We start from the raw sequence: 143,028 nt of genomic DNA on the forward strand, positions 1-143,028 counted from the left end.
ACATTTGGACAGCAAAGATGCAGACATCAGGATGCTCCATATCGATTACAGCTCAGCATTTATTACCATCATCCCCTCAAAACTAATCAGTAAACTCCAAGACCTGGACCTCAATACCACCTTGTGCAGGTGGATCCTGGGTTTCCTCACTTGCAGACCCCAGTCAGTTCAGATTGACAGAAATAACTCCTCCTCAATCTCCATCAGCACCGGTGCACTGCAGGGATGTGTGCTTAGCCGCCCTGCTCTACTCCCTTTACACCTGTGACTGTGTGGCTAAGTACAGCTCCAACACTATATACAAATTTGCTGATGATACCACTACTGTGGGCCGTATCAAAGGTGGTGATGAATCAGCATACAGAAGGGAGGTTGAAAATTTGGCTGAGCAGCCAGTACAATCTGCCTGTCATCGATCACCGCTCCTTAGTCCACTAATCACTTTTAGCCCTTCTCTCAGGGACCCCTTTCTTTATATTGGCTTTCTGCACTCTCCACTCATAGTCCCAAGTGCAGGATTGCCACCTGAAGAGTCATCAAATCCTTTTCCCCGCATAGATACTGCTCGAGTTGAGGATCAACTAATGGTTGAAGAAAAACTGGAAATATAGCAAAACACATGAATGAAGAATATGAAAAGCAGAATTAAATAGATTATTTATTGGAATAGATATTCTGCTATTGGTCAGGGTACGACCAGGTTGGATGAGGAAAGACATCAATTATTGAAAGTGTATCACCCCAGGGAGCCACATGAGTGTCAATGGTGCTATTAGTTTTAAATTAAGTAATGTAATACTAAGTGTATTGTATACAAATGTAAGAATGAAAAGCCGTTGTAGTTTATTTTTGTAAATACCTTTTTGTGTTATGAATGAAGTTTATTTTGGTTAATTTAAAATAACCAAACTCCAGTCTATCACACTTGAGAGTTTAGTAAACACAAATGATTCTGCTGATGCTGGAAATCTTGAGCAACACACACTCACACACACAATGCTGGAGGAACTCAGCAAGTCAGGCAGCATCTATGGAGAGGAATGTTTAAAAGTTGGCTCGGCCCGAAATGTTGACTGTTTACCCCCACTCCACAGACGCTCCCTAACTTGCTGAGTTTCTCCAGTATTTTGTGCGCGTTGCTGTGTAAAAGAGACTTGGAAGTAGTTAAGTCCTCCGCGTTAGGTGGCGATAAGGAAGAGCTGATCCCACTTGGACCTGGTGTACTCTTGTTCGCTGGCGGCTTGTTGATCTACCGAATTGGAAATAAACACTACTGCCAACGAGCTGATCTCAGTGTGAGTGGGAGGTGTGACAGCAGATAGTTGAAGAGCGGTGGTAGACAGTCAACGATCCGATCAGACATGGGACCAGTTCTGGACCTGCCACAGTGCAGATCCTTCGCCCCCGGGGGCTCAGGCTGAGCACAGAGGATGCGTTTACGCGGTTCGGCAAACAGTAAACTCTGTTTCCTGCTCTGCTTGACTCTTTGCACTTCACTTCTACTTCTGGTGGGGCTCCAGCAGTGGGGACGCCAGGATTTGCAGGTCTCCAACTTCGGACAGTCCGCTGAAAGGTTTGGCAATGCAAGCCAGGATAGAAGCATCTTCCAGGAGGAGAAGCGAGCTAGAGCCTTACCTGGGGGGTTCAGGAGTCACTCTAACACTGCAGCGGAGAGGGGACCCAGCTGGCACCGATATGCAAAAGCGGGCAGATCTCATCGGACTCACGTTAAAGAGAAAGGGCCCGTGAAGAGACCACCTCAGAGAGATCAGGCTGGTCCTACGTCGGAGGAGGAAGGTGCAGTGTTGTGGGATGCCCCCTGGCACAGTATTTACACGGGGCTCGGCAAGCATAAAATGCAACTCAGTGACATTTTTATTGCGGTGAAAACCACCAGGAAGTATCACAAAGCCAGACTGGATCTGCTCTTTCAGACGTGGATATCATTGGTCCAAAACCAGGTGAGGACTTGGCAAGGCGTTCAGATCGGTTTTGCCACTTCAGATTGTTTTCATTACTATTGGATCTATGCACTTGAAGTGTTCTCTCTGACCGACAACACTCACCAGGGCCTTGTTATTTACTGTATATGTGCTGCCTTGGTTTGACTTCCCAAAATGCTTCACTTCGCCCTTCTCCAGTTAAATTCCATCTGTCATTCCTTCATCCAGTACCCCAGTTGATCAAAATGCTGTCGTAAGCTTAGACAATCTACTTCATTGTTCACTCCACCACCAATTTTGGCGCCGCCTGCAATCATACCTTCTACATTCTCATCCAAATCTGACAAATAATGGGGACCCACAACAAATCCTGGTAGCATATCACAGGCTTCCAGTTTGATTAAACAACCCTTCACTAATAGCCATGACTCCTTCCACCAGGTGAATTTTGTATCCAAATTGGCTAGTGCACCTTGGCCTTGACCCAATGCCCTTGAATGGAAAATCCTACCATAAGGTTGTATAAGTATGTACTTTGATAATAAATTTTCTTTGAACTTTGATCTCATGTGACCTAAGAACCCCAGACCAGACTAACAGCCTTGTGAAAAGCCTTTCAAAAATTCATTAAGGTATTATTATCTACGTGTATTTTCAAAAGATCTTTCACAAAGTTTGAGCTCTGCCTTCATCAATCCTCATGGTTACCTTTTCAAAAAATTTGAGTTTCAATTTCCCACACGTAAAGCAATGCTGGTTATCTTTAATCAGTCCTTGAATTTCAAAATATAGAAATTCTGGCAAAACCTTCTCCAGTAACTTACTCATCAGTGATGTTAGTTTCTCAAACTTGAAGTCCCCCCCCCCGCTTTTGGCTTTGCATCCCTTCTTAGTGAAAGATCCAATATCAGCCTCTTTCTATCTGTACCTCACCCATGGCTAAGGAGAGTACAAAAATCTCTGTCAGGGCCTGGCAATTACTTCCTTTCTTACCCTTGATGTCCTGGGACACGCTTGGTCAGGGCCTAGGGATATATTCACTTTTATCTGCCTCAGTACTGCAAACATCTCACTTGTAACATTAATATATTTCAGGACATCACTATTCTCTTTCCTGAATTCCCTAGCTTTGTGACCTTCTCCATAGTAAGTACAGATAAGATGTACTAGTTTAATACCATGACCATTTGCCTCGGCTCTCCACGTAGATGACCACACTGTTCCCTAAGGGGAACCTGTTCTCCCTCGAATTACATTTTTTTCTTTTCATATATTTGTTAAATCTTTTAGGATTCTTCTTTACCTTAGTAGATAAGGATATCTCACACCCCCTTTTTGCCCTCCTGATTTCCTTCTTAAGTGTAGTTCTACATCCTTTGTACTCCCCAAAGGCTATGCTTGATCCCAGCAGCATATACCTGACATATGCCTCCCCTTTTCCTAAACTGAGCCTTGATATCCCTTGTCGGCTGCAGTTCACTAATCCCTACAGCTGGGAGAAAATTGTCAAAAGACATGATATAGAAACATAGAAAACTTACAGCACAATACAGACTCTTCGGCCCACAATGCTTTGCTGAACAGGTACTTACTTTAGAAATTACCTCGGGTTACCCACAGTTCTCTATTTTCCTACGCTCCATGTACTTATCCAGGAGCCCCTTAAAAGACCCTATCGTATCTGCCTCCACCACCGTCACCGGCAACACATTCCTCACATTCATCATTCTCTGCGTAAAAAAAAACTTACCCCTGACATCTCCTTTGTACCTACTTCCAAGCACCATAAAACTGTGTCCCCTCGTGTTAGCCATTTCAGCCCTGGGAAAAAGCCTCTGACTATCCACATGGTAAATCCTCACATCGTGCAATGCAGATGCATATGTAAAACTTCTGATTTGGCCCTGTCCAAATCTTTTTTCTCTCTCTTTTATGAAATATTGTAGTTATTCTCAGTTAGCATTCCTACCAAAACCAGAACAAATGTTCCAAATTTTACAAAATGCTTACAGTGAGTAGGAAGGTGCTTGTATCCATAAAGTCCCAAACCTGGACTCTGAAATGAAAGCAACATCAACGTGTTATTTATTATGCATCCTCTAAGGTATGATAGATAGATAGATAGATAGGTAGATACTTTATTCATCCCCATGGGGAAATTCAACTTTTTTCCAATGTCCCATACACTTGTTGTAGCAAAACTAATAACATACAATACTTAACTCAGTAAAAAATATGATACGCATCTAAATCACTATCTCAAAAAGCATTAATAATAGCTTTTAAAAAGTTCTTAAGTCCTGGCGGTTGAATTGTAAAGCCTAATGGCATTGGGGAGTATTGACCTCTTCATCCTGTCTGAGGAGCATTGCATCGATAGTAACCTGTCGCTGAAACTGCTTCTCTGTCTCTGGATGGTGCTATGTAGAGGATCTTCAGAGTTTTCCATAATTGACTGTAGCCTACTCAGCGCCCTTCGCTCAGCTACCGATGTTAAACTCTCCAGTACTTTGCCCACGACAGAGCCCGCCTTCCTTACCAGCTTATTAAGACGTGAGGCGTCCCTCTTCTTAATGCTTCCTCCCCAACACGCCACCACAAAGAAGAGGGCGCTCTCCACAACTGACCTATAGAACATCTTCAGTGATTATAGAATCACTTACCCAATTCCTTGCAGTTCTGAAGCTTGGGGTCAGATCTCCGGAACCTCGGAGATACAAAGGTCTGCGGGAAAATGAAGTAGCAAACAATCTGCTGGAGGAAGGCAGCATCCGTGAGAGAAAAGGAATTGTCAACATTTTGGGTCAACATCATGCATCAAGACTAGTGTAGAAGATACAAAATTGTACCCACTTTTGTATTCATCAGTGCAAAAGATTTATCTGATAATAAATTCTAGGTGTGAACCTAATCTTAAATAGAATTCTGTCATGGAAACGTGGATAAATCCACTGTAATTTAGTCCAGATATATTGAACATTTATGATTGTGAAAAAACAATAATAAATTAGCTGAAAAATGAATAAACAGAAGAGCACCACTGAGGGAATTTCTGTTTGGCTGATGCAGCAGACAGTTTGGGGACCACTTTTTTTCACGCTATATGTCAATGATTTGAATGATGGAATTGATGACAAGTTTGAGGATAATACAAAGATAGGTGGAGGTGCAGGTAGTGTTGAGGAAGAAGGGAGTCTTCAGAAGGACTTGGATAGATTAAGAGAGTGGACAATGAACTGGCAGATGGAATACAGTGTAGGGAAGTGTATGGTCATGCACTTTGGTAGAAGGTAAACAGGGAGAAAATTCAGAAATCAAAGGGTCTTGGGAGTCCTTGGGCAGGATTCCCTAAAGATTAACTGGTAGCTTGAGTTGGTAGTAAGGAAGGCAAATGCACTTAGTATTCATTTCAAGATGACTTGGATATAAAAGCAAGGATGTAATGTTGAGCCTTTATAGGGCATTGGCCACACTGCACTCGGAGTATTGTGAGCAGTTTTGGACCCTGCATTCTACTTTAAGAAAGGAGGTGCTGGCATTGGAGAGGGTCCGGAGAAAGTTCATGAAATGATTCTGGGAATGAAAGGGATAATGCATGAGGAACATTTGATGGCTCTGGACCTGTGCTTGCTGATGTTTAGAAGAATGAGGGTGGGACTTCATTGAAACCAATCCAAGATTGAAGGGCCTAGATAGATTGGATGTGGAGAGTCTAGGACCAGAGGGGACAGCCTCTGAATAAATTGGGGCTGAGAGGGAAAATGGATCAGCCATGATGAAATGGCGGAACAGATTCGATGGGCCAATTGGCCTAATTCTGCTCCTATATCTTATGATCTTATAAGAATGTTCCTTTTAGAACATTGATGATGAGGAATTTGTTTAGCCAGAGGGTGGTGAATCAGATGGCTGTGGAGGCCAAGTCCATAAGAGACCGTAAGACAAAGGAGCAGAAATTGGCCATTCGGCCCATCAAGTCTGTTCTGCCATTTCATCATGAACTGGTCCAATCTCCCCTTTCGTCCCATTCTCCCGCCTTCTCACCATAACCTTTGATGCCCTGACTACTCAGATACCTATCAATCTCTGTCTTAAATACACCCAATGACCCGGCCTCCACTGCCGCCCGTGGCAACAAATTCCACAGATTCACCACCCTCTGGCTAAAATTTTTTTTTCGCATCTCTGTTCTGAATGGGCGCCTTGCAATCTTCAAGTCACGTCCTCTCATACTAGGCTCCCCCACCATGGGAAACAACTTTGCCACATCCACTCTGTCCATGCCTTTCAACATTCGAAATGTTTCTATGAGGTCCCCCTCATTCTTCTAAACTCCAAGGAGTACAGTCCAAGAGTGGTCAAACATATGTTAACCTTCTCATTCCTGGAATCATTCTAGTGAATCTTCTCTGAACCCTCTCCAACGTCAGCACATCCTTTCTTAAATAAGGAGCCCAAAACTGCACACAGTATTCCAAGTGAGGTCTTACCAGTGCCTTATAGAGCCTCAACATCATGTCCCTGCTCCTATACTCTATTCCTCTAGAAATGAATGCCAATGTTGCATTTGCCTTCTTCACCACCAACTCAACCTGGAAGTTAACCTTAAGGGTATCCTGCACGAGAACTCCCAAGTCCCATGTCATTGGGTATACCTAAGACAAAGATTGATAAGCTCCTAATTATTTATTTTATTTTTATTTAGAGATACGGTGCAAAATAGGCCTTTCCATCCCTTCAAGCCATGTTGCCAGCAACTGATTTAACCCTATCCTAATCATGAGACAATATACAATGACCAATTAACCTCTTAATAGATATGTCTTTGGGGTATGGGAGGAAGCCCATGCATTCTACAGGGAGGACATACAAACTCCTTACAAAGGATGCTAGGATTGAACTCTGAACTCTGATGTCTTCAGCTGTAATAGCATTGTGTCTTCAGCTGTAATAGCATTGTGCTAACTGCTGTGCTACATAATTCACCAGCACTTTGCCCAGTTAGCTCACCCTGGTAACCAACACACTTACAACCAGTTTACCATGTTGAGTAATGAATTATCAATGCCAACTGTACAAAAACAAGGGTATCTCAGGTGACAACTATCACTGTAATTTAGCCTACTCTGGCAAACTCATCCCTCACAGTCACTCGGTCACATTGAACAGACCCCTTTTCTCAGTCCTAGACACCCCATTGCTTACATAAGACCCCACAGAGCGGGATACCTTCTCCCAAGCTAACCTTTTTTCCAAGGTAAAATCCCCCAAACAATTGCCTCCTCCCAAATGCCATGGCATGCTAACTAGTATGTTCATAAAACCAACTGCGTAATTCTGTGGGTCAAACCCTCCTTCCATTCCAACCCATGCACTACCCCAACCCAAAAATTTAAACATAGGAGTGGAAGGTGATCCTGCGCCACACACCCTCAGTTTATCAGTAATGGGACCGCCGCCCTGATAATGGAGAGTTTGCTGGGAAGTCCGAACAGTCTAAAAATTAGAAATCTCACACATTAATCAGAAGATGTTAGCTGATCAGCTAATTCTTTTATTCATTTGTGGGGATCTGCGGATACGGTCATGGCTGGCACTTACTGCCAAGTCCCTGAGTTCCCTTCAGGGTGTCAGTGGCCAGTCCACCTCTCCGAACCACTGCAGACCACATCACGTGATACATCGTGAATTTTGCTAACAAGACCCAGTAAATGTGAAGGAGCGGTGAGTTATTTCCAAGTTAGGATGGCGTGCAAATTGGAGAGGACTTGCAGGTCGCGTGCCTACTGTTTTGTTAGCACTTAGTTAATGAACTTTGTGGCCTTCGTTAGAGTTGTGGAAGCTTGGGCAAATCATCCTGTAGATGCAAGCATTGGTGTTAATGTTAAGGATTAGTAAGCGTGTCAAAAGTTATGGGGAGAAGGCAGGAGAATGGGGTTGAGAAGGTTAGTAGGAAGGGCAGAATAGCTTCAATGGGTCAAATGGTCTAATTCTGCTTCTGTGTCTTATGGAATTCTCTACTGAAACAAAGCTGATCAGACAAAAACTAGGTCTACCTTACTTTGAGTAAGGGTAAACTAAACATTTAATAAGAACTGCAGAATGAATTTGGCAATTGATATCAAATGTTGATTTCGGCTCTGGATTTAAGGTTGACCATATGCAACATTTTTGTGGTGTGAAAATATTGAACATGTTACTCCTGGCAGCTCTTCTTTCCTATAAGTTGTCAACCCTCAAAGTTGTACTTCGTTTGCTTTCTCTAAAGGAGCCATTCTTAGCAACCAAATTAACGTTTTAAGTCTTGAGCGGTGTAAGGTTTTGCAGTCCGTTCAAGCACTGGTATGAAAAATCAGATACCTGTTCTCAAGTGGGAAACATCAATGCAAACTTTGTGAGTTTATTAGATTGTGTAAAATAAACACTCCATGTATTAAGGTCATTAGGCAAACTTTAGGTTGGCAGAAGCTTCATATGGAATGGATTAACTTAAAGGATGTCCTTGAATAGGAGTAAAATAGAATAAAGTGAAAGTACTGAGGTAGCAAATCTCAGACTGTATGATGGTGGAGTTAAGAGTTAAGTCCAGTGCTGGTGAAAGTTATTAGGTTACATAGCTTTTCTTTCACCACTGTGGTGTATCTCCCCAATACAGTGCTGAAACCACTTTCTTGTAATGCACTGGGATAAAATGGAAGTGTTTTTAGAAAGGCGTTATCATAACCTGTTAGAATTGATAATGAAAAAAAAGTTCAAATAAGTAAGTGCAAGTTGAAGACTTCCAAAATCAAAACTATGATTTTAATAATGGAGCCTTCAAAGCCCCATTTCAGTTTTATCAAACACTCACTATTGTTAAAATGAATCCAAGATGTGGATATAAAGTAGTCTCTGTAAGCGGGGATTTTTCTGTTTACTCAGTTTTATGCTTTCCTCTTTCTTCCCTTCAACCACCATGTTACCCCCTCTGGTTCCTTTTTTAAATGAATGCCAGATGTTAGTGTGCTGAAGATTGCCAGATCACTGAAAGGTATTGTGAACTGATCTCACTCCAGCACCAGTCAAGCAGCCACATGAATACAAACTGTGCCTTTATCCTTGAAAGAAGGTAAACTCGTTCCAGATTTAATCAGATACTTTTAAATCATTCAAAAGGACAGATAGGTTTGTGATATGGTGTGATGTTTAAATATTGTTTTAATCATTGAGAAAATAGTTGTGGCTTGTTAATCCAAAAAGTTAACATGCCTAAGGTGAAGAATAATATATTTGGATTTTGCAGATTGGCATAGAAAGAAGTTTATTTCTGTTATGTTTTGTATCTGCAGTTTCCAGTATCGGAAGCAATGGAAAATTGAAACCGGTTGATGAATAGCCATTAGTTTGTGACTGTGTGTGTGTGTGCTTTGATTGCGTGCACAGAAAATTCCAAATTTTTTAAAGCAGAACTAAAGAATGAGTGGCTAGAACTCGTAAAACATAAAGAGATCAAAAACCTAACAAGCGCTTCACTCCAAATAAGCCTCAGGATGATTTATTACCCAAAAGTGCTGCGCCTGTGAGTGAAAGGCATGCTGGAACAGTTGGAGTGAATTAATCAATGTGAAATTTAAAGAAAAACTGTGAAGGTCAGCAGTCTGAAGGGGAACTACTGGTAATGAATAGCAGATGAATCAGTGATTAATTATTTTGAGCCATCTCTTCATCTGAGACCAGTAATTTATGTGTCTGTATTCCAATCTGCTCTTCATTTTCAGTTGGAAGCCATCTAAATTTTACCATTAATTTAAGTGAAAAGTTTTCAATTCATTTTTGGTTCAATTTTATTTACCTGTTATTATTAATCTTAGTTTCATTTTACGACATTTCAATGGAATGAAATTGCATGCAAAGTGACACGAAAATAGAATCTACAGTTGACAGGGATGATGTGATGGGAGTCAAAAGTCCCCCAGAGACAGAGGATTTCTCAGCAACATTGACTAGTCTTATTGAATAGTTTTTTTTAAATCCGAAGCTCTGGGATAAATGACACCATGGAATAGATGGAAAGCAACCTTCAAAGGGAGGCTGAGCAAATGAAGTAATTTTTCAAAGTAATACACACAGAATGCTGGAGGAGCTGAAATACCTCGAAAGTAATTTTTCATTTGGGTAACAAATAAGGGGAAACACCAGATTTAGATTTTGCAAAGGGAGTTTGAGCTGAGCATTAGTTCTTTAAAAAAAGATTGTCATTATATTGCATTCTATTAGTGACAAGCAAATTATAGTCAATACAACACATTTGGATTGTGTAAAATAAGCACCCCATATATTAAGGTCATCAGACAAACTTTAGGATTTTAGAAGCTTCAAAAATGGAATGAATTTAACCTAAAGGAAGTCTTTGAAGAGGAGTAAAATAGAATAAAGTGAAAGAACGAAGATGTCAAATCTCAGGCTGTATGAAGGTGGAGAGAAGCAGAAGTTCAGTTCTCAAGAAACTGGACTCTAGAAAAGGAATGTAGCATTAATCTTAAATGCCAAGCATGGGAGGTAGGCCAGACATGCTGCAGTTTGGTGCATAGGCTAAATGGTCTCCATATGTGCAGTGCATTCATATATACTGTTTTTCCTTTTTTGACACAGATTTTGCCTTAGATATAGTACGGCAGAGAGATGTTCCTGAGAGTAGTAAACCGCTTTTTAATTTTTTTCCATGTATTCCTTTTGCAGGATATTGACATCTGTATGGCCAGCATTTATTGCCCAACTGAAATTATCCTTGGGAAAGTGGGTGGTAAAATAATCTGTTTGAACTGCAGACTTTGTGGTGAAGACCCAGTGATGTTGAATGAACTGTGATATATTTCCACATCAGAATGGTGTGTGACTTAGAGGGAATCGTGCAGGTAGAGGTGTTCCCATGTGCCATCTGTTCATCTCCTTGGTGATGGAGGTTGTGGGTTTGGGTGATGCTGTTTGAATCAATGTCACCTGTGGCTGCTGTAGATTAATTTATGTCACCTACAGATTATCCTATCAAAGGATTCATCCTCTCCATATCAACCCAGTCAAGACCTTGACACCTTGCATACTTAAATCGTCCTCCTTCACTCTTCTGAATTCCAGCAGATATGAAGCATTTCCAACCTTATAAGGCATCCTACCCATTCTAAGTGTCAGCCAAATCCCACCCCACTCAGACTTGCTTTAAAGAGGTGCTAGATTGTATTCTAACACAAATTAAAGAAGCCAAGAAGATAAAGTCAAGATAAAGTTAAACTGTTATGGAAATTTGCAAATTCAAGAGCATCAGATGGAGCCACAGTCGCTTTATCAATGTCAAATTCATAGCTGTAATATCCCACATCGCTGGGGTACTTACCCACTCTAGTACCTCAGCTGTTTGAGTGGCAAATATCCATGACCTATTTCTGGGTTATCATGGTTAAATTCATGGAATTGAGGAACACCCCACCCCCCATTTCACGAGAATATCACCACTGTCCCCAAGCAGAGTCTTTTTGTTGTGTAAATAATTTTATTTTGGTTGTGATCTATGAATGAATGAATGAAATTTTTATTTCGATCAGTACAAACATAACAAAAAGCATAATTTTCAAGAATGATTTCATAAGACAAAATTACAACAAAAAAACATAGATATTCTTTAAAACAGACCGAAAGGGTGTAGGCTGAAGCTACAGCTTATTATGCCTACCCCTCTTACTTATACAACAACATATTTGGCATCAATCATCACATCAAAACAAAAAAAATTCATAATCTTTTAACACAAAATCCAATTACAAGTATCATTTGTTTACATTACTCCCATTCATTTTAAATCATGAATTTTATATTTGTTCATTAAATTATTTTTAAATAATTTTTTAAACTTGTTAAGTGTGGTGCATGTTTTTAAATTCTCACTACAACTGTTCCATAGATTCACCCCTCTGACTGAAATACAATGATTTTTTTTCCCATAAAATGAAGGAGACGTCTCTGCGATATTCTTAGCCATCCCAGTGACAGCAGCTCTAGCCCTGGTCTTTGACATGTAATGTTGATTCAGAATCAGGGTTTGATATCACTTGCATATGCTCCTGCATCACTGAGTGTGTGCCTTCAGAATCCTGTACCACGTCCCTGATGGTAACGATGAGGAGGGCATGTCCTGGGTGATGAGGGCCCTTAATGATGAATGCCGCCTTCTTGAGGCATTGCTCCTTGAAGATATTCTGGATATTACAGAGGCTGGTGCCGATGGGGGACTGACAGAGTTCACAACTTCCCGCAGCTCTTCTTTTGATCCTGTGCCGCAGCACCCCACCCCCATACCAGATGGTGATGCAGCCAGTTAGAATGCTCTCCATGGAGCATCTGCAGAAATTTGCGAGTGTCTTTGTTGACATACAAATCTCCTCAAACTCCTAATAAAATATAGCTGCTGCTGTGCCTTCTTTGTAACTGTATTGATATATTGGGCCTAGGATAGATCCTCAGTGATGTTGACAATCAGGAAATTGCTCACTCCTTCTGCTTCTGCTCCCTCTGAGGACTGGTGTGTGTTCCCTCGTCTTACCCTTTCTGAAGTCCAAAAACACTTCTTTGGTCTTACTGGCGTTGAGTGCAAGATTGTTGCTGCGACACCACTCAACTAGCTGATAAATCTCACTCCTGTACAGCTTCTCGTTACCATCTGAAATTTTGCCAGCAATAGTTATGTCATCAGTAAATCTGTAGATGGCATTTGAGGTGTGCCTAGCCACACAGTCATGGGAGTAGAGCAATGGGCTAAACACACACGCGTAAGTTCCACCAATGTTGATTGTCAGCGAAGTGGAGATGTTATTTGCGATCCACATAGATTGTGGTCTTCTGGTTCGGAAGTAGAGGTTCCAGTTCCAGAGGGAGATACAAAGGCCTAGGTTTTGGAGCTTTTTGATCAGAACTGTAGAAATAATTGTATTAAACACTGAGCTGTAGTCAATAAACAGCCCTGACGTAAGTATTAGTGTTGGCCAGGTGATCCAAGGCTGTGTGACGAGATCACATCTTCTGTAGTCCTATTGAGGTGATAGGCAAGTTGCAGTGGATCCAGGTCCTTGCTGATTCTAGCCATAACCAACCTCCCAAAGCACTTCAGCACTGTCGATGTGAGTGCTACTGGAAGACCTCATTCCACAGATGCTGCCTGCTCTGGGTATTTCCAGAATTTTCCACTTTTATTTTTGGTTTTTCGTATTTACAATTTTACTTTGCTATCCATAAAGTTTTATCTGTTGCATATAGCCAAATGAGAGAGAGTGAGAGACTACTCATTTCAATTCATTGAGCTTTTTAAGACATTAACGATGTACAGTGGTGCTAGAAAACTTGTGAACTTTGTATAATTTTCTCTATTTCTGCATAAATATAACCTAAAATGTGATTAGATCTTCATGTAAATCCTAAAACTAGAGAAAGAGAACCCAATTAATAAATAACACAAAAACATTATACTTGTTCATTTATTTATTGGGAAAAATGATCCAATATTGTATGTATTTGATGGAAAAAGTATGTGAACCTCTGGGGTAATGCCTTCTGCAGAAGATTTTTGGAATCAGATGCTCCAATCAATGACATGAGATTGGAAGTGTGGGTTGTAGAGGGGTCATGCCCTATTAAAAGACACACAAAGTCAGGTTAGAGCCTGCTCTTCTCAAGAAAGATCTGTTTATGTGCACTATGCCTTAATCAAAACAACTGTCGGAGGACCTTAGAAGAAGAATTGTAGAGATGCAGGAAGCTGGAAAAGACTACAAAAGCATTTCTGAAGACCTTAGTATTCATCAGTCCACAGTAAGAGAAGTTGACTACAAATGGAGGAAACTCAGTACTGTTGCTACTCTCCCTAGTAGTGGGCATCCTGCAAAGATCACACCAAGAGCACAATGCGCTATGCTGAAAGAGGTGAAGAAGAACCCAAGGGTAACAGCAAAAGACCTGCAGAAATCTCTAGAACTTGCTAAAGTCTCTGTTCATGTGTCCACTATAAGAAAAACACTGAACAAGAATGGTGTTCATTTCCACAGAGGAAACCACTGCTCTTCCAAAAAAAACCATTGCTGCACGTCTGGAGTTTGCAAAAGGCCACCTGGTCTTTTGAAAACTTGAGACGTGCAACGATGTCCTACAATGTTTCTGAGACAATATTCAATGCACAGGTGAGACAAAGTTTAACTTTTTGGCAGAAATGCATGTTGCTGTGTTTGGAAGGAAAAGGACACTGCATATCAACACCAAAACCTCATCCAACTGTGAAGCATGGTTTGGGGCTGCTTTGCTGCCTCTGGGCCTGGACAGCTTGCAATCGTTGAGGGAACAAGGAATTCAAAACTGTATCTAGATATTTTACAGGAGAATGTCAGGGTAGCAGTCCGTCACCTGAAGCTTAATAACAGTTGGATAATGCAACAAGTCAATGATCCAAAATGCAAGAGTAAATCAACAACTTGAATGCTTTAAAAAGAAGAAAATTCATGTTTTGGAATGGCCAAGTCAAAGTCCTGACTTTAATCCGATAGAAATGTTGTGGAAGGACCTGAAGCTAGCAGTTCGTGCAAGGAATTGAATTGACTTTATTTCTTGCATCCTTCACATGCATGAGGAGTAAAAATCTTTATGTTACGTCTCCATCTGAATGTGCGATGTGCAATTTATAGTAACTTGTAATAAATAGTATGTACAACAGGACTGTCAGTATAGCGTAGAAATACAATTGGATCAGCGTGAATTAATCAGTCTGATGGCCTGGTGGAAGAAGCTGTCCTGGAGCCTGTTGGTCCTGGCTTTTATGCTGCAGTACCATTTCCCAGATGGTAGCAGCTAGAACAGTTTGTGGCTGTGGTGACTCAGTTCCCCAATGATCCTTTGGGCCCTTTTTACGCACTTGTCTCTGTAAATGTCCTGAATAGTGGGAAGTCAGCATCTGCAGATGCACTGGGCTGTCTGCACCACTCTCTGCAGAGTCCTGTGATTGAGAGGAGTACAGTTCTCATACCAGGCAGTGATGCAGCAAGTCAGGATGCTCTCAATTGTGCCCCTGTAGAAAGTCGTTAGGATTTGGGGATGTACCAAACTTCTTCAACCGTCTGAGGTGAAAGAGGCGCTGTTGTGCTTTTTTCACCACAGAGCCGGTATGTACAGAACACGTGAGATCCTCGGTGATGTGTATGCCGAGGAACTTAAAGCAGTTCACCCTCTCAACCCCAGATCCAGTGATGTCAATAAGGGTTAGCCTGTCTCCATTCCTCCTGTAGTCCACAACCAGCTCCTTTGTTTTGGCGACATTGAGGGGAAGATTGTTCTCTTCACACCACTGTGTCAGGGTGATGACTTCTTCTTTGTAGGCTGCCTTGTTATTATTTGAGATAAGGCCAATTAATGTAGGATCATCTGCAGTCATGGATATACAGGGACTAATGGAGGGGGCTTGGGACATGGCCCTGAGGGTCTCCTGTGTTGAGGGTCAGAGGGGCAGAGGTGAGGGAGCCCATTCTTACCACCTGCTGGCGATCTGACAGGATCCAGCTGCACAAGGCAGGGTGAAGGCCGAGGTCTCTGAGCTTCTTGTCGAGCCTGGATGGAACTATGATGTTGAATGCTGAACTGTAGTCCAAGAACAGCATTCACACATAAACACCCTTCTCCAAATGTGTAAGGACGGTGTATAGAGCTGTGGCTATTGCATCATATGTCAATCAGTTTTGTCGGTAAGCAAATTGTAGGGGTCCAGTTTGGGTGGTAGCAAGCTGCAGATGTAGCCCTTGACCAGCCTCTCAAAGTATTTGCTTATTATTGAGGTGAGTGCGACAGGACACCAGTCATTCAGACATTTTACCTTGGACTTTTTAGGTACAGGAACAATGGTGGATGTTTTGAAGCGGGAGAGTACTCTACACTGGGAGAAGGAGAGATTCAAAATGTCTGTAAACACACCTGCCAGATGTGCTGCGCACATCCTGAGTACCCGCCCTGGGATGCTGCTCGGTCCCACAGCCTTGCGACTGCCCACTCATTGGAAATACCTGCGTACTTCAGCCTCAGAGATGGCCAAGGTGCAGGTTGCATCGGCGGCTCTCCTCGGGGGCTCAGTGTTGGTGATATCGAAGCCCACCAACACGCCAGAGTTCAAGCAGTTTTGTAAGGAGGAATGGCCTAAAATTCCTCCAAGCTGATGTGCAGGACTGATCAACAGTTACTGGAAACGTTTGGTTGAAATTACTGCTATACTAGGGGGTCACACCAGTTACTGAAAGCAAAGGTTCATACTGTATACTTTTTCCAGAAAATACACATAATATTGGATCATTGTTCTCAATAAATAAATGAACAAGTAGAATGTTTTTGTGTTATTTAATCGGGTTCTCCTTTAGAATTTGTGTGAAGATCTGATCACTTTTTAGGTCATATTTATGCAGAAATAGGGAAAATTCTACAGGCTTCACAAACTTTCTAGCATCACGGAATATCCTAAAATACAAATATAGCTAGCAAGAGAAAATCAGCAGATGCTGAAAATCCAAGCAACAACCAGAAAATGCTGGAAGAATTCAGGAGGCCAGACAGCATCAATGAAAAAAGCACAGTCGATGAAACATCTACTACAAATGTAGTAAGCTTTGGCTAAAAGGCAATAAGTAAACTAAATTACTCTAAACTGTGTAAAGAATCAGAAAGGGATAAACTATACATTTGCAGAGTTGGAGAAACTTCTTTTTGACTTGGAGAATAACTTTGGAATAGCCAATCTAGCCAGAATCCTGGGTGTACATCAGACTATTATAAACAGCTCCAGGGAGTAGTTTATGTTTGTTGCCAGCTTTTTCCAGCCTTCAGGGCAAGTAGTTCTTGCTGCAGTTTAGACCTTTCAGGAATTACACTCCTCTGGAGTACCTCAGCATCAGAAATTATTAATGAGGATAAAAGTCATATCGAAGCAATGTAAGGTCATGTGCCCGTTTCTGGGAAAAGGAATACGTCTGTGCAAATTAACCTGAAGTTTTATTTTTACCCAAATAGTAGCAGTACTGTAAAGTCAATTATTAAATTGTAATGCATCTATTATAGAATTGGATAGATTGCACCTTAATTGTATTTTACTGATATTGATATCTTAGTTTGATATTACTGCTGATTAATTATTCATTTACTGCATTACTTGGGTGTAAAAAGGTTGTAAAGACTCTGATAAATATTGTCTTTGTGCTTCGGCTTATAAAATAATCAGTAGGACAAATTACATATTTTACTAAGTTTCATATTTAATATGTAGACCTATCCACATTATCAAACAGCAGAATTTAGGAATACAGACTCATTTAACAAGGATGTATTAAATATGCCAGACCATCCCTGAATACCCTTCTTTCTTTCTACCAGACATTTATCTTCACAGATGGCGAAGACAAAGAGTTGCGGGAAAAGGCTGGTAAGTACGGAAGTGAGAACTTTGTCTGGACCTTTAAGTGCTGAAAGAGACTGATATCCCTACACCACTTGGATGGAGATTGGTCGCAGTTCAGCCTTGTGCCTAGTTGCTCTGAGCATTTCAATAGGCCTATTCACTGAATTTATTAACAGATTAGTCGGATTTCTCCAGAAACTCTCAGTGCAACACTTACAGTGTCTATTCAATGACTGCCACTGAAAGAATAAGAAATGATAAATATTCTGTGTTGCATTTGATTTAAGTGCATTTAATTTACGTAATGCTTTGCAACATGAACACGTAATAATGGTGCAATAAAAATAATAAATGTAGCTGCTCAGATTTTCACATATGTATGTGAATGTACAATTGGTTGCATGTTTTGCAGGCCTCAAAATATATTGAAATAATTTTAATAACATTCTATATCTTCCCTACAATAGAACCTTCAATACTTGCCTCTTTTAAACTAATTGTGGGTGCTATTTTGAAGATTTTTTAAAACTGACCTTGTACCAGAAAATTGACTTATATTTATGTAATTAGTGCAAATAGTGAACAAAAAAAAAAGAAAAAATAGCAAGGTAGTGTTCATGGGTTTATTTTCCATTCAGAAATCTGATGGTGGAGGTGAAGAAGCTGTTCCTAAAACATTGAGTGTGTGTCTACAGATTCCTGCACCACCTCCTTTACGGTAGCAATGAGAAACGGACATGTCCTGGGTGATGGGGGTCCTTAATGATGGATGCCTCCTTTTTGAGGCTTCGCTTTTTGAAGGTATCCTCAATGTCCATGATGGATCTGGATGAGTTTACAACTTTCTGCAGTTATTTCTGATCCTGTGCAGTGGCCCCTCCATACCAGATGATGATGCAACCAGTTAGAATGCTCTCCACAGTACCTCTGTAGAAATTGGCAGGGATCCTTGGTGACATACCAAGTCTGCTCCAACTCCTAATGAAATATAGCCCCTCTCATGCCTTCTTTGTAATTGCATCAGTATGATGGGCGCAGTATAGATCTTCAGAGATGTTGACATCCAGGAACTTAAATCTGCTCACTCATTCCACTGCTGATTCCTCGATGATGACTGTTATTCTCTTTGAATTAGTATGACTTAATCCTGTTATAGAGCTGGTACCAGAAAACCTGTGTTAGACTTTAGGTTAGACATCTCTTAATGAGCACAACAGAATAGTCTGATAATTGTTCATTACTCATTAGTCTAAGAAAGGGTTTCTAAGGATTCAAGATGCTCACTAACATGTATATATTTGGCAATGTCTTGCATATTAGAGATTCAAATTTTTAATGTGATGATCAATTTTCTTCAAATTTTGAAGGGATAATTAAACTTTACCAACTTAGCCACTGATTGACAACCAAGTTTCTTATAGTGTTTCTACGTTACAGCTGATAAGGAATGATTTCCTCTCTTTAAGTGCTGACTGCCCCTTGTATCTCGGGTGCTAAGGTGTGTTAGAAAGGCCTATATTGGGCAGTATTTGGGCAGTGTTGCAAATGAAGAAATGGTCTTTGATTTTTCAGATTTTAGAATCAAAACTATTTTTCAAAAATGGATATACATTTCTTTCAAAAGAAACATTTTTTGTGATATCATAAATATTACATAGGTATTATAGGGGAAATAATTTTAATCAAAATATTAAAATTAAAAATATATTTAGCCAGATGGGAAGAATTAAATGGTTTGTTTGTTTTTCAAACGATCAGCTAAGTTGGACTTCCTGCTTTTTCTTTGTTTAGGAGGCAACATGATTAATACAAATTGCTCTTCTGCACACACACGCCAAGCACTTTGCTGTAAGATGTCCGTGGAGTATGACAAGTTCATTGAATCTAAAAAAAAGTAAGCATGCTGGGAAAGTCATCAGCATATGTTTGTATATATAATGGGCCATTCGCTGGTTTTGAGCCTGAGGTCCCAGATTCCGTAAGTTTCTGATGTCATCTATATTTGAATTTATTTTGTAAATTTTGACTTCTTTCGTGATTGTTGTAAGAAGTTTTTTTAAATCCCTGCAACATTTTGGGTCGCAATGTTTAGACAAAATGAAACACTTAATGTCGTTCTTCGAAGGGTGTTACCAACATGACAGATTGCATTATTGCACTCTATTCCTTGGATTAAGATAATACTTTCACAACAGATACTAATGAAAAATAATACTGTCAACATTAAATTAAAAGAGTTTCATATAATACAAGACCCTTTTGTGGAAAGTTTAGCTGAAGAAACTCCGCCAGTGTGAATATGCATTCTGAAAATTTTAGGAACATAATGAACCCTTTTTCAGACAGTCTACTTTAAATTAAATATTAATGATTGTTAATATACTTTTGTGATTGCAGCTATTTAGCAGATAAAAGTTATTTAATTTTTTTAAAAAGTCCCTGTAGTCAGCGGAACTTCATCTGAATAGATTTACAATTGTGTTTAAAAAAACTCATAAATATAACTAAAACACATTTCAAATGTGACAAGTATTTTCTAACATTAAATAATAAAATATAAAAATCAATTTTTTACATTTACCCTTTTTCATCGGGTCATTTACTCCATTCAGATGAATGTGTTCATCCTTCATATGATATTCCTCCCTAGTGGAAAGATCAGAAATGGATGCAAAATATAGCTGGAGCCTCTTTCCAGCATGTTATTGTTTCACTGTTACCCTCAATAGTAATTTTTCCTTCCCCCTCCCCTCTTCTATTCCCCATTCTGGTCTCTTAACACTTCTGCTCCCCTGCCTATCACCTCTCCTTGGTGCCCCTCCTGCTTCCTTTTCTGCCATGGTCCACTCTCCTCTCCTATCGGATTCCTTCCCCAGCCCTTTACTTTCCCACCCAACTGGTTTCACCTATCACCTTTGTCGTATATACCGTCCAACGAAACAAACTACAACAAATTCAGAGCGGATCACATAATTAATGCATTTATTATTTTACTTGCAAGGGAGATGTACTTCCAGCCAAGTTTCATCTGGAAATACAGCTCTGATCTTCTGTTTCAACCAAAGTATTTTTATTCCTTTTGTTTTCACAAAGAACACTGATTAGGTTGCTCCATTCCATATCATTACATTCCTCTGTTATCTTCATCCTTATCTCATTCTCATATGTGATTTTTAGAAGTTCCATCCTGTTACCCCATTATCAAACATCCCTTCTGACCATAAAACAAATTGCCTGTCAGCAAAGAAAATAGTTTGTTCCCATATAACACAAACACACTTGTAAGTTTTCTCATCCAAACCAGCAAAGCTCTTTAGATTTCATAGACCCCATTTCGTTACATTACATTTTACAAAAGTTACAAATTCATAGTCTTCAGGGTTACAGATATATTTCCACACCTTCTAGCTAGTCCTCCTTTCCCTACCCCACCTTTTTATTCTGCTGTCTTCCCCCGTCCTTTCCAGTCCTGCCAAAAGGTCTTGGCCCGAAATGTCAACTGTACTCTTTTCCATATTCGCTGCCTGGACTGCTGAGTTCCTCCAGCATTTTGTGTGTATTACTTTGTGCTGTTGAGCCTGCCACCTTGCCTCCGCTTGCCTTGGTTCTGCCACATTGAATCACCACCCAGTGTGCTCCAGAAATGGCCAAGCTCTTGGGACTGGGCCCTGCTGCCTCCATTCAGCCCATATGCACCATGTGCAACCGTTTTACACCTTTGAGACTTCAATTCACATCTCAGAAATGTCAGCTTGTATAGAGGGTTCAAAAGCTCATCTCCGAAAGGGAAGTCTCAGGCTATTAATTGCAGTGATTGTTTGCCAGAAAGATTGTAATTAATAAAGTATCCAGTAGCTTTCTTTGTCTGCTGCAGGAAAATAGTCACTTTTTTTAATTAAACAAAATATACTTTAATCAAAAATAAATTATATACAATAAACCATTCAATGACTTTCAAACCTTTACAACTGTTTCCATTGCTGTCTTTACATTTTCACACTTTTCGCCACCCACGTGGCTCTCTGTTATTCCATATTTACATACACTTGTTTAGGGGTATACACTCCGCCCCCCCCCCCCCACCCCTCAACTCCCGCGGGAGAAGAACCCTAGACTGTGGTCCTTCCCCACCGGGCCCTTGCGGTGACTGCACCAAGTTTGAATGCGTCCCTCAGCACGTACTCCTGTGCCATTCGGCAGCATTCTCCTACAGACATCTCCGTGTGCTGGTAGACCATCAAGTTTCGGGCCGACCAAAGAGCGTCTTTCACCGAGTTGATGATCTGCCAGCAGCACCGGATGTTGGTCTCCGTGTGCGTCCCCGGGAACAGCCCGTAGATCAGACAGTCCTCTGTTACGCAGCTGCTGGGGATGAACCTCGACACTGCCCCTTCCAACCTCCTCCACACCTTCACCGCAACCCACAGCGTGCAAAGAGGTGGGTCACCAACTCCTCCTCACTGCAGTCCTCCCATGGGCAGAGGGGTGTGAAGACGACGTTCCGGGCGTACAGGAGGGATCGGACTGGGAGGGCCCCTCTCACCGCCAGCCAGACGAGGTAGTCACTATATTCACCAGGGTCATCTTAAATCGATATACCATGACAGTGGCATGGTCAGAGTTTGCCAAGGAATGCCCCTTTACTGTTGGTATAGAAGTGGTCCAAAGTTCTGTCTTCGTGCATGGAACATTTAATTATCTGGTGATTATGTTTCGTGTTAGATTGGTTAAAATCCCCCCCCCCCCAATGAAAATGACAGAGTTGGGAAATTTATTTTCCAAATTATAAATGTCATCTGCCAACAGCTGTTGTGCAGATTGAACATTTGCCTGAGGGGGAATGTAAATACTGGCCAGGATAATAGTGAAATTCCCTGAGTAGGCAGAATGGTTTACAATGAATAAAAAAAGCTTCTGAGTCAGCAGAGGAAAAAGAAAGAATGACAGACACGTCCCTGCTCCATCTGTTATTTATAAAAGCTTATAACCCCCATTTATTTTCCTGTGGCCTATCCCCCACCCCTCACATGCCCAACTGCCCAATTACACCAGTGGGTAACTTATAGGGGCCAAATAGCCTAATAACCAGTACAAACTGGTATACACAAGTGAAACCTCTGAAATCACAGGCAGAACATACAAACTCCATACAGACAGCACCAGGGGTCGGGATGGAACCTGGTTACTGGAGCTCTGGGCAGAAACACTATCTGCTGTGCCACAATGCCACCATTCTAGTTGTGTGAATTTTCCATTTACCTCTGCAATGACTAAAATATTAATTTGTTTCTAATTTATTGCTTGCTTTTTAGATGGTTTTGCCATGTTGACGACGACAATTATGTAAACATTCGCAGTCTGGTCTACCTGTTGTCTGCATACTCGCACACCCAAGATGTTTATATTGGCAGACCAAGTCTTGATCATCCTGTCGAAGCTGTAGAGAGGATAAAGCGTGGTGGGTCGGTATGTGCTATAGATGTGTACCAGTATAAGGAACTAACAAAACACAACAATGTAAAAATTGTGAAACTTGAATCACCTTTGTCATTAATTGAGGGCATGGCTGAGCTTCCATCAGTTTCCTTGCAATATCCCTATATCTCTGGATTCCCTTAATATCTGAAATTCTATCCATCTCTGTTTTGAATGATCTAATGAATGAATCTTCACAGCCACGGGGATAGAGAATTCCAAAGATTCACTACCGTGTAAGTAAATAAATTTCTCCTCCACTCAGTCTGAAACAAACTGGCCTTTATTCTACGATGCCTGGTCCGACATTTCTCAGTTAGGGAAAACATTCAGTCCTTCAAACCCTGTAAGAAATGAGATCTCCTCCATCACTAGAGAATACATTCCTCGCCAACTCAATCTCTCCTTCTGTGCAAGCCCACTATCCCTGGCACTAGAATAATGAAACTCTGCTGCACACACTTTTACAGTCAAAACTATATACACTATTCAAGGTGATGTTTCTCTGCTCTGTTAAGTACATCCTCAGAGCCTTTATAGACTGGGCAAACCTAATCTTTCTAACAAATCCATGCAACGCTGCACAATCATATTTGTTTTTCAAGAACGGGACATTCACTAATGATTTGTGCAAAGTTCATTTCTTGTTACAACTCTTCAATGAATGTAACATACCTGCATAATATCCATGCCTGGGTTAGTAAATGCTGGAGCCATACAAATGGCTGGCAAAGATCTCACACAACACAAGGAGTATAACAACTTCTAAATGATAATATTCTTGACCATCAAGATCTGGGGTTTTACATTTATCCTGAATTTCAAGTGGACCAATCACTTAAATATAGTGCTATTAAGTCTGAGAAGCTGAATGATCTCAATCCAAGGGAAAGATGATGATGGCAGTGCTTATGGAAGGCAGTTTTAGCATAGAAAAGCATGTGGATTTGGGATCAAGTGGAGTTAAAATCTTAGTAACTGGTAAACTGGATCCAACATGTCAAGTTTAGTATTTCACTCCATGCTTTTGGGTTTCATGCGTGCATGCAAGCCCCTTTGGGAAAGCCAAGTTGTTTATTGAATACAGTGCCTGTAAAAAAGTATTCACTCCCACCCCCCCAGAAGTTTTCATGTTTTATTGTTGTACAACATTGATTCACAGTGGATTTAATTTGGGTTTTTTTTAAACTGATCAAACTCAGACTCTTTCATGTCAAAGTGAAAACAGATCTCTACAAAGTGATCTAAATTAATTACAAATATAAAAAAAAACACAAAATAATTGATTGCAGAAGTATTCACCTTCTTTAATATGACACACTGGAGCAGCCAATTGGCTTTAGAAGTTGCATAATTAGTTAATGGAGACCTGTGTTAGTCAAGGTGTTACAAATGATTATAGCAAAACTACACCTGTATCTGAAAGGTCAACTGCTGGTTAGTCAGTGTCCTAGCAAAGAAGACATGAAGAAGACAAAAGAACTCTCCAAGCAACTCCGTGCAAAGTCTATTGAAAAGCAAGAGTCAGGAGATAGATACAAGAAAATTTCCAAGTCAGTTGATATCCCTTGGAGTACAGTTAAGTGAATCAAGAAATGGAAAGAATATGGCACAGCTGTAAATATGCCTAGAGGAAGTCGTCCTCAAAAACTGAGTGACCATGAAAGAAGGGACTAGTGAGGGAGGCCACCAAGAGACCTATGACAACTCTGGAGGAGTTACAAGCTTCAGTGGCTGAGATGGGAGAGACTGCACATACAACAACTTTTCTGGGTGCTTCACCACTCACGACTTTATGGAAGAGTGGCAAAGAGAAAACCACTGCTGGAAAAAAAACTCAATGAAAACTCAGCTAGCGTTTGCCAGTATGCATGTGGGAGACTCTGAAGTCAGCTGCAAGGAGGTTCTCTGGTCTGATGAAACCAAACTGGAACTTTTTGACCATAAGCCGAACACTGCACATCATCAAAAACACAGCATCATTACCTTCAAGCGTGGTGGTGGCTGCATCATGCTATGGGGATGCTTCAGGCCCTGGAAGGCGTGTGAAGATGTAGGGTTAAAATGAATGCAGCAAAGTACAGGGAAATCCTGGAGGAAAACCTGATGCAGACTGCAAGAGAACTCCAACTTGGGGGAAGATTTATTTTCCAGTGTTAACAAATGTGGAGCAACTCTGAGGGGCCGAAGGGTGCAAAGTCGCCCCCCTCTTTTTTGAGAATCGCAAGATCACTAGTATTTTGGGTATGAGACCCAGGAGATGAGAGAGATACACAGCGTGTCAGGAAATGAGAGAGAGAGACGCAGAATACACAACCAGGTGGAATGTCTCCTGACATAAGCGGAACGGAACAACTGATTACTGCTATTGTCTCTTGGAGAAGGAATTGTGTATTGAGTACTGTACTATTCATTGAAACCCCTCAGGGGACAACCAGAGTGGTCTGGTTGAGGGATTGCATCATCCCAACCTGATTGACATCTGAGACCCCGTGAGTGAGGATAAAAGAGGGGTCTGGGGAACACCCCTTAGACACACCAGGTGAAACACTAGAAATCCAGTGACACCGTTTTATAGCGAAGCCAGTGAGAGCTCGTGTGTGTCCTCCCTTGCCTGGGTGGTGGGCTCATCACGGAAGAACGGTTTAATTAAAGGAGAGGTCACACTTGAACGGCCACAACAACGAGACACCGACCGATCAAAATCATAAAGGAAGGTTGGCAAAACCCTTAGCGGTAACTGTTCCCGTTCTTCTATCTCTTCTCTCTTTCCAACAATTGCAACACAGCGACAAACAAACGACGGCAGCCTGTATGAACTGAAATGAACTTTAGATTTCCATCGGACAATTCATTATCCCCTAGACAACGATAGAGCTTATTTCTTATTGATTATTATTATACCCGCACTTTTAGGTTTAGTATTGACGACGTATATTATCTGTATATTTGCATTGATATTATTTTTGTGTATTTTTGCTAATAAATACTGTTAAAAATAGTATCACCAGACTCCAACGGACGCCTCTATCTTTGCTGGTAAGTAACCCAGTTACGGGGTTCATAACACCAGCAAGACAATGGCCCCAGGTATAAAACCAAAGCTACACAGGATTGGGTTAAAAATAACAAACACTATAACCAGACCTCTATCCATCTGAGAATTTGTGGCTGGACTTAAAAAGGGTTGTTCACTCACAATCTCCATGCAATCTGATAGAGCTTGAGCAGTTTTGTCAAGAAGAATGGGGAAAATTGCTGTGTCCAGATGTGCAAAGCTGATAGAGACCTATCCAGACTCAAGGATGTAATTGCTGCCAAAGGTGCATCTACTAAATACTGACTTCAAAGGGGTGAGTAATTATGCAGTCAATTATTCTGTGTTTAATAATTATAATGAATTTAGACCAATTTGTAGAAATTTATTTTCACTTTGACAGGAAAGAGTATTTTCTGTTAATCAGTATCAAAAGAGCCAAATTAAATCCACTGTGATTCAATGTTGTAAAACAATAAAGCATGAAAACTTCTGGGGGGGGGGTGAATACCTTTTATAGGCACTGTATCTTGATTATTTAGTTATGCAGCTAGAGATATCACGGATTTCTGTCAGAAGAGGTGATGGAATCAGATACAATCACAACAGTTTAAGAGGCAAGCTGATGTAGGCAAAGTAAAGAAGGATATGGCCGTAATGTAGGGAAATGGGATTAGCGTAAACGGGCAAAAAGGTCAGCATGGATGTTGTGGGCTAAATGGCGCATTTCTGTGTGCGTAACTATAATATCATTTTCTTGTTGTTAGAACCTTCGTTGTAGATTCCAACATTTCTCTGCTACTGGGGATAAGTTAGTGGTTCGGAAGTTCCTGGTTTTCTCTCACTCTCATGTCTTAGATTGTGCAGTCACATTAGCTGCCTTCAAATCCACAGAAACATTACAGAATCCGTAGAATTTTGGAAGATAATAAAGCCAGTTCCTTCAGAACTGTGGGATGTCATTAGGTCTTTGGGATTTATCAGCTTTTAAGCTCATGATTTTCTCTGGTTTTTTTTAAACTAGTGCTTATTTCTTTCTGAATCTATTTACTACCAGCAGGCATACTTGCAAACTCAAGCCGTTTCCTTAGTGACGGGGAAGAGACCCAGATACCAGTCCATCTAAGTAGCACTGTTTATTCTCTCACTTTGCCTCCACAAGTTTTGTAAAATCAAGTTCTGGGATCTGTACAGAATTGTATTTAGAATTCAAGCTCTGGGGAGAGACAAATTTATCATTGTACTAATTTCTTTGGTGATTTTTATGAACGACATGGACTATACATGGTCTTTTTTGTGCCTTTTAGACCTCTGTGAAGTTTTGGTTTGCTACAGGAGGAGCTGGATTCTGCATAAGCCGGGGGCTGGCATTAAAAATGAGTCCCTGGGCCAGGTACTGCTTTGAGCTATTTATCCATTGACTATTTTCTTAGCCGCATGCATCAGGTTTCTACTTTTTCTGCCAAGCTTTCCCTCAATTCCCAGCAGTCATTTATTTCACTTACGTTTGAAAATCATCACCATTGAGCCAGTACCTATTTGACTTCAAAAGTATTTTTATGTCGGCAAAGCAGCTTGGATTAATCTCAGGTATCAGAAGCATAATATTAAACATGTCTTTCTTCTTGTATTTAATGGAGCCCATTTGATTACACCTTGGGAAACACTCTATTGTACCAGTGCCAGAAAAACCGGTAACAGTCCTGTCACAGATTCCTGTGCAGAACTGAAAAACTGCTGTTGTTTATTATCCCAGGCTTTGGAATTCATGTTAAATCAAGACCCTACTTGTTTCAGTTCTTTAAAATAGAACAAGCTTTGAAGGCTGAAAGGCTATCTCAAACTGCATTTTCTTATGTTCTGTACTCAGTATGTTTAGTTTTCATCTTAGATGTTAATTCCTCTTGTTAATGAGCTTTTTGCAAAAGTTGCCAGAAAGAGAAATTCACTGATATCAATGCTTGGTATAAGTTAAATTCTTCAGTGCTTACCCACTGAACTAATTTTACTACAGTATTTATATGTTCTGTACAGTTGGACAAGCTAGGCCTATCTTCTCTCGAGCAGCGGAGGTTGAGAGGAGGTTTGACAGAAATTAACAAAAGTATGCAATGGATAGCGTGCACAGCAACAATCTTCTTTCCCCAGACTGAAATATCTGGTCATAGAGGGCATGTATTTAAGGATTTTTAATCTTCTTCCTGACTACCTAAACTCACATTGCGGGCACATGGATGAAAGACAAATGGAGGTCTATGTGGGAGAGAAATGTTAGAATGGCCTTGAAAGGTCAGCCTAATGTTGTAAGCTGAATGGCCTGTTCTGTGTTCCAAATGTTTCAGATGTAGATTTTCTCAGAACTAAACTTAAAAATGAACAAAATAACCACTTGGAACACATCAAGAATATGTCATTTACGAAAATGATGTGCTACATTAATGAATTTTATTATAGCAAGTGATTTCTATAAACACCCCATGTTGATGATTATTTATACATTTTACACCTGATTGACATGAAATAAAATTTCACATGGATTACTTTCTCTTAGCAATCAGTCAGATTTAAAGCTATGATCGCTAATAATCATTTGGTCTCCACCTGCATTGTTTGATTATATAAAAACTAGGCTTCTGTCATTCCACTGAGTGGTAAAGCAAGCAGGTATTAGTTGGTTAGAGTGCTATTTCACCTGCAGCTTTAAATTTCTGGGTGTAAGCATATTGGATGACCTGTCCTGAGCCCAGTATATGGATGCAATCATAAAGAAATCGTGCTGGTGTCCTTACTTTCTTAGGATGTTAAGGAATTTCGACTTGCCATCTGACACTCCAACAAACTTCAGCAGATGTACTGTTGAACGTATCCTCACTGGTTGCATCATGGTCCTGTACAGCAATTTCAATTCTCAGGAATGTAAGAAGTTTCAGAGAATAATAGACTCTACCCAATGCATCACAGGCTCATCCCTTCCCACCATTAGTGATATCTACAGGAGGCACTGCCTCAAGAAGACAACACTTATCATTAAAGCTCCCCACCATCTGGGCCATGCCATCTTTTCACAGCTACCATCGGGTACAAGGTACAGAACTCTGAAGTTCCACACCACCGTGGCCAAGACAGCTACTTTCCTTCAGCCATTTCGTTCTTGAACCAAAAGACAAAACCCTGATTATTACTGTTTAGCAACACTGAGCACTTGGACCACTTTGCACTCAAATGAATTTTTCATCTTCCTTTGTTCTAATTAGGCTTTTCTTCTAAAGATTGTGTATAACTTATGTTTAATTATTTATTGTGAATGCTGCTTATATGATGCTACATGCCTATGATACAGATGCATACAAGTTTTTCATTTCACCTCTGTAGACGTGAGGTGCATACGACATAAAATCGTCTTTGTCAAGTCAAGTCACTTTTATTGTCATTTCGACCATAACTGCTATGTACAGTACACAGTAAAAATGAGACAACGTTTTTCAGGACCGTGGTGTTACATGACACAGTACAAAAACTAGACTGAAATATGTTAAAAAAAAGCAACTGCACTCGACTACAGACCTACCCAGGACTGCATGAAGTGCACAAAACAGTGCAGGCAATACAGTAAATAATAAACAGGACAATAGACTTTGAACTTGTTTCATGTATACACATGCACAGGGCTGGCTTTCAGTTCTCAGCTGTATTCAATTGGCCTTTAGACTGTATGTACTCTAAAAACAATCACTGACTTTTTATTCTGCTAACTGCAGCTATTCCCTTCCAGGTTGTTTGCTATCCGGTTAATCAAGGCTAAGCCTCCGATGAATTTTGCTTTTCCACTCCACTTCTACACTTTTGCAGCTGATGATTTGCATCTCCTTTAAGGAGGTCAATCAGTGTTGCTCTTTCCCATCCAAAGCCTCGTTATGTTCAAGACTTGATTATTACATTTCATGACTTGCAAACCAAACTTTACAGTTGTTATGTGCATAATTTACAACAGCCTTCAAACCAAAGAAGTTAAATGCTGGGGAATAGGTGCAAAGTAAAGGCCTTTGGATCTAATGTATTCAGAGATGAAATTGATGCACTGATTTATAGATGCTTAAAGGGCTTTAAAGTAAGAAGCAAATTATTTATTTAATAAATTCAGTTTTCAAATACATCTAACAGGTAAAATATGTCAGACAGAGCAGTGATGGTTTCTTCTCCAAACTGCTTATCATTAAGAAATGCTATAATACTATCAAGAAAAGTGAATTGAGCTTCCTTTCAAAATACGATAAGTATCAGGGATTTAATGGAAGTTGTAGTGGTAGATAGTAATACAGTGGTAGACTTCACACATTTACACCTCTCTGCAATTTAGTTGTTTCTGGCAGATGACCCAACTGTAGCCTTCATGTCACATTTCATAAATAGATCACGCGTGGGTCAGTGGAAGGCATACAGAACCCAGCCTCCTACAGCATACTTGCTGATTAGCCAGTCAGCAGTTTGTGTTTTGGGGGTATGGATGTGGAGTGTGGCCCAGCAAGCAGCCCTGCAGGATGTGAATAGTGATCTGTGCATGGTCAAGCAGAATAAGAGATAACAATTGACATTCTGTGTGTGAACAAGAGACATACACACGCCTGTGCTATGCTGTTTTGCTGCCTCTTTGCATCATCTAGCATATTTTCCCATTTATTTCATTCAAGATTTGAATTAAATAACATATTTATTTCATCATTATTTGTATATTAATATTTCATTAAAACAGTATACTTATCATGACCCATTCAGAAACTCCTGTGGCCCCCAGTTTCTTGGTTTTTTTTAAACTTGTGGCCCCTATGGCCCCCGGGAAGCCATGCAGCCCATGTTTAAAACCATTGCTCTAAATGTCTGCAGTTTATTTAACTTCTGAATCAAGTTACCGTCAAGTTTTCTCCAGACAAGCATTTACATTTTAATGATAGAAAAGAAACAACTATAAGGAATATAAGCATAATAATGGAAGCCATAAGTGCAAAACAATAAGGAACAGAAATGTGTGGGTCTTCAGGATAAGTACTTACCATGGCATTTCCTGTTAAACATTCAATGTAGTCAGTGTTACTTGATAAATTTGCATCCATAAACCATCATTAAAAGAGTCTAGTGCATTTAAACTATGAAAAATACATGATTTAATTGCTATCACATAGATCAGAGGTTAACCTTAGAGGAGCTGGTTACAAGAATATTCAGTGTTGAACAGAGTTACTGAGGGTCTCCCACACTCCCCCTCATCATATTGTTAGTCTTTCCTTTCTTCCTCATCTGTTCTTACATTGGTACTTTCTGCTCAGGTTGTTTCAAAGGTTGTTGATCTTGATTTTAAATTTTATACTGAAGCACAGAAAAAAGATATCCTTCAGAATCTCTTGACATTTTTGGTAAGATACACCTTATCTTACCACAAATTGCATTTGAGGAAAGTTCAGTTCTGTGTAAGAATAATGAAAACCAGGGGGCATCACGTGATGACGTAGGATCGAGACATTGGGAATCCAGCTCCCTCGTAAAAAGTAATGAAATAGGGTTTAAATGAAGAAGAGTTAACAGATATCTACTAGAAACTATTTATAAGTAACTCAGGATTATCTTTTGATATGGCTCCTAAACTGAAACAGAAGAAAGCTACTACTTCGAAGACTGCGCAAATCAGCGGGGAAAAAGGCCTAACCGTATCGGCGAAGCCTCGGACTCAAGTTGGATCTCCTCCCGGCGAAGTGCATGGCACTTCTGATGATGGGGACAGGAAGTTGCAGCAATGTCGGCGGTCTCTAAGAAGAAACGGCAAGAACAACGCATGCACGAAGAAACAAGTGTGCATGAACAGATATTAACAAAACTACAAATCCCAACTACGGCTGGAAGTGAATCGGAAGTGGAATCAGACTCTTTGGGAAATTCAGAGGAAGAAGAAGAGGAAAAGAAGGAGGAGATTAAAGGAGACATAAAAGATATCCTGATATATATTATGAATTAATTAAAAGCTATAAGAAGGATGCAGAATACACTCGATAATGTGGTGGAAAAACAAAAGAAGGTGGATAATAAAGTTAAAGAGATGGAAGTAAAAGTGGAAGAAAACACTGAAAGAATAGATAAAATAGAAGACAATAATCTTGTTTGGACAATAGAAAGAAAATGGATGTTGGAAAAAATAGATGCGCTTGAAAACTCTAGTAGACGAAATAATATCAAAATTGTTGGTCTTATGGAAGGTACAGAGGGAGAAAATCCAATAAAATTCTTTCAAGAATGGATTCCGAAAATTTTGGAAATGAAAGAAGGAAGCCAAGTAATTGAAATTGAAAGAGCACACAGAGCTTTAAGACCAAGACCTCAACAAGATCAAAATCCAAGATCAATTTTGATAAAATGCTTAAGGTACCAAGATAAAGAAATGATCTTGAAGGCAGCTACTCAAGGTGCAAAAAAGAGAAATGGGCTATTGATAATAGGAGGGAAAAGAGTTTTTTTAAAATCCAGACATAAGTTACGATCTTCTGAAGAGGCAGAAGGAATTTAATCCAGTGAAAAAATCTTTATGGGAAAAGGGCTATAAATTTTTATTGAGCTACCCAGCAAAATTGATAATTTTCCTGGATAACGAAGAAAGAAGATTTTTCGTTGACTACCAGAAAGCGGAGAAATTTGTACAAGAATTACCTGATGTCCACGAAGAGGAGTAAAGAATTATAGAAATGAAATGGACTAATGATGAAGACTGAAACAAGGTTGAACTTGATGGACATTTATTAAAAAAAAATAGTTGAGTATTAATTGGGAGTAGAGACATTAATTATTTTCTTTTTCTTCACTAATATATTTTCTTTTTTTTTTTGCGGGGGAGCTGGAGGAGCTCCTGATCGATGGCTGTGAGTTTCACGTGTACAATCATGGCAAATGCCATGACCCATAAAATGGGGGGGGGGGGGGGTAATGTTGTGTTCTTTTTATTCGCAACATTAGTGGGGGGTACTTTGTTTTTTTTTAATATATATATATTAGTTATCTTTCTTCTATTTTTCTTCTTTTTTGCCTGGATGGTTGGGGAGAAACTCATAGCAACATGGAGAATTTTAAAGAGTTCCCAAGATATTATGAATGATTAATTTACTTAATTTTTAAAGTTTTAATGTTAATGGAATTAATGGACCTGTGAAAAGAAAAAGAGTTTTAACATATATTAAGAAAATGAAAGGAGATATAGCTTTTTTACAAGAAACACATTTAACAGAAACAGAACATAAGAAATTAAAGAGGGATTGGGTTGGAAATGTCATTGCAGCTTCATTTAATTCAAAATCGAGAGGAGTTGCAATTTTGGTTAATAAATCTTTACCAATTAAAATACAAAATGTAATAATTGATTCTGTGGGGAGATATGTGACTATACATTGTCAAATTTTTTCAGAATTATGGACTTTTATGAACATTTATGCACCAAATGAAAATGATGCAAAATTCATACAACAAGTTTTTTTGAACTTGGCTGATGCACATGATAAAATATTAATAGGTGGAGATTTTAATTTTTGTTTAGATCCAGTTTTGGATAGGTCAACTAAAGTTGCTACAAAATCAAAAGTAATAAAACTAACTTTATCATTAATGAAAGATTTAAACCTGATTGATATATGGAGAAAAATTAATCCAAGAGAAAGAGACTATTCATTTTATTCAAATAGACATAAAACTTACTCAAGGATTGATTTTTTTTTATTATCAAAAAATATTCAAGATAGAGTGAAAAATGTGGAATATAAAGCAAGAATACTGTCAGATCATTCCCCCTTGATAATGACAATGATAATGATGGATAAGGAGGAATCGATTTATAGATGGAGATTTAATTCAATTTTATTAAAACATCAAGATTTTTGTGATTTTATGAAAAAACAGATTCATTTTTTTTTGGATACAAATTTACATTCAGTTGAGGATAAAATTGTATTATGGGAAGCGATGAAAGCATATTTAAGGGGTCAGATTATAAGTTATACATCTAAAATTAAGAAGGAATACATGGCAGAAATAGATCAATTGGAAAAAGATATTATAAAGTTAGAAAAAGAATCTCAAAGATATATGACAGAAGAAAAACGAAGACAACTTGTTAATAAAAATCTACAATATAATACACTCCAGACATCGTACAGAAAAAGTAATTATGAGAACTAAACAGAAATATTACGAATTAGGTGAAAGATCACATAAAATTCTTGCTTGGCAGTTGAAAACAGAACAGGCTTCTAAAACAATAAATGCAATTAGAACAAGTGTAAATAAGGTTACTTATAAACCTTTAGAAATTAATGAAACTTTAAAAAAATTTTATACTGAACTATATCAATCAGAATCACAAAATAAGATTGCTGAGGTAGATACATTTTTATCACAAATAACCCTCCCAAAATTAAATTTGGAAGAACAGAAAGGATTAGATATGCCCTTTACATTAAAAGAGGTTGAAGAAGCTTTAGGATCACTTCAGAGTAATAAATCCCCAGGAGAAGATGGTTTTCCTCCTGAATTTTATAAAAAATTTAAAGATTTATTAATTCCTCCTTTTATGGAATTAATATACCAAGTGGAAAGAATACATAAACTCCCACAATCTTTTTTAACAGCAATCATAAGTGTATTGCCAAAAAAAGATAGAGATCCTTTAAAACCAACATCATATAGGCCTATTTCTTTGTTGAATACAGATGATAAAATAATAGCAAAAATTTTATCTAATAGAATATCTAAATATTTACCAAAATTGATACATATGGATCAAACAGGTTTTATTAAAAACAGACAATCAATGGATAATATAACCTGGTTACTTAGTATAATTCATTTGGCACAAAAAAGAGAGGAAATGAGTGTGGCAGTTGCTTTGGATGCAGAAAAAGCATTTGATAGATTGGAATGGGATTTTTTATTTAAGGTATTGGAAAAATATGAGTTAGGAAAATCTTTTATACAATAGATTAAAACCTTAAATACTAATCCTCAAACTAAAGTAGTTACAAATGGTCAGATTTCAACACCATTTTGCTTAACGAGGTCAACTAGACAAGGTTGCCCATTATCACCTGCTTTATTTGTATTGGCAATAGAACCATTAGCTGAATTAATTAGAACAGATTCAGACATTGGGGGCTTTAGAGTTAATAAGATTAATTTATTTGCTGATGATGTTTTGATTTATTTAACAAACCCATTGCAATCTTTGCAAAGATTATCTTTTAGATTGGAAGAATATGGGAAAGTATCGGGGTATAAAGTAAATTGGGATAAAAGTGAAATTTTACCCCTTACCAAAGGAAATTATAATCAATGTCGATTAGTAACTCAATTTCGATGGTCAATAAATGGGATAAAATATTTAGGTATTAGAGTTGATAATGATGTAAAAAATTTATATAAACAAATTATTTGCCATTATTAAAAAAAATAAAAGAGGATCTTGATAAATGGATGATGTTACCAATAACATTAATAGGTAGAGTTAATGTTGTAAAAATGAATATATTTCCTAGATTGCAATATTTATTCCAAACTTTACCAATACAATTACCTCAGAAGTTTTTTCAAGAACTGAATAAATATGTAAGGAAATTTCTTTGGAAAGGAAAGATGTCAAGAATATCATTGGAAAAATTGACATGTAAATTTGATTTAGGAGGGTTACAACTTCCAAATTTTAAGAATTATTATAAAGCAAATCAACTTAGATTTATTGCGTCTTTTTTTAATGAAGAAAAACCGGCATGGATTAGAATAGAATTAGATAAGATAGGAGAAAACATACCAGAAGATTTTATATATAAATGGGAATCCAAATGGATACGGGAAAAAAAAGAATCTCCTATATTAAGACACTTGATTGATTTATGGAATAAGGTAAATATGGACGATGAGATAAAGAAATCTTTATTAGCAAAAAGAACTTTAATTCAAAATAGGCTTATTCCTTTTACAATGGATAATAAACTTTTACATAATTGGTTCCAAAAGGGGATTAAATATATAGGTGATTGTTTTGAAGGAGGTATATTGATGTCGTTTGATCAATTAAAAAATAAATATAAAATATCAAATAACACTCTTTTCTGTTATTTTCAATTAAAGGCTTATTTACGAGAAAAGCTGGGACAAACAATGTTGATGCCAAAACCTAGTGAAATAGAAATATTAATTCAAAAAGGAAAAATTAAAAAATTTAAATCTTGTATGTATAATTTGATTCAAAAACAGACAATTAAATCAGGAATTCATAAATCAAGACAAAAATGGGAATCTGATTTGAATGTTAAAATTGATGGAAAAAACTGGCCAAGATTATGTTCTGATAGTATGAGAAATACAATAAATGTTCAACTTAGATTAATACAATATAATTTTTACATCAATTATATATAACACCACAGAAAATAAATAGATTAAATTCAAATATGTCTGACCAATGTTTTCGATGTAATCAAGAAATTGGTACTTTTTTACATTCTACTTGGTCTTGTTTTAAAATTCAACCATTTTGGATAAATCTAAGACTTTTATTGGAACAAATTACTGGAGTACAACTCCCACATAGTCCAGTATTATTTTTATTAGGAGACATTGAAGGGACAATACCGAAACTTAAATTGAATAAGTATCAGAAAACATTTATAAAAATTGCATTGGCAGTAGCCAAAAAAGTTATCGCAGTTACTTGGAAATCTGATTTATATTTAACTATGGATTGTTGGAATAATGAAATACATAGTTGTATTCCACTTGAAAAAAATTACATACAATCTAAGAAATGAATATGATATATTTTTGAAAATTTGGCTCCCATACTTACAAAAGAAAGGATTAAGTACATAGGTCCTTTGAAGATAAAATTATAAAGTAATTGGGGAAAGTAAAAATAAATATTAAAATTATTTTGAACTCCATGGAGCATGTGGGGATCCTCCGATATCCAGGCAATCTTTCTCTTCTTTTTTTTCTTTCTTTAGATAAGGGATAAGGGGGGGAGGGTTAATATTATTTTTCTCACTATTTTATCATCACATTTATTCTTCGTAATTTTCTAAAATTTAATAAATAAAAAAAGAATAATGAAAACCACATCTGTTGTTCATATTTCTTTGTCCTCATGCCTTCGGCCATGTCCTCTCCAATTCTTCCTTTACTTTCTTCTGATTTGAAGAATCACACTCAAAGCTGAAGTTGTGATGATTTCCTAAATTCCACAGTCAGTGTATTTTAATTGCAAAAATGGATGAAGTTTACAATTTGTATAAACTTCACTTTTTCATTTTCATTAACAGTTTTGGCAACTTTATCAGTACGGCAGAGAAGATCCGTCTTCCGGATGACTGCACTATTGGCTACATCATTGAAGGTCTGTTGGAGGTGAAGATGATTCACAATGACCTATTCCACTCACATCTAGAAAATCTGCAGCAGATCCCACCGTCCACCATCCCCAAACAGGTCAGGCTCACCAAATCTCTTGTTAAAATTAATTAGATTTTTCTTTCTCTTTTATTCACTTTCCCCAAAAGCAGTCATATGTTTTGATGATTTTTGTATGGGGCACCAATCTTATATCCTTGTGTCCAGTCACTAATTGAGCCAATGCAGTGACTGCTAACAGATTATTTGATGGATGACTGGATCAAAACCAAGTCTAATACTACCATAAGTTAACTAGCACCACGTTTAGCATGTTCAAGGAGGTGGTTGTGAGTTACAGAGCAAGTTTGTGGTTAACCTAACCAAGAGGTAGCCTCTCTCATTCATACCCAGTTGCTTTCTGCTTTGAGTGTACATCAGCAACCAATCCAGGGACATTGTGATTTGTAAGCTCCAGTTTTATCCCACTTAATAGAGATAACTACTGGTTTGACTGGGGTCCCTGCAACTTGGATGCATCCAGTCTTACACCCACCACGTTACCTGACACAACATTACTTCTGAAATTTCTTTCCATCACCTTGCTGTAGTGGAGTGGTGGATCATATTTGGCAATTTATGCTGTTGATGTCAAAATATTATATGATATAAATTCTTCCTTTTTTGCTGGTGTCAGTAGGCACAACAGCATTGACTTTTGTTGTATTTTTTTCCTGTCCATGAGTTAATTGAACCCAACAATTTGAAGAGAATTCATCGGATGACCAATGGTGCAGTGTTCATTTTAGCTGCAATTACCAAAGATAAATTCTGTTCCCAAATTCAAAAGGTTCTGAATGTATTAACTAATTCTGTTTCCAAATTCAAAAGATTCATAATGTATTAAGTAAATTATTAATGGCAATTCTTTATAGGTTACATTAAGTTATGGAAGTTCAGATATGAAGCGGAATGTATTGAGAGTCCAAGGACCTTTCAGCTTGGCAGAGGATCCTTCACGGTACAGTGGCTTGATTTATATTATCACTTCCTAAAGGTATCTTCTATATTTACCAGTACCTCAAATACTTTATAGTCAATCCTCTAAAACAAGTCAGCGATACTAGGTATAAAGTATGGATTTCCAAGTCTGAAAGCTTACTCAAGATAAAAGTTATGTGAATTTACACAACACCATAACTGACCATTTTAATTATCAATCCCGATAATTTATTAAGTCTTTAACCAAACAAATTTGATTGACAGCTTTTTCTCAGAATCTAAATGTAAGACATAAGCAATTTAAAACATTGAATCATTCAAAATGTAGGAAATTAATTAACTCTTCTGTGACATGCTTTGAACTCACATGCTGGGTGAAGCAGACAAAAAGAAGGGTTTATCTTTTGATGGAAGAAGCAATTGATCAGTTTTAAGAATAATATTAACAGAATAATAACAGAATAATATTAAAATAGATACTTATAATTGTTAGAAATTTTAAAAGTAAATGTTTTGAGCATAAATATGTACAGATGACTAGTTCAGCATTTAAATGTAATTCTTTTCCTTTCCTTGTCTAGAGAAACTGGTTGAAAATATGGCCAATATTAATAAGTAATAGGTTAACAAAAAATACACCCATTGGTTAAATATAAGTTTCACTACCTTCCTTCAGCATAAGATTAAATTTGTGGTAAAGTGCACTGTTTAATAATTGGCTGTATGAAAAACATGACATCACATGATCTTTCAATATTGTATCAATAAGAACTTTGAGAATTTGGAATCTGCATAGCTTCTCCCTTAAGATGTGAGAGTTAAATGGCATAGTTTTTCCATCCTTCCTGCCATTGTCCATGTTGGCTTTTATTTCTTAGAATACTGTTAAAATCTAAAATTGTCTAGGCATTTCCTTATTTAATGCTAATTTTCAAGTATCTTCTATTTTATGACAGAATTTTAACCCTTGAATCTAGCTTACTTTATTGCATTCATCTCCTGGCTGTAGAGTGAAACCTTGTTCTGTTGTGAGGTGTGTTATGATGGATGCTTCTGGTAGTACCAGATGGCATTGCTGATGTATGGGTGGAGGCAATAAAGCAAGATTAGAATTGCAGTTAGGATGTATTTTGTTATCACATGGCACAAGCCATGCCATTTGCTAAAGGTAACTTCCAGCATTTAACAGATATCTCTGACAATCTCCTTGCAATGTTCTGTTCTAAAGCAACAAATTGGAACTGTCAAATGTATCTTTAAGTTCACTTCATCAGATCTAAATCTCAGAGGCATTTGTTGGTGTTCTGTATAACTTGCCTGAAGATTAATGCCTATATCCTGGATTATCTTTCTCTTGATATTTTCCAATTCATTTTTCCCCTGTCCATTTCAGCCTTGTCAATGACTGCCAATGGGTTAAAATGACTTGAGTCTTTTTTGTGACATCTTTCTATTTCCCTTTAATATTATATACAAGAATATTTTCTTACCAGTTACGTTCTTGGGACCTGCATCAATGCATAATTATAATGGTAAACTGAGCATGGATATGTGCATACCGAGGGTTTTTCAGTTTCCGCCAGAACTTCAAACCATTTTGCTATCCTGACCTCATTCTTACTGTCTTCCTCTCCATAATATGCATTAAAAAAAAGTCATAAATTAGAACCCATTCATAACAGGGCCTGCTCTAAGATCTACCTGTTTTCCTCCAGGTTCAAGTCTGTACATTGTCTCCTCTATCATGATGTCTGGTGTCCTGCAAAAGACAGCGACCAATGAAAATAGTTCTACCTCCTTTTTCCATCAGTTGCATGTTTTGTGGAAGCTTCCAGGGAGTGAGATAAAGGCCTTCCTGTAGCGGAAAGGAAAAGCTGATGCTCCAGGAAATTTGAAGAAGTAATTGAAGCAGATATCACTTTCCGATGAGTCACTACACCTGCACATGTTCTGCAAAAGAACTAAAACCCAAACCTTGAATATCGTAGTACAAATGTCATCTCTACCATTAGAACTTGGATTTGGTGGACTGTGTCTGAATTAATGAGTGTGAAAGCTGTGTGCCAAAGTGTGATAGCTATTCCTTCTGAACTGAACCATCTCTAAAGCCTTGCAGTTTTACAAAAAGACTTGAGTTCATCTCATGCAGACAGACATTTTTCATTTTTCTGTTTGATTATTAGTTATCTTTAGCAAAATGTTGTTGAATGGTGTCATCCTGTCAGCTTGGAATTTTAGACTCCTTTCCATGTATGTGGTGTGTGCAATTTGTTCTAATGATAACAAGTTGGCAGCTTGTCAGTGTTCGTTATGCAGTTTTAGGCAGTCAGCAGTGAAACTCTGTGCATTCTTACACAGATGCCTCATTACATATTGCAGTAATTTCACTTACATCTCCATGAGATGGTGTTTTCCTATTGATGCATATCACTGTTGCTTAATAGTGCCATTTACTGTCATAATTTTGGGACATTTGCCACTGAATCATAATATATTGACTGACTAGTCACGTTCCAGTACCAATGCAGAGTAAAATTAGTACTGAGCCAAACAACAATGGTAGTTATTGAATGTTCAAGTTATTGAAATGATTTGATTACTTTGACAAAATGATCATAAGATGGTCTTGCTTTCTAATTAAATGTGTTCATACTACCTGTGCAGTATTATGTTACCATTTCAATCCTAAATAACTTGCTTAGCTCTCTGTTTTACTTGGTAAACCAATGGCAAAACCTGTTTATTTTTTAAGATTTCACTGCAGCAAAATACACTAAGCACTTCTTTTAAAATCTGGAATACTTAATCAGCTCAGTGCTGTCCAATTTTGTTTCAGATAGAGTATAACTTCTGAAAATGTATGTAAAATAATTGCTTGCTTTCAAAAATAAAGGGCTTAATGAGCAGAATAAAAGTGTAGTCTAAATTTTAAAAATGTTTCTGTAATCATACAAAACTCATCTACAGTATATGAGTAATTGTATATGGGTTTAGTCTTTGGTTTACTTGTTACACAACCGTCACCTATTTATCTTTTTGTACTAGTTGTTATTCTATGCAGAATTTTGTGGTACTTTAGTAATATTCTGTAAATTATTAAGAAGCCAGTAAATGTGGGTCTACCTAGTCTGATTTTGGAGCAAAAGTTTAGTTAGATGCTCTAGAGTCGGTGCCAAGCCTGGAACCATTACCAATCACAGTTAGCAAAAAAAAAACTGCTGGAGGAACTCATTGGGTCAGGCAGCATCCACGAAGGCAAAAGGAGAAACAATGCTTTCAGTCAAAATGTCAGCTGTCTCTTTGTCTCCATCTATGCTGCCTGACCCACTGAGTTGCTCTGGCAGTTCGATTTGTGCTTCAAATTATAGCATCTGTGGTTCTTGTGCCACCAGTTGCAATTGATTAGCCATCTGAGCATCCTTGTTTCTTCACAATATGGTAATGTTTAATGCCACCAATGCTGGCATTACTGGGCTATTTTCAATTCCACCATTAGCAGAACCTCCACCATTGGGATACATAAAATTTATTTATCAATTCTGACAATGGTTTACGTTGAATGCCATACTCATGGTACTATCTCTATAATTTTAGTAAGTACACCTCTTGCCTAGTTTGTAGCAAACAGATCTACAGTCTTCAAAGATTGACAATTGCACTATCACTAAGTTTCAGTATAATACTACTGCTACTATAAATAAAGGGAAAATTCCACATTATGGGATTTGTATACATTACATAGCTTTATAAATCTGATTATTGCGCATTTGTATATACTGGAAGTATTTGCATTCAATACTCAATAGAACATAATTGCAAATGCAGTTGTAGATTTTTACAATCCTTCAGTGTACATGGATCCAAATTCAAATTTTACCTGTAGTCTTAAAAATTAACATTATATGGTGAAAGAAATTTTAAAATTTTGAAGGAATTAACAACTTAATCACTGAAATCAAGTTTTTCAAATCAACGTGTCAATATTGATTAGGAGAATAATGAACATTACTTACTCAGCTGTCCTAAATACAATATTTCTATTCAACCTTCCCACCTCAAGATTGTTCCTTTTTTGGACATACAGTGTGGAATGGGCTCTTCTGGCCCTTCAAGCACACCGCTCAGTAACCCCTGAAGATAATTTATGACCAATTAACCTACCAACAGGTATGTCTTTGGACTGTGGGAAGAAACCCACGCGGTCACGGGGAAACTCCTTATAGGCAGCGGCGGGAATTGAACCCAGTTCGCTGGAACTGTAAAGTGTTGTGCTAACCACTATGCTACTGTGCTTCCCCTTCCTGGACTTATAGTAAGGCTGTACAAGTCATGTTTATGTGATGAACTTATCAATAACTACAGATTATTATCAGTGTTCAATTATAACAGTAGCATGTTCTGTTAAAAGTCTAATTAACATAAGGCAATCTAATCTTTAGTTCATGCTTTGAGGGCCTTGTAAAGTTCAAATAAGGATGTAAGAGATGTGCACGGTGTTTAAATTTAATTAAAATTGGCAAATGATAAAAAGAATTTGGAGGTGGAAACCTGAATCTCAGAATCCTGAGTGTCCTGGTGGAATTCTAAGAAAATTACAAAGATCTTGTTAAAGAGGTTCTGTGCCATTGCAAATAATTTCCCGTTTAAATTGAATGACCAAAATCCCCTTTAAGAGAGAAGTGGCAATAAGGAGTAGTGATTTTGCATGGTAGATGCTCTTAAAGAATAGAGACAGATAGAGCAGTGATAGCTTTATGTTAAGTGAAGTGAACCTTTCAGAAGCTTCAGGCGGCACCAGGGAACGTAATTCCAATAGAATTACATGGATTATGGAATTAACTTGGTTCCCCAGAAATTTAGAGTACTTTGAGATTCCTAATGGTTATTGTGAATAAGTATTTGCAATACTAAAATGACTGTGAAGAAATTAGATGCTTTAAGAATGAAAATGCATTTTAGTTTTTTATTATATTGCTTTTCATAATAGTTAGTTGCTTTTAGAATTGTAAATTTAAATGTTGATCTGTTAGTTTGGGATTTCAACTCAAGGCTTTATGATATCTTTGGATTAGAAAAATAATCTTGTACGTAGGTAATTTTGAAATTTTGTATAATTCTGTGTCTTCCCCAGCTGGATTTAAAACAAAACAAAAATGTAACCACTAATGTATGCATAATTTAACTAGACAACTGTCCCGGTAAGCCTCAGAATTTGCTGAACAGCACATTACAATGGACTCTTTTTCAGAGCTAGTCACTAGGATATCCAGGATTGAATGATGCAGTAATTACTGATAATCAACAACATGATGCAATCACATCCAATGAACTACAGTGAAACCAGACAAACCAGGATAATAAATGTGGTAAATTGGTCTATACTGAAAACAAAAATACTGAACTGGTTTGATTTAGCAATGGTTCAGCAGTGACTCAGAAAAACTTGCCAATACACAGTATTATTATTGAAATATAAAAATAATATCTTATGCATGTTTACAGCTGCAAAGGCCAAAGTCGTTTTTAAGTACTGCAATTATATTGTTGGATAATGAAAAACTGGAGATTTTTAAACTTTATAAATTGTAGATAATGCAACTTTAATGATGATATGTTGGAGGGTTTGGAACCAGACCCATCAACAGCTTGTTGACTAAAATGTAGACTGTTGTTAAAATGAAAAAAAAAGATTAAAAATGAAGAAAAAAAGATTTTCAGTCTTGTTATCTTTAATAAGCTATTTCAAATACATACTTTATCATGCAACTTTAACATACTCTTTTCAACTTCAATCAAAAGTTGTCTTGATCTGGTATCATTCCTCTGAACTAAGTTACTGGTTCCAATCAACTCCAGAGATATGAATATATAACATCTCACCTCCATTATCAAACATACTGTTTTCAGATGCAGTAATTCTGAAAATCTATTGCAATATTCTGAATGTGCTGGATCGAAAGAGATTTCTGACTTTTTGGAAACACGTTAATTGAAGGTGTCTGTCTTTCAGTTGAACATGCAAGTTTCCATTGTTGTATTCAAAGAAATGCAAGGAAGTTCTCTTTGGAGAATTATCATTATCTCTTTTGTATGGTCTTACCATAATTAAAATTGACTGTTGTGTAGTACACAGTGACTACTCTTCAAAACTACATTGCTGAATTCTAAACTTTGACTTTAAAGAGCAATCTCAACTGCTAACAGAATGACATGGCAGACAAACTGCAGTCATAATTGTCATCAAGAAAAGAAAATATCCAACAGTGGTAACTACAGAGATGCCTCCCTACTTAATTCTACAGGGAAATTATTGCCAGGATCCTCCTCAACTGCATCTTCCCAATAATCAAGGAGTTAGTCCTCAATTCACAATGTGGTTTCCATCCATCAAAATATACAGTGAATATGAATTTCACTAAATGAATACTCCAAGAATAATTCTGGGCGTACCATCAGCTACATGTCCATGGTGTTTACCTTACTAAGGACTTGATTGATCAGAGGACTGAGAAATGCCTTCAAATTTGGCTGTGTGCAGTAATGGATCTCCTTGCGTTTGCTCCACAATAACATGCAAGCCTTGATACAAACCAATGGGTCTCAAACCAAACTCAAAAAAGATTTGTGTTAAACTAATCAATTGTGCTAATGTTTTTCTCCCTGTCTTGCCTCCAACAAACTTCCCACAGGAAGGGAGCTGGTCTTCAGAAATCACAGAAAAGAGTTCAACCTGTAGTGACTATGTTCCAAAACTGTCAACCTGATCTGCAGACAGTGCTTACATTTGTGGATGCTCAAAGGCTGAGTTCCAGTACACCATTAACTCTTCCAATGAAACATAAGATGGAAAGACTTAGGTCCTCACAAGGCTGATTTTAAGGAAACAAAGTAATGAAAATATTTTTTTTTAGCTAGACTAAATTTCTACACAATACTTATCAAGGCAGTAAGGTATTTACAGTAAGCCATCTTCTAGCAAATAAGGCTAACAGATACGAATTGCTTTTCTAACCATTTGCCACACCTGTACATTAGTATATTTTAATGATTTATGTACACATCAGGACCATAAGAACAACAATAGTTCCCAGTTATTTGTCATTTAAGAGGGGATATTATTCTCTGAGAATTAATTAAAATTTGGGCCATAATTTTCTACATTGCATTTTCTGACTCTTAACCTTAATAATAGGTACTTTGTATGAAAAATGTTATAGGTAACAAGAAATGAAAAAAAAATGCACAAGGCCTGGGGTGTGTTTACTTTAAAGTTTTGTAGATTTGTAAGAACTTCATGAAGATTTTTCCAATGCAAATTGCTGAATGGTTGGCAGGGAGGAATGGAGATCAACGTGAGGGGTTGGCAATGCATTGAGGGAATGTTGGGGCAGAGACAATGAGCTGTTGGTAGGAGGAGATGCACTGAATGGGCAGAGTGTATGTGGCAAATCGGTGACCTCCAATAAGTTGAGCAGATACACCTGCACTCCAGATCACTGAGGATCTGCAGAAGGGCAAGTTCACTCAGAATCCATGAGGGACTGGAGCCAAGTTTGGCTTGTAAACATGTCCTGGTGACAGGTGCTGATGAAGGTGAGGAGCCTTGGGCTCAGCTTGAAGTAGAGCCAAGTGATGAGTAGTCGGGGAGAGGGATGATTTGAGAAAGACGGAGGAGACAGGTAATTGCAGAACCTCTATAGGGAGGAAGAGATAATTGGGACCTCTAAAGATATTCCTTCCACAAATTTTCTGATTTTAGTGGTCACAGTGAGTAGATAAACAACCTCTTGTCACAGAGCTTGGTTTCTGTGTCCCGGTAATGTATGATGAGAAATAAATATTATAGTTGAACTTTGAATTCGTAACTAAAAAATTTCTACACTATGTTACTAGACCTCCTGGGGTTAACACATGCAATTCTTATTACTGTGCCAGCCAGGTACTTGCCATTAAACATATCTGTTCCTTTTAAACTTGTCCACAGATCCTATTGCACTGCACACTGCTAATGAATTGTTTAGTACATCTGAAAGTTCTGCATTTATTCCTGTCTGTGGTAAAACACCCTTTAAAAAAAAATACTGATATGCTTGTTATAAAAATAATTCATATAAATCCTTGCACTATTTTCAAAATATGTAGATCAGAAAAATCTATATTTATCAGCATTTTCATTCTTTTGGAGAGATTTTTTGACCCACTTATTTAAATGTTGGAAGAGGTGGGAGACGTTGAATGGACTTTGTTTTTCTCCTGCTTTGAAGTTGTTTTATTGAAATATTTGGAGTATAGTTTGGCTATAAAATATTGATTACTAGAGGTTAGGAACATAACTTTTGTTAAGGGTAAAGTCTGTTTGTATTGCAGGTATTAGTAGAGCTATTGCAAAGGCCCTACTAGCATGTGGTGCAGAAGTTATTGAAGTAACTAGGACAGCCTGGTTCAGGAGGCATGTTGAAATTGATAAGAGTTTCTACTGACCATTCAACAGTTTCTGAATCCTGGTAAACAGAGTAGAACTTTGAATCGGGCAATATTAATGGAGGGAAATGAACAGTTGACATTTCAAGTCAAGACCCTTTGACTAAGTTTTTGGATCTATTATCAATGTAGATATGAAAACACAATTTCCATGAGATAAAAACTGGTGTTCGGTCATTGCCTGAAGAGATCGGGTGAGTTCCAACTGGATCAAAAGTTGAAGAAAGAAAGTTCCACTAATGTTCAAAATGATCTACAATCACTTGCAGTTTAGCAAAAAGTTAAAAATTGTTTATTTCAAAAATAATTACAGAATATTAACTTTCTTAAAGTTATTGAACCTGTTGACATAGCCAGGAAGGAAGAACCTGGTTTAGCAGCAAGGGAAGCCATTGGGAGATGTGAGGGAACAAAACTTCTGTTCCATAGTGTTTGCTGATTTGCCACAAACAGTCATTACGTTAGCTTGATTGGACAGAGGTGGGGGTGGTGGTGGTTGTGGAGAGGAATATGGATACAAATACAAAAAGATTTTCTGCTTGAGAGCTTGTTGCTTTGAGATCTGCCATTCCTTCCTAGTCATCCTACCTTCCCACTTCAAATCTGATGCGGCAATGGCGAGTCTTGGGAAACTGTATGATATCTCCCCAAATGGCTGATTCAATTAGGGCCGATTCCCTCTGAACCACATTCTCCCATTAACATTTGATACTGTTACTTTTAAGATTCTATCAACCTCCATTTTAAATACATCCAGTGACTTGGCCTCCACAGCCATCTGTGGCAATGAATTCCACAGATTGATCACCTCACATTTCTTGTACTCTGAGGCAGTATCCTAGTCCTAGTATTGGAATCGCCCTCTCCACGTCCAGTCTATCTAGGCCTTTCAAAATTTGGTAGGATTCAATGATACTGTCTCTCATTCTTCTAAACTTCAGTGAGTATAAACCCAGAACCATCAAGCACTTCTCATATGTTAACCCTTTCATTCTCTTAAACCTCCTCTGGAGTCTGCAATAGCAGCATAAGCTTTCTTAGATATGGGCCCAAAACTGCTCACAATACTCCAAATGTGGTCTGAAGAATGTCTTATAAAACCTCAGCATTACATCCTTGCTTTTATATATTAGTCCTCTCGAAATGAGTACTAACATTGCATTTCCCTTCCTTACTACTGACTCAGTTTACAAGCTAACCTTCAGGGATTCATGCACGAGGATTCCCAAGTCATTTTACACCTCCAATTTCTGTATTGGCTCTCTGTTTGAAAAACAGTCTACATCTTTATTCCTCCCGCTGAAGTGCATGACCATACACTTCCCCTACTCTGTATTCCATCTGTCATTTCTTTGCCCATTCTCCTAATCTGCCAAGACCCCCTGCAGACTCCATGCTTTATTAATGCTATCTTAACCTATCTTAGTATTGTCCGCAAACTTGACTTCAAAGCCATCAATTCCGTCATCCAGCTCATGAATATATAACATAAAAAGTAACTGACCCACACCGACCCCTGTGGATCACAAGTCACCAGCAACCAACCAAAAAAGACCCCTTTTATTCCATCTTTTGTCTCTGCCTAATAGCCAATCTTCTATCCATTCGTGCTAGGATTGTTCTTGTAATATCATGGGCTTCCATCTTGTTTAGCAGTCCCATGCAATCAAGAATTGGCGAGCGTATGAGTATATAAATTTTTATGACTGTTATTGCTCTTCATCCTTCTGTCCTAGGTGGAATTAATCTAAGTGTGCTTGAGAGTTTTCTAAAATTTGTCATTTCAGTTCTTAATTTTCTTTGTAATTTTTCCAGATCAGCTTTGAACCAATATATTATGCCAAAAGAATACATTAATATGGGTATAGCGAAAATATTTATAGCCTTTGTTTTATTTTTACTATTGAGCTCTGTTTGGCAGATTGTCTTAAACCTTGAAGTAAATTCTGTGGAACAAAAGTTTTATTTTCTTTGCTTGTTGATATCCGTGATACTTACAGTCTATATTCAACATTCAGTTGCATTGTATCCCTCAGCTCTGTTTTGTATTCTACTAGCTCTGTTGCACTGTCGATCTGCCTCTCTACCAGAGGTCTTTAGGTTCAGACCCAGGGAATGACTGTCAAACACAGTTTACTTAAAAGTACATACTGTTTATTAGCAAGCTTGCGTGCTCAGTTGGCAACACAGAGTCTCCGCAGACCGAGCTTGAGAAAATCTGTAGCTAAGTGAGCCAAGAATACTGTTTGGGGCTACTGATATACATTGTTATCACATACATATTCTGATAAATGGTACACAGTGTAGTTCTCATGCAATAAACACTTCTTTGTTCATACATTATTCTCACAGCATGACTTGTCAAGCTGCTAATAAGTCAGTTAGGTTTTAGCTCTCTTAATTATGCATATAATTCCTCAGCACCTTTGTTTCTATTTAATGTTCTGCACTTATCTAGACCAAAGTTCATGTTTATATCTTTAAAAAATAGTTCCACTATTTGAATTAATTGTTTCATCTTTACTAATGAAGGAACATATAATTTCAAATTGTCCAGGTGTGTCAAGGTATAATTTGTTAGTTGCTTCTGATTTGATCTGATCTATTTTTGTCTGATTCAGTAAATTAGAGAGCAGGTTTAAAGCCAGACGAAACCATAGTGGGTTTAGGGAGTTGCCCTGGAAAATGCCTCAGTTTACTTTGAAAATGGTGGTTATTCTTGTTTGGTTGCTAAAAGATAGGATGATTTTAGTATGCCAATGGTTCATCATAAGTTGTAAGAATTTCACCAGTTTTAGGTGTAGTTTATATATATATATATAAAACTTCTATTAACCATGAATATGGGACAGAATTAAATATTTTTTGGTAGTTAATAGAACAACAAGAAAGGTTTCTGCTTTTCAACCGGGCTTGATTCAGAGTTACAGAATCTCTTATTAGTTGTTGTTTACACCCTTCCATACCCTTACAGCATCCTTTCTGCTCTTCTTAACCATAATGTAGTTAATCTAAGTGAAAGGTGATTAGCAGTGAGATGAATAATGTTACTATTTTATATATAGTTTGTAGTGTTACGTACCCCATAACTGGGTTAACAGACCAGCAGAAACGGAATGATACGTTGGAGTCTGGTGGTACTGTAACTAAAGGTGTTTATTAGTAAGCTAAGCAATACAGTATCAAAAATGCCAATATAGATATAAAACAGGTTAGCAATGATAAATAGAGAAGTGCAGGAATAAAAAACAAAAACAAAACATTTACCTCTATCCAAGTCTAGGGGTAAATGAATTGTCGTAATATAGAGTTCAGTTCAGTTCGTGCTGAGGTAGTTGTTGTTGTGTTGCAATGTTGGAGAGAGCGAGAGCGAGCTAGAGATGAGCAGCTGCAGCAGGCAAACCTTCTGTCGTACTGTTGGGGTCACCGGTGATGACCCTTCCGTTCCAGGCTAGACCATTCTTCAGTGATGGACTCATCACCCAGGCAAGGGCGGACACACACACAAGTCCCCACCTGTCTGCCCTCATCCACCATGCTTCGGACCGATTCTCCTGAACCAATCCTCCAGGCCCCCACCTTCCTGTGGGTGCCCAACACTCTTTCAGTGTCCACTGGTGTGTCTGAGGGTGTCTCCCCAGACCCGTATTTTAACCCCACTGACGGGGTATCAGCCATCCATCAACTCAATATGTCCATGTCCACTCCCTGCTGTCTCAGCAAGAATGTTAACGAGCAAAGAAGTGTCCTGGTAGCAAAAGATTGTTTACCTTTCCATCAGTGAAGAAGCCATAATACTAAATCATCCAACTCTCTCTCTCTCATCTGTGGCAGATGCCTCTACCTCTGTTCTTCATCTCTCTCTCTCATTAGCAGCATAGTTCCTGGGGGGGGGGGGGGGGGTGGTTGTGCTATTATTAATGCTTTTTGAGATAGTGATTTAGATGCATATCATATTTTTTTTTACTGAGTTAAGTATTGTATGTAAGTAGTTTTGCTACAACAAGTGTATGGGACATTGGAAAAAAAAGTTGAATTTCCCCATGGGGATGAATAAAGTATCTATCTATCTATCAGCTCTGGACCCCATTTCCATCTGGTTTGTTCAGCACACATAACAGTAGTCAAGCAATAGGACTTGTTATTAATAGTACTTGTTAATTATTATTATTATAGTTATATTTGTCATATGTACCAAGATAGAGTCAAAGCCTTTTGCTTGCATGCCATCCAAGTAGATCATGCTATACATAAGTATACTGAGGTCACAAAAAGAAAGCAAATAGTAGCTACAAGAGAGAAAATGCAGTGCATGTGAACAAGTGCAAGGGTCATAAAGAGGTAAAGATCAAGAGCGTGATGACAGTCCAATAAAAGCTGTCCTTTGGTCTGGTGGTACTTTTTCTCAAGTTTCCTTCTTCCCTGCCGGTCAGATTTCTGTCATCTGCAATTTTTTATTAGTTTTTCGACTCCTCTGAGAAGCAGCAGATCGAACACTTACCCCATTCAATATCTCACTGCTTTCCTTTTACCAAAGTGTTAGTTTCTCACATGAATACTGAAAACCATTCAAAGTTCAAAGTAAATTTATTATCAAAGGGTGTATATGTCAGCATATACGCTCATGAGATTCACTTTCTTGCAGGCATTCACAGTAGAACAAAGAAATACAACAGAATCAATGAAAAATTACAATCAATGTGCAAAAGAAGACAAACTGTATCAATAAAAAAATACATAATGCCGAGAACGTGAGTTGTAGAGTCCTTGAAAATATGTCCAATTTTGTAAATTCTTTGGCTTGAATAAGTTCATCTTATCAAGCCCTATTATATCCACTTTTTTTTCAGCCCTCTTTTATGGACCAAGCCTTTGTGCTATGGAAAACGAGAGGTATAACATGTTTTTGTGATTTATTTTTAGATAATAGCTTTATGTCCTTTGAACAGTTGTCCAATAAATATAATTTACCTAAAACCCATTTTTTTTAGATACTTACAAATTAGAAATTTCTTGAATAATATGTCACAGTCCTTTCTGAATTTATGCCCAATTGATATTACGGAAAAAATTCTAGCTTTGAATCCTTGTCAGAAGGGTTTAGTAGCCGTCATTTCTAATATGATCATGAAAATACAACCAGGGACGTCAGATAAAATTAAGAAGGAATGGGAAAAAGAACTTCAATGTCTTTTACCTACAGAGCAGTGAGAGAAAATTCTACAGTTAGTTAACTCTTCTTCTATTTGTGCCAAACATGCCCTAATACAATTCAAGCTTGTACATAGGGCTCATATGTCTAAGGACAAACTTGCTCAATTTTATTCTCATGTTAATCCAATCTGCCATAGATGTCACTCTGAAGTTGCCTCATTGACTCACATGTTTTGGTCTTGCCCTTGTTTGCAAAATTACTGGAAAGATATTTTTGGCATTATTTCAACAGTTTTGAATATCAGATTGCAGCCTCATCCTATTACTGCAATTTTCGATTTACCAATGGTGGATAAAAGTCGTTTATCCCCCTCAGCCCGGCGGATGATTGCATTTGTCATGTTAATGGCTAGCAGATCTATCCTATTGAACTGGAAAGAAATTAATCCTCCAACTACATTTCAATGGTTTTTCCAAACTATTTCTTGTTTGAGTTTAGAAAAAGTTAGAAGTGTTATTTTTGACCCCACAGTCAAATTTGAAGAAACCTGGAGACCATTTATCCAACATTTTCATATGAGTTAAACTGACCTTTCCCAACCCTTTTTCTTATCATCTTTAATTATTTGGATAGAGGTGCGGAGTTATTGACACTACTGTGTATACTTGATATGATACAATAGCCCTTGTCGGTTAGGTTAGTTTTTTTTGGGTTTTTTGTGGGGGTTTTCTCCTTTTTCCATTTTTTGTAACCTACTATGAGTTTGGGAGGCTATTATATGTGGATTATTAATTGTCTGTATTTGTATTCTAGCCTATCAATTATGTACTCTCGTGCTCTCTGTACTTGATGTTTTTCTTCTTATATTTGTTTGAAAACTAATAAAAAGATTTAAAAAAGGGAAGTATGTCCATAGGTTGTAGAGTAAGTTCAGTGTTGTAGTGAGTTGCATTATCCATGCTGGTTCAGGAACCTAATGATTGAAGGATAATAACTGTTCCTCAACCTGCTGATGTGAGACCTAAGGCTTCCGTACTTCCTGATGGCAGCAGCAAGAAGAGAGCATGGCCTAGATGGTGGAGGTCCTTTATGATGGATGCTGCTTTCTTACGGCAGTGCTCAATTGTAGATATGGTCAGTGGTAGGGAGGACTTCTGTGATTTTTGTACGCTTTTCCATTCTTGGGCATTGTTTCCATACCAGGCTGTGATGCTAAAAGAATATTTTTAGTTTTGCTAAGTTAAGTTTGTAACTGAATACACCAACACTCTGAATAAATCAAAGACATCAATAGGAAGCAGTTTATGTTCACAAGGTTGGAGTGAGAATTAAAAGCTCGCTGCAACCAAAATCTAAGGAAGGCTTTAGTGATTACGGGTTGGAACTGCTCTGTTGGTCTCCAAACCAGTCAATGTGTGTGAAAGTATTCTTTCCTTCCAATGGTGACAAAATAGCAGTCAATAATATAGGACTTCAAGTACTTCAAAAGTACTGCAATTTCTGGGCAAAGATTTGTTTTGTGTAGATTAATTATTTCTGGTTAAGGAGAGAACAAATTATAGTTTAATCTATAAGCATTTTCTACAGGAAGATTAATTCATGAAATCATGCTGAGCCCAGCCTCTACAAAATCTCTAACAGTGCCTGGAAAGGTCAACATGCAGTGTGATCAGAATTTTTTATGCTGTTGACTCTACCGCTTTCTTTCTCAATCTTTTTTATTAAGTTTCGAGTAGATAAACATAACAATGATAATGATACAAAGAGATCGGGATTACATTAATAACGGTTAACGTATACAGAAACAGACTCCGAGTAACATATGTAATCTAAGCCTCCCATTCTCTTAGTAACTAAACATGAAAAAGATTTTTAAAAAAATTTACAGAGAAAAAAAAGTCCCCCTAAACTAAAACAAAACAAATAAAAACAAAACAAAAGCTGGGCTGCCATGTTTCATTGGTTAAGATCATTATTTGTCATTAACCCGCTCCTCTATACACAAACAAAAAGTTATTGAGAAGGATTCGGAAAAAGTCAGCTAACATCATATGAAAATGTTGAATAAATGGCCTCCAAGTTTCTTCAAATTTAACCGAAGGTTCGATAGTGCCACTCCTAATTTTCTCTAAGTTTAAACATGTTATAGTTTGGAAAAACCATTGAAATGTAGTCGGGGGATTAGATTCTTTCCATTTAAATAAAATAGATAGATAGATACTTTATTCATCCCCATGGGGAAATTCAACATTTTTTCCAATGTCCCATACACTTGTTGTAGCAAAAACTCATTACATACAATACTTAACTCAGTAATAATATGATATGCATCTAAATCACTAACTCAAAAAGCATTAATAATAGCTTTAAAAAAAGTTCTTAAGTCCTGGCAGTTGAATTGTAAAGCCTAATGGCATTGGGGAGTATTGACCTCTTCATCCTGTCTGAGGAGCATTGCATCGACAGTAACCTGTCGCTGAAACTGCTTCTCTGTCTCTGGATGGTGCTATGTAGAGGATGTTCAGGGTTTTCCATAATTGACCGTAGCCTCCTCAGCGCCCTTCGCTCAGCTACCGATGTTAAACTCTCCAGTACTTTGCCCACGACAGAGCCCGCCTTCCTTATCAGCTTATTAAGACGTGAGGCGTCCTTCTTCTTAATGCTTCCTCCCCAACACGCCACCACAAAGAAGAGGGCGCTCTCAACAACTGACCTATAGAACATCTTCAGCATCTCACTGCAGACATTGAATGACGCCAACCTTCTAAGGAAGTACAGTCGACTCTGTGCCTTCCTGCACAAGGCATCTGTGTTGGCAGTCCAGTCTAGCTTCTCGTCCAACTGTACTCCCAGATACTTGTAGGTCTTAACCTGCTCCACACATTCTCCATTAATGATCACTGGCTCCATATGAGGCCTAGATCTCCTAAAGTCCACCACCATCTCCTTGGTCTTGGTGACATTGAGACGCAGGTAGTTTGAGTTGCACCATATCACAAAGTCCTGTATCAGTTTCCTATACTCCTCCTCCTGTCCATTCCTGACACACCCCACTATGGCCGTGTCATCAGCGAACTTCTGCACATGGCAGGACTCCGAGTTATATTGGAAGTCAGATGTGTACAGGGTGAACAGGACTGGAGAGAGTACGGTTCCCTGTGGCGCTCCTGTGCTGCTGACCACCGTGTCAGACCTACAGTCTCCCAACCGCACATACTGAGGTCTATCTGTCAAGTAGTCCACTATCCAATCCACCATGTGAGAGTCTACTCCCATCTCCGTTAGTTTGTGCTTTAAGATCTTGGGCTGGATGGTGTTAAAGGCACTAGAGAAGTCAAGGAATGTAATCCTCACAGCACAACTGACCCCATCTAGGTGAGAGAGTGATTTGTGCAGCAAATACGTGATAGCATCCTCCACTCCCACCTACTCTACTTCTAAACATCAGAAATAAGGAATATTCCTTCGGCCAGATTCATGTCAATGTCTGTTAGAACATATGAAATCGGAGCTCAGGTTATTCAGTCCTTTGAGTCTGGTTCAGCATTCAACAATATCATGGCTGGTCTTCCGCTCCAACACCTTTATCCAGCAAACTACAGTTAGAGGATTAGGAAGCTTGTAAAAATCAACAGAAAGCAACTAAAAAGCAATAAGGAGAGATAAGATGAAATATGATGGTAAGCTAGCCAATAATATAAAAGAGGATATCAACATTTTAAAAAAAATACATAAAGTAAAAGAGAGAGGAGAGTGGATATCCAGGCACTGGAAACATTGCTGAAAAGGTAGTAATGGGGAACAAAGAAATGACAGATGGCGATTGATGGATCACTGTGGAACACAACAGCAATTTGCCAGGGAGCAGAAGTGAGTGTTATTACTACTATATAGGAGAAAGTGCTTAGGAAGCTGAAAGACAGTATCCCAGGGTTCTGAAAGAGATGGCTGAAGAGATTGTGGAGGCATCATGATCTTTCAAGTATCACTAGATTCTGGAATGGTTCTGAAGGAATGGAAACTTGCAAATATCACTCCACCCTTCAAGAAGGGAGAAAGGCAAAATAAGGGAAATTATATGCCTGTTAACCTGACTTTAGTTGCCAAGATGTTAGAGTCCATTATTAAGGATGAGATTTTGGGGTACATGGAGGCCCATGATAAAATAGGCTGAAGTCAGGATGGTTTCCTTAAGGGGAAATTTTGGAATTCTTTAAGGGGATAACAGACAAAGGAGAGTTATTGGATGTTATTTACTTGGATTTTCAGGTCATTGATAAGGTACTGCACATAAGGCTGCTGATCAAGATAAGAGCCCATTGTGTTACAGGAAAGATACTGGCATGGATATGAGATTAGCTGACTAGTAGGAGGCCAAGAGTGGGAATGATTGGCTGCCGGTGACTAGTGGTGTTTGATGTGTATAAAATATTTCAGTAATATTGTAACTACATTGTTAGATTAAGCCAGGGGTTCCTAACATTTTTCATTCCATGCACACCTGCCATAAACGAAGGGGCCTATAGGCCCCAGGTTGGGAACACCAGAATTAAGCATTCTTTATTGTATACATAATGCATTATATGTTAAATGTACCAGTATACATCATAATGATGCTACATCATACATATACGTTTCACTTCACATAAAATCAAAGCTAGACCCGCATTCCCAGTTTCCTTGTTTTCATTTCAGTTAGTTTTTATGTTTTGGAGTTACAAAACATAACAGCGGTAAAGAGCAACACACACAAAATGCTGGTGGAATGCAGCAGGCCAAGCAGCATCTATAGGAAGAAGTACAGTCGACGTTTTGGGCCGAGACCCTTCGTCGGGACTAACTGAAAGAAGAGACAGTAAGAGATTTGAGAGTGGGACGGGGAGGGGGAGATCCGAAATGATAGGAGAAGACAGGAGGGGGAGGGATGAAGCTAAGAGCTGGAAAGTTGATTGGCAAAAGGAATACAGAGCTGGAGAAGGGGGAGGATCACGGGACGGGAGGCCGAGGGAGAAAGAAAGGGTGAGGGGAGCACCAGAGGAAGATGGGAGAGCAGGCAAGCAGTGATTGTGAGAGGGACAGAGAGAGAGAAAAGAGAGGGAAAAAAAGGGGGAGGGGATGGAGGGATAGATAGATAGATAAATAATAAATAAATAAACAAATAAATAAACAAACAAACAAATAAATACATAGATAAATAAATAAAGGGTGTGGTAAGAAGGGGAGGAGGGGCATTAACAGAAGTTAGAGATTTCAATGTTCATGCCATCAGGTTGGAGGCTACCCAGATGGAATATAAGGTGTTGCTCCTCCAACCTGAGCTGTAGAGGTTTTTAAAAAATTAACCCCAGACGGCTCCTACCTGTTGAAGTGCAGCGAGACATTCAAGTTAAAAAGTGTCGTGAGAATTGGTCAAGTTTTTTAAAAAGCACAGCACGTGCTTCTTTGGGAGGAGACAGCAAAGTTTAAAAAAAGGTCAGAAAGCTGATGAATTCATGGGTTCATAAACAGTGAACACCGTGTGATGGTCAGAAAAATACAGCACAGGGACAGGTCCTTTAAACCATCCAAAGTGTGTTAAGCCATTTAAACTGCCTATTCCTATTGAACTGCACTGGGCCCCATAGCCCTCCATATCCCTACTAGCCTTGCACCTATCCAAACTTATCTTAAGCATTGAAATCGAGCTCACAAGCAGCACTTAATTTGGCAGCTCATTCCTCAATCTCATGATACTCTGAGTGACGAAGTTTTCCCTCGTGTTCCCCTTAAACTTCTCATCTGATTTCACCCTTGACCTCCTAGTAGGTCATCCCCCTCAGCAGTGTCTAAAGTGGTGTACTTACTGAGGTAAGTGGCTACTCTGCATTGACTGTGTATTTCCCTTCCTACTCCTGACAGTCACCCAGTTTCCTGTCCCCTGCAACCTGGGGATGACTATCTCCTTGTAGCTCCAATCTACCACCTCCTCATTCTCCCGTATGAACCAAAGGTTATCAAGCTGCCACTCCAGTTCCTTAATACATTCTCTGCGAAGCTGCAACTTGATGCATCTGGTGCAGATGTGTTTGGCCGGGAGACTCTTGGTTTTGGGTACCTTACCTGAAAAAAGGTTGTGGTGGCATTGGAGCGAGACCTAAGGGAGATTCATTAGAATGATCCCAGGAACAAAAGAGTTAACATATGAAAAGGGTTTGATGGCTCTGGGCTTGTACTCGCTGGAATTTAGGCTACATCCACACTAGACCGGATAATTTTGAAAACACCGGTTTCGCGTAAAACGATAGACGTCCACACTATGCGTTTTAAAAAATATCTCTGTCCACATTGAAACGGATATTTCAGCAAATCTCCTCCTACTGCGCATGCACAGGACACTTCTACAGAAAACAAGCGCCATGTTTGGTGTCGAATCTTGCCGTGAAAGATTTGCTGCACGTTTGTTCAGTTACAGACTAGAAAAACTTAAATGACGGGCAGCTGTTGGCTCTCACGCAGGAGGACTTAAAAGTTAAAAAAAAACAAATACTGAAGCATATGGAGGCAACCGACAGGGAGTCGACGAACATTGAAAATACACCACAAAAAATAAATAAATAAAATCCAAACTTATCTGATCAGTGTTTCCGATGTAACCAAGAAATCGGTACTTTTTTACATTCTACTTGGGCATGTTCTAAAATTCAACCTTTTTGGACAAATTTAAGAGTTTTATTGGAACAAATTATTGGAATATGACTTCCACATAATCTAATATTATTTTTATTAGGCGATATTGAAGGGATAAAATCAAAACCCAAATTGAATAAATATCGGAAAGAATTCATAAAAATTGCACCGGCCATAGCCAAAAAGGCTAGTGCAGTTACTTGGAAATCGGATGCATACTTAAGTATAGATCGTTGGAAGAATGATATTTCCAGCTGTATTCCACTTGAAAAAATTACTTATAATTTAAGAGATATGAAACATTTTTGAAAATTTGGCGCCCTTATTTACAAAAGACAGGATTAAATATATAGGTGCTCTGAAGATAAAATAATTGGTTATTTGGGGAAAGAAATAAATATATATACTAAAGTTATTACGAACTCCGTGGAGCATGTGGGGATCTTCCGATATCCAGGCACTTTTTTTCCCTTTTTTTCTATAGGGTTGTTAGGGGGAGGGGCTAAGGGGAGGGGGGGAAGGGTATATTTTTTTTCTTTCTGTAACCATTTGAAAACTTAATAAAAAAAGTTTTTAAAAAGTATTGTCTGTTTCTCTGCTAGAAACAAGAATTCCACTGAGTACCCCAATTTTCAGCCATGAGTCCTGTGCCGTCTGATGATAATCTTCCAATACAGAAGCCACCGGACACATGGAGTCTAGAGGAGGCAAATGACGATGACACGTTGAATAAGTCATGAATGGAAAAAGACACCAATACCAATACAGATTTTGAACCCTTTATGCCAAGTGAACCTCATCTGATAACTCGATCAGAATTTAAATGACCTGGTCAGACTTGGGTTTGTCAAAGGCAAAAGCAGAATTACTGGGTTCAAGACTTCAAGGATAGAATCTGCCGTTACCAGGCACAAACATTTCTGTGAAGGGTTTCGATATTTGACAGAGATATTTCTCAGAATAACTGATACCAAGACTAAGAAAGGCAGTTTTGACAGTCCACATATAAAACAGGTAATCAACAACAGGCAATTTGAAAAACTTCTAGTGGGACCAGAGAAAAATCACATGGAAGGCATTCAAGCACGTTGGTGAAAATTTTCTTACGAACAACAGAGCACCAAACTACATGCAGCAGCCTGACAACATTTCTAAGCATACAAAACCATGAAGTACAACGTGTCACTAAAGATACTTTTTCTGCGTTCCCATTTAGACTTCTCCGCTGCATATCTGGGTACAGTCAGTAACCAGGACATTGTTGTAACATGGCAAGACATTTTGCTATCACAAATATTCCTGAAAATGCAAATACTCTGTTATGTGTACGCAAAGTATGCTATGTGCATAGAGCGTGTGCATCATGATCGCAAACTGATATACACGCAAGTGCATTGCGTAGAATGGCGTGAGCTGGTGAGCCGCTGTTCTTACAGCCAGAGCTGTCACTGATAGGGAGGGCCTCGTTGTACTGAATGTTGAGAATAACTTTAACTCTGTGACTAGATGATCCTAACAGGTCATCCTTGCCAGTATTGCTCTAAATAGCAGTGTAAGCACATTATACTCTGGCTCAATCCATTGATTTCAGTGGTCAGTAATCAAGATTATTTTGAATTGCTGCAAAGCCAGGTAGTTCTGCTATCCATGTTACAGATAAAGGTAAAATAGGAATGAACTGGAATAATGGACAAACGATTGTTGCCATAATTCACAAAGAGAAGAAGGGTAAATATATGAAATAACCCATATTCTTAATTATGAAAAATGAATGATCTTTTGTCATAAATGCTCAGCGATACATAGTTTTGAGACGCAAGAATACCTATAATTTCAGATATTGAGTATCTGGTGTGAAAATAAATACTCCGCATGATGCTGGATGCTAAAACCTTCTTGCTTTAGCAACTAATATAATTGCAGCCCGTCCTCTGTTCTGTTCGAAGGGCACCGTTGACTTTTATTGTCAGCTTGTGAAAAAGTGAAGAAATCTTCCACTTCCAATCCCTGGGAAAGTCTGCAGTGTTGAGCTACTTTGTTTCCTTTTTTTTGTGTGGTCCCTAATACTTTATTCTAACATCCCAGCCCTAACCCAGAAAACGCTCCGGCACTCCCAGGAACATCAATGTTTATTTTTGTCTTGATTTTTCGTAATTTCTTAAATGCATTCATACAAGTTTGAAGATTTCTAATGATACATTCTGAAGCTGCAAACTCTTAACCCAAAATTGAGCTTTAAAATGAATTTCATTAAATATTGTAGTATACACATTGCCTTGTTTTCTTTATGATCCTTGTAATACATATGTTTTGATTACATTTTAAAGATTCAACTGAAAATAGTCCTTCATACCACTTTGGACTCTTCAGAATCAAGGCACTTGCGTTCATGCCAACTATCAAGAATCTATTTAGACTAATATCTTATCACCAGTTAGACAAGAATTGACATAAACACAACCCCAAAGTGCAAGGGAATGTAAATAATTCAAGCAGAATAATTTTTAAAGCAGCTAATGATTAGACAGTAACTACAGGATGCAGAGTAGTTACACTGCAAGTTTTCCGCTGCAGCATAACCTCAACCACAAAGGCTGAACAACACTATTGTGGCAATAATTCTGGAAGCACAAGACTGTCACATTGGTGTTGGATTCCAGTCCAGAAAATAAATCAGCACTACCTAACATAAAGTGAAGAGTTTTGCAACCCAGACCAGTGTTTTTTCACTCACGATCTTGTTTGCTGTTTAAAGAAACGCTGAAAGCACTGCATGTCAGTCCGTCCCTGTTTGACCAGAAACCCTTCTTACTATTTGTGTTTACTGTGCCAAGTGTCATTTTACCTCCACTGCTGGCAATGCTAACAAACAACTTTAAAGAATAGTTCCTACTGGGTAAATCAGCATCTTCACATAATGCTTTACTTTCAGCTACACTGTTGCACCAGTTAGCTCTTGCTGGTTATGAGAAAGATGGTACTGCCTCCTAATGGAGCTATTGTAGCACAATCTGTAATGGAACAGTTACAGGGAATTGATGCAATACAGACATGACATTTTATAAGAATCAAGGACTTAATCACTTCTGGTAGTCCCCCCAAAAAGATCATTTTAAAGGGTTGCTTTTTTAAAGTTTCATGTGTGGTCACCATATTGCTACATTTGACTGCCAGAATCAAAAAAGGCTTTCAATACATTATCTTACAGATCCCCTCTGTGCATTCTACAATAATGACTAAGCTTCTCTTTAGCTCTCACCTCAGGTCTCCGGCCCATTCACATCCTCCTTTGCCCTCCTACACTGTTTCAGAAGCAGCCTTTCCGGTTTGTGTCTGGTAGTCAGTTTAGGAAAAAAACACAAGATCATTGTGTAACATTAACTCTGTTTTCCTCTCCACAGATGCGACCCAACCCACTGATTTCAGACAAAGTTTAATATATTCCACCCCCCTCCCCCAGACCATTTCTTGTGTACTTTAAGCCTCCTTCAAGCAAGTTAGCTCGGATTTAAAAATCAACCACTCAGATAAAACCAAAACCAAGTCTACATCACTAATCCTGCTCTGCAAATTAAAGTGTGTGTATTATCTAATTATCATTTCTAAAGTCAGAGCTGAAACATTCATTCTCTCTCAAACTATGGGATTCATTGCCACATTGGAGCATGGGAGGCCAAGTCATTGGGTATATTTAAAGCAGAGGTTGATAAGTTTTTCATTGGGAAGGGCATCAAAGGTTACAGGATGAAGGCAGGGGAATGGGGTTCAAGAAAGATAATAAAGTCAGCCATGATGAAATGGTGGAGAATACTCAGTGGGCCAAAGCCCCTAATTCTGCTCCATTGTCTATGGTCACCAAATACCCGGGCAAATTTTTGTTTGGATTTCTTTTAAGTGCAGTTTGCTTTCAGACAACTGCTCTCCATGCTGTCAGCAATTCAAGAAATCAGATTGCATTGGAACCAAAACTGTTATAAATATTGATGAATCACTCTGATGCAACATTTTAATTGATTTTCTTTTAAAACACTACTCATAATGCTAACTCTCTGTAGAGGTTTATGATCAGACTAAAGCCCACAATCTTATTTATTTAAATTAATGTAATACACATAAAGTATTGGAGTTCCTCCAAAATGCTGGATGAACTCAGCAAGCCAGGAAGCATCTATGGAAAAGAGTAAACAGTCAATGCTTTGGGTCGTGACCCTTCGTTGGACTGGCAAACACAGACCAGGTCAGAATAAGAAGAAGGGGGAAGGAGAGGAAGAAATACAAGGTGAAAGGTTAAACCGTAAGAGTGGGATGGCTGACGTAAAGACCTGGGAAGTCATCTGGTGAAAGAGAAGAAGTACTGGAGAAGAGGAATCTCATAGGACAACACAGAGGGCTATGGAAGTAGGGGAAGCGGGAAGATGGAGGAAATGGGTAGGAAAGGAGAAAAGATGAGGGGGGAAAGTGGGAATGGTGAAGGGGGGGAAGCAATAACCACATTCGTGAAATCGATGTTCGTGCCACTAGGTTGGAGGCTACTCAGATGGAATATAAGGTGTTGCTCCTTTAACTTGAATATATCCTCATCACAGCAGTAGAGACGACCATGGACTGACATGTCAGAATGGGAAGGAGAATTGAAAAGTTCCTCCAGTAATTTGAGTGTATTACTTTGACTTCGAACAGCTGCTGATTTTCTCTTGCTTGGGATTCTATTAATTGAGATACAGCAAGGAATTGGCCCTTTGAACAATGCTGCCCAACAATCCCCCGATTTTAATCCTAGCCTAATCACAGAACCATTTACAATGCCCAAATAACCTCCCAACCAGTACATCTTTGGACCATGGGAAGAAACTGGAGCACCCAGAGGAAGCCAACACGATCACGGGGAGAATGTATGAACTCCTTACACACAGTGTTGGGAAATGAACCCGGGTCTCTGGTACCGTGAAGGGTTGTGCTAACTACAACACTACCATGCCGCATTAAAGACAGAAACTGAGAGAGTCATTCAGTTTGAACAGATGCATTAGAAAATCTGACACACTTCAGCAACATTATCGCACAAAGTTCCCAGGAATAAACAATGAAATGTCTGAAGTGGGCTCTTTGCAATGTTAAAACCATTTACAACTGGATTAAACAGAATTTTTCTTTTACGAACCCATAATTAGCCCATGAATTGTTTTATGAAGATAGAAATCCTCCATCCACAAGCAGAGTTACTCCATTTATCATTGCACTTTTGTCACTGAGGAGGAAGATTATTGCATTCACTACATCTTCAAGTTCTGCAAGAGGAATGAGGATAAAAAAAGTATTACTCTAAAATTTGTTGGTATACAATTTGATGACCTTTCCCCGTGAAGCGAAGATGAGCAGGAGTAGATTCAAAGGCTGTGTTCAGTGGAGTCCTACAAAGCTGAGTTCTCAGTCCTGATTCGGATGTCAACGTAGGAGTCATGACAAAGAAGTTTGAGAATGATATTAACAAAATCTTTGTCAAAGGCAGGTTGTGATTTACGAGCCTGATTGAATTTTTTGAGGATGAGGCTGAACACATTGATGAAGGTAGAGCAGTAGATGTAGTGTATATGGATTTCAGCAAGGCATTTGATAAGGTATCCCATGCAAGACTTATTGAGAAAGTAAGGAGGCATGGGATCCAAGGGGGATCTTTGTGGATCCAGAATTGGCTTGCCCAGAAAAGGGAAAGAGTGGTTGTAGACAGTTGATATTCTGCATGGAGGTCAGTGCCTCTGGGATCTGTTCTGGAACCCCTACTCTGTGATTTTTATAAACGACCTAGATGAGGAAATGGAGGGATGCATTAGTAAATTTGCTGATGACACAAAGGTTGGGAGTGTTGTAGATAGTGAGCAGGACTGGCAGAGGTTACAGCGGGACATTGATAGGATGCAAAACTGGGCTGAGAAGTGGCAGATAGAAACATAGAAAATAGGTGCAGGAGTAGGCCATTCGGCCCTTCGAGCCTGCACTGCCATTCTGTATGATCATAGCTGATCATCCAACTCAGAACCCTGTACCTGCTTTCTCTTCATACCCCCCTGATCCCTTTAGCCACAAGGGCCATATCTAACCCCTTCTTAAATATAGCCAGTGAACTGGCCTCAACTATTTCCTGTGTCAGAGAATTCCACAGATTTACCACTCTCTGTGTGAACAAGTTTTTCCTCATCTTGGTCCTAAAATGCTTCCCCTTTATCTCTAACCTGTCCAATCCCTCTAGAATTTTAGAAGATCCCCCCTCAATCTTCCAAATTCCAGTGAGTATAAGCCTAGTCGATCCAGTCTTTCTTCATATGAAAGTCCTGCCATCCCAGTAATCAATCTGGTGAACCTTCTTTGTACTCGCTCTATGGCAAGAATGTCTTTCCTCAGATTAGGGGACCAAAACTGCACACAATACTCCAGGTGTGGTCTCACCAAGGCCTTATACAACTGCAGCAGAACCTCCCTGCTCCTATACTCGAATCCTCTTGCTATGAATGCCAACATACCATTCGCCTTTTTCACCGCCTGCTGTACCTGCATGCTCACTTTCAATGACTGGTGTACAATGACACCCAGGTCTCGTTGCGCCTCCCTTTTCCCTAATCGGTCCCCATTCAGATAATAATGTTTTCCTGTTCTTGCCACCAAAGTGGATAACCTCACATTTATCCACATTAAATTGCATCTGCCATGAATTTTCCCACTCACCTAACCTATTCGTCACCCTGCAACCTCTTAGCATCCTCCTCACAGCTAACACCGCCGCCCAGCTTTGTGTCATCCGCAAACTTGGAGATGCTGCATTTAATTCCCTCGTCTAAATCATTAATATATATTGTAAACAACTGGGGTCCCAGCACTGAGCCTTGCGGTACCCCACTAGTCACTGCCTGCCATTCTGAAAAGGTCCCATTTCTTCCCACTCTTTGCTTCCTGTCTGCCAACCAATTCTCTATCCACGTCAATACCACACCCCCAATACTGTGTGCTTTAAGTTTGCACACTAATCTCCTGAGAGAGTTCAACACAGATAAGTGTGAGGTGGTTCATTTTGGTAAGTCAAATGTGATGGCAGAATACAGTGTTAATGGTAAGACTCTTGGCAGTGTAGAAGATCAGAGGGATCTTGGGTTCTGAGTCCATAAGACACTCAAAGCTGCTGTGCAGGTTGACTCTGTGGTCAAAAAGGCAATCATGGGATTGAGTTTAGGAATCAAGAGGTAATGTTGCAGCTGTATAGGACCCTGGTCAGACCCCACTTGGAGTACTGTGCTCAGTTCTGGTCGCCTCACTACAGGAAGGATGTGAAAAACATAGAAAGGGTGCAGAGGAGATTTATACAAGGATGTTGCCAGGATTGGGGAGCATGCCTTATGAGAATAGCTTGAGTGAACTCGGCCTTTTCTTCTTGGAGCGACGGAAGATGGGAGGTGACCTAATAGAGGTGTACAAGATGATGAGAGGCATTGATCATGCGGATAGTCAGAGGCTTTTTCCCAGGACTGAAATGGCTAACATGAGAGGGAATGGTCTAAGGTGCTTAGAAGCAGGTACAGAGATGTCAGCAGCAGGTTTTTTTATGCAGAGTGGTGAGTGCGTGGAATGGGCTGCCAGCAACGGTGGTGGAGGCAGATACAATAGGGTCTTTTAAGAGACTCCTGGCTAGGTACATGGAGCTTAGTAAAATAGAGGGCTTTGGGTAATACTAGGTAATTTCTAAAGTAAGGACATGTTCAGCACAGCTCTGTGGGCCAAAGAGCCTGTATTGTGCTGTAGACTTTCTATGTTTCTAAATCGCTGATGGTGGAAGACATCTTTGAATTTACGGATAACCTTATATAGGAATTGCTTAGGATATGGAACCCAGCTTGGGCACCTTGGTCAGCATGGACAATTTGGGCCAAAGGGTTAGTTTCTGTGATCTATATTGCTAGTACTCTGAACAAAATTCTACACAAAACAAACCAGTATCATTCATATATAAAAGTGTTCAAAAGGGATTACCAGACAGTGCTTAACCCTTAAAACTTTTGCACATCCCAAAAAGGTGGATGTTAGGTCATAACTTGAAACTAAAATTTTAATATTGGATAGCTTTTGTTTTTTTATGAACTACACGAAGTGATTGCAAGGTTTTATTTAATCCTCAACCTGTTGTTCTGGGTAGCCGTCATCTTCAAAGTTTCTGGCACAAATATAGCCTTAATTTCTGTATTACAAACTTACGTCTTTGCAAAATGCAAAAGCAAAGTTTTGTCTATGATTAAGATTAAAAGATAATATATTTTAATTCAGGTAGTTTACAAGGCCCCGCTGAACTTTGAAGTTCAAAAATACTATTTGCCGGCTTTCTATAATATTTATTGGTAATTAAAATCTTTAAATCATGTTTAATCTTGTTGAGACACCAGCACTTATTTGTACTGGATTCAGAAGCCACCGATTATTAGAGCAATAGACAATAGGTGCAGGAATAGGCCATTCGACGCTTCTAGCCAGCACCGCCATTCACTGTGATCATGGCTGATCATACACAATCAGTACCCCGTTCCTGCCCTCTCCCCATATCCCTTGACCCCGCTAACTACAAGAGCTCCAGTCCTGCTAGTTTTATAAAACTGGAGTAAATGATGCCCAATACACACCCAGACAAATTCATGGTTCATGTTATGGTCCATGATAGCTGTGGTCAAGCTGTATCAGGACTGTGAATACACCTCAGAGTGAACATCCAAAGTGTCAAAATTATCCTTGTCACTTGCCTGCAAACCGGCCCATTGGGATGCGAGACAATATTCCTGATGCTTTCACTGGCTCACTCCATGCAATCCGACCCATTGCAGTCATCACCACTGTGGGGTTCACGGCATTCACTCTTATCTGTGCCAGATTCAAAAATGCTGCTTTATTACAACATAAACTAGGTACTTTTAAATCTTCACCTTTAAAATTCCAGAAATCCCTTGCAAAATGAACAAACTGAGAAATCTGAACCACATCTGTAAAGTTCAATATCCTTGCTACACGGTTCATTTTTCAAATTAGTCCGTACAATATTGTGGCAATTGCTATTAACTCTTCATACCATGTAAAATAAACAGTAGTTTCAGAAGTAATCACAGGAAACTGCTGAAGTCCCTCTGCTGGTGAAATCATACTAAAATACATCCTCAGATGGCCCAAATAGTCTAGATGCACCATCAAGAATGGTAGAACATTTCAGCAATCTGTGAAGACCTCATTTTCATTTCGACCTCAAGATGGCATGAAGTATTTTCAAACTAATTCAGGTTAAACTGGTTTCTATAGTAATAATAAACGAGCTCTGTTTGGAGCAACAAAGGACAACAGGTGACTTGACAGAGGTGTAGAAGGTTATAAAAGGAATAGACAGAGTGTACAGACAGCACTTTTTCCCCCGTGTGGTAATAGCCAATACCAGAGGACTTCCATTACAGTAAGTTCAAACCACATCAGGGGCATTTTGTTTGACACACAGAGTGGTAGGTGTGGATGGTGACAGAGGCTGATACAACAGAGACACTTAAATGACTGTTGAATAAGTAAATGATGTAACAAAAAATGGAGGGCTATGGGCTGCGTAGGATGGAAAGTTTAGATTTATTGTGGAGTTGGTTACATTGGTCAGCACAATGTCCTGGGTCGAAGTGCCTATACTGTGCTGTACTGTTCTGCATGCATTCTACGTTAATAATGCACTTACATGAACATGACATCCAAGGTTCAATTACTGGGCCAATGGAAGTGATGTTCCACGTTGCTGGTTGGTTCAAAACCACATTTTAGTTTCATTTGGTTTAAAAACTCCATTTTGAAAACAGGATTAGTAGATCTAAGGAAATGTGTTCCATGAGGAAGTTAGTAAATATTAACAAACCTGAATTGCTATTAGATGGAAGAAAAAGCTCCCATGTCAAGATACATCAATAAACAGGGTGATTACAGTTAACCTTTTCTGGCTAGATCTCACTAGAGCTTTCGGAGAATTATTCACAGTATCAGATAATCATTTCCATGCTCATTGTCTGGTCATGTCAGTGCTTACCTTGTGTGGTCCCAGCTCAAATGCCATCACTTTTGTTAGCATATCAACAGCTCCTTTTGAGGCACCTTAAAAAGCAGAGAAAAACAACAAGTAACCAACATAGTGAGCGATTGATAAAACACAGGAGGAACAATATTCCAGTTTTGAAAGTTTGATATAGAAACATAGAAAATAGGTGCAGGAGTAGGCCATTCAGCCCTTCGAGCCTGCACCGCCATTCAGTATGATCATGGCTGATCATCCAACTCAGAACCCTGTATCTGCTTTCTCTCCATACCCCCGATCCCTTTAGCCACAAGGGCCATATCTAACTTCCTCTTAAATATAGCCAATGAACCAGCCTCAACTGTTTCCTGTGGCAGAGAATTCCACAGATTCACCACTCTCTGTGTGAAGAAGCTTTTACTTATCTCGGTCCTAAAAGGCTTCCCCTTTACGGAAACAATCCTTCTGCATCTAGGAGGTACAGCAGCTGATTGAAAAAACAACAGCCAGCACTTTATGGCCAATTACTATCTGGTGCATGACTAACATGAGGCTTAGGACTACAGGGAGGCAACTTGATCAAAAAGGTTTAACAAAATGCTCATCCAATGGTTGAAGTGTTTAAAAGCTGCCTCTGTTAACTTGTATCTAATTTGAAGTCAGTGAGCCCATGAAGTAATGGTTGTTAACAATGGTTGATTAGGTAACAACTATGGGGGTTACTGAACTCCACCTATACAAGCACTTCGACTGGCCTGAAGCTCCCATGAGCTAGAAGGCAAATGCAGGAGGGACTGAAATGTTTAGAAGCAGCAAGGACTACTTTGTGTAGTTTCTGCTAACATCAGCATAATTGTTGAGGGATGTATAATGAAACTGTCCTTCAAGTCACTTTAGTAAATCTAACTGGGAAGTGCATTTCCACTTGAGGTTTATCAGCTAGGGTTCAGACCCTAGATGTTTTTCTCCCATCTCTCTCTTCTCCTTTAGACTATTGCACATCTGCAGGACACTAAGTAATATTGTCAGTATTCATGTTAACACAGTCTTTTCAGAATACCCAGCTTCCACAATGGTGGCCTGAACAGCAGCCACAAGAATACCCAGAAAAAAAAGTTATGAGGTTGCGTGTAAATATGAATTATAGACAATAGACAATAGGTGCAGAAGTAGACCATTCAGCCCTTCGAGCCTGCACCGCCATTTTGAGATCATGGCTGATCAATTACTATCAATACCCAGTTCCTGCCTTGTCCCCATATCCCTTGATTCCCCTATCCATAAGATACCTATCCAGCTCCTTCTTGTGTTATGCCGTTGGCCCCCTCCTTTGTGAAAATCGCAAGAACTCTAGTTAAGGGGGGGTCAACTGACCCAAGAGAGAGAGACGTGCGAAAGACCACGTTCTCCCAAGAAGCAGAATAAAAAGTGACTTTGACTATTGTCTCATGGAGACCACCTGAAAAGCCCTCGGGCAAAGTGGGCTGGTTGAGAGAGAGATCGCATTACCAGCAACTTGATTGACACCTGCGATCCCGTGAAGAAGTATAAAGGCGGGTCTGAGGGGAGGACCCTCAGATGCACCAAGGAAACACACGAAGGAGAAACGCTAGAAATCCTGCGACAGCGTTTTAATAGCTACAGCCGGTGGTGGGGTTCGTGTGCGTCCTTCCCTTGCCTGGGATTGGCGACTTCACCACGGAAGACAGCCTAGCTACAGGGGAAGCCACAGATGAGAGTCCATTCCCCCAACGAGACTTCCGACTACCTCCTACAGGTTGGAAAACCTGTCGGGTAAATGCTTCATGTTCTCTGTCTTTCTAACTAAAAGTGCACCAACGCGACACTTCCGCCGGCAACTAAGTGAAACTGCCGTGATCTAAAAGACTTTTAGATATCCAGTGAACGATATAAAATCTACATTACCCCTAGACGACGATCGAGCTTGTGTTTTGAATGATTATTATTACACCGGTGTTTTAGATTGAGTTTTGATGATCTGAATGTTTTGTATTAACCATACGTTTGTGCCCTTGTTGAATAAAACGGTTGAAAATAGTAGCATCCGACTCAGCTGATCCATCTATCTTTGCTGGTAAGTTACCTGGTTACGGGGTTTACGTAACAAGTGGGGTTCTCGTCCCGGATTTGAAACCAAACGGGAGGGTCAGTGAATCGGGCTGTAAGTCCAAACTTAAATCTGGTTACGCAGGTAGCCAGACGAGAAACCAGCAAAGATGGATGTGCAGGAATTTAGGAGAAACCCGACGGTAGAGGCGCTATGGAAAGCTACAAAATCAGACTTGGTAAGTTTGGCGCAGGCATTAGACCTCACAGCGGTGAAGCCAGCAATGAAAAAGCAGGAAGTGCGAAGGGTCATACAACAGCATTACGTTGGGAAGAAGGTGTTTGCAGCTGAGGAGTTGGAAAATATTCCCGAAAGGAGATTAGTGAGTGGGACAAATCAGGCAGAGTTGGAGAAAGCAAGGCTGGAACATGAGTTTAAAATAAAGCAGCTAGAAGTAGAAGCAGCTCAGAAGGCTGCAGAGAGAGAAGCCGAGAGAGCTGAGAGGGAAAAAGAAGCCGAGAGAGCTGAGAGGGAAAAAGAGAGAGCCGCAAAGGAAAGGGCTGTGGAAAGAGAGCATGTGTTCAAACTAAAGCAGCTAGAAGCAGAAGAGAAAGAGAAACAAAGGAACCATGAATTGGAGCTGGACAGGCGAAAGCAAGAGCGAAGAACTCAAGGGGAAGAGAGAGAGGAGGGGTTTGATATTAGTCGGGCGTTGAGGTTGGTCCCCCCGTTCGAGGAGACGGATGTTGATAGTTATTTCTTGCTCTTTGAAAAGATGGCAGGGAATCAGCAGTGGCCCAGAGAGCAATGGGTGGCGTTGTTACAAAGTGTGTTACGAGGAAAAGCACAGCGGGTATATGCCGCGCTGCCCACAGAAAGGGACGGGAATTATGATCAAGTAAAGGAGGCCATTCTCCGAGGTTACGAGTTAGTACCTGAGGCGTATAGACAAAGGTTCCGAAATTTAAAAAGAGGGTGGAATCAAACGTATACAGAGCTAGCCCATGAGAAGGGTGTGCTCTTGGACCGTTGGTGCACAGCTGAAAAGGTGGCCGAGAACTATGGGCGTCTCAGGGAGTTAGTTTTGATTGAGGAATTTAAAGGTTGCGTTCCGGAAGAGATCCGAATGTATTTAAATGAGAGGACGAATCAGTCCATCTCAGAGATGGCTAGGCTCGCAGATGAATATGCCCTAACCCACAAGACAAAGTTTTCCTCGCCAAAAAGTTACCCGAGAGACCGTCGGAATGGTAGGGAAAGTCCGCCGGCTAAGGGAGAAACTCCGCCGGGAGCTAGCACAAAAAGTGAGGATAACAGACAGGAAACCTGGAGATCTCCTGGTTTAAACTGTTTTAATTGTGGAAAGGTGGGACATATTGCATCAAAATGCTTTGCTCCGAGAAAGGAGCCAGAGAGGGAGAGAGCAGCGACCCCTATCGGGCGTGCAGTGGTAATCAGGAAGTTGACAAGAGGGCCCCAGGTAGATGGAGTACCGGAGGGGCGGGAGACATTTAGTTCCGAAGGAACCGTGTCTTTGAGGGAAGGGGACCCCCCCATCCCCGTACGAATTTGGAGAGTCACGGGGGCGGAACTATCGTTAATTAGCCGTAATGTGTTAAATTTCGGCCCTCGGACGGGGGAGGTTGCCCTGAGAGGAATCGGGAACCAGACCGCGGTCGTGCCTTTGCATAGGGTCTTTCTCGATTGCGAGTTGGTGTCGGGACCTGTGGAGCTAGGAGTCCTGCCGGAGTTACCGGGGGAGGGCGTGGACCTCCTGTTGGGTAATGACCTCGCGGGTGGGAAGATGGGAACCGCCCTGATAGTTGAGGCCCCGCCCATGGAGTCCCCGAGCTATCGCGCATGCGCGGTCACTCGCAGCCTGTCGAGAGCGGCGACTGGGACAGCGCGCAGTTTGAAATTGGCCCAGACGTTTTTACCGACCCTACACCACGAGGGTTCAGAGGGTGGTAAAACGGAAGGTAGTAAAGTAAAAGGGGGTAAGGGCGAGGAGATAGCTCCCCCCTTAGTGAAGAGAAAGGTCCTAGAGGTAGGAAATAAAGATGAGAAACGGATAAAGCTGTTAAAACGTCCAGAGTTGGACGTGGTTGATCTGTCTGGTTTGGCAGAATTGTTTGGAGAAGTTGAGAGTTCTAAAGATGTTCTCGATGGTCCCGAGAGTGAAATGAGGGCAGTCTTAGAGAAGAAGGGTATCCTTGCTGTGGAGAAGTCAGCTGACATGGCCGAGGAGGTTGTTTCAGCTCGCAGGGTTGCGCCTTCCCCAACAGGGGGCTGCCTGGAGAGTTACTGGAAGGAGGGGGGGACGTTAGAATTTGAAAAAGGTACGGGTGTTGAAAACCTGGAAGAGGCCAATGTCCCGTTTGAGTGTGTCCAAGATGGGGATACACATGGTGCTGAACCTAGTCACGGAACTCAAGGGAAAGGGGGATGTGTAGTTCCCAAATTGAATGAAGAAAATTTAAAGGCTGGACTGATATCAAAAGCAGCAACCAGGCTACAGAGACAATGGCTCGGTACCACAAAGCCTGTGAATCAATTACAGGTTGAGTTGGAAGGTAAAGGGGCCCCACACGCTATTGTTATTCCAGAGTGTGGTGTGAAAAGGCAGAATTTGAAATGCTGTCTGAACAAAGCGAGATCGCTTGCGGATCTTAAATTGGAAACTAATAGCATGACGGGTCCTGAAGAGAAAAACGACAAATTGCCTAAAATTAAGGAATTGGGTGGTCTAAGTTTGGAACACGCTGATAAAATAACTCCTATGAAAGGAGCGGGCGAAAGCCTATTTCGCCAGGGTGCCCAAGATCGCCACGAGGGAAATAACCGGAAAAAAGGCGAGGGTTAATGGGGACGCGATTTTTAAAATGGCAGAAGCCGGTTTTAAGGGATTTTGACAAAGTATGTGAATAATAAAGACAACACCCATGGAAGCTTGACTGTTAAGTTTGAAAGTAGCATAAAAATTTGTCTTTTGCATGAACCTTTGTAGATGTATGTAAGCTAAGATCACACCTCCTTAGTTATGTTGCTGAAGAAAGCAAATAAATAAGGTGGTTATTGAGCTGAAGTTTGATGCTACCAGGCGTTAGTATGGCACATGAGGTTAAGGTATTAAAGAAAAGGGGCACTGTACTTGTTACCTGTTTAGATACTGACTTGAATGTATAACAGTAGTACTCTGTGAAGAGAAAAGCTTGTGTAGTATGTAGATTAAAAAAAAAAAAAAAAAATTAATTCCTGTGTCAACCTGTTTTTAACCGCTGGTTAAAAACCCATTATGGGGGGAGGTGTTATGCCGTTGGCCCCCTCCTTTGTGAAAATCGCAAGAACTCTAGTTAAGGGGGGGTCAACTGACCCAAGAGAGAGAGACGTGCGAAAGACCACGTTCTCCCAAGAAGCAGAATAAAAAGTGACTTTGACTATTGTCTCATGGAGACCACCTGAAAAGCCCTCGGGCAAAGTGGGCTGGTTGAGAGAGAGATCGCATTACCTGCAACTTGATTGACACCTGCGATCCCGTGAAGAAGTATAAAGGCGGGTCTGAGGGGAGGACCCTCAGATGCACCAAGGAAACACACGAAGGAGAAACGCTAGAAATCCTGCGACAGCGTTTTAATAGCTACAGCCGGTGGTGGGGTTCGTGTGCGTCCTTCCCTTGCCTGGGATTGGCGACTTCACCACGGAAGACGGCCTAGCTACAGGGGAAGCCACAGATGAGAGTCCATTCCCCCAACGAGACTTCCGACTACCTCCTACAGGTTGGAAAACCTGTCGGGTAAATGCTTCATGTTCTCTGTCTTTCTAACTAAAAGTGCACCAACGCGACACTTCCGCCGGCAACTAAGTGAAACTGCCGTGATCTAAAAGACTTTTAGATATCCAGTGAACGATATAAAATCTACATTACCCCTAGATGACGATCGAGCTTGTGTTTTGAATGATTATTATTACACCGGTGTTTTAGATTGAGTTTTGATGATCTGAATGTTTTGTATTAACCATACGTTTGTGCCCTTGTTGAATAAAACGGTTGAAAATAGTAGCATCCGACTCAGCTGATCCATCTATCTTTGCTGGTAAGTTACCTGGTTACGGGGTTTTCGTAACACTTGAAAGCATCCAGAGAATTGGCCTCCACTACCTTCCGAGGCAGTGCATTCCAGACCCCCACAACTCTCTGGGAGAAGAAGTTTTTCCTTAACTCTGTCCTAAATGACCTACCCCTTATTCTCAAACCATGCCCTCTGTTACTGGACTCTCCCAGCATCTGGAACATATTTCCTGCCTCTATCTTGTCCAATCCCTTAATAATCTTATATGTTTCAATCAGATCCCCTCTCAATCTCCTTAATTCCAGCGTGTACAAGCCCAATCTCTCTAACCTCTCTGCGTAAGACAGTCCAGACATCCTAGGAATTAACCTCGTGAATCTACGCTGCACTTCCTCTACAGCCAGGATGTCCTTCCTTAACCCCGGAGACCAAAACTGTACACAATACTCCAGGTGTGATCTCACCAGGGCTCTGTACAAATGCAAGAGGATTTCCTTGCTCTTGTACTCAATTCCCTTTGTAATAAAGGCCAACATTCCATTAGCCTTCTTCACTGCCTGCTGCACTTGCTCATTCACCTTCAGTGACTGATGAACAAGGACTCCGAGATCTCTTTGTATTTCTCCCTTACCCAACTCTACACCATTCAGATAATAATCTGCCTTCCTGTTCTTACTCCCAAAGTGGATAACCTCACACTTATTCACATTAAACGCCATCTGCCAAGTATCTGCCCACTCACCCAGCCTATCCAAGTCACCCTGAATTCTCCTAACATCCTCATCACATGTCACACTGCCACCCAGCTTAGTATCATCAGCGAATTTGCTGATGTTATTTTCTATGCCTTCATCCAAATCGTTAACGTAAATGGTAAACAGCTGTGGTCCCAATACTGAGCCCTGTGGCACCCCACTAGTCACCACCTGCCATTCCGAGAAACACCCATTCACCACTACCCTTTGCTTTCTATCTGCCAACCAGTTTTCTATCCATGTCAATGCCTTCCCCCTGATGCCCTGAGCTTTGATTTTACCCACCAATCTTCTATGTGGGACCTTATCAAATGCCTTCTGAAAATCGAGGTGCACTACATCCACTGGATCTCCCCCGTCTAACTTCCTGGTTACATCCTCGAAAAACTCCAACAGATTAGTCAAGCATGATTTACCCTTGGTAAATCCATGCTGGCTCGGCCCAGTCCTATCACTGCTATCTAGATATGCCACTATTTCATCCTTAATAATGGACTCTAGCATCTTTCCCACCACCGATGTCAGGCCGACAGGTCGATAGTTCTCTGTTTTCTCCCTCCCTCCTTTCTCAAAAAGTGGGATAACATTAGCCATTCTCCAATCCTCAGGGACTGATCCTGAATCTAAGGAACATTGGAAAATGATTACCAATGCATCCGCAATTTCCAGGGCCACCTCCTTTAGTACCCTAGGGCGCAGACCATCTGGACCTGGGGATTTGTCAGCCTTCAGTCCCATCAGTCTTCTCATCACCGTTTCCTTCCGAATGTCAATCTGTTTCATTTCCTCTGTTACCCTATGTCCTTGGCCCATCCATACATCTGGGAGATTGCTTGTGTCTTCTTTAGTGAAAACAGATCTAAAGTACTCATTAAATTCTTCTGCCATTTCTCTGTTTCCCATAACAATTTCACCCAATTCATTCTTCAAGGGCCCAACGTTGTTCTTAACTATCTTCTTTCTCTTCACATACCTAAAAAAGCTTTTGCTATCTTCCTTTATATTCCTGGCTAGCTTGCGTTCGTACCTCATTTTTTCTCCCCGTATTGCCTTTTTAGTTAAGTTCTGTTGTTCCTTAAACACTTCCCAATCATCTGTCCTCCCACTCACCTTAGCTCTCTCATATTTCCTTTTTTTTAATGCTATGCAATCTCTGACTTCCTTTGTCAACCACTGTGGCCCCTTTCCCCCCTTTGAATCCTTCCTTCTCTGGGGGATGAACTGATTTTGCACCTTGTGCATTATTCCCAAGAATACCTGCCATTGCTGTTCCACTGTCTTTTCTGCTAGGCTATCCGTCCAGTCAACTTTGGCCAGCTCCTCCCTCATGGCTCCATAGTTTCCCCTGTTCATCTGCAACACTGACACCTCCGAGCTGCCCTTATCCTTCTCAAATTGCAGATAAAAGCTTATCATATTGTGATCACTACCTCCTAATGGCTCCTCTACTGTGAGATCGCTGATCAAATCCTGTTCATTACATAACACTAAATCCAGAATAGTATTGTCCCTGGTCGGCTCTCGTACAAGCTGTTCCAAGAATGCATCCCGTAGGCACTCTACAAACTCCCTATCCTGTGGTCCAGCACCAACTTGATTCTCCCAGTTCACCTGCATGTTGAAATCCCCCATAACTACTGCGACATTACCTTTGCCACGTGCCAATGTTAACTCCCTATTCAACTTGCACCCAATATCCATGCTACTGTTTGGTGGCCTGTCGACAACACCCATTTGGGTCCTTTTGCCCTTACTGTTCCTCAGTTCTTTCCACGCAGTCTCTACTTCTCCTGACCCTATGTCCCCCCTTGCAAAGGACTGAATCTCATTCCTCACCAACAGGGCCACCCCACCCCCTCTGCCCACATTTCTGTCCCTACGATAGCACGTATACCCTTGTACATTCATTTCCCAGGTCTGATCTCCCTGCAGCAATGTCTCCATTATCCCAACAACATTATAGTTACCCATTCGCACCTGGGCTTCAAGCTCATCCGCCTTATTTCTGACACTTCGTGCATTCAGATATAGAATTTTTAGCCCATTTCTCCTCTCTCTGTTTGAATTGCTGCCTATTGTGCTTAACCCAGCTCCCCAAACTCCCACTTTGGCTATACGCCCCTAGAATTTTGTTGTCCTTCCTAAATTTACTTATTCTTTCAACACATTTAACTCCATGTTCCGTCAGACCATCCCTCTGTACATGAGTCCTCCTTATCACTTGTTCTGCCCCACCTTCCTCTACTACACACTTAATATTCCGGAACCGTGTAGTCCCCACCTGTCCTTTATTCTTCCTCTCGCTATCCTCTCTCACATTCTTAACATTACAAAATAGTTAAGGACACACAATACCATCAAGTTTACCTCATACATGAAATAACCAGATTGAAATCAAAGCTACTTTTCAAAGAGTAAAATAGTTGGACTGTGTAACTCACAGTATAAAGCATGATCTTTCAGTGCACGTTGGGATGCCTGGCTGGAAATGTTCACAATGGATCCACCTGACCCACGGCATTTCATTCCTTTTGCAATTATCTTGGGAAAAAAATTAACAATGATTACTGCACTTAATATCAACAAGTTACTATACACTACAAAGGCAGAACAGTTTTCAATTGTTATTTTGACGTGGCAGAGGTTATCCTGAAGGTAACTTTATAATTACAATCAGGCATCTGTAAAAGGTGCTGTAGAATATGAAAGACAGTATCAAGAATGTACAGGGTTTAAATAGTGCTAGATGCATCAATGTGGAGGATGGTTCCAGACTTACTCAATGACACGTTGACAAACACTGTTGCTCTGAAGCTGTCGGGAGTTTTTGGGAGCAACATGCTATCCCATCTTTGCACAGAGGAAGTCCAATTTGCACTGCAAGAAGTCACTGTGAGCAATACCAAATGTTACTACGTCGGAGCATCACTGAGTAGTTCCACTGCAGCCAGTGGTGAGTCAACCAGAGAGACCACCTGCACACGATAAATATGTCACTCTGAAAACTCAGCTGTTACAGACTTTTGGACTGTCTGAGTTTGAACAAGCAAAACAGTTGCTCTCCTTGCCTGGCCTGGGTCATAACAGGCCTTCAGAACTAATGGACCACATGCTATCTCTCCTGGGCAATCACGCTGCTTGCTTTATTTTTAAAGATCTCTTTACACAACAAATGCCTGATCACGCTTGCAAAGTCCTTGCTTATATTACCTGTGAAAGACAACAGGGAACTTGCTAAAATGGCCAATAGTCTATACTCAACCAGGCAGAGGACCATTATTCCTCTTTCTTTCCGCCTCAATAATCTCTGTCAGCAGAGCCTCCAGCAGACTCACGGCCGTGGCCCCGGAGTAGACAAAAGCAGGTCTATGCTTTTATCATGCACACTTCAGCACCAACTCCAAGTGCTAAGCACCATGCAGCCTCGACAGTGCGGGGACACCACTTGTGAACAGCATGGCTTTCAGTTGCTGGAGGCATCTATTGTTTATTATGGACGCCCTTTCAGGACGTTATTTCCTATGTGGCACAGGTGCCCAAGTGAGTGTGCTGCCAGTATTGCCCATTGATTATGCGGCAGAGAACAACAGACCGGACATATGGGACACAATGCACAACAGTGGATGACATTTAAACATGGCACTTTGTCTTGGCTAAAGTTGCCAGCCCTCTGCTCAGCGCAGATTTCCTGCACGCCTAAGGGCTGTTAGTAGATCTTAACAATTGCCGGCTATGGACGCAAAGTAAGTTCCCCACAGTGACTGTCTTGTGTATGCACCACCAGATGTGAATTCACTCACCTGCTGGGCGAATTCCCAAACCCCACCAAGTCACATTTTCTAGTACAGTGACAAAAAACGGGGGCTAAGCATCACATTTCCACAACTAGCTGACTGGTCCATGCCTGTGCACATAGACTGATCTCAGAAAAGCAGGCCAGCATAAAGGCCGAGCTTGCTAACATTGAAGACCTTGGCACTGTACGTAGGTCAAATAGGCCTTGGGCTTCACCCCTCCACATGGTGCCCAAGTCTGATGGTGCTTGCCATCCACACAGCAATTACTGCCACCTTAACAAGGCCTCCACCCCCCATCATTACATGGTGCCATATATTCAAGTCTTTTCAGCACACTTAGCCAGAAAGATAATTTTTTTCCCAAAGTGTATTAAGTCAAGGCTACCAGTGCCTTAGTCAGGTGCCTGTGTGTGCTGAGGGCATTCCCAAAACTGCTATTAAAGCCCCGTTTGGCCTGTTAAGAGTGTGTGCATGCTGTTTGGGCTGAAAAATGCAGAACAGACTTTCCAGCAACTAACAGAATCTGTGTTAAAAGATTAAAATTTGCTTTTTGTTTTTCTATACAACATACTTCTCGCCAGCACATCTAAAACTGAACAATTATCACATCTCCACACATCTTTCAAGCAATCAAGCCAAAGTGGGCTAGTTATTAACCCACACAAAATGCTGGTGGAACGCAGCAGGCCAGGCAACATCTATAGGGGGGAAGCACAGTCGACATTTCCGGCCGAGACCCTTCGTCAGGACTAACTGAAAGGAAAGACAGTAAGAGATTTGAAAGTAGGAGGGGGACGGGAAAATGCAAAATGATAGAAGACCAGAGGGGATGGGGTGAAACTGAGAGCCAGAAAGGTGATTGGCAAAAGGGATACAGAGTTAGAGAAGGGACCGGAGGCCTAGGGAGAAAGAAATGGGGAGGGGAGCTCTCAGCTTCACCCCACCCCCTCCAGGGTGCAAGAGATTTCAGGTATGGTGAATTCCTACAACCATTTCATTCCACAAGCTGGTGAGCTTAAGCTTGCTCCCCTTGCATAGTGCCCTTAAAAGCAGTGCCCCTCTTCATATGCTTGAGTGGTCAGTGGACACGACCAGAGCATTTGAAAACACCAAATGAGCTTTATCGAACGCAAACCTACTGGCGCACCTGCTTTCCAATGCACCTTAGGCACAAACAATTGTTTGGAGGCGTGTGGCAGCCGCTAACCTTCTTCAGCCGGCAGGTCCTTGCGCCCCCACCCTCCCAGCGTGGAAGTGGAGTGCAGCCTGTGTTGTGTGTCAGCAGGCAAAAATTAATTGTCGTGTTCGGGCACCAGTGGCACTTTTCAACATCCCTGAGCGATGGTTTGATAACGTCAACGTGGACCTGGTTGGTCCTCTCTTTCCCTCCCCTGGTTTCAGGCATCTCCTTACCATGATGGACTGAGGTTGTCCCTCAAGTGTCGATGATGTCTGCGAACGTGGCTCAGGTATATAACAACACCTGGGTCGCTCTCTTCAGTACTCCATCTGATATTTCTTCCGACTGGGGTCCCCAATTGACGTCAGACCTCTGGGCCACAGTAGCCCAAAACCTTGGCATTAAATTACATAACACCTCAATGTTTCGCCAGCAGTCAAACAGCCTGTGCAAGGGGTTTCACCGCTTCTCAAAGGCTTCTCTGCAGGCCTCCATGACAGATGATTGTGGGCACAATCGTCTCCCATGGGTCCTGCTGGGGCAAAGGGGATTTATTTATTTATTTTTTAAAACACCTATTCCTATCTCTATCATGGTCAGCAAACCCCTGACCGAGCCAGAGCTGCCTGTTGTTACAGCAACCAAAGCCCATGTGACCTGAGACAAGTAGCTCGTATGAGCCCCAAATGCACAATGCCAGTTTTGGTAAATTCAAGGGGACTGGGGGGGTCTTTGCGTTGGGTGGCAGATGACACATTGTTAGAAACTGTTCTACATAATTCATAAACACCATCATAGAGTTATTGCATTCACTCAGTGTAATGGCGTCCGTGTAAGGCAACTGCTTTTGTTTGTTTGTAATTGAAGTATAGGGCTGTTAAGCACATAAAATGATTCTTACATTTTTATTCACAAAATCCTACATGGTTCCCTCTCGACTAAACCCCAAGTCATCTTGAGTTTATCTCAGAACTGAAACCAAGCAAAGATCTAACAAATGACTATAGCACGGGTCCAGTGGTGCACTTACCTGTCCAACATGCAACACAGCTTTCACATTAATATTAAATGTTCTGAAAAATAAAAAAGAACATTCACTATCAAAATAATGAATGAAACTGACAGATATAAAACACATCCTACTGGTGCCTGAACAATTACCCCAGTGCTGAAAATTATCAGTTCAGTTTTCAGTTATCATATTTGGAGTTCAAACACACGAGGTTCTGCAGATGCTGGAAGTCCAGAGTAACATGCACAAAATGCTGGAGGAACTCTGCAGGTCAGGCAAATCTATGGAAATGAATCAACAGTAGATATTTCAGGCCAGTCCCTTCATCAGGACTGGAAAGGAAGTGGGGGGGGGGGGGGGGGTTAGGTGTCAGAATAAGGTGAGAGGGGGAGGAAGAGAAGTACAAGATGATAGGTGAAGCCAGATGGGTGGGTGAGGGGGGTGAAATAAGAAGCTGGGAGGTGATAAGTGGAAAAGGAAAGGGCTGGTGAAGAAGGGACCTGATACGAGAGAAGAGTGCAACATTGGTGAAAGGGAAGGAGGGTCAACAGGGGAGGTGATAGACAGGTGAGAAGACTGGAGGTAAGGTAACGATGTGTTTTGTGGTGGAGTCACGTTGAAGATGGCAGAAGTTGCGGAGAATGACGCACTAGTTGCTCAAACAGAGCAGTTACATGGGATAACACTCAAAACAATGACTTCTTCAGGATGCAACCTATGGATCCACTTACACTAGTGTACCTACCAATTTGTGCTAAGCTTAATTAATACCTGCCTGCCAGCACACCCAGCTACCCCAATACCACAGTCACCGCTGAGCATTCACATTGTTGTTATTCTGCCTTGATCATCACGTTGAATGTGTCACGTGCTCCACCCACTGCTGTGATCTGCATATGGTGTGATGAATAGATCCCCACTGCCACATAAGGAGGGGAAAGGTAGATGGATTTGGAAGCAACAACAGAAGTAAAAAAGAAACACATTCTCAAGCAGAAAAATATCTTCCTATATTCATACACATATTCCTACCAACAGCAAAACAAATATGCTGACTGTAGTAAACATGAATAAAACACTGTCTTTCTGCCTCACATCTCACACTGGCTTCCCTTGCGCTAACTTCATCCTTTATGGTCAGGTTTAAATAAAAAAGAATATACAATACTTTAAAATGTAATGTTCTGCAAATCATTTTTGAAATAAATATTTTAACAAATAAAATTAAAACTTAAGTGATTATAAAACTTGATTTCTCCAACCTTGGTTTAAGCTGAAACTCAAAAACACCTCAGACAAAGCTCTCAGCAAAAGTTTTTCCATGGCTATACATTGATAATACATCCAAAAAAAAATCACAATCGATCATTAAGTGACATGAAATTACATCTACAATTTTTATTTAGTTGCTGGGGAAAATAAATACTGGATTTTCAACCGTACAAGCGAGAGTAATTAATGCTTAATCAGATTTATCATTTAAAGATATTGTCACTCACTTATCAACTGCTTCCTGGGTAACTTCCAGGAATGGTTCCAAAATGCTAACTGCAGCATTGTTCACCAAAAGATCTACCGGACCTACATCTTTCAGTGCATTTTCTGTGGCTTCCCAGTTACCCAAGTCCACACAGATTGTCAGCATTTTGGGACACTGAAAGACAAAAACAAACTTTTAAAAGGGAAACCTAGCGTAAACAATGCTGAGAAAACCATTTCACAGTTTAGATTAACAATAGAAAATGAAGTTCTGTTCAGTGAAGTTAGATAAGGTTGAAATTAGGAATACAAGGTAAAATAGTGGTAAAGCCAAAACTGCAAGTCCATACTATTAACCTAAAATTAAGCTCTTAGTTGTGTGTTTAGAGGTGGAGGAGGTCAAAGGCTAATACAATTAACTGCACATACTACTGCTTGGTTCTTTCAGTGCAGGGTCAAAGCAGCGGTGTGCTAAAGAGGGACTGAATGATTTCAAATTCAGACCACTGCTTTACAAATGAAAGACTGACATGGAAAAAGCAAGTTCCATTTATTTGTATGGTGTCAGGACCTTACAGGAAAATAACATGCAGCAAAATTTAGTTACTGTTAAGATTTTAGCATTAATGGTTTTCAGAATCAGAATTATCATTACTGACAAATGTCGTGAAATTTGCTGCAGAAGTACGGTGCAAGAAATAAAAATTAAGTGGCAAAAGTAAATAGTGCTTAAGATGAATAATTTCAGAAATCTGATGACAGAGGGGAAGAAGCTGACTGTGGGTCCTCAAGCTTGGACCTCCCTGATGGCAATAATGAGAAGAGAACATGGTTCTGATAGTGATGGTCCTTTGTGATTGATGTTGCCTCTTGAGGCATCACCTCTTACAGATGCCCTCACTGGAGGTGGGGGTGTGCCCTTTTGCCCATCATGGTACTGGCTGAGTCTACAACCATCTTCAGCTTCTTGTGATCCTAAGCATAGGAGCTTGTTACAATGACAACACTCAATCAGCGAAACTATCTCAGCCCTGTACACCTCATCGCTATCTTAGATTCAGCAACAACAGTGGCGTCACTGGCAAATTTACGGAAGCCTTTAAGCAATGCCTAACCACACAGTCATGTGTGTAGAGAGACTAAAGCAACGGGCTAAGCACACATCCTTCAGGTGCACTTGTATCGATTGTGTGCGAGATGTTTTTACCAACCCATACTGACTGTGGCTGTCAAATAAGTAAGCCAAGTATCCAGTTACAAAGGGAGGTAGAGAGACTCAGATTTTGAAGTTTGTTGAGTAACAGCAAGGGGATGATGATGGTGAACACGGAGCTGTAATTGATAAACAGCAGCCCAACATATGTAGCTGTTGTCTCGGGGCTCCAAAGCAGAATGAAGAGACAACGAGATTGTGTCTGCTGCAGTCCTGACTGACAAATCATAGCAGGTCCAGATCTTTGCTCAGGCGGGAGTTAATTCTAGCCATGACCAACTTCTCAAAGCATTACATCACAGTAGAAGAGTGCCGCTACTGGTTGATAGTCATTGAGGCAGCTCACTCTGCCCTTCGGTATAATTGATGTCCTTTTAAAGCTGGTGGGAATGTCCGGCTGTAGCAGGGAGTGGTTGAAGATTTAAGCCAGTTGGTGGGCACAGGTTTTCAGTACTCCGTGAGGAACACCATCAGGGCCTGATGCCTTGCAAGAGCTCATCCTCTTGGATGTTCTGACATTGGCGTGCGAGGCAGAGATCACAGGATGCTGTGGGGATTCAGAGGCAAAGCATTATCGTCTCTTTCAAAGTACACGTAAATAGTGAGCGATGCATCACTGCCATTACTGCGTTTAGGTTTTCCCTTATAGAAATCCTGTAACAACTGCCATCCATCTGATTGCGTTTCTACCTTCACACAGAATAGTCTTTTTGCTTTCATAATGACCTTCTCTAGGTCAAGTCTGGACTTCCTGTAGGGTTCTAGATCGCTGGTCATGAATGCTGAGATCTAGCGCTTAGCAGATGCAAATTACACACGAAATACTGGAGGAACTCAGCAGGCCAGGTGGCATTTATGGAAAAAAGTTCAGTCGATGTTTCGGACCAAAACCCTTCGGCAGGATTTTCTCTTGTTCGTGGGCAGATGCAAATCTCCTGATTCATCTAGGGATTCTGGTTTTGGAAAACCCATTACGTCCTCGAAGCACACAGATCTTGATGAAGGCCGTCACAGCTGTGGCATATTCTTTCAGATTCAACATTGTTTTATGTCACTTCAGTACACAAGTGTTAAAGAGAACAAAATAATTACTACTCCGGCTCCAATGCAGCAAAAACAAATGCAGTAAGATTAAAAAACAACACAATAATAATTTAAAATGTAACGCCCTGGCAAAGGTTTCACTGCTAATGTTGTAGGGTATTTCATGTAATGGTCTTTCTGTAGAAGCAGTGTTTGTGTTATGGTTAGAGATAACGGGTGCTTCGGAATGTGAGCCATCCAATCAGGAGAGAAGGCTGGAGGAGCGGGGTTTATTTTGTGCCTGACACTGGTGTGGGCTTTTGTCTTTGTTTGGCAGGAAATGAAGATAAAAGATGCTGGAGAGAAATAGTTGTAGGATTCCATCTGGTGGGAACTGTGATTCGATGGAGTAAGGTGCACGTGTCTACTGAGGATTGGTGAATTTGACTTTTGGAAGAGTTAAGCTCCAACCTATGCACATTTGACTGTTTAAATAGTATAATGGGCTCTTTTTGTCTTTTTCTTTTCTTTACCAACCCTTTACTTAAGTTAGTTTTCCTAAATATACTTGCTTTTTTCTGCGCTCTGTTATTTCCTAGCAACGAGTTGCAGCAGGGCAGCAAATCACACAGCATTCACACAAGGTGGAGCTTGGGTGGGAGAGACATTCCAATCTCACGGATTTGGCAGGACTGGAGTGCGTGTTCCCTAGACGTACGCGGTCGGAGAGCGGTGGGTCTTTCGGCACTGAGTTGGGAGACTACCAGAGAGGGCTAATGAGCTTTTTTCTGAGATGCCCAAGAAGAAAGGGGGTTCAAAAAAAACCCAATAACTATAAATATCCACACAGCTTGATTAAATTTCAATAAAGTGGCACTAGGCACAGGAGTGTATGCACATAAGATTCCTGACAGGAAATGATAAAGTAGTGACGGTTGGGGGTGTGGAGGGGTGGAGGTGTTGATCAGCCTTATTGCTTGTGGAAAAGTAACTAGTTTTGAGTTTGGTAATCCCGGCAGGACTATATAGCCTCTTCTTTCCTGATGGGTGTAGAACAAACAGTCCACGAGCAGGGCGAGTGATCCTTCCTGATGTTACTGGCCCTTTACCAGCAGTTTTCTGTATATATGTCCTTGATGGCGGGTCGGTTGGTGCCCATAATGCGTTGGACAGTTGGCTATCCATTGTAGAGCCTTCCTCTCCGCTACAGTAGTTTCCATACCACACAGCAATGCCGCTCGTTAGGATGATCTCTTCTGCGCATCTGTAGAATGACACGAGTATAGACATGCTTTGGCCGGCTCTCTAAATCTGAAGATTAATCCTCGTCCACCAAGTCAAAGTAGTCCTGTAAGTGCTCCCCTGCTTCCCTTGACCACACTTTCAGTATCTGCCTATATGCTGACAGTAGAACAGCTTTGCCAAATCACCAGTGTGCAATAGCACAATAAGTGTTCTTGATGGCGGTGTAACAGTGATAGAGAGTGTGCACTCATCTCGACTTATAGATAACTTGTTGGCGATATTTTGTCGGAGACTTCTTCAAGCTGGCCCCGTGATGATCAGGAAGGGATCACAGTGTGCTGTCTTGTAACTGCTGATCACAATGGCAGCTTGAAGTCCATATGATTACAAGGTTTCCATGAGGCGGCACAGCACGGCAGCAGCGGCCTTTCAGACCTGGTGTTACTTTAATTTAATTTTCTATTTTAAGTTTGATACACAATTTTCGATTAGGGCACATGGATAACAGAGCGGCTATCTACCATCGCCAGATACTACTACAATACAGAGATCGCCCAAAAACAAACCTTCACAAAGATCTGCTGGCTGAATTACACGACGTCGGCTTGCTGAGGGGAACGGGCCTACATTCCTCGGACTTGCCTGATGCTGGGAGCCGGAGATGGAGATGGAGACGTCGAAAGCGATGTGTGAAGAAGCAGAAGCGAGGCAAATGGGCAAGGGTCCATGCCAGGCTAAAAGCAAACCCTAGCCGGCCGGCTCTCCCATCCATTCTGCTCTCCAATGTCCGCTCCCTGGGCAACAAAATGGACTACATCCAACTCCAACGTAATACTCGACGAGTTTGCTCCGCGTTTGTCTTCACAGAGACATGGCTCACTAATGGGATTTTGGACGCTGCCATCCAGCTAGACGGGCTAGCTTTGTTTCGTTCGGACAGGGATGCAGCTGTCTCCAGTAAGACTCGCGGCAGTGACTTGTGTGTCTACATCGACACGGAATGGTGGAGGAACTCTATGCTGGTTTCCAGACACTGCTCATTGCTAGTGGAGTTTGTGGCTGTTAGATGCAGACCATTTTATTTGCCAAAAGAATTCACCTCTGTCCTTATATACGGTGTCTACATTCCCCCCAGCGCTAATGCTAAGGAGGCACTCTGTGAACTGTATGGGGCTATTAGCGAACTGCAGAACGCACATCCTGATGGTCTGTTTATTGTCGCCGGTGATTTTAACCACGCAAACCTTAAGTCCAGCAGTATGTGGACTTTGCAACGAGGGGGGAGAACGCATTGGACCTGGTTTACACAAACATTCCCGGCGCGTACCGGGCAGAGCCCCGCCCCCACCTCGGATACTCAGACCACATCTCTGTTATGCTAATCTCAGCATACAGACCGCTCATCAGGTGCTCCAGACCAGTTCAGAAGCCGGTGAAAACCTGGTCAGCAGCAGCCATCTCTGCTCTTCAAGACTGCTTTGAGCACACTGACTGGCACACGTTCAGGGAGGCTGCAACCGATGGCGACTCTACCAACTTAGAGGAGTACACAGCATCAGTGACCAGCTACATCAGCAAGTGCATTGATGATGTTACTCTGTCCAAGACCATCACTATACGTGCCAACCAGAAGCCATGGATGACCACAGAGGTGCCTGCGCTGCTGAGGTCCCGCGACTCCGCCTTCAGAGCAGGTGACAAGGCAGCTCTAACAACAGCAAGGGCCAAACTGCCCCAAGCCATCAGAGGGGCAAAGCATGCACACGCCCAGCTAATCCACAGTCACTTCCAGGACAGCGGCGACACGCAGCGCATGTGGAAGGGTATCCAGGACATCACCAATTACAGGACAACATCACCTGACTGTGCAGGTGATGCCTCCCTCCCAAATGCGCTGAATAACTTCTACGCCTGGTTTGAGACGGAAAATGACATGGCGGCGAGGAAGTCCACCCTTCCTAGAACCGTGGCCGACATGAGAAGAACCCTGTGCAGGCAACATCCCTGGTAGAGTGCTCAGAGGATGTGCAGACCAGCTAGCAGATGTTCTCACTGACATCTTCAACATCTCCCTGAGCAGCGCCACCATTCCAACGTGCTTCAAGGCCGCCACCATTGTCCCCGTGCCGAAGAAGTCTTCAGTGTCCTGTCTAAATGATTACCGTCCCGTTGCACTTACATCCATCATCATGAAGTGTTTCAAGAGGCTCGTCATGAGGCATATCAAGACCCTGCTGCCCCCCTCACTGGACCCCCTGCAGTCTGCATACCATCCCAACCGCTCAACAGATGACACCATTACCATCACCCTCCACCTGGCCCTAACCCACCTGGACAGAAAAGACACATACGTTCAGATGATGTTCATAGACATCAGTTCAGCATTCAACACAGTCATCCCTCAGAAACTGATTGGAAAGCTGAGCCTACCGGGCCTGAACACCTCCCTCTGCAACTGGATCCTAGACTTCCTGACTGGGAGAACTCAGTCAGTCCGGATTGGGAGGAGCATCTCCATCATCATCACACTGAGCACGGGGGCTCCCCAGGGTTGCGTGCTCAGTCCACTGCTGTTCACTCTGCTGACCCATGACTGTGCTGCAACACACAGCTCAAACCATATCATCAAGTTCGCCGATGACATGACCGTAGTGGGTCTCATTAGCAAGAACGATGAGTCAGCTTAGAGAGGAGGTGCAGTGGCTAATGGACTGGTGCAGAGCCAACAACCTGTCTCTTAATGTGAACAAAACAAAAGAGATGATTGTTGACTTCAGGAGGGCATGGAGCGACCACTCCCCGCTGTACATCGATGACTCCTCGGTAAAGATCGAAAACAGCACCAAGTTTCTTGGTGTTCACCTGACAGAGAATCTCACCTGGTCCCTCAACACCAGCTCCATAGCAAAGAAAGCCCAGTAGCATCTCTACTTTTTGCGAAGGCTGAGGAAAGTCCATCTCCCACCCCCCATCCTCACCATATTATACAGGAGTTGTATTGAGAGCATCCTGAGCAGCTGCATCACCGCCTGGTTCGGAAATTGCACCATCTCGGATAACAAGACCCTGCAGCGGATAGTGAGGTCAGCTGAGAAGATCATCGGGGTCTCTCTTCCTGCCATCACGGACATTTACACTACACGCTGCATCCACAAAGGAAACAGCATTATGAAGGACCCCATGCACCCCTCATACAATCTCTTCTCCCTCCTGCTGTCTGGGAAAAGGCTCCGAAGCACTCGGGCTCTCACGACCAGACTATGTAACAGTTTCTTCCCCCAAGTTATCAGACTCCTCAATACCCGAAGCCTGGACTGACACCTTGCCCTATTGTCCTGTTTATTATTTATTGTAATGCCTGCACTGTTTTTGTGCACTTTATGCAGTCCTGTGTGAGTCTGTGGTCTAGAGTAGCTTTCTCTGTGTTGTTTTTTTATTATTACGTAGTTCAGTCTAGTTTTTGTACTGTGTCATGTAACACCATGCTCCTGAAAAATGCTGTCTCATTTTTACTATGCACTGTACCAGCAGTTATTATGGTCAAAATGACAATAAAAGTTGACTTGACAGTGGAGAACTCCCTCAACAGATGGAATGGATGACACTTGACTACCAGATGCCTCAAGTTGGAGAAGCAGGAGACAGAACGCAACACCTGTCCACCACTGTAAGTTATTGTGAAGGGAATGGCACTGGTTTTGCCTTTACCTGATGCCACTGTCTGGGCCACACAGTCCTGTGCCTAGTGTGGGGATGAGCATGTCTCTGTGAAGTGGAGTACACAACAGTCCCTGATGTCCCTCTGGTACTGCAGACTTTCTCTGAGGTCTTCAATTTTAATTTCCTGACACTGTACATTAGCCAGTAGGATGGCAGTGGGGGGGGGGGGGGTGAGGGCCTCAAGGTCCTGCATTTCAATGTCAGCTCTCAAACGCTACATTGGGAGATTAGAACTGAACATTAGGTTACTCTATCCACAGCCAAGTGCTGCTCACAGCACAGGACACCTCTGCATCATACAGACTATTAATTTAATTATTTCAGATCTACAGCATATTAAGAATTTTGCTTTAAGTTAAACGCAATTTTACTCTCCAATGATTTCAAAGTAGTGAGAGACAAGAGAAACAGGAAACAGCACAGAAGATGCTGGTGGAACTCAGTGGATCATGTAGCATCTATGGAAGGAAATGCGTAGTCGATGTTTCAGGTCAAAACTCCATCTATTCCACACTCAAAGTGCTGTCTCTCCATTTCCCTCCGTTTATGCTGCCTGAAGTGCAATCCCTTCACCAGGATTCAGAAATTGTTCACAACAGATGGTCAAAAGAAACCCTATGCTATCAATTTCATCACCTTACCTCCTGAACAAGGCTGTCCAAATCAGATTGTGTCCTGGTTACTGCAATAACTTCTGCACCACATGCCAGTAGGGCCTTTGCAGTGGCTCTACCGATACCTGCAACACAAACAAAATTTAGCTTTGGAAAAGTTTGGTTCTCAATCTCCTGGAAGCAATATCTGTAGCCAAAGTATAGTCCAAATAGTCCATTCAAAATGTCTTTCCCCCCACCCCCCCCCTCGCAACACCATTCAAAAAAAGTCAAAAATTCTCCCCAAAAGTTTGGTAATACTTTGGAAATAAGATAGATTTGTTTGGACTACAAGACTTAGAAAGATGTAAGGATTTAAAAATGTTTTATTACAAAGACAAAATTAAACCATTAATTTTACCATGAACAGGGATATATAAACCACAATGTTTGTCAGCACAGCGGCACCACAAAGCTGTATGCTCAGGCCCCTGCTCCACTCGCTGTACACTTCATCATGCCATATTCACATTTGCTGATAATCGGCTGAATCAAAGGTAGTGATCAATTAGTATGCCCGCAAGAATATGAACCCCTGGGTTGTTTATGGTGATATACATTAGTTTGAAAATAAATTTACTTCGAACTTTAATTTGGCTTATAAGAGGGAGACTGAAAATGTGACTGAGTGGTGCTACAACCACCACATTACTCAATGTCAGCAAGACCCAGGAGCTGATTATTGATTTCAGGAGGAGGAAACCAGAGGTCCATGAACCAGTCCTAAAGGAGGATTGGCAACTTTAAATGCATCAGTGTTATTTTGGAGGACCTGTCCTGGGTCCAGCACTTAAGTGCAATTACAAAGAAAGCACAGTAGTGCCTCTACTTCATTAGGACTTTGTGAAGATTCAGCATGCCATCTAAAGCTTTGAAAAACTTCTATAGATGTGCGGTGGAAAGTATACTCTATCGACTGGCTGCGTCACTGCCTAGTAGGGAAACACCAATGCCCCGAGGCTGAAATCTTACAAAAAGTAGTGGATATTGTCCAGTCCATCATGGGTGAAGCCAGCCCCATAATTGAGCACATCTACACAAAGTGTTGTTGCAGGAAAGCGGCATCCATGATCAGGGACTTCCCCCACCCAGGTCACACTCTCCTCACGGCTGCCATGTGGTACAGGAACCTCAGGACTCACACCACCAGGTTCAGGAACAGTTATTACCCCTCAACCATCAGGCTCTTGAACCAAAGGGAATAACTTCACTCAATTCCACTTGCCCCATCATTTAAATGCTCCCACAACCTATGGACTCACTTTCAAGAACTCTTCATCTCATATTCTTGAGATTTATTGCTTAGTTATTTGTAAATATAATTTCTTTTTGTATTTGTACACTGCTTGAACGCCCAAGTTGGCGCAGTCCTTCATTGATTCCATTGTGGTTATTATTCTATTGTGGATTTGAGAATGCCCGCAAAAAATGAATCTCTGTGTTGCATAGGGATACATGTGTATGCTTCCATAATAAATTTACTTTGAGCTTTCAGATATAGAAAACAATTACCTCTTACTGGTGGGACAGCACCAGAATCTTTGAAAGAGTTTGAAAAGGAACCGAAATCAGCAGGAGGAAACAAACTGTGGCTCTGAGTTCACAAACGGGGCAATGAGTTTATCCACTCATTGTGACCATTACACTCAGAAAAGTACAGGAAGGAATCTCTCCGGTGGGGCCACCGAACCCACCGGACCTCCCCTCTTCGAGCGGGAGTCTGCCTTTCCTTCCAGGAGTCATCGACCCACTTCTTCCGCAAGTTTGAGACTCTACCTCCTCTCCGGACTTCGTCGACCCTGTTCCCCGACCGCCAAACACTTGGTACAATTTAAAGACTTAAGGCTCAGTTGAAGGTTCCTCACCTTTACCAGCGCCCGTTACTAGGGCACGTTTACCGGCAAAACTCAGCTCCATTGCACCGAGATATAGAATAATCTCCAAATCACTCCGCAGAAAATGCCAGAATCCGCAGCGCAGGCGCCGTCTGCTCAAATCCGCGGACCTTCGCACCAGCTGCTCGGCGCCTGTGGCCAAGTTTCCTTCACCGCCCTCACCGGGTGTCGGCCAACCCGCTCGGCTCATTCTCCAACCCTCCCTCCTACCAACCCCTCGGCTCATTCACCAACCCCTCGGCTCATTCACCAACCCGCTCGGCTCCCTCCCCAACCCTCCCTCCTACCAACCCCTCGGCTCCCTCCCTCCTACCAACCACCTCGGCTCATTCCCCAACCCTCCCTCCTACCAACCCGCTCGGCTCATTCCCCAACCCTCCCTCCTACCAACCCGCTCGGCTCCCTCCCCAACCCTCCCTCCTACCAACCCGCTCGGCTCCCTCCCCAACCCTCCCTCCTACCAACCCCTCGGCTCATTCCCCAACCCTCCCTCCTACCAACCCGCTCGGCTCCCTCCCTCCCCAACCCCTCGGCTCATTCCCCAACCCTCCCTCCTACCAACCCCTCGGCTCCCTCCCTCCTACCAACCACCTCAGCTCATTCCCCAACCCTCCCTCCCTCCCTCCTACCAACCACATCGGCTCATTCCCCAACCCTCCCCCCCTCCTACTAACCCCTCGGCTCCCTCCCTCCCTCCTACCAACCCCTCGGCTCATTCCCCAACCCTCCCTCCCTCCCACCAACCCCTCGGCTCCCTCCCCAACCCTCCCTCCCTCCCTCCTACCAACCCCTCAGCTCCCTCCCTCCCTCCCTCGGCTCCCTCCCCAACCCTCCCTCCTACCAACCACCTCGGCTCCTTCCCCAACCCTCCCTCCCTCCCACCAACCCGCTCGGCTCCCTCCCTCCCTCCCTCCTACCAAACAACTCGGCTCCTTCCCCAATTGATGCACCATCAATAACTCTCTCTGAGACATAAAGGCGAGATATCGGCTTTTATTGACTGGAAGAAGGAACAAGCAGTGGTTGACCACCATACTACATCCTGGAGACAGAGAGGCCGGGCTCAGGCCTCAATCGCCTTTATACCGGGGTCTGTGGGAGGAGCCACAGGAGCAGTCAGCAGGGGGCGTGTCCAGACAGGTATATGTACTTCACTACACCAACCACCTCAGCTCCCTCCCTCCCATCAACCACCTCGGCCCCTTCCCTCCCTCCTACCAACCACCTTGGCTCCCTCCCCACCAACCCCTCGGCTCCCTCCCCACCAACCGCTCGGCTCCTTCGCCAACCCTCCCTCCCTCCTACCTCCCCACCAACTCCTCAGCTCCCTCCCACCTCCTGCCCAACCCTCCCTCCCATCTCCCCACCAACCCCTCGGCTCCCTCCCCACCAACCGCTCGGCTCCTTCCCCAACCCTCCCTCCCTCCTACCTCCCCACCAACCGCTCGGCTCCTTCCCCAACCCTCCCTCCCTCCCCACCAACCACCTTGGCTCCCTCCCCAACCCTCCCTCCCTCCTTCCACCAAGCCCTCAGCTCCCTCCCCAACCCTCCCTCCCTCCTACCTCCCCACCAACCGCTCGGCTCGTTCCCCAACCCTCCCTCCCTCCTACCTCCCCACCAACCGCTCGGCTCGTTCCCCAACCCTCCCTCCCTGCTACCTCCCCACCAACCGCTCGGCTTGTTCACCCCACCCACCAACCCCTCGGCTTGTTCACACCCACCCACCCACTAAGCCCTCAAATTATTCCTTATTACATCCCCCCCCCCCAACACTGATCCCTTGGCTTGTTCCCCAACCCCCTGACCCTGATTCCTAACAACCTTCACCACCCAACACCTCAACTTATTCCCCAACACCCGTATCAAGCGTCACCCACCAACCCCTCGGCGTATCCCCAACATCTCCCCACCCATCCACCGAGACCTCAGCCTGTTCCCCTAACCTAACCCCACCTATGAACCCCTTGGCTCATTACCCAAATGCCCCAACCCTCCCCATCCAGCAAAACACTTGTAATAAAGCACAAGCGCAAGAAAATTTTCAGATGCTGGAAATACAAATGAATACACAAAATGCAGGTCAGGCAACATCAATAATATAAATATAAACCAATAATAATATTTTAAATGTGATTTAAATAAATGTGGTAACCATGCATAGATATACAGTATATGATGTAATATCGACATATTTTAATACAAGAATTAGAATTGGTGCAGGTGGCCACCCATACAAAATCCATTGTAGGAAAATATGGCACAAATTTTAATGAATCTGCAAATAGGGATGCTCACTTTTAAGTAGCAAATTATTGCCATTCCAATGGACCTGAATGTATTCATACATAAATCACCAAAAAGTAATGTACAGGTGAAGAAAAAGCAATCAGTATTCGTTAGCCTTCTTTGCTAGAAGATATTCTACTGCAAATGTATTGTGTAGAATTTTTGTTTCCTTAGCTAAAAAGAACCAGGGATTGCAAAAGATATCCATTCGAATGGTTCCTGAAAGTCTGCCTTTTGAGGAATAATTGAACAGACTGACCATGTTCCTTTAGAGTTAAGTGAATGAAAGGTGACCTCATTGAAAGGATCGAGGATGTTTTCCCAGGCAAATGAATTTATCATTTACAATCACAACCTCGAAAATAAAGGGCTGGATAAAACATAGGAGCAGAATTAGATAATTCAGCACATTGAATCTAACCCGTCTTTTGATCATGGCTGATTTATTTTCCCTTTCAACCCCTTTCTCCTGCCTCCTCCCTGTGACCTTACTAATCAGAATCTATGAACTTCCACAGCCATCTGAATTTCACAGATTCACTACCCTCTGGCCAAAGAAATTCCTCATCTCTGTTCTGAAAGGATGAGGCTTGTATGCTGTGGCTCTGCCCTCTGGTCCAAAACTCCTCCACTGTGGGAAACAGCTTCTCCATGTCCACTCTATCTAGGCCTTTCAATATTCAATAGGTTTCAAATGGGATCCCCCTTCATTCTTCTAAGGCTACGTCCACACTACACTGGCTAAATCCGTAACTGAAGCTTTTTCTCTTCGTTTTTACACTCTGTCTACACTAAAACGCCGTTTTCGTTCCCCGAAACCAGAGCTTTTCAGAAACACTTTCCAAGGTGTGTATTTTTGAAAACGCCGCTTGGGTAGATCAGTGTGGACGGGGTAACCGGAGAAATCTGAAAATGCCGTCAGACGGCAGCGCGCCACTTCATTGTTTTCTTGAACGCAACCTAACAATTTCAGAACAGACGGCAACGAGACTGAAGCCAGAAGAGTTAGAAATGTACTCACCAAATACTTTGACCCATAACTTACTGAATAAATAAGTATACTCACTTTGCCCTGTTTTCTGTCCTTGCTGGTATGAAGGTGGTTTACCTATTTATGCAAGTACTTCTCTGACAATAGATGTGTAACAGCCTAATGTAACATTGTATGGAAATACAATATAATACTGATGCAGACATGTTTTACACATTTAACAAAGTGCTTTATTAATGCAACAGAGTTAGTCAGTTTTTCAATGTTCGTCGTCAGCCGGGTCATACTGTTCGTGGACTCCCTGTCGGTTGCCTCCATATGCTTCAGTATTTGTTTTTTTTTAACTTTTAAGTGTTCCTGCGTGAGAGCCGACAGCTGCCCGTCATTTAAGTTTTTCTCGTCTGTAACTGAACAAAGGTGCAGCAAATCTGTCACGGTGAGATTCGACACCAAACATGTCACTTGTTTTCTGTAGAAGTGTCCTGTGCATGCGCAGTAGGAGGAGATTTGCCGAAATATCCGTTTCAATGTGGACAGAGCTATTTTTAAAAACGCATAGTGTGGACGTCTATCATTTTACGCGAAACCGGTGTTTTCAAAATTATCCGGTCTAGTGTGGATGTAGCCTAAATTCCAGTGAGTACAAGCCCAGAGCCATCAAACCCTTTTCATATGTTAACTCTTTTGTTCCTGGGATCATTCTAATGAATCTCCCTTAGGACTCGCTCCAATGCCACCACAACCTTTTTTCAGGTAAGGTACCCAAAACCAAGAGTGTCCCGGCCAAACACATCTGCACCAGGTGCATCAAGTTGCAGCTTCGCAGAGAATGTATTAAGGAACTGGAGTGGCAGCTTGATAACCTTTGGTTCATACGGGAGAATGAGGAGGTGGTAGATTGGAGCTACAAGGAGATAGTCATCCCCAGGTTGCAGGGGACAGGAAACTGGGTGACTGTCAGGAGTAGGAAGGGAAATACACAGTCAATGCAGAGTAGCCACTTACCTCAGTAAGTACACCACTTTAGACACTGCTGAGGGGGATGACCTACTAGGAGGTTAAGGATGAAAGATGAGAAGTTTAAGGGGAACATGAGGGAAAACATCTTCACTCAGAGTATCATGAGATTGAGGAACGAGCTGCCAAATTAAGTGCTGCTTGTGAGCTCGATTTCAATGCTTAAGATAAGTTTGGATAGGTGCAAGGCTAGTAGGGATATGGAGGGCTATGGGGCCCAGTGCAGTTCAATAGGAATAGGCAGTTTAAATGGCTTAACACACTTTGGATGGTTTAAAGGACCTGTCCCTGTGCTGTCTTTTTCTGACCATCACACGGTGTTCACTGTTTATGAACCCATGAATTCATCAGCTTTCTGACCTTTTTTTAAACTTTGCTGTCTCCTCCCAAAGAAGCACGTGCTGTGCTTTTTTAAAAAACTTGACCAATTCTCACGACACTTTTTAACTTGAATGTCTCGCTGCACTTCAACAGGTAGGAGCCATCTGGGGTTAATTTTTTAAAAACCTCTACAGCTCAGGTTGGAGGAGCAACACCTTATATTCCATCTGGGTAGCCTCCAACCTGATGGCATGAACATTGAAATCTCTAACTTCTGTTAATGCCCCTCCTGCCCTTCTTACCACACCCTTTATTTATTTATTTATCTATCTATTTATCCATCCATCCACTCCCCTTTTTTTCCCACTCTTTTTTCTCTCTCTGTCCCTCTCACAATCACTCCTTGCCTGCTCTCCATCTTCCTCTGGTGCTCCCCTCACCCTTTCTTTCTCCCTCGGCCTCCCGTCCCGTGATCCTCCCCCTTCTCCAGCTCTGTATTCCTTTTGCCAATCAACTTTCCAGCTCTTAGCTTCATCCCTCCCCCTCCTGTCTTCTCCTATCATTTCGGATCTCCCCCTCCCCGTCCCACTCTCAAATCTCTTACTGTCTCTTCTTTCAGTTAGTCCTGACGAAGGGTCTCGGCCCAAAACGTCGACTGTACTTCTTCCTATAGATGCTGCTTGGCCTGCTGCATTCCACCAGCATTTTGTGTGTGTTGCTCTTTACCGCTGTTATGTTTTGTAACTCCAAAACATAAAAACTAACTGAAATGAAAACAAGGAAACTGGGAATGCGGGTCTAGCTTTGATTTTATGTGAAGTGAAACGTATATGTATGATGTAGCATCATTATGATGTATACTGGTACATTTAACATATACTGCATTATGTATACAATAAAGAATGCTTAATTCTGGTGTTCCCAACCTGGGGCCTATAGGCCCCTTCGTTTATGGCAGGTGTGCATGGAATGAAAAATGTTAGGAACTCCTGGCTTAATCTAACAATGTAGTTACAATATTACTGAAATATTTTATACACATCAAACACCACTAGTCACCGGCAGCCAATCATTCCCACTCTTGGCCTCCTACTAGTCAGCTAATCTCCTATCCATGCCAGTATCTTTCCTGTAACACAATGGGCTCTTATCTTGATCAGCAGCCTTATGTGCAGTACCTTATCAATGACCTTCTGAAAATCCAAGTAAATAACATCCAATAACTCTCCTTTGTCTGTTATCCCCTTAAAGAATTCCAAAATTTCCCCTTAAGGAAACCATCCTGACTTCAGCCTATTTTATCATGGGCCTCCATGTACCCCAAAACCTCATCCTTAATAATGGACTCTAACATCTTGGCAACTAAAGTCAGGTTAACAGGCATATAATTTCCCTTATTTTGCCTTTCTCCCTTCTTGAAGGGTGGAGTGATATTTGCAAGTTTTCATTCCTTCAGAACCATTCCAGAATCTAGTGATACTTGAAAGATCATGATGCCTCCACAATCTCTTCAGCCATCTCTTTCAGAACCCTGGGATACTGTCTTTCAGCTTCCTAAGCACTTTCTCCTACATAGTAGTAATAACACTCACTTCTGCTCCCTGGCAAATTGCTGTTGTGTTCCACTGTGATCCATCAATCGCCATCTGTCATTTCTTTGTTCCCCATTACTACCTTTTCAGCAACGTTTCCAGTGCCTGGATATCCACTCTCCCCTCTCTTTTACTTTATGTATTTTTTTTTTAAATGTTGATATCCTCTTTTATATTATTGGCTAGCTTACCATCATATTTCATCTTATCTCTCCTTATTGCTTTTTAGTTGCTTTCTGTTGATTTTTAAAAGCTTCCTAATTTTCTAACTGTAGTTTGCTGGATAAAGGTGTTGGTGCGGAAGACCAGCCATGATATTGTTGAATGCTGAACCAGACTCAAAGGACTGAATAACCTGAGCTCCGATTTCATATGTTCTAACAGACATTGACATGAATCTGGCAGAAGGAATATTCCTTATTTCTGATGTTTAGAAGTAGAGTAGATCCATTTTATTTAAATGGAAAGAATCTAATCCCCCGACTACTTTTCAATGGTTTTTCCAAACTATAGCATGTTTAAACTTAGAGAAAATTAGGAGTGGCACTATCGAACCTTCGGTTAAATTTGAAGAAACTTGGAGGCCATTTATTCAACATTTTCATATGATGTTAGCTGACTTTTTCCGAATCCTTCTCAATAACTTTTTGTTTGTGTATAGAGGAGCGGGTTAATGACAAATAATGATTTTATCCGATGAAACATGGCAGCCCAGCTTTTGTTTTGTTTTTATTTGTTTTGTTTTAGTTTAGGGGGACTTTTTTTCCTCTGTAAAATTTTTTTTTAAATCTTTTTCATGTTTAGTTACTAAGAGAATGGGAGGTTTAGATTACATATGTTACTCGGAGTCTGTTTCTGTATACGTTAACCATTAATAATGTAATCCCGATCTCTTTGTATCATTATCATTGTTATGTTTATCTACTCGAAACTTAATAAAAAAAGATTGAGAAAGAAAGCGGTAGAGTCAACAGCATAAAAAATTCTGATCACACTGCATGTTGACCTTTCCAGGCACTGTTAGAGATTTTGTAGAGGCTGGGCTCAGCATGATTTCATGAATTAATCTTCCTGTAGAAAATGCTTATAGATTAAACTATAATTTGTTCTCTCCTTAACCAGAAATAATTAATCTACACAAAACAAATCTTTGCCCAGAAATTGCAGTACTTTTGAAGTACTTGAAGTCCTATATTATTGACTGCTATTTTGTCACCATTGGAAGGAAAGAATACTTTCACACACATTGACTGATTTGGAGACCAACAGAGCAGTTCCAACCCGTAATCACTAAAGCCTTCCTTAGATTTTGGTTGCAGCATGCTTTTAATTCTCACCCCAACCTTGTGAACATAAACTGCTCCCTATTGATGTCTTTGATTTATTCAGAGTGTTGGTGTACTCAGTTACAAACTTAACTTAGCAAAACTAAAAATATTCTTTTAGCATCACAGCCTGGTATGGAAACAATGCCCAAGAATGGAAAAGTGTACAAAAATCACAGAGGTCCTCCCTACCACTGACCATATCTACAATTGAGCACTGCCGTAAGAAAGCAGCATCCATCATAAAGGACCCCCACCATCTAGGCCATGCTCTCTTCTTGCTGCTGCTATCAGGAAGTACGGAAGTCTTAGGTCTCACATCAGCAGGTTGAGGAACAGTTATTATCCTTCAATCATTAGGTTCCTGAACCAGCATGGATAATGCAACTCACTACAACACTGAACTTACTCTACAACCTATGGACATACTTCCCTTTTTTAAATCTTTTTATTAGTTTTCAAACAAACATAAGAAGAAAAACATCAAGTACAGAAAGCTCGAGAGTACATAATTGATAGGCTAGAATACAAATACAAACAATTAATATTCCACATATAATAGCCTCCCAAACTCATAATAGGTTACAAAAAATGGAAAAAGGAGAAAACCCTCCCAAAAAAAAACAAAAAAGAACTAACCGAACCGACAAGGTCTATTGTATCATATCAAGTATACACAGTAGTGTCAATAACTCCGCACCTCTATCCAAATAATTAAAGATAATAAGAAAAAGGTTTGGGAAAGGTCAGTTTAACTCATATGAAAATGTTGGATAAATGGTCTCCAGGTTTCTTCAAATTTGACTGTGGGGTCAAAAATAACACTTCTAATTTTTTCTAAACTCTGTTACGAATGTGCCGCAACTCTGAGGGGCCGAAGGGTACAAAGTCGCCCCCTCCTTTTTGAGAATCGCAAGATCGCTATTAATTCGGGTCTGGGACCCAGGAAATGAGAGAGAATCCACAAGGTTTGGAATGTGTCCTGGCCTTAGCGAAACAAAAACCCCTGATAACGGCTATTGTCTCTTGGAGACGGAATTGTGTATTGAGTACTGTACTATTCATTGAAGCCCTCAGGGTGGGCTGGTTGAGGGATTGCATCATCCCAACCTGATTGACATCTGAGACCCCGTGAGTAAGGATAAAAAAGGGTCTGGGGAACAACCCCTTTAGACGCACCAGGAGAAACGCTGGAAATCCAGTGACAGCGTTTTATAGCAAAAGCCGGTGGGGCCCATGTGCGTCCCCCCTTGCCTGGGTTGGCGGGCTCACCACGGAAGAATGGCTTAGCTAAAGGAGAGGCCACAAGTGAACGGCCACACCAACGAGACTCCGATGGATCGAAATCATAAAAGGAAAGCCGGCAAGTTTTTCTCCCAAATCTTTCTCTCTCTCCAACCATTGCAAACCCAGCGGTCCCCAAAGGCTGCAGCCTGCATGAACTGAGTGACTTTATATTTCCATCGGATAATACATTATCCCCTAGACAATGATAGAGCTTATTTCTTATTGATTATTATTATACCCGCACTTTAGATTTAGTATTGACGACGTAGATTATCTGTATATTTGCATTGATATTATTTTTGTGTATTTTTACTAATAAATACTGTTAAAAATCGTATCATCAGACTTCAATGGACCTCTCTATCTTTGCTGGTAAGTGACCCAGTTACGGGATTCGTAACAACTCAAACAAGAAATAGTTTGGGAAAACCGTTGAAATGTAGTTGGAGGATTAATTTCTTTCCAGTTCAATAGGATAGATCTGCTAGCCATTAACATGACAAATGCAATCATCCGTCGGGCTGAGGGGGATAAACGACTTTTATCCACCATTGGTAAATCGAAAATTGCAGTAATAGGATGAGGCTGCAATCTGATATTCAAAACTGTTGAAATAATGCCAAAAATATCTTTCCAGTAATTTTGCAAACAAGGGCAAGACCAAAACATGTGAGTCAATGAGGCAACTTCAGAGTGACATCTATGGCAGATTGGATTAACATGAGAATAAAATTGAGCAAGTTTGTCCTTAGACATATGAGCCCTATGTACAAGCTTGAATTGTATTAGGGCATGTTTGGCACAAATAGAAGAAGAGTTAACTAACTGTAGAATTTTCTCTCACTGCTCTGTAGGTAAAAGACATTGAAGTTCTTTTTCCCATTCCTTCTTAATTTTATCTGACGTCCCTGGTTGTATTTTCATGATCATATTATAAATGGCGGCTACTAAACCCTTCTGACAAGGATTCAAAGCTAGAATTTTTTCCGTAATATCAATTGGGCATAAATTCAGAAAGGACTGTGACATATTATTCAAAAAATTTCTAATTTGTAAGTATCTAAAAAAAAAATGGGTTTTAGGTAAATTATATTTATTGGACAACTGTTCAAAGGACATAAAGCTATTATCTAAAAATAAATCACAAAAACATGTTATACCTCTCGTTTTCCATAGCACAAAGGCTTGGTCCATAAAAGAGGGCTGAAAAAAAAGTTGGATATAATAGGGCTTGATAAGATGAACTTATTCAAGCCAAAGAATTTACAAAATTGGACATATTTTCAAGGACTCTACAACTCACGTTCTCGGCATTATGTATTTTTTTATTGATACAGTTTGTCTTCTTTTGCACATTGATTGTAATTTTTCATTGATTCTGTTGTATTTCTTTGTTCTACTGTGAATGCCTGCAAGAAAGTGAATCTCATGAGCGTATATGCTGACATATACACCCTTTGATAATAAATTTACTTTGAACTTTGAATGGTTTTCCGTATTCATGTGAGAAACTAACACTTTGGTAAAAGGAAAGCAGTGAGATATTGAATGGGGTAAGTGTTCGATCTGCTGCTTCTCAGAGGAGTCGAAAAACTAATAAAAAATTGCAGATGACAGAAATCTGACCGGCAGGGAAGAAGGAAACTTGAGAAAAAGTACCACCAGACCAAAGGACAGCTTTTATTGGACTGTCATCACGCTCTTGATCTTTACCTCTTTATGACCCTTGCACTTGTTCACATGCACTGCATTTTCTCTCTTGTAGCTACTATTTGCTTTCTTTTTGTGACCTCAGTATACTTATGTATAGCATGATCTACTTGGATGGCATGCAAGCAAAAGGCTTTGACTCTATCTTGGTACATATGACAAATATAACTATAATAATAATAATTAACAAGTACTATTAATAACAAGTCCTATTGCTTGACTACTGTTATGTGTGCTGAACAAACCAGATGGAAATGGGGTCCAGAGCTGACCCAACCACCACCCCCCCCCCCAGGAACTATGCTGCTAATGAGAGAGAGAGATGAAGAACAGAGGTAGAGGCATCTGCCACAGATGAGAGAGAGAGAGAGTTGGATGATTTAGTATTATGGCTTCTTCACTGATGGAAAGGTAAACAATCTTTTGCTACCAGGACACTTCTTTGCTCGTTAACATTCTTGCTGAGACAGCAGGGAGTGGACATGGACATATTGAGTTGATGGATGGCTGATACCCCATCAGTGGGGTTAAAATACGGGTCTGGGGAGACACCCTCAGACACACCAGTGGACACTGAAAGTGTGTTGGGCACCCACAGGAAGGTGGGGGCCTGGAAGATTGGTTCAGGAGAATCAGTCTGGAGCACGGTGGATGAGGGCAGACCGGTGGGGACTTGTGTGTGTGTCCACCCTTGCCTGGGTGATGAGTCCATCACTGAAGAATGGTCTAGCCTGGAACGGAAGGGTCATCACCGGTGACCCCAACGGTACAACGGAACAAGAAGACGACAGAAGGTTTGCCTGCTGCAGCTGCTCATCTCTAGCTCTCTCTCTCTCTCTCCAACGATTACAACACAACAACAACTACCTCAGCACGAACTGAACTGAACTCTATATTCTCTTATGACAATTCATTTACCCCCTAGACTTGGATAGAGCTTGGTTCTGATTCTTATTCCTGCACTTCTGTATTTATCATTGCTAACCTGTTTTATATGTACATTGGCATTTTTGATACTGTATTGCTTAGCTCAACACCTAAAGGCAAACACCTTTAGTTACAGTACCACCAGACTCCAACGTATCATTCCGTTTCTGCTGGTCTGTTAACCCAGTTACGGGGTACGTAACACTACAAACTATATATAAAATAGTAACATTATTCATCTCACTGCTAATCACCTCTCACTTAGATTAACTACATTATGGTTAAGAAGAGCAGAAAGGATGCTGTAATGGTATGGAAGGGTGTAAACAACAACTAATAAGAGATTCTGTAACTCTGAATCAAGCCCGGTTGAAAAGCAGAAACCTTTCTTGTTGTTCTATTAACTACCAAAAAATATTTAATTCTGTCCCATACTCATGGTTAATAGAAGTTTTATATATATATATAAACTACACCTAAAACTGGTGAAATTCTTACAACTTATGATGAACCATTGGCATACTAAAATCATCCTATCTTTTAGCAACCAAACAAGAATAACCACCATTTTCAAAGTAAACAGGCATTTTCCAGGGCAACTCCCTAAACCCACTATGGTTTTGTCTGGCTTTAAACCTGCTCTCTAATTTACTGAATCAGACAAAAATAGATCAGATCAAATCAGAAGCAACTAACAAATTATACCTTGACACACCTGGACAATTTGAAATTATATGTTCCTTCATTAGTAAAGATGAAACAATTAATTCAAATAGTGGAACTATTTTTTAAAGATATAAACATGAACTTTGGTCTAGATAAGTGCAGAACATTAAATAGAAACAAAGGTGCTGAGGAATTATATGCATAATTAAGAGAGCTAAAACCTAACTGACTTATTAGCAGCTTGACAAGTCATGCTGTGAGAATAATGTATGAACAAAGAAGTGTTTATTGCATGAGAACTACACTGTGTACCATTTATCAGAATATGTATGTGATAACAATGTATATCAGTAGCCCCAAACAGTATTCTTGGTTCACTTAGCTACAGATTTTCTCAAGCTCGGTCTGCAGAGACTCTGTGTTGCCAACTGAGCACGCAAGCTTGCTAATAAACAGTATGTACTTTTAAGTAAACTGTGTTTGACAGTCATTCCCTGGGTCTGAACCTAAAGACCTCTGGTAGAGAGGCAGATCGACAGTGCAACAGAGCTAGTAGAATACAAAACAGAGCTGAGGGATACAATGCAACTGAATGTTGAATATAGACTGTAAGTATCAGGGATATCAACAAGCAAAGAAAATAGAACTTTTGTTCCACAGAATTTACTTCAAGGTTTAAGACAATCTGCCAAACAGAGCTCAATAGTAAAAATAAAACAAAGGCTATAAATATTTTCGCTATACCCATATTAATGTATTCTTTTGGCATAATATATTGGTTCAAAGCTGATCTGGAAAAATTACAAAGAAAATTAAGAACTGAAATGACAAATTTTAGAAAACTCTCAAGCACACTTAGATTAATTCCACCTAGGACAGAAGGATGAAGAGCAATAACAGTCATAAAAATTTATATACTCATACGCTCGCCAATTCTTGATTGCATGGGACTGCTAAACAAGATGGAAGCCCATGATATTACAAGAACAATCCTAGTACGAATGGATAGAAGATTGGCTATTAGGCAGAGACAAAAGTGGGCATAAAAAGGGCCTTTTTTGGTTGGTTGCTGGTGACTTGTGGTGATCCACAGGGGTCGGTGTGGGTCAGTTACTTTTCATGTTATATATTCATGAGCTGGATGACGGAATTGATGGCTTTGAAGTCAGGTTTGCGGACAATACTAAGATAGGTGAAGATAGCATTAATAAAGCATGGAGTCTGCAGGGGGTCTTGGCAGATTAGGAGAATGGGCAAAGAAATGACAGATGGAATACAGAGTAGGGGAAGTGTATGGTCATGCACTTCAGCGGGAGGAATAAAGATATAGACTGTTTTTCAAACAGAGAGCCAATACAGAAATTGGAAGTGTAAAATGACTTGGGAATCCTAGTGCATGAATCCCTGAAGGTTAGCTTGTAAGTTGAGTCAGTAGTAAGGAAGGGAAATGCAATGTTAGTACTCATTTTGAGAGGACTAATATATAAAAGCAAGGATGTAATGCTGAGGTTTTATAAGACATTCTTCAGACCACATTTGGAGTATTGTCCCATATCTAAGAAAGTTTATGCTGCTATTGCAGACTCCAGAGGAGGTTTAAGAGAATGAAAGGGTTAACATATAAGAAGTGCTTGATGGTTCTGGGTTTATACTCACTGGAGTTTAGAAGAATGAGAGACCATATCATTGAAACCTACCAAATTTTGAAAGGCCTAGATAGACTGGACGTGGAGAGGGCGATTCCAATACTAGGACTAGGATACTGCCTCAGAGTACAAGAAATGTGAGGTGATCAATCTGTGGAATTCATTGCCACAGATGGCTGTGGAGGCCAAGTCACTGGATGTATTTAAAATGGAGGTTGATAGAATCTTAAAAGTAACGGTGTCAAATGTTAATGGGAGAATGTGGTTCAGAGGGAATCGGCCCTAATTGAATCAGCCATTTGGGGAGATATCATACAGTTTCCCAAGACTCGCCATTGCCGCATCAGATTTGAAGTGGGAAGGTAGGATGACTAGGAAGGAATGGCAGATCTCAAAGCAACAAGCTCTCAAGCAGAAAATCTTTTTGTATTTGTATCCATATTCCTCTCCACAACAACCACCACCCCCACCTCTGTCCAATCAAGCTAACGTAATGACTGTTTGTGGCAAATCAGCAAACACTATGGAACAGAAGTTTTGTTCCCTCACATCTCCCAATGGCTTCCCTTGCTGCTAAACCAGGTTCTTCCTTCCTGGCTATGTCAACAGGTTCAATAACTTTAAGAAAGTTAATATTCTGTAATTATTTTTGAAATAAACAATTTTTAACTTTTTGCTAAACTGCAAGTGATTGTAGATCATTTTGAACATTAGTGGAACTTTATTTCTTCAACCTTTGATCCAGTTGGAACTCACCCGATCTCTTCAGGCAATGACCGAACACCAGTTTTTATCTCATGGAAATTGTGTTTTCATATCTACATTGATAATAGATCCAAAAACTTAGTCAAAGGGTCATGTCTTGAAATGTCAACTGTTCATTTCCCTCCATTAATATTGCCCGATTCAAAGTTCTACTCTGTTTACCAGGATTCAGAAACTGTTGAATGGTCAGTAGAAACTCTGTTATCAATTTCAACATGCCTCCTGAACCAGGCTGTCCTAGTTACTTCAATAACTTCTGCACCACATGCTAGTAGGGCCTTTGCAATAGCTCTACTAATACCTGCAATACAAATAGACTTTACCCTTAACAAAAGTTATGTTCCTAACCTCTAGTAATCAATATTTTATAGCCAAACTGTACTCCAAATATTTCAATATAACAACTTCAAAGCAGGGGAAAAACAAAGTCCATTCAACATCTCCCACCTCTTCCAACATTTAAATAAGTGGGTCAAAAAATCTCTCCAAAAGAATGAAAATGCTGATAAATATAGATTTTTCTGATCATATTTTGAAAATAGTGCAAGGATTTATATGAATTATTTTTATAACAATTATTTTTATTTTTATAACAAAGTCCGGTGGCTAATATAGTGAGGTTCCTAAAGGCAGAAAGCACATTAGCCACGTCAACTAATTACTTGCAAGCACTGGGAGATGCTTTTGGCATTGCTGAAATTGCAGCTGATTTTAGGATGAAGTTTAGGCACATGTTCCAGGAGGCAGGAGTGAAACTGCCCCCCACCTTTTCAGAGTGTGCTACAAAGGGGGCATTCAACTGACTGAGAGCAATTGCTTGAGCATGGAGCAAGTTGTGAAGGGCCTGCTGTCACATGACGGGATTGCTCTACGTCTTCCAAGATGCACCCTCCTCCATCTTTTACCAAGTTACTCAGAGAGGTTAGAGAGGGAAAAACATGATTGAGAAGCGCAGCATTTCCGAAAGCTGAGTTGTGTCTTCTGTGGTAACCTCTGCTGGTAAAGTGACCCCTGATGCCACGGAGATAGAGCTTTTGAGGAATGGGGTGGAAAACCTCTGAGCTGAGCTGATTTCACAGCTGTCTGCTAACGTTTCAGGTAAATGTGATGCCCTTCCGGAAACCCGACCCAATATGATGCAGAGGAATGCCGCTGAAAAGGGTCTCTTGACTAGAGAGACGACCGGTATTTTCTGTTACACTCCTGGAGAAGATGGACATTTCAAGCTAGACTGTGAGGGACAGGAAAATCTTCAAAAAGTAAGTCAGCAGAAGAAAAGAAGCAAAACTACCAAAGGACCCAGTAAAGGAACTGGCTGGTGTCTCGGAGAGAATACTTTCCAATCAGTGTATCAAGGAGAATACTAAAGTTCAAAGCAATATTCCTGAAGTCTTAATATTTACACTGATGTAAATAAACCCTTTTTCACTGCACTTTTTTAACTTGAATGTCACAATGCAATTCGACAGGCAGGTAGCCATCTCGGGTTTGTTTAAAGCATACCTTGTTGCCACAGTTATGATTTGTAGTTCCAAAACATAAAAACTAATTGAGAGGAAAACAAGGGAGCAGACAATGTTACTTTAAGCGAGACATGTACGTATGACATAATGACGTATGCCATTTATGTACTTTTATATATAACTTGCAATGCACAATGTAAACAAAAAATGGTTAATCAAACAATCTATTTGCAATATTATTTAAATATTACTGAAATATTAAATACACAACAAACACTACTTGTCACCGGCAGCCAACCAGAAAAGGCCCCCTTTACTTCCAATCCTGACTCCTACCAGTCAGCCAATCTCCTATCCATGCTAGAATCTTTTCTGTAACACAATGGGCTCTTATGTTGTTTAGCAATCTTAAGTGCAGCACGTTATCAATGACCTTTTGAAAATCCAAGTAAATAGCATCCACTGACTCTCCTTTGTTCATCCTGCCTCTTATTTGTTTAAAGGATACCAGTATTTGTCAGGCAAGATTTTCCCTTCAGGAAACCATACTGACTTCAGCTTATTTTATTATGTGCCTTCAAGTACCCTAAAATCTCATCCTTAATAAAGTACTCTAACATCTCGGTAAAGTCAAGTTAACTGGCTTATAACTTCCTGTCTTTTGACTTCCTCCTTTCTTGAAGAACGGAGTGAAAATTGCAATTTTCCATTCGTCCACAAACATTCCACAATCAAGTGATTCTTGGAAGATCACTACTAATACCTCTACAGTCTCTTCAGCTACCTCTTTCAGAATTCTCAGGTATATTCCATCTGATCCAAGTGACTTATCTACCTTCAGATCTTTCAACTTCCTAAGCACCTTCTCCTTACTAATAGAGACTACACTCATTTCTGTCCCCTGGCATACTGCTGGTGTCTTCCACAGTGAATACTGACACAACATACTTATTGAGTCCATCTGCCATTTCTTTGTCCCCCATTCCTACCCCTTCAGTGCCCTTTCCCAGTGGTCTGATATGTCCTCTCCTCCCTCTTTTACCCTTTATGTATATGGAAAATTTTGTGGCATCTACTTTTATATTATTGACTAGCCTACATTCATATTTCATATTTTTTCTCCTTGCTTTTTAGTTGCCTTCTGTTGATTTTTAGAAGCTTCCCAATCCTCTAACTTCCCACTAGTTATTATTAGATAAAGCTGTAGAAGCAGGAGACCAGCCATGATATTGTTAAACGCAGAACCAGGCTCAAAGGACTGAATAACCTACTTGAGCTCCTATTTCATATGTTCTGAACAGTCATTGACATGAATCTAGCAGAAGGAATGTTCCTTATTTATGATGGCTAGAAGTAGGTCAGCAATGAACAAATTGCTGATTATTTCTGGACAGACTGCACATTGACCTTTCCAGAAACTGTTGTGTTTAGATTTTTTTAGAGGCTAGATTTAGCATGATTCAGTGAATTAATCTTGCTATGGAAAGCACTTACACATTAAACTATAATTTGTTCTCACCATAGCCAGAAATAATTAGTCAATACAAAACAAATCTTTGCCCAGAAATTGCAGTACTTTTGAAGTACTTGGAGTTCTATATTCTTGACTGCTATTTCATCACCATTGGAAGGAAAGAAGACTTTCACACACATTGACTGGTTTGGAGACCAACAGAGCAGTTCCAACCCGTAATCACTAAAGCCTTCCTTAGATTTTGGTTGCAGTGTTCTTTTAATTCTCACTCCAACCTTGTGAACATAAACTGCTTCCTGCCAATGTCTTTGATTTATTCAGAGTGTTGGTGTACTCGGTTACAAAATTAACCTTGCAAAACTAATTTTTTAAAAAATCTTAGCAATACAACCTAATGTGGAAACAACAATGCCCAAGAATGGAAAAGCGTACAAAACTGGTCAACACAGCTGAGTCCATCACAGGAGAAAACCCTTCCCACCATTAAATACATCTACAGGGAGCTCTGCTGTAAGAAAGCAGTATCCATCACTAAGGACCCCTACCATCCAGGCCATGCTCTCTTCTTGCTGCTGCATTCAAGAAGGAGGTCCAGGAAGCTTAGTTCCCACACCACCAGATTCAGGAACAGTTATTACCCTTGAATCATCATGTTGCTGAACCAGACCAACGTGGGTAACTTAACTCACCTGAACACTGAACTTATTCTACAACCCATGGACTCACTTTCAAGGAATCTTCAACTCAAGTTCTTAGTATTTATTTATCTATCTATTTATTTATTGGCACTGTTTGTCTTCTTTTGCATATTGACATTTGTCAGTCTTTCTGTGTCATTTTTCATTGATTCTGTTGTCTTTCCTTGATCAACTGTGAATGCCTGCAAGAAAGTGAATCTCATGAGCGTATATAGTGACATACACACAAACTTTGACAATAAACTTACTTTCAACTTTGAATGGTTTTCAGTATGTAAGTGAGAAGCTAACACTTCAGTAAAAGGAAAACAGTGAGATATTGGACGGGACAAGTGTTGCATCTGCTCCCTCCCAGGGAACCTAAAAACTAACAAAAACTGCAGATGACAGTAATCTGATTCATTGGGCAGGAGGAAACTTGAGAAAAAGTACCACCAAACCAAAGGACAGCTTTTATCAGACCGTCATCATGCTCTTGATCTCTCAACAACCTCTTTATGGTCCTTGCACTTGTTCACCTGCACTGCATTTTCTCTGTAGCTGCTACATTATTTGCTGTGTTGCTTTCTTTTTGCTACCTCAATATACTTACAGATGCTTGGAGTTCATGCAAACCAACGTTTTTGACTCTATCTTGGTATATGTGACAACAACAATAATAATAATAACTTAATAGAAAAGCTAAGAAAATATAAGGTATAATACAAGATATAATAAGGTAAAATACAAGATATAATCAACCTAACAAAAGGATTGTAGAATTTATAGATTAATACAAAAGTGGACCCTAAAAAGCCAGACTGAATAGACACATATGCTATATGAAGAAAACAGAATTATCAATTCAGGAACAAAAAGATTTATACAGGACACTAAAACTACATTTGATGCACCAAAATTCCACCAACCCTAGCACAGAATTACCACCAAACACAATCAACTTTTTGGTCTAATATCTGGTCAAACTGGATGACAATCTAGAAGCAAGCTGGATTAGGGAGAGATAAATAACGCACTCATACAATTGAAGATGAGCAAACACCTGAAGTTACAATGGATATGCTATAAAAATTACCCATAAATGAAAAAGAACTAGCAGTGATAATATTCATAATCATTTACTTGCCTTCATCTGTACCTATCAATATATATCAATCAATAATTTTCTTTAAAGTCCAGAAAAAGTGCCCAATTTTTTGAGAGTAGATAAAACATAACTCTTACTGAAAGGAGAAATCACAAATGACCCTTCAAAATATCGCCATATTACTTGTTTATAAACTATATATAAAATTTAAACATCATGCATCTCGTAACTAATCACCAATTAGATAATCACAATATGCTTACAGAAGAGCAGAAAGGATGCTGTAAGGGCATGAAAGGAAAGTAATATGCTGAATTAAAAGAGGAACTTGAAAGACTATGGAATATGAACAGGGTATATATTGACCCAATTGTAATATCTAGAACTGGTATTTTTTTCAATGTCACTACATAATAGCATTAAACAATTAGGCCTGCACAGAAATATTTATGTAAATCTTCAGAAAGCCATAATATTAAGCGCCCCAAGAATAGCCTGAAAATGCCTAGCAATTGAGAAATAATTGTGATTGGCTATGCCCCTACCTCAGGTTTTACCAGCTTGAGCTGAGAAAAGATAAAAATAGAATGGTAATACACAAATACAAACTGGTACAGAGCTACTCTATTACTCTGTGCAGTATTCAGGAAGAGGAACCATTTGGTAACTATAAAGGAAATTTCAGATTGAGTTATTTATCACGCACTGTACATTGATACATACAGTGAAATGTGTTGTTTGCGTTAACAACCAACACAGCCCAAGAATGTTCCGAGTTGGCCAGCAAGTGGCACCACATAGTCTGGCATAAACAATGCATTCCCACAGTGTTCGGCAGAACAACAACAACACAGCAATAGCAAAACAAGCCCCTTTCTTTGCTCCCATCCACTCACACACACAGACAGAACTTCAATCCCAGGACAGGCCACCTCCAGTCCCTGACTTGGACTTGCAAACATCGGGCCTCTGACTTCTGAATACTTTGAACTAGGGGCATCGACCATCGGTCCTCAATTTCTGGACTTGCCGACTTTGGGCTGTGACTTTCAGTCTCAATGCGAGGACTCGATGATCATGAGTATTTGAACTCTCTGCCTCAAACTCTGGACTTTCAGGACTCCAATGCTGGACTCACCAAACTGGGAATCACCATCCTCATGCCTCCTGCCCGCTCTGTCTTCCAATCCCAGGACCTGCTGACCTGAGGTGGAGGGAGGAGGTCACCAGCCCATATCCATGGGGCTGACCGACCTCAGTCATTGACCCCAGACTCACTAGACTTCATCCTCAACATCTATCCAAGGGGTTCACTGGCCTTCTACTATCTAGTGTTATGGCCTGGACACCTGCTCCTGCCCCTGACTTTCTATTATACTGTCCCTGGTTTCTAACTCCCCTCATCCCTGTCTCTGAACCCTATCTTGTCTCTTAACTCCCCGTGCTGACCCTGAAACAATCCCTATGAACCTAAAAAAGCAACTAAGTCTGAGCCACAATCTCAGTCCATGCCATTCTTTATACTGGAAGTATAAAGAATGTAGAAACTTGTGGACTTGATGTACTTTCAGTAATCAAGTAGCATTCCCTGATCACTAACATTTTGTATCTTTACAAAATTAACACTGTACATCTAGCAATAAAATAAAAGTCTTTGAGAAGTGACAAAATAAAAACAAGAATCTTTGTATAGTCCTACAAGTCATTAAACAAAGAGAGTATGTGTACGTACTCTCTTTGTTTAGGAGAGTGGTTTGTTTGGTCAGCTTAGGAGAGTGGGCAAAGAAATGGCAGATGAGATACAATGTTGAGAAATGTACAGTTGTATATTTTGGAAGAAGAAACAATCGGGCAGATTATTACTTAGATGGGGAGAAAATTCAAAAATCGGAAGTGCAAATGGACTTGGGGGTCCTAGTGCAGGATACCCTAAAGGTTAACCACCAGGTTGGATGGGCAGTAAGAAAAGTGAATGCTATGTTGGCGTTCATTTCAAGAGGAATAGTGTATAAGAGTAAGGAGATGTTGATGAGGCTCTATGGGGCACTGGTGAGACCACATTTGGAATACTGTGTGCAGTTTTGGGCCCCCTATCTTAGAAAGGATGTGCTGATGTTGGAGAGAGTTCAGAGAAGATTCACGAGGATGATTCCTGGAATGCAGGGACTAACATTTGAGGAGCGTTTGTCGGCTCTTGGATTGTATTCATTAGAGTATAGCAAAATGAGAGGGGATCTCATAGAAACATTCCGAATGTTGAAAGGGTTGGACAGAGTAGATGTGGAATGGCTGTTTCCCTCGGTGCGAGAGTCCAGGAGAAGAGGTCACAGACTTAGAATTAGAGGGTACTGTCATGACCTCAGCCCCCTCCTTCAAGAGAATCGCAAGATCGCTATTAATTCGGGTCTTGGACCCAGGAAATGAGAGACAATGCCACGGAGTTGACCATTGTTCTTAGAGGCACCTGTGTGAATTGCAACTCTATAGTACGTGCCAGCTATCAGGGACATGGACACCCTCGGGCAATGTGGTGTGGGGATGGCCTCACCCTACCTTGATTGACATTTACAAATCTGCCAGCCATGATAAAAAGGAGACTGCTGGAGGCGGTACTCCAGCGACGCACTAGACGGACACCATCACTCATTCCTCTCGTAATAACGGGAAGCTGCTCGGAAGCCACGTGTGATTCGGATCCCCTAGCTAGGGAATCAAGTGGCTAATAACCCCGAAAAGGAGTTCGGACTGACAACGAGGAACTCCCGTTCTCGATATCACGCTTTGAGTCCAGAAGGCTGGCAAGTTTATTTTCTCTCTCCAACCCGTGAACACGCAGCGGTCCCTCAAGCGGCAAAAAGCCTCCATGAACTGGCGCGACTTTTATATTTCAATTGGACAAATCGTTTAACCCCTAGACAACGATAGAGCTCATTTTTGATTGATTATTACTACACCTGTGCTTTAGATTGAGTTTTGACGATGTATATGATCTGAATGTTTTGTATTAACCATACGTTTGTGCCCCTTTATAAATAAAACGTTTGAAAATAGTAGCACCAGGCTTCAGGGACCTATCTATCTTTGCTGGTAAGTCACCCGGTTACTGGGGAACGTAACAGTACCCATTTAAAACAGAGATGAGGAGAAATGTTTTAGCCAGAGGGTCGTGGATTTATGTAATTCGTTGCCACATATAGCTGTGGAGGCCCAAGTCATTGAGGGTGTTTAAGGAGGAGATTGATAGATATCTAATTAGTCAGGGTATCAAGGGATATGGGGAGAAAACTGGAAATTGGAACTAGATGGGAGAATAGTTTAGCTCATGGTGGAGTGGTGGAGCAGACTCGATGGGCTGAATGACCTACTTCTGCTCCTTTGTCTTGTGATCTTGTGATAGAAATAATTATGTTTTATTTTGATTTACAAATGCAGAGAAATCAAGTTTATTCTGAATGTGCCAAATTTGCATCTTTTTCATAGAGGAATGACATGTCTTTGTTAGGGCCTGTGCCTCAGAAACTTTTCTGGTTAAAGTAATGGGGTCTTCTTTTAGTTTACAATGGGAATAAAACATAATTGGTGAAGAGATCAACAATCTACTGTAGCAGAGTTAGTCCTGAAGGTATTTTAAAATTACTGCCAGGAATCTGTAAAAAGTGCTGTGGCATTATAAACAGCTGTATCAAGAGCTTACAGGGTTTAAATGGTGTTAGATGTATTGAATGGTGTGGTCTTCAACTTGAGATGGTGTGAGTCTCCTAATCTCAGTTAAATGTTTTACAACCAGAAGAACCAGCCAAATAAATCTGTGACAGGAAGGGAAATTGGAAGTAAATTTATTATCAAAATACATATATATCTTTATATACTACACTGAGATTAATTTCCTTGCAGGCATTTACAGGAATAAGCAAAGACAATAGCGCTTTATGAAAAGCTATAGATAAACAGGAAAAGTCTGAAAGACAACCAATATGCAAAAAATGCTAACTATGCAAATAAAAATAATACTGAGAGCATGAGTTGTAAAAAGTCCTCGAAAGTTAGTTTGTAGGCAGTAGAATCAGTTCTGGGCAGTGATGATTGAAGTTACTGGTTCAGGAGCCCAGTGTTTATAGGGTAATAGGTATTCCTAAACCTGGGTGTGTGGGACCCATGGTTTCTGTGCCTTCTCCCTGATGGTGGTTACGAGAAGGTGGTATGGCCTGGACAGTGGAGGTTTTTGATGATGGATGCTGTTTTCTTCAGTGTTCCTCTGGCTAACCTCCAACATGGCACAAGTGGCCTTAAGACTGTCTTAGATAATCTAGCAAATATTTGACAACAAGTCAATAGAACATGGGTACGGTGACATTTTTTCCAGTGAAACCTGTAACACAGCTTTCACATTATCATGAAACAATCTGAAAATTAAGGTGTCAAAAAGATTTCATAATAAGATAACAAATAAAAATGATGGATATAATATCTGTCCTACAGGCTACCCCAGTGCTGTAGATTACCAGTTCAGTTTTCTTGAGGACATCTATCATCACAACATTTAGAAGCAGGATGGTTGTTTAAACAGAGCAGTTAAGTGGATAACCCTCAAACAGTAACTTCTTCTGGGTTCAAATTCCATTGGATACCTCTGTACTCATGTACTTGCCAATTCTTGATTGCCAACTGCACATGGGACTGCTAAACAAGATAAGAGTCAATGATATTCGCCTACTGCAGCAACAGGTCAATGGCAGATGCCATCTCTTTGGCACTACATTCCTCCTTAGAACATCTGGAGAATAAAGACGCATATGTAAGGCTCCTTTTCATCAACTACAGCTCTTTAATAACATCATTCCAAATAAACTGATTCCTAAGCTCCGGAACCTGGGTCTTAGCACTCAGATCTGCAGCTGGATCTTCAACTTCCTCACAGACAGGACCCAGGCTGTAAAAATAGGGGACAAGCTCTCCTCTACAATCACTCTGAGCACCGGTGCCCCACAAGGCTGTGTACTCAGCCCCCTGCTGTACTCACTGAACTCCCATGATTGTGTAGCCAAGCTTCCATCAAACTCAATATATAACTTTGCTGATGACACCACAATTATAGGCCGTATCTTGGGTAATGATGAGTCTGAGTACAGAGAGGAAATTAAGAAATTGGTGGCATGGTGTGAAGACAATAACCTATCCCTCAATGTCAGCAAGACGAAGGAATTGGTTGTTGACTTCAGAAGGAGTAGCAGATCGCACAACCCCATCTACATCGGTGGTGTGCAGGTGGAACAGGTCAAAAGATTTAAGTTCCTCGGGGTGAATATCACAAGTGACCTGACTTGGTCTAACCAAGCAGAGTCCACTGCCAAGAAGGCCCACCAGTGCCTTTAAGCTGAAGAAATTTGGCCTGTCCCCTAAAAGCCTCACTAATTTTTATAGGTGCACCGTAGAAAGCATTCTTCGAGGGTGCATCACAACCTGGTATGGAAGTTGTCCTGTCCAAGACCGGAAGAAGCTGCAGAAGATAGTGAACATAGCCCAGCACATCACACAAACCAATCTTCCATCTTTGCACTCACTTTATACCGCACGCTGTCGAAGCAGTGCTGCCAGGATAATCAAGGACAAGTTCCACCCAGCCAACACACTTTTTGAACCACTTCCCTCCGGGAGAAGGTACAGGAGCATGAAGATTCGTACGGTCAGATTTGGGAACAGCTTCTTTCCAACTGTGATCTGGGCCGTACCTTCCAAATATCTGTTCCTGACTTGTACTACCTTACTTTCCCTTTTCTATTTTCTAATTATGATTTATAATTTAAATTTTTATTTATTTATTTTGATTTGTACTTCAGGGAGTGCAAAGCGCAGAAACAAATATCACTGTGATGATTGTATGCTCTTTTTGTATCAATTGTTTGGTGACAATAAAGAAAAGTATTACTGGAAAGATGCTGGCATGGTTAGAAGATTGGCTAATAGGTAGAGGCAAAAGTGGGAATACAACACAGAGAAAGCTACACTAGACTACAGACCTACACTGGACTGCATGAAATGCACAAAAACAGTGCAGGCATTACAATAAATAATAAACAGGACAATAGGGCAAGGTGTCAGTCCAGGCTTCGGGTATTGAGGAGTCTGATAGCTTGGGGGAATAAACTGTTATATAGTCTGGTCGTGAGAGCCCGAATGCTTCGGAGCCTTTTCCCAGATGGCAGGAGGGAGAAGAGATTGTATGAGGGGTGCATGGGGTCCTTCATAATGCTGTTTCCTTTGCGGATGCAGTGTGTAGTGTAAATGTCCGTGGTGGCGGGAAGAGAAGAGTACAGTATTTGGATTACAAACATCTTTGGTTCTCTCCCTGAGAGTTTGACTGACTTCTCTGCTGTGTCTGTGTCTCTATGCATTTCCCCAAGCTAGTGGCGCACAGATTATTACAATGTATCTACTGTTTGGTGCAGCCTGAAGGGATGGCCTAGCAACACTGGCCAGTGCTTAGCACACTTACAAATTAGCATAGGCAGTTTAAGTTATTAAGATATTTTCCATACATATATATATATATGAACAAGAACAGTCTTATTGTAAAGTCTTTCTTGCTGAGATCTCTTTTGGTCTTTAGTTCTGACACCATGTTGTGTTTGTTAATGAGGGATAGTCCAGCATGCAGGATATCCAACTGAACTTTTTTGACGTAGGCCTCCATTAGTCTTGATAGACCATGGATTTGTGCCTTGGAAAGTTTCCAGGGCGAAAGGGTTTCCAGGGTTTTTTTTAATGGAAGACCGGCAGTTGCCCAAGCTGCAAGTCTCTCCTTTCCACGCCACCGATGTTGTCCAAGGGAAGGGCATTAGAACCCATACAAGAACACACACGCAGCCTCAGCCAAGGCTCGAACTAGTGACCTTCAATTCACTAGACGAATGCCTTAACCACTTGGCCACGCACCAACACACTTTATTGATACCACTGTTTGTAGAGAATGTCATCTCCTCCCATGTGAGAGTGGCTAACTATGTACATAAGATTAAGCCATTAACTATCACAACACCTATAAATCTTTTCATACAAATACCTATGCTTAAAGTTAAGACTCAGAAAATACACTGCAGCAAATTATGGCACCAATTTTAATGAATCCTTAGAGAGTTATACCCCTAATAAGTGACAAATAACTGGGAATTATTGTTGTTCTAATAGTCCCGTGTACTTTGTACATAAATCATTAAAATATATTGATGTGCAATGCAGCAAATGGTTAGAAAAACAGTTGGTATGTATTAGCCTTATTTGCTAGAAAATGGACTCCTGTAAATATATAAGCCTTGTTAAGTACTGTGTAGAATTTTGGGTTTTTTTGCTAAGGAATGCAGAATCTTTTCATTCCTTTGGTTACTGAAAGTGAGCTGAATGAGGACCTCGGCCTTTCCAACTTCTCTTATGTTCATTAAGTGAGTTGATGGTGTACTGGAGCTCAGACTTTGAACATCTGCAAATGTAAACACTATCTGCAGTTCAGGGTGACCTTAGTTCTGGAACGTAATCCCTACAGGTTAATGCTCTCCACATCCACAATATCCAGACTAGCAAATGTTGGGACCTTGGGTAGTTTAACACGAATCTTCTTTGAGTTTGGTTTGAGATCCACTGGTTCATAACAAGGCTTACATGTTATTGTGGAGCAACCATAAGGAGATCGATTTCTGCACACAGCCAAATTTTAACCTCAGAATAATGGTGCCAAAGGCCTTATTAAGGTAACCACCATGGACAGTAGCTGATGTTGCACCCAGAATTTGTCCTGGATTAGTCATTCAGTGAAGTTCATAACAACTTTATCTGTTGATGCCTGGAAGCCACATTGTGAATTGTGGACCTGCTCCTTGATTATTGGGGAAGTGCGGTTGAGGAGGAGCCTGTCAATAACTTCCCTGTTGAATTCAGTAGGGAGACATCATTGTAGTTACCATTGTTGGACATTTTCTTTTCTGGTTGAAAATCATGATTACAGTTGCCTTGTCATGTCATATTGTTCACAGTTGAGATTATGGATTTGTACTAAAACTCATTAATGTCAAGGTTTAGAAGATTTGTGATATATATGATTATATGATATATATGTACAATGTCTGAAATACATCTTATGGATGATGATGAATAAATTACAAAAAAAACTAGTCACTGTGTACTAAATAAGTAAATTTTTATCACAGTAAGAACGTACAAAAAAGTGATAATAATTCTCCAAAGAGAACTTCCTTGCTGTGCTTTGAATGTCACAATAGAACCTACATGTTTAAATGAGAGGATAGATATGTTTAGTGAACATATTTTCTGAAAGTCAGAAATCTCATTTGATGCAGCACAGCTAGAATATTATGCTTGATTTTTCAGAATTACTTCATCTGAAAAAGGGTATGTCAGATAATGCAACGTATGCTGAGTTCTTCAGGTGAGATTATATATTCATGTCTCTGGAATTGATTGGAACCAATAACTTAGTTCAGAGGAATGATACCAAATTGTCAAGGCAACTTTTGATTGAAGTTGAAAAGAGTATGTTAAAGTTGCATACTGAAGTATGTATTTGAAATAGCTCATTACAGGTAACAAAACTGAAAATCATTTTTCTTCATTTTTAATCTTCTTTCATTCTAACAACAGTCTACATTGTAGTCAACAAGCTGTTTATGGGTTTGGTTCCAAACCAACACGTCATCATTAAAGTTGCATTATCTTGAATTTACAAAGTTTTGGAATCTCCACTTTTTGATTAACCAACAATATATTTGCAGTATTTAAAAACAACTTTGGCCTTTGCAGCTGTAAACAAATAAGATAGTAGCTTTACATTTAGATAACAATAATGTTATAGCAAGTTATTTTTGAAACCTGGCTGAAGCATTGCTAAATCAAACTAATTCTCTATTTTTACCAGTGTTGCCTGAGTTACTATGCTTCTTTCATTTTATTGTAGTTCATCAAATGTGATTGCATCATGCTGCTGATTATCAGTAATTACTGCATCATTCAATCCTGGATATCCAAGTGACTAACTCTGAAAAGAATCTATTGCAATGTGCTGTTCAGCAGATTCTGAGGTTTACTGGGAGAACTGTCCAGTTAAATTATGCATATATTAGTAGTTACATTTTTTGTTTTGTTTTAAATCCAGCTGGGGAAGACACAGAATTATACAAAATCCAAAATTACCTACGTACAAGATTAGTTTTCTAATCTAAAAATATAATGTAGCCTTGATTTGAAAACCCAAACCAAGAGATCACTTTAAAATTTCCAATTCTAAAACCAAGCAACTAATTAAGAAAAGCATTTAATGAAGTACTAAAATACTTGTTATCCTTCGAAGAAATTGCACACACCAAATACAAGGAAAGGAGTCTGAATTTCCAAGTTGACAACATTCAACAAAATTTTGCCAAAGGTATCTGTGTAATAATTAAGTAGAAAAATGAAAATTGGTAATCTGAAGTGACTTCATGATTGTATGCACGAGATCAACTCTTAGTTCCTTTTTAAATTGAAGAGCAGAAGAGATGGTTCAGTTCAGAAGGAATAGCTATCACACTTTGGATAGCTATTATGCTCATTAATTCAGACACAGTCCACCAAATCCAAGTTCTAAGGAGAGAGATGACACTTTTACTACAATATTCAAGGTTTGGTTTTAGTTATTTTGCAGAACATGTGCAGGTGTAGTGACTCATCTAAAAGTGATATCAGCTTCAATTACTTCTTGAATTTTCTTGGAGCATCACAGTTTCTTTCCCACTAGAGGAAAGCCTTTATCTCACTTCCTGGAAGCTTTCCCAAAATATCTGCAGCTGATGGAAAGAGGAGGTAGAACTATTTTTACTGGTCGCTTTCTTTTGCAGGACACCAGACATCATGATAGAGGAGACAATTTATAGACTTGAACCTGGAGGAAAACGCATAGATCTTACAGCAGGCCCTGTTACGAATGGGTTCTAATTTATGACAATCTTTTTTCTGATGCACATTATGAAGAGGAAGACAGCAAGAATGAGGGGCAGAATGGCAAATGGCTTGAAACGCTGGCTGAGACTGAAAAACTCTCTGTATGCAAACATCCATGTTTCATTTACTTTTATAACTATGCATCGATGCAGGTCCCAAGAACAAAACTAGTAAGGAAATACTGTCTTCTTGTATATAATATTAAAGGGAAATAGGAAGATGTCACGAAAAAGACTCAAGACATTTTAACCCATTGGCAGCCTTTGACAAGGCTGAAATGGACATGGGAAAAATGAGCTGGAAAATATCAAGAGAAAAGTAATCAAAGATATAGGCATGAATCTTCAGTCAAGTGATAACAAACACCAACAAATGCCTCTGAGATTTAGATCTGATGAAGTGGACCTAAAGACCTCACAGTATCAGTTTGAAATACTGTGCCGTTTACCTTTCATACCTTAAGAGTAAAAGATATGGAGAGTCCAAATTCTCAATCCAAGTTCTTGATACAATATTGAACAATTGTATGATGGTCATGTTTCTCATCCAGTTAATTATTAAGCAGGGCACCATACCGCAAATTTAATTTTATGTTGAAGAAAACTACTGAAACTTATGTTCACACAAAAGAAATACACACATTGGTAAAATATATTACATTAATATTGGTGATATTTTCACCCAGTTTTTCTAGACAAGGAAAGGAAAAGAATTACATCCATACATGGTATTTATACTCATAGCAATTATTTTTTAAATTGCTAACAATTGTAAGTATCTGCTTTCATATTATTCTGTGTAACTTAAAACTGATCAATTGTTCATGCGATCAAGTTAAACCCTTCTTTCTTTTTGTCTGCTTCACCCATCACGCGAATTCAAACAGAACAGGATTCTATTGTCAGAGAAGAATTAATTAGATTTGGTACACTTTGAATTATTTACATGTTACTTTTAGATTTTGAGGAAAAAGCTGTTAACATTTTTTTCGTTTGATAATTAAAAAGTTCGAGCAGGTGGGCTTGCCAGTCTTGGACGGCAGCTCGTCTAGAAGAAGGAAAACTCTGCATGCTGACTGGCCCTGATTAGACCATGATTCTCTAAATGCCCATAGATTCTATCTCTAAGAATCTTTTCCAACAGCTTTCCCACCACAGACATAAGGCTCACTGTTCTATAATTACCCGGACTAGCCCTACTATCATTTTTGAACAAGGGGACAACATTCACCTCCCTCCAATCCTCCGGTACCATTCCCGTGGACAACGAGGACAGAAAGATCCTAGCCAGAGGCTCAGCAATCTCTTCCCTCACCTCGTGGAGCAGCCTGGGGAATATTCCCTCAGGCCCCGGGGTCTTATCCATCCTAATGTATTTTAACAACTCCAACACCTCTTCTCCCTTAATATCAACATGCTCCAGAACATCAACCTCACTCATATTGTCCTCACCGTCATCAAGTTCCCTCGCATTGGTGAATACCGAACAAAAATATTCATTGAGGACCTCGCTCACTTCCACAGCCTCCAGGCACATCTTCCCACCTTTATCTCTAATTGTCCTATCTTCACTCCTGTCAACCTTTTGTTCTTCACATTATTGAAGAATGCCTTGGAGTTTTCCTTCACCCTACTCGCCAAGGCCTTCTCATGCCCCCTTCTTGCTCTCCTCAGCCCCTACTTAAGCTCCTTTCTTGCTACTGTATATTCCTCAATAGACTCATCTGATCCTTGCTTCCTAAACCTCACGTATGCTGCCTTCTTCCATCTGACTAGATTCTCCATCTCACTTGTCACCCATGGTTCCTTCACCCTACCATTCTTTATCTTCCTCACCAGGACAAATTTATCCCTAACATCCTGCAAGAGATCCCTAGCTTCCCTAGACAAGAAAAGGAAAAGAGTTGCATTTAAATGCTAAACCAGTCATCTGTACATATTTATGCTCAAAGCATTTACTTTTTAAATTTCTAAAAATTGTAAGAATTTGAATTGACTTTATTTCTTACATCCTTCACATACATGAGTAAAAATCTTTACATTTTGTCTCCATCTAAATGTGCAATGTGCAATCATAGTAATTTATAATAAATAGAACATTTAATGTAACATAGAAATACACTCAAATTAGCGTGCGTTAGTCAGTCTGATGGCCTGGTAGAAGAAGCTGTCCCGAAGCCTGTTAATACAATTTCCTGGATGGTAGCAGCTGGAATAGACTGGTTGGGGTGACTCTGGTCCCCAATGATCCTTCCGGCCTTTTTTTCACACCTGTCTTTGTAAATGTCCTGAATCATGGAAAGTTCACATCTGCGATTGAGGGTAGTACAGTTCCCATACCAGACAGTAATGCAGCCAGTCAGGATGCTCTCAATTGTGCCCCTGTAGAAGGTTCTTAGGATTTGGGGGCCCATACCAAACTTCCTCACAGGCCGAGGTGAAAGGTGCTGCTGTGCCTTTTTCACCACACAGCTGGTGTGTGCAGACCATGTGAGGTCCTCGGTGATGTGGATGCTGGGGAACTTAAAACTGTTTGCCCTCTCAATCCCAGATACATTCATGTCAATAGGGGTTAGCCCGTCTCCATTCCTCCTGTAGTCCACAACCAGATCCTGTTTTTGTGACATTGAGAGAGAGGTTGTTTTCTTGACACCACTTCTTCAGAAAGATCACTTCTTCCCTGTAGGCCACCTTGTTATTGTTTGAGATCAGGTCAATCAATGTAGTGTCGTCGGCAAATTTAATTAGCAGATTAGAGCTGTGGGTGGTGACACAGGTATACAGGGAGTAAAGGAGGAGACTTAGTGCACAGCCCTGAGGGGTTACTGTGTTGAGAGCCAGAGAGCTGGAGGTGAGGGAGCTCACTCTTACCACCTGCTGGCTATCTGACAGGAAGTCCAGGATCCAGCTATACAGGCAGGGTCAAGGCTGAGGTCTCTGAGCTTCCTGTCGTGAAGGAGCCTCTGCCAAGCTGAAAGTTCCTTGGATTCAGTACATTCTGCTTTGTATCTGAATTTACATAACTTAATGTAACCTAAAAGAATTGCTGTTAATAATTTAGGTAATACATTCAGAGTCCTTAGAACGTGGGGATAGAAATAATCTTTGGGAATTGCAGCTAAAATCCACACTTCTCTGTTGGTCATCTGACTGCTTCTCTTCAAATTGTTTGTTTCTATTTACAGTGCCAATAAAAAAAAGTATTCGCACCCCTTGGAAGTTTTCATGTTTTATTGTTTTACAGCATTGAATGACAGTGGATTTAATTTGGCTTTTTTGACACTGATCAACAGAAAAAGACTCCTTTGTGTCAAAGTGAAAACAGATCTCTACAAAGTGAGCTAAATTAATCACAAATATAAAACAGAACAATTGATTGCATAAATATTCACCCCCTTTAATATGGCACACCAAATCATCACTAGTGCAGCCAATAGGTTTTAGAAGTCACATCATTAGGTCATGGAGATCTGTTTTTGGAGACCTGTGTGCATTCAAGGTGCTTCAATTGACTGTACTAAAAATACACCTGTATCTGGACGGTTCAACTGCTAGTGAGTCAGTCTCCTGGCAAAAACTACACCATGACAACAAAAGAACACTCCAAGCAACTCCGCAAAAAGGTTATTGAAAAGCACAAGTCAGGGGATGGATACAAGAAAATTTCCAAGTCACTGAATATCCCTTGGAGTACAGTTCAGTCAATCATCAAGAAATGGAGAGTATGAGACAGCTGTAAATCTGCCTAGAGCAGACGTTCTCAAAAAACTAGTGACCGTGTAAGAAGGGGACTAGTGGAGGCCACCAAGAGACCTATGACAACTCTGGAGATGTTACAAGCTTCAGTGGCTGTGTATACAACAACTGTTGCCCAGGTGCTTCACCAGTTACAGCTTTATGGGAGAGTGGCAAAGAGAAATTCACTGTTGAAAAAAAACTCAAGTGAAATCTTAGCTAGAGTTTGCCAGAAGGTATGTAGGAGACTGAAGTCAGCTGAAAGAAGATTCTATGGTCTGATGAAACAAAATTTGAGCTTTTTGGCCATCGGACTCAATGCTATAAGCCAAACACTGCCCATCATCAAAAACACAATCACTTCAAGCAGGAAGCCAAAGCTACACAGGAATGGCATAGAAACAACAAAGTTAATGTCTTGGAGTTGCCAAGTCAAAGTCAAACCTCAATCCAATTGAGAAGTTGTGGCTGGACTTGAAAAGGGCTGTTCACTCATGATCCCCATATAATCTGACAGAGCTTGAGCAGTTTAGTAAAGAATGTGGGAAAATTGCAGTGTCCAGATGTGCAAAGCTGATACAGACCTATCCACACAGACTCAAGGATGTAATTGCTGCCAAAGGTGCATCTACTAAGTACTGAATTGAAGGGGACGAGTAATTATGCAATCAATTATTCTGTATTTAGTAATTGTAATAAATTTAGATCAATTTGTAGAAATTTGTTTTCACTTTGACACAAGAGTCTTTTCTGTTGATCAGTGTTACATCCACCGTGATTCAAAGTGGTAAAACAATAAAACATGAAAACTTCCAAGGAGGGTGAATACTTTTTATAGAGACTGTAACTCGTGGAAAAGAAAGAAAATGCATACAACAAAGGCCATTCATACGTCCACTTGGATTCTTTCAGTTTGAAAGAATGCCCCAGGGCATATTAGGAGCACTGGCTACTTTACAACACATCATGAAGAAGACTGTTGGTGACATGAACTTGCTTGAGGTACTGGTATACTTGGGTGATCTCATAGCGTTCAGGTCCACTTTGGAGGAGCATGAGATGTGGCCACTGAAGGTGCTAGAAAGTGGAAGGATTAAAACTGTCACTGGACAAGTGCCAGTTCTGAAAGGCATCAGCCAACTATGATGGACAGATAGTCACACAGGATAGAGTGGCTATGGATCCATCCAAGATAGAGTTGGTGACCACGTGGCCAACGCCTGAGAATGTGAGTGCCCTATATTCATTCATTGGATTCTGTGGGTACCACTGGAGATTTGTGAAGGACTACTGCAGAGTAAGCAACTTCTTAAAACAGCTTTTGTGTGGTTATCCTCCCTTGGGGAGCTTCCCTTGGGGAAGACAGGCTTATCTCCACAGAGCCTTTTAGGGAAAGATGGGATGGAAAAATGTGAAGAGGCCTTCCAGCTGCTGGCGAAGCACCTGTGATGGCCTTTGTAAATCCCCAGTTGCTGTATGTACTGTGAGGGTTCAGGTGGTGTTCTATATCAGGACCAAAGTAAAGGGTTGAACCCTGTTGCTTTTGTCAGCCAGAGTCTGTCACCATTCAAATGAAATTACCCTACGCACATATTCGAGATTCTGGCATTGAAATAAGCCATGGTGGATAAGTTAAGTAACTATCTACATGGTGCCATTCGAGGTAAGGATTGACAACAATCCACTGACTTGTATCTTGGCAAAGTTGGATGCCACTGGTCATTGCTGGTTGGCGGCATTGTCTGTTTATGGCTTCAGCCTGAAGTATCGGCTGGGGAGCCAGAACATTGATGCCAATGTGTTGTCCCGACTTTCTCATGAGGTGCTGGACAGAGAGTGGGAGAGCGATCCTGCCTCTAGCGATAAAGCAATATGCCAGTTTTCCACAGTGGGGAAACCAGAGGCAAGGTTATAGCATGATAAGAGCTGTGGATCATTTGGGAGCTTCTAGTTGTGCCATTCCACAAGCATATCACAACTTGACTACTCTGGATACAAAGCAGTTGCCTACCTTGAGTCCTGTGGAATTGGCAGCAGCTCAGTGAGATGACCCTTGTACAGGTGCCATTTGGTCATCTGCTGGCAAAGGAGATATGGCCCAAATTGAGAATACAAAACACCCTACTATACCCCTACTGCTGAGGGAATGGGACAAACTGAAGTTGAGGAACAATGTTTTATACAGGGTCATGTCTCCTCCAGACAGACCTCAGCATTCCCAGTTGGTTTTACCTGAGAAGTACTTGAGGATTGTACTAAAGTCACTTCATGATGACTCAGGTCATTTGGGGTTTGACAAGACCTACAGATTGGCCCAGGACCGGTACTATTGGCCCCGAATGAAGCCTGAGGTTGAAGAGTACTGCAAGGCATACACCCTATGTATGCAGAGGAAGACACTGCCTGCAAGAGTTGCTCCATTATCTCATTTACAAAGTACAGGACCACTTGATTTAGTGGTGTATGGATTTCCTCTCTATAGAGCCTGATTCCCATAAAGTTTCCAATGTCTTGGTCATCACTGATCTCTACACCAGAAATGCTCATGCCTTCCCCACAAAGGATCAGAGAGCATCCACAGTTGCCAAGGTGTTATGGGACAACTACTTTGTTTCTTATGGCCTCCCAAGGTTACACAGTGATCAGGGAAGGGATTTTGAGAGTAGGCTCGTACATCACTTACTGAGCATACTCGGAGATGAGAACTCTAGGACAATGCTATAGGGTAAACCTCAGCCTGAAGGTTCAAACAAATATTGCTAGATATGCTTTCAACCCTGGATGCCAACAAAAAGAACAAGTTGAGTCAGTATATTGGGCATTTGGTACACTCTACATAGAATAAAGCTATTGGCTACTCACCATACTATTTGATGTTCAGACGTGAAATGAGATTAGCTGTGGATCTCTGTTTTTGAACCGGTAGTAAAGAATTGTTGCAGAAGACTTTTCTCAAGTATGTGTTTGACATGAGGAAAGAACTGCAAAAAAAGTGTATGGGCTGGCAGCAGCTTCTGCTACAAGCAAAACCAAGAAAACAAGAGGGCACGTGATCAAAGTATTAGGCTCTCCCAACGGATGCCTCGAGACAAAATTTTACTAAGAAATTTGGAGCTACCAGGAAGCACAAGTTGACTGACCGCTGGGTGTCTGCACCTTATGTTGCAGAGAGCTAGGTGCCAAATGTGCCCATTTTCCAGGTGAAGCCAGAGGATGGGAATGGTCTTGTCAAAATTCTCCATCAGAATCACTTTCTACCCCTAGGGCAGGAGGTACGTGTTGACCCAGAGCCTGGCATGGAACCAACACCTAGTAGAACAATGAACAGAAAGAGGAAAACAGAATGGCAACCCACTGACAATAGTGTGCTTTCAGTGGAAAGGCCTGAAGAGAGACCAACCACTGAATACTGTACACTCAGATGATGAGGAAAAGGCAGTATGGTATGCTTTACCTTGTGCAAACTCCCCAAGAATTGAAGAGATTTCTGATTCTCACAACCCTGACTCAGATATTATGGGCAGGACTACCAGTGGACATGATAGATGTGATATAGACAGTGAAGGGAACTTGTACTCCAATATAATTGGGGATGAAGCTTAATTCAGTCAGGTGGCCGGGGGACACGAGTTGCCGGAAGGAATGAGTAATAGACGGGGGAGGAATCTCCAAGTAAACAAGAAGTCACAAGAGGTGCCTGAGGCTGAAGATGAGATAAGAAGGTGTGGCTACAAGACCCAACATCATGGAAGAACCTGTCGCTACCACCTGCATTGCTGATCTTTCCATGGTTTCTGGAAGGATCGCAGGATCCTGAAATCCGGATTAATACCCTCCACAAACCCGTAAGGAAGCTCAAATCACAGCTGATGCAGGTCAAAGGTGACCTGGGACTTGGGTCGGCTGGTGTAGGATTCCCTGTGAATGCAGAGCTGCATCTAATCAGCCTTTCAGGATGCACTGTGGAAACCCGCATCAGGGAGCGCAGGAGGTTTAACTGTTAGGATTACCTGGAGAAATTGGTGGTAGCAGAACACTACATTTGCAATAGCCATTGGATTGACTTTGACAGCACAAAACTACTGTGCTGCACCAAAGGCTTTTGGGACCGCCTGGTAAAGGAAGCCACTGAAATACTTCTAGAGGTAAAGAATTTTAACAAAGACAAAGGTCTCACTCTAAGAAAGAAATGGAATTTGATTGTAACAAGGTGGGAGAGCGGAAACCTGATTGGACAAGAACTAACCAACCAGGAGGGATGAACTTAGGGGGTATAAATACTACTGGACTAAACACGCCCCAGCATCATCCCTGATGAAGATGGTGGACTTTGACATCAAAATGTCAGTTATAATCGATACCTGTAGCCAACTGGAAGTCAGTGAAGGGTTTATTTGCTGATATAAACATTGTGTTTATGTTAAAATTAAAAATTAACACAAACTGGGAATGGCTATCAGATGCTGATGATGGCAGTGAGCTGACATGGTCGATCAGATCTCGTGCCTCAAGTTAGGGAGCTGCTAACCCCCTCCTGCCAAAAAGCTTGAATGCCCCCAATGACTTCTATTTCCCCCAGTGCCCTCTTAGGACACATAGCTGCTCCTTCTGGGAATCACTGATTTTACAGTGACCAATTAACCTATCCAGTATGTTTTTGAACAGGGAGAGGAAATTGGAGCAACCTGGGAAAATCCATACATTCCGCAAGGGGGGAGATGTACAAACTTCTCACAGATGACACTGGAATTGAACTCTGAACTCCAACGCTATAATACCATCATGCTGACTCCATGCAATCACAGCGCAAGGGAATAGGTCCTTGAAGATACTTAAGGGAAACAGATTTGAGATCTTGCCTTGTCAAATGTGTGAATCAAAGATATAACAAAATACCAGTTAGATTGAGTTGCTTAGAAAAACAACAATATGAAAAAGGGTTTGATGTATAATTTGTTTAATTCTACAGTGGTACCAGAGGTGCGACATCATTGTCCAAACACATCAATAATCCTGGTGGGAACAAAGCATTGAAAGACTAAGGGATAAAAAGTTGACACCCATTACGTACCCAACGAGGCTTGGCGATGGTCAGGAGGATAGATGAGTATTGCTGAGATCTAGGAGGACTTGTGGGATATGATGAGAAATTTGCCCCTCAGCATGCACTTTGATAGAATACAGTGGCCATGTTAAAATGAAAATAGTTTGTCTTAGATTATTACAGTTATTTCCATCCAGATCATTGTACTTTAGACCATCATCTTTTAATAACATTCTGATGCAAATATATTCCAGCTTTCTTATTGTGCTCTGAGCAACCAATGAAGCAAAGCAGTGGGAACGAGACAGGGATCGGTGTCACGCTACAGAACAAAGTTTTATAGTTGGAAGATGGCAAAAATTTGACACTGTGAAATATCTCTATCTTAGTCTGGAGTCATTTTTGTTTATCCTTGGTGGTTCTAAGAGCAATGACAGCTTTTAATGAATATATTGATAAATGAATTCTTATAAAATGATTTACAGGGATACTGATATCTTGCTTGCTTCTTGAATTATTTCTGTTTTAATTACAAATATAGGCTTGGTTTGGTTTGGGAGCAAGGTACATACAGTGCCTTGTAAAAAGTATTTAGCCACCAACCTTTCCTTCACCTCAATGAGTATTACAAGGAGGGATGTTGATCAAATTAACTGAGAATTTTATTTGTGAATCACATGCTCCTTTTTTCACAGTACAGCCCAAAAAAACAGGGAAAATTGTAAAGCACGAAAACTAAAAATTCAAAAACTGAAATGTCTATGGTTCAACAGTATTCATCTCTCTTTGCTAAGTACTTAGCTTAACCGGTCGTAACAGTCAATAGTCTTTTTGAATAAGTCTCTATTAACTTTACACTACATGATCTGCCCATTCCTCCTTTCAAATTTGCTTAAGCTGCGCCAACTTATTTGGGGAGCAGCAATGGACAGCAATCTTGAGGTCTTGCCAGAGATGTTCAATTGGGTTAAGGTCAGGACTCTGACTGGGTCACTCAAGAACAACAATCTTCTTCATTTGAAGCCACTCATGGCTGCTCTGGCAGTGTGCATGGTCCTGTTGAAGACAAACCTCATCCCTAGTTTAAGTTTTCTGGGAGAGGCTAACATGTTTTATCCAACTAAACGAAGACTAATAAAAATCAGGAAGGGTACGGCTACAGTAGGAGCCACTGTGAAATGGCCTTTTGTGACATTAAGTTAATGAGGTCAATATAACCTGCAGCATTAAGATTCTGTTTTGCCTGGATTCTGTCCCATTTATCACTGTGGAATGAATTTTCTTCACTAGATACCTGTAAAATTGTATAATTTTAGAACAGATAATTTTCAAGAACAACAAGCTTCTTTACTCTTCCCAGTCATTGTACAGCTGGGTACAAGATTTTTTAAAGGAACAATTTGTAATCAAAAACACTTTCATAAATTTCATTGCACAATGAAATTGTTCCTCAATGTTTGTTTGAAAGGAACTGCAGCCTTTTATATAAAATACACCAACACAATTTATATTGTATTTTTCAGATTAACCTTGTGCTAATTAAAAGGTAAAGTTTGTTGCAAAATAATGGAATACAAATTCCAGACTTCCCTGAGAGACTCCAGGGACAGTAGGCACCGGACAACAAGATTTTGCTTCCTAAATACCTCTGGGTGTATCTTATGGATTTTAGGCTCCTCATCATGAAAAATCAAAATGAAATAGTTTTGAAATCATCTATTTTTGTTATTTCAAATTTCAATTCATAATTCAAGTCAATTAAAAGGTTGCCCACAATATAAGCCATGCTTAGTCAGAGCGGGTGCTGCATGGCTGGACATGTTTTAGAAAGGCTATAAAAGCATCACGTTCACACTGTTCGGTGCATTTTGCTTACATGTATATCAGTTTACAATCACGCTCTACTCACCCAGCAAACTGTGTATTCATAATAATAAAGTAATAATTTAATAATAATAATTTTCAGGAGTGTTTGTGATAGCAAAATGTCTCACCAATGTTGCAACAGCCCACGATACTTTGTTATATATGTTGCGAGCATACGCTTAAATCTCAAAGGTGGAGCATGACTCCTCTTTTTAAACTCTACTTTGGGTGTAACATTGGTGACCAAGACAAAGACAGGGCTCCTCACATTTGTTGCGTTACATGCCTTGTTGATCTTTGAGCTTGGCTCAGAGGTACTCGGAAATCGATGCCGTTTGCTGTCCTGATTTGACGAGAGCAAAAGCATCAAGTGGCACACTACTACCTCTGTCTCACCAGTATGTCTGTTTCTGATGTAAAAAAATTATATTGCACTAATCTTAACCGGACATTTATTGTATTTGTCATATTATCAAGACATAATCTTGACCAATTTGTTTCTTCAATTTTAATATTCAAGTCACTTTCCCATTTTTGTCTTGACTTATGGACTCCTTGTTTAATTGCCTGTTTTTGAATCAAGCTATACATACAAGAAATAAATTTTTTAGTTTTTCCTTTTTGAATTAAAGTTTCTATTTCATTAGATTTCGGCAATAACATTGTTTGACCTAATTTTTCTCTTAAATAAGCCCTTAATTGGAATTAACAAAAAAGAGTGTTGTTTGATACTTTATATTTATTCTTTAATTAATCAAATGACATTAATATACCTCCTTCAAAACAATCTCCTATATATCTAATCCCTTTTTGAAACCAATTATATAAAAGTTGATTATCCATTGTAAAAGGAATAAGTCTATTTTGAATTAAAGATCTCTTTGCTAATAAAGATTTCTTTGTCTCATCATCAACATTTATCTTATTCCATAAGTCAATCAAATGTTTTAATATAGGAGATTCTTTCTTTTCCCGTATCCATTTAGATTCCTATTTATATATAAAATCTTCTGGTGTATTTTCTCCTATTTTATCTAGTTCTATTCTAATCCATGCCGGTCTATCTTTCTCAAAAAAAGATGCAATAAATCTAAGTTGATTTGCTTTATAATAATTCTTAAAGTTTGGAAGTTGTAACCCTCCTAGATCAAATTTCCATGTCAATTTTTCCAATGATATTCTTGACATCTTACCTTTCCAAAGAAACTTCTTCACATATTTATTGAACTCTTGAAAAAACTTCTGGGGTAGTTGTATTGGTAGTGATTGAAATAAGTATTGTAGTCTAGGGAATATATTCATTTTTATGGTATTTACTCAACCTACTAATGTTATTGGTAATACCATCCATTTATCAAGATCTTCTTGATTTTTTTCAATAATGGTAAGTAATTTAATTTATATAAGTTCTTTATATCATTATCAACTCTTATACCTAAATATTTTATACCATTTGCCGGCCATCTAAATTGAGTTATTAATCGACATTGACTATAATCTCCTTTAGTAAGAGGTAAAATTTCACTTTTATCCCAATTTATTTTATAACCTGATATTTTCCCATATTCTTCTAATCTATAGGATAATTTACGCAACGAGTGCAATGGGTTTGTTAAATAAAGCAGAACATCATCAGCAAATAAGTTAATCTTGTATTCTTCCTGATTAACTCTGAAACCCTTAATATCTGGGTCCATTCTAATTAATTCTAATTAATTCAACTAATGGTTCTATCGCCAACACAAATAAAGCAGGTGATAATGGACAACCTTGCCTAGTTGACCTTGTTAACTGAAATGGTGTTGAAATTTGACCATTTGTCACTACTTTAGCTTTGCGATTTGTATTTAAGGTTTTAATCCATTTTATAAAAGATACTCCTAATCCATATTTTTCCAAGACCTTAAATAAAAAATCCCATTCCAATCTATCAAATGCTTTTTCTGCATCTAAAGCAACTGCCACACTCACTTCCTCCCTCTTTTGCGCCAAATGAATTATACTAAATAACCGAGTTACATTATCTGCCGATTGTCTATTTTTGATAAATCCTGTTTGATCCATATGTATTAATTTTGGTAAGTATTTAGATAATCTGATAGATAAGATTTTTGCTATTATTTTATAATCAGTGTTTAATAAATCAATAGGTCTATATGATGCTGGCTTTAAAAGATCTCTTTTTTTTGGCAATACTATTAAAATAGCTGTCGAAAAAGATTCTGGAAGTTTATGCGTTCTTTCCGCTTGATGTATTAACTCCATAAAAGGAGGAATTAATAAATCTTTAAACTTTTTATAAAATTCAGGCGGAAAACCATCTTCTTTTGGAGATTTATTACTTTGAAATGATCCTAGGGCTTCTTCGACCTCTTTCAATGTAAAAGGCATATCTAATCCCTTCTGTTATTCCGTATTTAATTTTGGAAGAGTTATTTGTGATAAAAACCTTTCTATCTTGACATTATCATTTTGTGATTCTGATTTATACAACTCAGAATAAAAATTCTTTAAAATTTCATTAATTTCTAAAGGTTTATAAGTAATTTTATTTACTCTTGTTCGAATTGCATTTATTGTTTTAGAAGTCTGGTCTGTTTTTAACTGCCATGCAAGGACCTTATGTGATCTTTCACCTAGTTCATAATATCTCTGTTTAGTTCTCATAATTGCTTTTTCTGTTCGATATGTCTGAAGTGTATTATATTGTAACTTCTTATTAATAAGTTCTCTTCATTTTTCTTCTGTCATATTTCTTTGAGATTCTTTTTCTAATTTTGTAATCTCTTTTTCCAATTGATCTATTTCTATCATATATTCCTTCTTAATTTTAGAAGTATAACTTATTATCTGACCTCTCAAATATGCCTTCATTGCTTCCCACAATATAAATTTATCATCAACTGAATGTGAATTTATATCTAAAAAGAACTGAATCTGCTTTTTCATAAAATCACAAAAATCTTGATGTTTTAGTAATATTGAATTAAGTCTCCATCTATAAATTGACTCCTCTTTATCTATCATTATCATTGTCATTATCAAAGGAGAATGATCTGACAATATTCTCACTTTATATTCCATATTTTTCACTCTATCTTGAATATTCATTGATAATAGGAAAAATCTATCCTTGAATATGTTTTATGTCTATTTGAATAAAATGAATAATCTCTTTCTTTTGGATTAATTCTTCTCCATATATCAATCAAATTTAAGTCTTTCATCAATGATAGAGTTAATTTTGCTACTTTTGATTTTGTGACAACCTTTGTTGATCTATCTAAAACTGGATCTAGACAAAAGTTAAAATCTCCGCCTATTAATATTTTGTCATGTGCGTTAGCCAAATTCAAAAAGGCCTCTTGTATAAATTTTACATCATTTTCATTTGGTGCATAAATATTCATAAGAGTCCATAGTTCTGAAAAAATTTGAGAATGTATAATTACATATCTCCCCGCCGAATCAATTAATATGTTTTGTATTTTAATTGGTAAATTTTTATTAACCAAAATTGCAACTCCTCTCACCTTTGAATTAAATGAAGCTGCAATAACATTTCCAACCCAGTCTCTTTTTAATTTCTGATGTTCTATGTCTGTTAAATGTGTTTCTTGTAAAAAAGCTATATCTGTTTTCATTTTTTTAATGTATGTTAAATTTCTTTTTCTTTTCACCGGTCCATTAAGCCCATTAACATTAAAACTTTAAAAATTCAGTAAATTAGTCATTATTTTTAATTATGTTACTCCAATCTATAATAATACCGAATCTTTCAACTTTCGTGGTATCTTGGGAAATCTTTTTAAAATTCTCCATGTTGCTATGTGTGTTCCCACCGATCATCCAGGCAGAAAGATAGAAGAAAAATAGAGTATATAAAAAAACAAAATACCCCCCTACTAATGTTGTGAAAAAAAAACCACAACATTACCCCCCTCTGTTGTACGGGTTATGGGGATCACCATGATTACACACGTGAATCCCGTAGTAATCGATCCAAAGCTCCCCAGCCCCCCCGCAACATAAAAAAGTATATATATAAGAAAAAAATACTATTCTCAATTAGTATTTCTGAAATTTTGCTTTTCTCCCGTATCATCCTTAAATGTCCATCACTTCCATTCACTGTCTCTATCTTCATCTTTAATCCATTACGCTTGGAAATCTCTATGTGTAATTAGTGAGTAGATGGAAGTTTTTGTGCGAACTCCTCTGCTTCTCGATAATCGGTACAAAATCTTCTTTTTCCCTCCTCCAAAAAAATTATCAGTGTTGCTGGGTGACGCATTATAAATTTATAACCCTTTTCCCATAAAACTTTTTTCGCTGGGTTAAATTCCTTCTTTCTCTTCAAAAGGTTATAACTTATATCAGGATAAAAAAGAACTGCCTTCCCTGCTATCATCAATGGCCCATTTCTCTTTTTGGCACATTGGGCAGCCGCCTTCAGGATCTTTTCTTTGTCTTGGTATCTTAAGCATTTTATCAAAATTGATCATGGATTTTGATCAGCTTGAGGTCTTGACCTTAAGGCTCTATGAGCCCTTTCAATCTCAATTAGAGTTTCTCCATCCATTTCCAATTTTTCATGGATCCATTTTTGAAAAAAATTTATTGGCTCTTCTCCTTCTATATCTTCTTTAAGTCCAACAATTTTAATATTGTTTTGTCTACTAAAATTTTCAAGCTTATCAATTTTTTCCATAAATTGTTTTCTTTCTGATGTCCAGGCAGTAATATCATCTTCCATTTTATTCATTCTTTCAACCATGTCTTCTGTTGTAGTTTCCAAATCTATAATTCTCTTTTCCATTTTTTCCTGTCTTTTTGTCATTTTATCAAACATAATCTCTATGTTTATCACTTTTTTAAAATTACTTTTAATGAGTTTAATTTTTCTAATTTACGCATTATTTGCATCAAAGTCTTTTCTATATTTCCAGAAAAACTTTTACCTCCATCTTTGTCTGATTTTTCCAGAGAATCTGAATCTACCTCAGATTCACTTTCACTTTTGGTTTCAATCGTAACTGGGATTTGTAGCTCTGGTTGCTCTCGTTTGCACATGCTCCTTCCTTCACGTTTGCGCAGTTCTCGTTGGTCTTTTTCTTTAGCAATGGTCGATGTTGCTGCAGTTTCCTGTTCTGTATCGCTGGTGGTATAATGTACCTGAGCCCGTGGTTTTTTGGCAGAAGTGGGCCTTGATTCTGTTCCAACTTGCGTTGTCTTCACGGTAGTAGTTTTCTTCATCTTCTGTTTGTGAGGCATAACTTGAAACAATCCGGAGTAGTTTATAAGTAACTTTTAGAAAGTATTGACTAACTTTTCTTCACTTAAACATTAATTTATTGATTTTTTACGGGAGAGCTGGGTTCCAGCGTCTCGATCCTACATCATCACGTGACGTCCCCCATCGGCGAACTTGATGATATGGTTCGAGCTGTGTGTTGCAGCACAGTCGTGGGTCAGCAGAGTGAACAGCAGTGGACTGAGCACGCAACCCTGGGGAGCCCCCGTGCTCAGTGTGATGATGATGGAGATGCTGTTCCCGATCCGGGCTGACTGAGTTCTCCCAGTCAGGAAGTCTAAGATCCAGTTGCAGAGGGAGGTGTTCAGGCCCAGTAGGCTCAGCTTTCCAATCAGTTTCTGAGGGATGACTGTGTTGAATGCTGAACTGATGTCTATGAACAGCATCTGAACGTATGTGCCTTTTCTGTCCAGGTGGGTTAGGGCCAGGTGGAGGGTGATGGTAATGGTGTCATCTGTTGAGCGGTTGGGATGGTACGCAAACTGCAGGGGGCCCAGTGAGGGGGGCAGGAGTGTCTTGATATGCCTCATGACGAGCCTCTTGAAACACTTCATGATGATGGATGGAAGTGCAACGGGACGGTAGTCATTTAGACAGGACACTGAAGACTTCTTCGGCACGGGGACGATGGTGGCGGCCTTGAAGCACATTGGAATGGTGGTGCTGCTCAGGGAGATGTTGACGATGTCAGTGAGAACATCCGCTAGCTGGTCTGCACATCCTCTGAGCACTCTACCCGGGATGTTGTCTGGTCCAGCAGCCTTCCGTGGGTTGACCCTGCACAGGGTTCTTCTCACATCGGCCACGGTTGTAGGAGGGGTGGACTTCCTCGCCGCCATGTCATTTTCCATCTCAAACCAGGCGTAGAAGTTATTCAGCGCATTTGGGAGGGAGGCATCACCTGCACAGTCAGGTGATGTTGTCTTGTAATTGGTGATGTCCTGGATGCCCTTCCACATGCGCCACGTGTCACCGCTGTCCTGGAAGTGGCTGTGGATTAGCTGGGCATGTGCACGCTTTGCCCCTCTGATGGCCCAGGACAGTTTGGCCCTTGCTGTTGTTAGAGCTGCCTTGTCACCTGCTCTGAAGGCGGAGTCGCGGGACCTCAGCAGCGCAGGCACCTCTGTGGTCATCCATGGCTTCTGGTTGGCACGTATAGTGATGGTCTTGGACAGAGTAACATCATCAATGCACTTGCTGATGTAGCTGGTCACTGATGCTGTGTACTCCTCTAAGTTGGTAGAGTCGCCATCGGTTGCAGCCTCCCTGAACGTGTGCCAGTCAGTGTGCTCAAAGCAGTCTTGAAGAGCAGAGATGACTCCTGCTGACCAGGTTTTCACTGGCTTCTGAACTGGTCTGGAGCGCCTGGCGAGCAGTCTGTATGGTGGGATTAGCATAACAGAGATGTGGTCTGAGTATCCGGGGTGGGGGCGGGGCTCTGCCCGGTACGCGCCGGGAATGTTTGTGTAAACTAGGTCCAATACGTTCTCCCCCCTCATTGCAAAGTCCACATACTGATGGAATTTGCGGAGCACTGACTTAAGGTTTGCGTGGTTAAAATCACCGGCGACAATAAACAGACCATCAGGATGTGCGTTCTGCAGTTCGCTAATAGCCCCGTACAGTTCACAGAGTGCCTCCTTAGCATTAGCGCTGGGGGGAAGGTAGACCGTATATAAGGACAGAGGTGAATTCCCATGGCAAATAAAATGGTCTGCATCTAACAGCCACAAACTCCACTAGCAATGAGCAGTGTCTGGAAACCAGTATAGAGTTCCTCCACCATTCCGTGTCGATGTAGACACACAAGTCACTGCCGCGAGTCTTACTGGAGACAGCTGCATCCCTGTCCGAACGAAACAAAGCTAGCCCGTCTAGCTGGATGGCAGCGTCTAAAATCCCATTAGTGAGCCATGTCTCTGTGAAGACAAACGCGGAGCAAACTCTGTCTTCCCGTCGAGTATTACGTTGGAGTTGGATGTAGTCCATTTTGTTGCCCAGGGAGCGGACATTGGAGAGCAGAATGGATGGGAGAGCTGGCCGGCTGGGGTTTGCTTTTAGCCTGGCATGGACCCTTGCCCGTTTGCCTCGCTTCTGCTTCTTCACACATCGCTTTCGACGTCTCCATCTCCATCTCCGGCTACCTCCTCCTACTGCGCATGCACAGGACACTTCTACAGAAAACAAGCGACATGTTTGGTGTCGAATCTCGCCGTAACAGATTTGCTGCACCTTTGTTCAGTTACAGACGAGAAAAACTTAAACGACGGGCAGCTGTCGGCTCTCACGCAGGAGGACTTAAAAATTAAAAAAAAAACAAATACTGAAGCATATGGAGGCAACCGACAGGGAGCCCACGAACAGTATGACCCGGCTGACGACGAACATTGAAAAACTGACTAACTCTGTTGCATTAATAAAGCCCCTTGTTAAATGTATAAAACATGTCTGCATTAGTATTATATTGTATTTCCATACAATGTTACATTAGGTTGTTACACATCTATTGTCAGAGAAGTACTTGCATAAATAGGTAAACCACCTTCATACCAGCAAGGACAGAAAACAGGGCAAAGTGAGTATACTTATTTATTCAGTAAGTTATGGGTCAAAGTATTTGGTGAGTACATTTCTAACTCTTCTGGCTTCAGTCTCTTTGCCGTCTGTTCTGAAATTGTTAGGTTGCGTTCAAGAAAACAATGAAGTGGCGCGCTGCCGTCTGACGGCATTTTCAGATTTCTCCGGTTACCCCGTCCACACTGATCTGCCCAAGCAGCGTTTTCAAAAATACACACCTTCGAAAGTGTTTCTGAAAAGCTCTGGTTTCGGGGAACGAAAACGCCGTTTTAGTGTAGACAGAGGGTAAAAACGAAGAGAAAATGCTTCGGTTACGGATTTATCCGGTGTAGTGTGGACGTAGCCTTAGAAGAATGAAGGGGGATCCCATTTGAAACCTATTGAATATTGAAAGGCCTAGATAGAGTGGACATGGAGAAGCTGTTTCCCACAGTGGAGGAGTTTTGGACCAGAGGGCAGAGCCACAGCATACAAGCCTCATCCTTTCAGAACAGAGATGAGGAATTTCTTTGGCCAGAGGGTAGTGAATCTGTGAAATTCAGATGGCTGTGGAAGTTCATAGATTCTGATTAGTAAGGTCACAGGGAGGAGGCAGGAGAAAGGGGTTGAAAGGGAAAATAAATCAGCCATGATCAAAAGACGGGTTAGATTCAATGTGCTGAATTATCTAATTCTGCTCCTATGTCTTATCCAGCCCTTTATTTTCGAGGTTGTGATTGTAAATGATAAATTCATTTGCCTGGGAAAACATCCTCGATCCTTTCAATGAGGTCACCTTTCATTCACTTAACTCTAAAGGAACATGGTCAGTCTGTTCAATTATTCCTCAAAAGGCAGACTTTCAGGAACCATTCGAATGGATATCTTTTGCAATCCCTGGTTCTTTTTAGCTAAGGAAACAAAAATTATACACAATACATTTGCAGTAGAATATCTTCTAGCAAAGAAGGCTAACGAATATTGATTGCTTTTTCTTCACCTGTACATTACTTTTTGGTGATTTATGTATGAATACATTCAGGTCCATTGGAATGGCAATAATTTGCTACTTAAAAGTGAGCATCCCTATTTGCAGATTCATTAAAATTTGTGCCATATTTTCCTACAATGGATTTTGTATGTGTGGCCACCTGCACCATTTCTAATTCTTGTATTAAAATATGTCGATATTACATCATATACTGTATATCTATGCATGGTTACCACATTTATTTAAATCACATTTAAAATATTATTATTGGTTTATATTTATATTATTGATGTTGCCTGACCTGCATTTTGTGTATTCATTTGTATTTCCAGCATCTGAAAATTTTCTTGCGCTTGTGCTTTATTACAAGTGTTTTGCTGGGTGGGGAGGGTTGGGGCATTTGGGTAATGAGCCAAGGGGTTCATGGGTGGGGTTAGGTTAGGGGAACAGGCTGAGGTCTCGGTGGATGGGTGGGGAGATGTTGGGGATACGCTGAGGGGTTGGTGGGTGACGCTTGATATGGGTGTTGGGGAATAAGTTGAGGTGTTGGGTGGTGAAGGTTGTTAGGAATCAGGGTCGGGGGGTTGGGGAACAAGCCAAGGGATCAGTGTTGGGGGGGGGGATGTAATAAGGAATAATTTGAGGGCTTAGTGGGTGGGTGGGTGTGAACAAGCCAAGGGGTTGGTGGGTGGGGTGAACAAGCCGAGGGGTTGGTGGGTGGGTGGGGTGAACAAGCCGAAGGGTTGGTGGGTGGGGGGGGTGAACAAGCCGAGCGGTTGGTGGGGAGGTAGGAGGGAGGGTGGGGAGGGAGCCGAGGGCTTGGAGGAAGGAGGGAGGGAGCCGAGGTGGTTGGTGGGGAGGGAGGGTGGGTTGGGGAACGAGCCGAGCGGTTGGTGGGGAGGTAGGAGGGAGGGAGGGTTGGGGAATGAGCCGAGGGGTTGGTGGGAGGGAGCGAGGGTTGGTGAACGAGCCGAGGTGGTTGGTAGGAGGGAGCGAGGGTTGGGGAGGGAGTCGAGGGGTTGGTGGGAGGGAGGGAGGGTTGGGGAATGAGCCGAGTGGTTGGTAGGAGGGAGGGAGGGAGGGTTAGGGAATGAGCCGAGGTGGTTGGTAGGAGGGAGGGAGGGTTAGGGAATGAGCCGAGGTGGTTGGTAGGAGGGAGGGAGGGAGCCGAGGGATTGGTAGGAGGGAGGGAGGGAGCCGAGCGGGTTGGTGGGAGGGAGGGAGGGTTGGGGAGGAAGCCGAGGGGTTGGCGGGAGGGTTGGGGAACGAGCCGAGGTGGTTGGTGGGAGGGAGGGAGGGAGCCGAGGGGTTGGTAGGAGGGAGGGAGCCGAGGGGTTGGTAGGAGGGAGGGAGGGAGCCGAGCGGGTTGGTGGGAGGGAGGGAGGGAGCCGAGCGGGTTGGTGGGAGGGAGGGAGGGTTGGGGAGGAAGCCGAGGGGGTTGGCGGGAGGGTTGGGGAACGAGCCGAGGTGGTTGGTAGGGAGGGAGCCGAGGGGTTGGTGGGA

The 143,028-nt window shown here is 40.6% G+C and overlaps 2 protein-coding genes across 10 annotated transcripts; one reads left to right on the forward strand and one right to left on the reverse strand.

Moving 5' to 3' along the window:
- Window positions 1-1,234: 1,234 nt before the first annotated feature.
- LOC140714658 (beta-1,3-N-acetylglucosaminyltransferase radical fringe-like) lies at window positions 1,235-44,016 on the forward strand. The gene is made up of 8 exons (XM_073026089.1): window positions 1,235-1,961; window positions 17,361-17,409; window positions 19,177-19,279; window positions 22,698-22,851; window positions 27,205-27,290; window positions 37,237-37,402; window positions 38,239-38,324; window positions 40,021-44,016. Exons 1-8 carry the CDS (start codon window positions 1,431-1,433, stop codon window positions 40,085-40,087), a joined length of 1,242 nt encoding a protein of 413 aa, XP_072882190.1. The 5' UTR covers window positions 1,235-1,430; the 3' UTR covers window positions 40,088-44,016.
- On the reverse strand, window positions 35,602-92,943 carry LOC140714659 (L-xylulose reductase-like). Of its 9 annotated transcripts, none has more exons than XM_073026092.1 (9): window positions 92,751-92,943; window positions 90,874-90,971; window positions 83,052-83,206; window positions 81,571-81,613; window positions 78,005-78,104; window positions 68,686-68,750; window positions 67,382-67,499; window positions 61,867-61,940; window positions 35,602-36,915 (listed from the first exon to the last, which is right to left on the reverse strand). In XM_073026092.1, exons 1-8 carry the CDS (start codon window positions 92,800-92,802, stop codon window positions 61,915-61,917), a joined length of 657 nt encoding a protein of 218 aa, XP_072882193.1. In that variant the 5' UTR covers window positions 92,803-92,943; the 3' UTR covers window positions 35,602-36,915; window positions 61,867-61,914. The 9 variants fall into 9 exon arrangements, 7 of the variants coding, with proteins under 7 accessions (XP_072882193.1, XP_072882194.1, XP_072882196.1 ...); XM_073026093.1 differs by lacking the exon at window positions 35,602-36,915 and adding an exon at window positions 37,054-37,312; XR_012095965.1 differs by lacking the exon at window positions 35,602-36,915 and adding an exon at window positions 51,355-51,663 and having other exon boundaries at window positions 61,867-63,895; window positions 92,751-92,939.
- Between the last annotated feature and the right edge of the window lie 50,085 nt (window positions 92,944-143,028).

This window comes from Hemitrygon akajei, chromosome 22 (genome assembly GCF_048418815.1).
Source record: "Hemitrygon akajei chromosome 22, sHemAka1.3, whole genome shotgun sequence".
Classification (NCBI taxonomy): domain Eukaryota; kingdom Metazoa; phylum Chordata; class Chondrichthyes; order Myliobatiformes; family Dasyatidae; genus Hemitrygon; species Hemitrygon akajei.

Coding starts and splice junctions, on each gene's coding strand:
- LOC140714659 (XM_073026090.1), bottom strand. CDS start 92,802: ATGGAGCTGAGTTTTGCCGGTAAACGTGCCCTAGTAACGGGCGCTGGT. Junction 81,614..83,051: donor ACCCAGGAAGCAGTTGATAA/GTGAGTGACAAT, acceptor TTTATTTTTCAG/AACATTTAATATTAATGTGA. Junction 67,500..68,685: donor TTGAGCTGGGACCACACAAG/GTAAGCACTGAC, acceptor AATCTGGCACAG/ATAAGAGTGAATGCCGTGAA.
- LOC140714658 (XM_073026089.1), top strand. CDS start 1,431: ATGCGTTTACGCGGTTCGGCAAACAGTAAACTCTGTTTCCTGCTCTGC. Junction 22,852..27,204: donor GGATAAAGCGTGGTGGGTCG/GTATGTGCTATA, acceptor TGTGCCTTTTAG/ACCTCTGTGAAGTTTTGGTT. Junction 27,291..37,236: donor AAAATGAGTCCCTGGGCCAG/GTACTGCTTTGA, acceptor TTTCATTAACAG/TTTTGGCAACTTTATCAGTA.